Source organism: Salvelinus namaycush, chromosome 15 (genome assembly GCF_016432855.1).
Source record: "Salvelinus namaycush isolate Seneca chromosome 15, SaNama_1.0, whole genome shotgun sequence".
In the NCBI taxonomy this organism is placed as follows: Eukaryota; Metazoa; Chordata; class Actinopteri; order Salmoniformes; family Salmonidae; genus Salvelinus; species Salvelinus namaycush.
In genome coordinates this window covers 23,138,209-23,282,387 of record NC_052321.1, presented here as the reverse complement: position 1 = coordinate 23,282,387, position 144,179 = coordinate 23,138,209, and the positions used below count along the sequence as shown (strand labels likewise).

Sequence of the window (144,179 nt, the reverse complement as noted above, 5' to 3'; positions counted from 1 at the left end):
CAACAACTGTGCCGTGTCACGTGCATCACTGCTCTCATCCAGGGCCAAGGAGAAGTAGGTGAAATCCTTTACCTTGTCTTTCAACTGTTCCATATTCTCTGCGATGTCCTCAACACACTGTGATACTGTTTGTCTTGACAGGGAAACATTTTCAAACAGCTCTTTCTTGTCGGGGCAAAGTATTGCTGCAGAGTCAATTAAACATTCTTAAATGATTTCGCCCTCAGCGAATGGCTTGCTATGTTTAACAATTTTGTGGGACAGTACATAGCTAGCTCTCGATATTCCGTTGATTGCTGAATGCAATTTTGTGAAAAGTCCTTGCTGCGTTTGCAACTGAGAAAGCAACTCTTTTGATACACTTGTCCTCTGCTCAGAAGACATATTCCTATATTTCTCTACATGCTTTGTCTGGAAGTGTCGGGACAAGTTGTTGTCTTTCAAGACAGCGATACTCTCTTTGCACACTAAGCACACAGCTTTCCCTGATACCTCAATAAATAAATATTTTATTGTCCTCTCTTGCTGGAACACCGTACATTCATTTTCTACTTTTCTTTTCTTTGAAATCTTTGAAAAACTAATTTCTAGCTAGCTACTATTTGTAACTGTGACGTGTGTGTCAGCCTGTCAGTCACTGTCTGTCCTCGTGCAGTTGTTTTTTACATGTGCCTTCAAAATAAATGTCCCACAAGAGGTGGGAGTTAAATCATTACACAAAGGTGAGTATTCATTGGGCTTTTAATTTGAATAACAAATAAGTTTTTCAAAACTTTACTACCGCAAATTCTTTATGTGATCTGAGCATGATTCCGTGGGCTGTCTTGAATCAGGTTGCGGGCCACATATGGCCCCCAGGTTGGCCTTTGCCCAGGCCTGGTCTACAAGGATGACCTATGGACCTCTGAGGAGAAACTGGTGATTAATGTAGCTGTAGAGTCAAAGAGCTTCAGGGTAAATGTTCAACTTTACCAAGGCTGGTATTTTGCTCGAAGTGATCCTAGTATAAATCCTCATTAAATGTTCCGTTGTACATGTGCTTACACAAGCGCACATGCCAAGGGAAAGAAAACCAAGTATCCTGTTGGCTGCAACCTGTTCAGAATGAGTCTGACATCATCAGTTAATTTCCGTGTCAATGACCGTGTGTCAGTAAGAATCTGTGCCGACCTCTAGCCATATGCCAAGGGGACCTGTAGTGGTTTTACTACAAGTCAATGTGTCTTACACCATTGTAGTGGCGATAGGTATGAAGGAGTCTATTTCGTAGCTATGTTATCCACGGAGGAGCTAACCTCACGTCAGATATACTCTATAAACACTGAACGAGTCATACGCGGTGTGATCCTGGTTTATGACTTCTAATAACGTTCCTTCTGAATGGAGGGTTCTATTTATTAGTGTGTTAACCATCAGAAGAGTGTTTTGAAGATTCCCTTTGTGTTGCAATCTGAGTAACTACTACCTCCTTTGTCGCTGTTATCAAGGGCAATTCGAATTGTTAGGTCTCTAACCTTCTTACTCACTGTTGATGGACTGACTGTTGCTGGCATTGGTACTGGTTCCCAAGGGGACCAGCTATCCTACCGATTTATTCCGAAATGTTATCCGACCGGAACACATGATTAGAGCATTTTACTCGTTGCATTGTAGTTGAGACTACACATGGCAAGGAATGATTATTGTTACCATTTGTTTTTTGGAGGTGGAAAGTCCACTGGACTTCCTTTACTACCAGTGTGGTACACCTCAGTGATATCTCAGATGCATTCTTAGGTTTTCCCCGTAGGGTGCTTGTCTGTGGGGAAGTTTCTCAATGAAGTTGACAACTTGATTTGTTTCCTGATCGGGAAGCATCGTACGGTGTTGCACGTAGTCTCGACCCCACCCACTGGCCTTGACAAGGCTCGTCATGGGTCTGGGCTAGTATTCCCCCCCTTTGTGTCTCGGCACCAGCGGTTGGTGTTGGGGTCCGAGGCACAAAGGAAAAGGTCGGACCTGTTGTATGAGTTCTCAGCAGCCGCATTGTTAGTAGATTGGCTATAACCTTTCAACCAAATCTCCTGGTGTTTGTTCTACAAAACGCTCAGTGGCTGTCGTGTCCTGCCAGTCACCACAGTGTCCGTGTGTGACAATCGTTCCAGTACAGGCGAACTGAGACGAGGATATCTTTCTGCGATATCGCACAGTTTCACCAGTTGGAATCACAGGGTCAGTGGCGAGACTGATTTGGGCTCGACAATATCGCTTATCTCTCAAACATTGTTCAATGATCTCCAAAGGGCTTTGAACTCAGCTAAACGTTGGTTAAAAACGGAACGATCCGACACTAAACTTTGAGGTTTCACTCAGACTACCTTGCCTACCTTACCTACCTTGCCTCTCACAATGCGACTCATGCTGAAACTACACTTTGCTTGTTCACCCTGTGTATGTACCAGCCTCGAAAATGACCACCTGCTACTCGCAGCAGACTTGATGGATCATTTGATCCCACTGATCGATTGGAAAAACAACCAATTATGGTCACAGGTAACCGTGCTGTCTCCACTGACCACACTGTCTTCTCCTAACGCTGGCTGCAGCACAGTAATCCACAAGGAATATCTGTCGAAAGGACCCCTTGGGAAAAAGACGTTTCGATACCTCCGCTACTTCCGGCGCCGACAGAGATGGCCGCCTCGCTTCGCGTTCCTAGGAAACTATGCAGTATTTTTTTTTTTTTTTTTTTTTTTTTTTTACGTGTTATTTCTTACATTGGTACCCCAGGTAATCTTAGGTTTCATTATTCTTTATCCCTTTACACTTGTGTGTATAAGGTAGTAGTTGTGGAATTGTTAGGTTAGATTACTCGTTGGTTATTACTGCATTGTCGGAACTAGAAGCACAAGCATTTCGCTACACTCGCATTAACATCTGCTAACCATGTGTATGTGACAAATAAAATGTGATTTGATTTGATTTGACTGACGCCGTTAGTTTCATAGAAAGGGGTTTCAATCCCTCTCAAAGTGGAAAATGTCTAATCAGAAGCAGAGTCCACTCTGCACGTTGATGCTTTGTTTCCTGAGACGGCCGCAGTGCTTGCGGAAGTGTCTGAAGGACAAGAGAAGTTAATCTTAGCTACAGTATCGCATGACTCTAAGGAGGAGGGAAGTTGCTCACTCACAGAGACTGCTGGCTTGAAATCATGAAAATAATAGTCAAAACACTCTAAAGTTTCTAAAACTGTTAAAATAATGTCTGTGAGTATAACAGAACTGATTTGGCAGGCGAAACCTCGAGGACAAACCATCCAGGATTTTTTTTTTGAGGTCATAGTATTTCCCAAGGGTTTTCTATGGGAAGCCCTATTTAATAGGAACCTGGTTGCAGTTCCTATGGCTTCCACTAGATGTCAAAAGTCTTTAGATATTGTTTGATGTTTTTCTTTTGAGAAATGAAGAAGTATGGCTGTTCTTTGTAAGTCACTCCAGGTGGACTCTACTGTTTGGTGCGTGTGAACTGGAACGCGCTTCACGTTGTTTTTATCCGGTATTGGAAACAGTTTATCCCGTCTTAAATTTTATCGATTATTTACGTTTTAGGGTACCCGAGGTTGGATTAGAAACGTTGATTGAAATGTTTGGACCAAGTTTACAGGTAACTTATTAGATAGTCATGTTGGGCGAGTTGGAACCGGTGTATTTCCGAATCAAAAGCGCCAAATAAATGGACCTTTTGGGGATATAAAGAAGGAATTTATCGAACAAAACGACCATTCATTGTGTCACTGAGACATTTGAGATTGCAAAAAGAAGAAGATCTTCAAAGGTCAGGCATTTATTATATCGTTATCTCTGACTTTTGTGTCGCCACTGTAAGGGGTACGTAACTGGTGGCAGGGAAGTCAAACGCAGGAGAGCAGAACTTGGTGAATAGCCGGAGCAGTTTAATATATAAAACTAACGGCATATAAACCAACAAACACATGGGTACAAAACCTGTAGCGCACCAGTAACACATAGCACAAGAACTTACAATAAACAATTCCCGAGGAAACAGAGGGAAAATATACAACATGTAATTAGGGAATTGAAACCAGGTGACAAGATAAAACAAATGGAACATGAAAAATGGATCGGCGATGGCTAGAAGACCGGTGACGTCGACCGCCGAACACCGCCCGAACAAGGAGAGGAACCGACTTTGGCAGAAGTCGTGACATCCACCTGCCTGGTTAAAAATAATTTTCATGTGTTTGTATGCGGGGCGCTGTCCTCAGATAATCGCATGCTCGGCTTTCTCCGTAAAGCCTTTTTGAAATCTGACACGGCGGCTGGATTAAGAAGAAGTTAAGCTTTATTTTGATGTATTACACTTATATTTTCGTGAATCTTGAATATTGATATTTCTGTAGTTTGAATTTGGAGCTCTGCAATTTCACTGGATGTTGTCAAATCGATCCCGCTAAAGGGATTGGCGTGCGAAGGGATCACGAACAGATCACTGATCATTTCGAATCCCACCGTACCTTCTCCGCTGTGCAATCTGGTTTCCGAGCTGGTCACGGGTGCACCTCAGCCTCGCTCAAGGTACTAAACGATATCATAACCGCCATCAATAAAAGAAAGTACTGTGCAGCCGTCTTCATCGACCTGGCCAAAGCTTTCGAATCTGTCAATCACCGTATTCTTATCGGCAGACTCAACAGCCTTGGTTTCTCAAATGACTGCCTCGCCTGGTTCACCAACTACTTCTCAGATAGAGTTCAGTGTGTCAAATCGGAGGGCCTGTTGTACGGCCCTCTGGTAGTCTCTATGGGAGTACCACAGGGTTCAATTCTCGGGCCGACCCTTTTCTCTGTATATAACAATGATGTCGCTCTTTTTGCGGGTGATTCCTTGATCCACCTCTACGCAGACGACACCATTCTGTATGCATCTGTCCCTTCTTTGGACGCTGTTAACCACCCTCCAAATGAGCTTCAATGCCATACAACACTCTGCTAGTAAAACTAAATGCATGCTCTTCAACCGATCGCTGCCCGCACCCGCCCGCCCAACTAGCATCACTACTCTGGACGGTTCTGACTTAGAATATGTGGACAACTACAAATACCTAAGTGTCTGGCAAGACTGCAAACTCTCCTACCAGACTCACATTAAGCATCTCCAATCCAAAATTAAATCTAGAATCAGCTTCCTATTTCGCAAAAAAGCCTCCTTCACTCACGCCCTCGTAAAACTGACTATCCTACCGATCCTCGACTTCTGTGATGTCATTTACAATATAGCCTCCAACACTCTACTCAGCAAACTGGATGCAGTCTATCACAGTGCCATCCGTTTTGTCACCAAAGCCCCATATACCACCCATCAATGCAACCTGTATGCCCTCGTCGGCTGGCCCTTGCTACATATTTGTTGCCAGACCCACTGGCTCCAGGTCATCTATAAGTCTTTGCTAGGTCAAGCCCCGCCTTATCTCAACTCACTGGTCACCATAACAACACCCACCCATAGCAAGCGCTCCAGCAGGTATATCTCACTGATCATCCCCAAAGCCAACACTTATTTAGCCACCTTTCCTTCCAGTTCTCTGCTGCCAATGACTGGAACAATTTGCAAAAATCGCTGAAGTTGGAGACTTATATCTCCCTCACTAACTTTAAGCATCAGCTATCTGAGCAGCTCACCAATCGCTGCAGCTGTACACAGTGTCACGCTCGTCGTCCTCCTCGTCTGAGGAGGAGTAGTTAGAAGGATCGGAGGACCAAAATGCAGCGTGGTATGTGTTCATCATGAATTTAATAAACAGAGAACACTGAACAAACTATACAAAACAATAAACGAACAACGAATGTGAAGCTATATAAGAAATGTGCTGACACAAGCAACTAACATAGACAGACAATCACCCACAACGACAAAACAGGCTACCTAAATATGGTTCCCAATCAGAGACAACGACTAACACCTGCCTCTGATTGAGAACCATATCAGGCCAAACACAGAAACAGACAAACTGGACATACAACATAGAATGCCCACTCAGATCACACCCTGACCAAACAAAACATAGAAACATACAAAGCAAACTATGGTCAGGGCGTGACACACAGCCCATCTGTAAATAGCCCATCCAATTACCTACCTCATCCCCATATTGTTTTTATTTACTTTTTTTGCTCTTTTGCACACCAGTATTTCTACTTGCACATCATCATCTGCACATCTATCACTCCAGTGTTAATTTGCTAAATTGTAATTACTTCGCTACTATGGCCTATTTATTGCCTTACCTCCTGACTACATTTGCACACACTGTATATAGATTTTTCTATAGTTATTGACTGTACTTTTGTTTATCACATGTGTAACTCTGTATTGTTGTTTTTTGTCGCACTGCTTTGCTTTATTTTGACCAGGTCGTGGTTGTAAATGAGAACTTGTTCTTAACTGGCCTACCTGGTTAAATAAAGGTGAAATAAAATAAAATAAAAATCGCAGCGCAAACTGTGTTGCTACAGATGCTGGTTCGATACCCTTTTGGTTTCTCTCCCTCTAAAAACAGAAATAAATAATTCAAAATAACAAACTGGCTTTATTTTCAAATGTGTAAGAATGTGTCACCCCATGTTCAAGAATGGCCTTTTTCTCGCTCCCTTTCGGTTATTTGAAAACAAAATAATTTCCAAAATATTGTTATTTTTTAAACAAAGCGATTCTTTTTACTATTATTATAATTATTAATTATTTTAGAATGACATAAAAGCCCCTTAGATATTCTCACTGATCAGATTTGCCCTAACAAAAAATGCCCCTTAGATATTAATTTAGAATCCTCCAATCCTCTAAATGTAATTATTTGCGGAGAGTCATGTATTGAAAAATATATTTGTAGATATACTGTAGGTGACATGAGTCTCACTATTGTTGACTAATGTGCTGTTAAAAGTGGTGTAGATCTTATTTATTTAAAAAGCATATTGGAGTTAGGGTGGAAGGTAGCCTAGTAGTTACAGCGTTGGGCCAGTAACTGAAAGGTTGCTAGATCAAATCCCCGAGCTGACAAGGTAAAAATCTGTTGTTCTGCCCCTGAACAAGGCAGTTAACCCACTGTTCCTTGGCCATCATTGTAAATAATAATTTGTTCTTAACTGACTTGCCTAGTTAAATAAAGCTTAAATAAAAAACAGTTTGAAGCAATAGGCTACCTGCATGTGGTCAACTATTTCAGCACCGTTTTACACTGCTCTGGGACAAGCATTGGGACTGGTCTTGATAAATCAATAAGATTTTTATTTTCACTGTATCTCCGTTTGGGTATTGGTTAGACTACAATTAGGGTGTGTAAATGTTATGCTCTTAGTACTGTAGCCTACTCCCAACCGTCACGTTGTACAGCACCATATTTTCCTAATGGAAACCCTGAGGGTTTCATTTTTAGTTTCTTGGAATCATCATAATATTAATCAAAATTAAGCTAAATTTCTTAAAATCAATCCCATATACTATGTTCTTTAAAAAATATATTTTAAATTTTCTAGTACAGCCAATATTGAAGACTATCAAATGCTTCTCAAATTTGCCTACCATGTGGAAGGAAATTTGCAACACAAACAAACATGGAGGACAGTGAATGTAACACAGAGCATGGAGACAAGGAGCTCGTACCTAAAAGAGGGGCTACTTCGGTCGCATGGACGTGGTTTGGGTATGAAAAGTCTGACACGGACCAGAAAACCGTCCTCTGCAAAATGTGCCGCAGGCTGGTCCCGACAACAGGCTCAAACACCACTAACCTCTTTCATCACCTACGCAAAAATCATGTGAAACAGTACAGACAGACCCAAAAAAGTACAGTCAAGTGGTCAAAACAAACCCCCGACTCAGATGTTGCAAGAGGCTTTGCCTGCGGCACACCATATGGCAAAGAATCACGAAGATGGAAGGAGATAACAGCTGCCATTAACAACTTACATGTGCACAGACATGGCCCCAATTTACGCGGTCGAGAAACGGGGGTTTCGTGAGTTGGTGCTAACACTCGACCCAAGGTACCAAATGCCAAGACGAAAACACTTCAATCAAGTCGAGTTGCCTCGTTTATATCAAGAGTGTCTGGCCAAAGTAGAGGAGGAAATCCACAAGGTATTGTACTACGCTACAACAGCAGATATGTGGATGAGCCGAACGACACAGGCCTATATGAGCCTGACAATACATTTCATCCAAGACTGGACTCTGCAGACGGTGTTTACGGACAGGCTATTTCCCAGATGACCACACGGGAGAAATGATAGCCAGAGGTCTCAGGGAAGCTCTTGAGTTGTGGGGACTGCACAAGGTTCACCTAGTCTGTGTCACCACGGATAACACCACAAACAACATCCTTGCACTTCAGCTGAATAACTGGACACGCGTACAGAGTTTTGGCCACCGTCTTCATCTAGCCATTGGTGAGTGTCTAAAACAATGTCAAAATATATTTCAGTAATAATTAACCTTTATAGTAGGCCACGCCACGCAGTATTTTAATGTCTTGAAGGTGCTATGTTTGTTGTTATGTGATGTGCAAGCATGTTAAAAGTTTGGAGGAATATGGGGGTGTAGTCAAAGTAAAAACCTTTTTAAGTGAATGATAATAATGATAATGAGAACTTTTATTGTCTGTCACAAAGTAACAGAAATTCTAATTTACAAGGCTCAGCAACACAACAATTATGCACATTTAAACACATTTAGAAACCCCCCACCCACACACAATGCGTTACCTGTCCTGTAAAGTGTAATATATAAATGTATATATGTTACATTTATATTCTCCTTTATTTACACAGAGCGAAGTGTGAAACTACCCAAAGTGCAACGAGCAGTTGCCATCTGCAAGAAGTTGGTGAGTGCCTTCTCTAATTCATGGAAGAGAAGACGTGAACTTGTGAAGGCTCAAACTGAACTGGGCTTGCCTGCTCATCAGCTGATAACAGAAAGCCCTACCAGGTGGGGCTCTATGCAACAAACGATTGAAAGGGTCTAAGAGCAGGAGAAAGCTCTCTCACAGGTCCTCCATGCCAACAAGAAAACGTGACATCTGGTTCCAACTTGGTCGGACTTGGAATTTCTGGAGTCCATTAACAAGGCATTGAGTCCTCTTATGGAGTTTACAGATGCCTTGTCTGGGGAGCAGTACACAAGTGTTCCTACTTGAAACCGGTCCTCCGTCTTCAACAACCAGGTACTCAAGCCTCAGGATGACGACACTCCGCTCACCACGACCATCAAAGAGGGTGTCGTGTCTTTGCTATGTCGGATTAAGTGATATGACATGCTATTCTATAAAATAATTTCTCTGTAATTAGTATTACCTGATTAAACTAATCATGTAAATGTAATTAACTAGAGAGTTGAGGCACCACGAAAGAATGTTTATAGAGCTGTTATCTTCCGAATAAACTCTTAAAGACCTGGCAATCTTTTACATCAGTAGCAGTCAATTATTAATCGTCACCTTATTCAGTCTCATCTGAACATCATAGAATTCTTGGTTATCTTCACAAACCCTGGCTAACAAGTTGAATCAACAATACAAAATTTGGTTTAATTATTTATTTACTAAATACCTAAATAATCACACGGATTTACACATACACAGGATGGGTCATACATTGATTACTAATTATGTCATAAACGAAAACGTCACTAGCGGACGGTACAGATATGATGGCTGGTTACACAAAGGGGGTTGGGTTTTGAATGAAAGCGCGGGAAGACTGTGGAACAAAGGAATTTGGGTCTTTATCGGACTGCAATGCAGCTATGCTATCGTAAATACAGAATCTTATACATTCTAAATAACCGCCCATTTGGAAAAGGAAAATGCAAGAAATATTTACTCTGAGCTGTGCTTCAATAGGTTGGTCGTAGATGGAAGGCTGGGCTGGGTTGCCCAACAGAGATCTCCCTTGTCCTTTGAAGAATATGCCTTGTGGTAGAACAGGTGCGTTGTAGTACCGTAGTTGTGTGATAGAACAGATACTTTGTCTGTCCTCTCCTAGCCCACGTTTACAGCTGCTGCTGCTAACTCAACGGCTAGGAGGTATCAATACTTTAGTGAATAAGAGTTCAAAGTTCATGCCAAGTTGCCATACTTTGAGCTCACGCTGCAGTTGGCTTAGTTCTGTAGGTTGATATTAGCCCTTTTAACGTCTGGACTGGAGTCCTCACATCCTCGGAACACGAATGTTACATTTTCATATTGGACTTATGTAGTAGGGGAGAGAAGGGCGTGTTTCATTGTTCACAACCAATGTCTGTTCACTTGGGTGGGGCCACTGAGTGAACAGAGTTTACCTTATGGAAACAATTCTCTCATTTAGAAGCTAAAATTACATTTAATCTTTTCACAAATAGTTTCATATTTACGCATTTCAATTGCACAACAATTCCATGTGAATCTGATAACTAGAATGTGTAGACTTTCCAAGATACAGTTTATGTCATCCTATCATCAGTAATAATGTCTCAGATGACAACTGATCTGATATCATATTCTTTCAGTACCAAAGCATATTTTCAACTGGTTGGATTACCGAAATATGGTTCTGGCCCCCACCCTTTTGATGTTTTCAGACCCTCTATGTTAACAAAGGGCCTTCCAAGAGTCACTCTATAAAGTAGAGAGAGAGGAAAGGGGGAAAGGTATTTATGGGGGTCATAAACCTCACCAACAGTCCAACGTCACGACAAGGGCATTCTAAACTACTTAAATGAGAAGTATAATGACCAGACCACGGATGAACTACTTGACATGGCTTCTCTTGTTGACCCTCAGTTCAAAACCACATACATTAAAAAAGAGAGGGTGGACAACATGAAGGCAAGAGCTACAGCAGAACTGGAGAACCTGGTGGCTGAACAGGCAGCATCAGCAGAGGTAGCCCCCAATCCATCAGCTGCAGCTGCTAGAGATGAGCCAGAACTTTCTTCTAAGAAGCAAAAGAAGAGTTTGAGCAGCTACTTTGAAAAAGCAGCAAAGCAAAGCCAAACGGCCCCTAAGTCAAGCGGAGAATCCATTGAAAAGGAGCTCAACCTCTATCTCCAACTGGAAACTGATCCAGAGACAAACCCACTGGAATGGTACAGTCGTGGCCAAAAGTTTTGAGAATGACACAAATATTAATTTCCACAACGTTTGCTGCTTCAGTGTCTTTAGATATTTTTGTCAGATGTTACTATGGAATACTGAAGTATAATTACAAGCATTTCAAAGGCTTTTATTGACAATTACATGAAGTTGATGCAAAGAGTCAATATTTGCAGTGTTGACCCTTCTTTTTCAAGACCTCTGCAATCCGCCCTGGCATGCTGTCAATTAACTTCTGGGCCACATCCTGACTGATGGCAGCCCATTCTTGCATAATCAATGATTGTAGTTTGTCAGAATGTGGGTTTTTGTTTGTCCACCCGCCTCTTGAGGATTGACCACAAGTTCTCAATGAGATGGGACCCAAAATATTGATGTTTTGTTCCCCGAGCCACTTAGTTATCACTTTTGCCTTATGGCAAGGTGCTCCATCATGCTGGAAAAGGCATTGTTCGTCACCAAAATGTTCCTGGATGGTTGGGAGAAGTTGCTCTCGGAGGATGTGTTGGTACCATTCTTTATTCATGGCTGTGTTCTTAGGCAAAATTGTGAGTGAGCCCACTCCCTTGGCTGAGAAGCAACCCCACACATGAATGGTCTCAGGATGCTTTACTGTTGGCATGACACAGGACTGATGGTAGCGCTCACCTTGTCTTCTCCGGACAAGCTTTTTTCCGGATGCCCCAAACAATCGGAAAGGGGATTCATCCGAGAAAATAACTTTACCCCAGTCCTCAGCAGTCCAATCCCTGTACCTTTTGCTGAATATCAGTGTGTCCCTGATGTTTTTCCTGGAGAGAAGTGGCTTCTTTGCTGCCCCTCTTGACACCAGGCCATCCTCCAAAAGTCTTCATCTCACTGTGCGTGCAGATGCACTCACACCTGCCTGCTGCCATTCCTGAGCAAGCTCTGTACTGGTGGTGCCCCGATCCCGCAGCTGAATCAACTTTAGGAGACGGTCCTGGTGCTTGCTGGACTTTCTTGGGCGCCCTGAAGCCTTCTTCACAACAATTGAACCGCTCTCCTTGAAGTTCTTGATGATCCGATAAATGGTTGATTTAGGTGCAATCTTACTGCCTGTGAAGCCCTTTTTGTGCAAAGCAATGATGACGGCACGTGTTTCCTTGCAGTTAACCATGATTGACAGAGGAAGAACAATGATTCCAAGCACCACCCTCCTTTTGAAGCTTCCAGTCTGTTATTCGAACTCAATCAGCATGACAGAGTGATCTCCAGCCTTGTCCTTGTCAACACACCTGTGTTAACGAGAGAATCACTGACATGATGTCAGCTGGTCCTTTTGTGGCAGGGCTGAAATGCAGTGTAAATGTTTTTTGGGGATTCAGTTAATTTGCATGGCAAAGAGGGACTAAATTGCAATTCATCTGATCACTCTTCATAACATTCTGGAGTATATGCAAATTGGCATCATACAAACTGAGGCAGCAGACTTTGTGAAAATTAATATTTTTGTCATTCTCAAAACTTTTGGCCACGACTGTAGAGGCAGCATGAGGCACATTTCCCACAAGTGGCCAAGCTAGCAAAGAAATACTTGTGCATCCCTGCCACAAGTGCCCCATCAGAGCGGGCGTTCAGTACAGGTGGGAACATTGTGACATGTCAGAGGTCATCACTTAAACCAGAAAGAGTTGACCAGCTTGTATTCCTGGCTCTCAACCTGTAAAACTAACTCCCTGAGACTCTGAAACATAAGGCAAACATTTTGAAGCATTGTTGCCAAATATCTATTTTGTTTGCAGCACTTTGGTTGTTTTCATATAATGCTATAATTCAAACTTGAAGTAGTGTTTTGTTTTCTTGCTTTATTTTATATATTTATTTGTGAGCCTTATGTTGCTGCTATAGTTTAAACTTGAAAGTGCTCCATGTTTACATTTGGTATTTTATATACCAATATTTGTTAGGCCTGTATTAATTTGTTTGCTTAATTTTGTTTGCAAATTCAAATGGTTCTACTATTAAAGAGTATTATATGTTTGGTTTGGATATTTTAGACCATATTCAAATTTTACATCTATTTATTTTATTTGCAACTATAGTTGAAGTGATTTCTATTGACCTTTTTAGATTTTATACATTAATATTTTATATTTTGTTACATGCTTAATTGAAAATTTGCACAAAGGTTCTAAATAAAAGGGGAAATAATCAAAACGTGAGTAAGTACCTTATATTTGTTGAGTATAATTCAAAATGTAATAAGAAATAGGCCTTTACATGTGGTCATTTTATATCAACTATTTATTCATTGAATTTACAGAAAATGTGCTGTATTGTGATATGTACCGTTATCAGGATATGAAATTACCTATATCGGGATTTGAGATTTTGGTCATATTTCCCAGCCCTAGTGTCTCAGTGTTGTTAGGCTTCGCTGGAAAGGGGTCAAAGGTGCGGAAGTTTTTGACGATTTTGTCACGGCGTTCCATACCAAGTGGGCGGAGAGAGGGTTGGCTTCATCCTATGGGGAATTGTGGCCCGAAAGGCCAAGCGATGCCAAGCGTTGGCTTTGTTGGCGAGTATACACCATATTACTCTGTACTGAATGACCAAGAGGAGAAGACTGAGGGACACCTGAGAGAGGCAAAGTCTGAAACCTTCTGTTGTCTTCACTCCTTTGTGTACCGAGACCCGGTTGGGAGCTTGGTTGGGTTGGGTAGTCATGCTGTAGCGCAACTGTTCTGGAATTCTGCCAGATGGTACCAAAGGGTGGTATTCTGCTGCATTGAAGATTCCACTTGGGAGCTTAGAGTACTTATTCCGTTTGCCCTCATACTTATCTGTCATGGTTTGCAGGTAAAGGTCTTGAGTGTGGAGCGAGAGATTCAGTGATGAGATTTCCTCCGCTTGCTTAGAGATCACTTTATCCATCTTCATCTGCAATTTCTGCTGTTTTTTCCGCTAATGGCATAGTTTAGGTTTATATCGCTTCTGAGGTCAGCAGTCAATTTTCTATGGGTGAGGGTTCACTAATTAGCGGGGGAATGGGGACCACCCCCTCTGATAGCTTGCACATTATTATGAAAAAAAATGTATAATGTTTTTGTGTGTTTTTTTGTTTGGGTTTTGAGTCGTTGGAAGCTGCATCAATAAATCATCAATACTGGATCAGTAATGTGGGAGTTGGACGTGAATGAATTTGCAAAAGCAAATTTAATTGATTAAGCAATGTTAATTATTAATCATACCTGTATAGGCTATCTGGGAATTAAACTTTAATTAACCTGAAAGCGTTGCTGTATCTAGGTTTAGTTTGACAAGTTTAAAATTTCTCATTTGTTGGAACAAATTAATTTGGTTCATATCTGAATGATCAACCTGGTAAAAGGTATGTTTGTCAATTTAACTTCCTTGTTAAATCGAATGAGACAATGATATCCATTCAGTTGAGATTGGTTGGATATTATTAATGTGTAACCAGTTGTTACAAATGTGAGAAGACATTGGAATTTTTTTCCCCCAAAGAAATGTACTGCTGATTTTTCACCACAAGGGGTTAATTACCCCTGAAAGCTGAATTCCAGCAGAGGGGATTCCAGCAGAGGCGGGACTTCCGTCGCCCAAGGCGCAGGATTTCGCCCCGAAAGATGAAATTACACGGGATTCTCGCAAAGGCGCGGGATTTCTCTGTGAACAAAATGTCTGCTCTCCCTTTGTTAGCTTAGCATCTAATGCAAAGCTACTGTTCTTGTACATGAATGTTCACTTCCAAGCACAAACAGGGTCCCCTTCCATATGGGATCAGGGGTTTACTAACGACGTCTCACGTTCAACCTAATAGGCGTTTCTTGCTAGCAATGTTACTGGAACACGCGATGACAGAGAAATATTCCCAGTGTATACACAAGCTTCTGAAGCGCGACAGACAGATCGATAATACTTTGCTTCGGCCAAACAAATATATCCTCTCAAATTTCCTTAATTGGCTGGCCCTTATCCTGAGTTCTGTAACATAAGACCCAGATGCAGACAGTTTGAAATGACAAATGTTTATTTACGAAACACGGAGCAGGCAAACGACAGGTCAAGGGCATGCAGAGGTCAGTAATCCAGGGCAGAGTCCGTAAAGTACAGAACGGCAGGCAGGCTCAGGGTTAGGGCAGGCAGGGGTCAGTAATCCAGGGCAGTGTCAAGACGTACAGAACAGCAGGCAGGCTCAGGGTCAGGGCAGGCAGAAACCGTGAGAACTAGAAAACAGGAACGAACAAGAAACAGGAGTAGGGGGAAAACGCTGGTAGGCTTGACGAGATAAGACGAACTCACAACAGACAAAGAGAGAACACAGGTATAAATGCACCAGGAATAATGGGGAAGATGGGCGACACCTGGAGCGGGGTAAAGACAATCACAAAGACAGGTGAAACAGATCAGGGTGTGATAGTATGTCCTAGCTCTAGATATTTTAGAATTCACCTTCTACACTGACCCTTAGTGAGGTATACACACCGGAGGCAAACTTTCTAGTACCTTGGTCAAAAGGAAGCACTTACACTCACTCTCAACGATAATCATGCCTACAGCTCTATTGGTGTATAACATAATTTGCTACACAATTCATATAGACTGAATTAACATTAAGGACTAATTCTGTCTTAGATTCCTCGCACGGGGAAGCCAATATGTTGTGACTTTACTCTCATTAATCTGATGACTGTTATTTATTTAATCCACTAACTATGTTTAATTGTTACCCGATTTAAATTAATCATGTAACAATTAACTCATTTGGATTTGGGGCACCACGAGAGCAGTTGTTTAACCACTTTAGACGTGGGCTGCAACTCCCCTTCCTTCCTGGTCTCATGCTAATTCGTTACCTATCATTTTATACAGTTCATTCAAAAGGGAGGTTCCGTCAGGCTGACATGCTCTCTGACCTCACTCAAGGGCGTGGCTACTTACTATGCACAACTTTTAGGAGATAGATTCTCTTATGGCTCCTAAAATCCCATTCATGTCTTAACAAAAATACTTTCATCATTTTTGCATATCTCATTTACAACATTAAGGATGGAAACTTGACAGATAAAGGGGATATACTTTCCAAGTTGTCATTAAAAAAATTATATCACAAAATAAAAACCAATATGACATTCATTTTTTATAGATCATCTCTGACCATTCCCCAAGTTCTTATGTTAGAAATATTGTTCCAGTATTTGCTTTAGAAACTGTTTTGGTGGGAAGACTTTCTGTTAACAAAGCCAATCCTTTGGTTAATACTGGAGGGGAAAGAGTCCTCTCCTCCTGTAATTTACAACAGGATGTGAACTGTCATCCAACAAGCAGCCCCCCCCCCCCCCCCCCTGTAAATCCAGGTTTGTAGCGTTACTGATCACTTTGTCTATCAACTTACTTATTTATTAGCATTAGCATTTTCAAGGTAGTGTGTATTAGGTTACATTTCATGTTTTGAGTATGTTACAGTTAGTTAGAGTGCACTCACTCACCTTTGCTTTTCTCCTCAGAAGATGACTGGTAAATCCAAATATGATATCAGAGTCCACGAAGAATGTTCCCAGATCTATGAGACTGGGGTTGGGCTTGTCAGCTCCAGAGGAGCCTGAGGAGTTTGGTAAAGCCATGAGGGAAATGTGCGTAATATTCCACACCCCGGGTTATCGAATTGACCTATATTTGTCTATTCATTTCCATTTCAGGAGATATTTTCATAGACCCCAAAACATTGCATGATTTCAATCCAAAAGCTATTCCACACATCCAACAATGACTCAGAGAGCTCATTGAGATCTTTGGTGAACTAAACTTGTGACTTGTCCCTTTTATCTTAGTTGGATCCTCTCATTTTTTTGAATGAAACTATTTTGCAGGGAAAACCCTGAGTTGATCAGTGCAGAGCACAGAGAGTCAGCTCTTGCGTTCAGGTGTGTGTGTGTGTGTAACTTGGGGATATTCATTACGAGGCTAACATATGTAGGCTGTTGGCTTAGCTGCCTTCCAGCTTCTGATCAAATGTTAATATGTAAAAAACTTTGAAAGACAACAATGTCTTATTTTCAAAGCATTATCAAATACAGAGCAGTTTTAACTGGAATTTCAAAGTAGATCATGTATATGTTGTGTGCTTTGAAAGCTGAACAGAGGACATTAGGGCTGTTCTCTTAATAAAACATCTTATCTGAGGTGCACAGAGGACCTCGTATTAGATAAGCAGCCAGTCATCACCGATAATAAACTCATTGGTACCCGATGCCCGTTGAAGATGTCTCTTTAAAGCACATATATGGTTTGCTGGGTGTGAATGTTTTCAATTTATTTGGATTTAAGATTGTATTTCATCATTATTATGCCAGAGAAGAATACAATTCGATACACAATTATGTATGCTCATAGTTGGGTTTTTGCAAATACAAGAATTGGGTTGTCTATATTATTCAACCTTTATCAGGTGTGTCTCAAAGAGATAAAACACTATTTAGAAGCAAGATTAACCTGAGGGATATCAAGGTGGTTTAAATGATGAAGTTGGCTTATTAGGGTTGTGGGGATGCCCATAATGATCTCTATATGTGACGCAGTTATGCACTTCACCACAAACAAACGCTCAACCAAGCACACACTAATACGCACAGACACAACCACAGCTTAGACTTGTTACCTGGAAGGATTCACTGAAGCTTCAGAAGACCGATAATTACTCTCCGTAGTAAAGATGATTTACCATGTCCGACCGCCACCCAGTTCCCCACTGGAGAAGGTTTGCGTCACCCTGGGCTGCTGATGAAATTCCAAGGACCACATCCCATGGGACTACTACCCCTACATCTGCTGCCCTTGAGCATGTAGAGAAATCGCTCTGGCATATCATTAATACTGCTCAATATCTTATCCAACTTTCTAACCTTTGCAGTATGCAGGGCTTCATGAGAACCATTTACCAAATATTGGTCATGTTGTTGGTGCACTGCTGAGAGGAGGAAAGAAGGAAAGAAATCTGCGTATTGGATGCAGAGAATAATCTTTCGATGGTGCTTTAATGAATGATTCATACATCAATACAAAAAAGCAAATGTTATTCCGATATAAACATTGGTATCATTATTCCTAGCGGTGTAAAACTGAATTATTTTTGTCTAGAATGCTTTTTTTTGTTTATTTATCAATAGCCTATTCATTGTACTCTCCTTCTGAAACATCAAAGATGCTGACTGAGGAGGTGAGCAGCATCTTTCACCGGAAAATGTGTCAAACTGTCTGGAATCCAATGAGCCCTTTCCTTCAGCACCTCGGACAGCGACCATACCCAAGGCGCTGTTTGTCTGGACTTCAGAAACAGTTTGACACAACGAGGCTATTGACATTAATAACACAAGGGGGCACACGAGAGAGAGACATTCTGTATTTCCCAATGATCACACAGACCCAGGGGTGCCATATGGGGGAAAAGTTAGGATGATTCTAAGGGCCTGTGACTGACAGGGCCCCTAAACAATTGTTAGAACATGAGGTACATTTTTTTCAATATTAAATTATTAACCTGTCATCATGAATATAATATTTTATTCACAATGTACTAATAAAACTAACGGTTTCTTTTTCTTTTCTTGTTTTTGGAAATATGTAAACATCCAGAGAGCCTCTATACTTCAGTTGGCATAACTGCAGGTACTGCAATGCATTGAGGACAGGAATGTGATTCTCCAATCAGGAAAAATGTCACTTGACACAGAGGCAGCCAATATCAGAGCCTTAAAGGAAGAGATGCAGGCTCTTGGAGATGGATGGGAGTCTCTCCTGTCTGAGGCGACATTGATTGCTACGCAAATGGATGTTGCACCTCAATTTAGCAAGGAACACAGCCGCCAGAGGAAAAGGAAGAGATTCCATGATGAGACCTCTCAAGAGGAGACAGCTCAAGACAGTGCAGCAAAGGTGTTTCGGAACATAGTGTTTTTTTACTGCTATAGACAACATCATAAGTGACTTGGACACTAGGTTCCACACCACTGCAAAAATTGTAGAATCATTTTCTGCTTTTCTAAAAGTTGGACAGATTAGTGAGGATAAAGTCCCTCCTGTGTGCCAACCCCTGATCATGAAGTATTCCAGAGATCTTACACCTGAGTTTCAAAATGAAGTAAGACACCTGAACACTGTATATGCTGCCACTTTCCCCCCTAACTTGTCCCCTCTTGGTCTCCTGAATGCAATTTGTAAGATGCAGCTGCAAAGCATTTTTGGAGAAGTGTGCATTGCTTTACATATATTTTGCACACTGCCTGTGACTGTTGCTGGTGGTGAGAGAGCTTTCAGTAAGCTAAAACTGATTTAAAAAACCATAGCCATAGCCATGCCATTTAACAGTTATCACTGGCCCTTGCTCACCCTTACTCACCAAGAGCCCAGTGTCGAGCCTTCTTGCTAGCAAAGTCACCGATCAAGTCTTTGAGGTCCACTATGTCCCAGGACAGGCTTTGCAGTCTTGCCATGCTGTCCATTGAAAGTCAGTTAGCTAGAAAGCTGGACTTCAAAGACTTGATCGGTGACTTTGCTAGCAAGAAGGCTCGACACTGGGCTCTTGGTGAGTAAGGGTGAGCAAGGGCCAGTGATAACTGTTAAATGGCATGGCTATGGATATTGGATCACTAGACACATGATGCCCACAGGCTGAGAACAAGACTGAGAACAGACTGAGAACAAGATATATCTCAAAGTAATGGCTGGATTGCCATAAAATTTGTTGTGCACAATCAAGACCCCAAGTGGAGAAACCTATTGATTTGGTGACATCTTGACCTTTCCTCTAGTGCCACCATCAGGCCTTTTCATTTCCATTTTGTTTTCCATTTCCACTTTTACAGCTGCTTATTTTCTTGTTGGTATGTATACTTAGTTCAAAAATCTGTTGCTGATTTTATTATTTTGTTTGTTATATCATTCTATAGTTGATAATGTTAATTTATTTTAGTTGAATATTTAAGTTATATTTTAAGGTATTCATTATTGTTTAAAGAATTTTACATTCAAGAATTTTACCATTAAAATTACATTTAAACTGTAAAAGATGGCCTTTAGCACATTTCTAATAGAGGTCATCAAATAGTGAATTCCACTGTATGCAGTGTTGCATGCATGTCTGCACAGTATTATATTTTCCCAGCTCACTGTCAGTTATCGTCATGTAAATATTGGACAACAAGAGAGTTGCAAGCCTGCAAAGGTAGAGTTATTTAAAGCTTTTGTGACAGCCCTGAATTAGTCTGAACCGTCTCAGTGCTTCTCCTTCCAATAGGGCGCTTCCCCTTTAATTCCCAATTAAATAGCCAGCATCAGCTGCGCAAAAGTGGGGTTGTGATAGAGACACGAATGAGGATGTGTTCAACTCTCACACGGAACCCAAACCAGCTGCGTTCGTACGCCATCGTGCATAAATGTATTTTGTCCCCCCACACCAAACGCGATCACGACACGCAGGTTAAAATATCAAAACAAACTCTGAACCAATTACATTAATTTTGGGGACTAATTTCGAAAAGCATTAAACATTTATGGCAATTTAGCTAGCTAGCTTGCACCACAGTTAGCAGTGTGGGTGCAATAATTGAATAATATAGATTTCTACATTTATTTTGCGACGCAAGCGGTGTAGTCAGGGTATCAGTTCCGAAGCGTCTTTACCCTGTTTGTTTTGTTGTATTAAAGTGTGCTTTGTAGCCTAGTCTCAAGTTTAACCAGGATCGGATCCACTCATCGCTTCCTTTAGACTACACATCTTAGTTGTTCTCCGTGGCATTTCTCTGTTGGAAATCTGTTGGCGGATTGGATTGTCTGACTGACCGATTGACTGCAACTATTTTGCATACGGTATTTCATTTGTTTTAGAGTGATGTATACCGTGATGATTTAAGACTTATTGAGATGTGATATTATTTTTGGTTGTGTGGGAAAAGAGTTGATATTTTGATTGTATGATTGAGACTGGGTTTACGCTACACTTTATGAATGGACAAACATTGCGTGACTAAGGTCACTTGAGTTCATTGAACTCATTTACTGGGCTGAACTCTTTTAGGCCCGAAGTACGGGACTTTTCTGGAGGAACCAGAGCTCATTATTTGTTATATTATTACCATGTGTGTGATCATTTATGTTGGTAATACAACCCACGCAAAATAAGTTGTTTTAGTTATTTCCAATGTTTTAAGGATTTATGAAGTCTATGTCCATCCTGACTTTTGCATGAGTCCTTTGTATTGGTGTAGACTTGACGGGACTCATTCCCTCCCAAACCAGAAGGAGAAATCAATATTTTCTCTGGTAGGCACAACCTACCTGGCACCCCTACAAACAAACAAACTCAAGCCAAAACTGTTACACTTCGAATGGGTCGATTGGGTTCTGGAGGTGTGTAGTTACAGCAATTGCGCAGGGTTGGTGTGGCCTGTGGTAGTGGGGCCCAATGTGATATCTTTTAATGGAGCTCAAAATCCCTGGCGGCACCCTTGCACAGACGCACAAAGAATTTGAAAATAAATCCAACATTGATGATAAACTCCCATATCTGTTAGGGGAAATACCACAATGTGCAATCACAGCAAATTTGTGGCCCCTTGTCGTGAGAAAAGGTCAACCAGTGGAGCACAAACAGCATTGTAAATACCACCTATGTTTATCTTCCCCCACTTTTCATACAACTAGTTGCACATTGCTAAAACACTGTACATAGCTGATAATATAATACTTGAAATGTCTAGCTTTTTTAAACCTTTTTTTGAGTGAAATGTTAACTGTTCATTTTCAAATGTTTTTTTGTAATTTGTTAAACTTGCTTTGGCAATGAGAGAGAGAACATTGGTGTACAAATGTAGGCTACAATGTTGTAAAAATAAAACAAGTTTCTCAACTTCTGGCATATTTTATTAAGCTATACTAAAGCCATGGTGTGAAATCAGTCTAATCCACTCTTCTTAATTAATAATCTAATCAGTCTAGGCTATATACTATTTCTCAGGTCGTTGCTGTAAATGAGAATGTGTTCTCAGTCAACTTACCTGGTAAAATAAAAAATGTAAGGATTCATGATACTCAGTGTAGGCTACTCCATCTATTGCCTTGGAAGTATTTGTCCACCAGATCAAGTGGTCCTAAACATTTCACAATTTTGGCGTTGAACTGTTAAGAACCACTCCACCAGAGAGACTAAACTACAAGGAGGCGTCACTTCAGGTGGTCCAAACTGGCATAAAGAGCACTGTCTGCAACAGACAAAGATTTTTGTTCAGTTTACAGCCACCAATGTAGGCCTAAATTACACCACCAGTACTTCAGTAGTTTGAAAATATCTTTCTTACATTTTAGTCAGGGTCCACTTACAAGAGCAATTAGACTTCAGTGCCTTGCCTTGACAGATTAACATAGGCTACTGTAGAAGGCCCTAAGCTAAATAGGCATATTTTTACAAAAGTTATCTTACCGTTAGTGGTTTCATCTGAGCCATCCATGCCTATGCTGTGACTTTAGTGAGCAGCAGCTCTTTATATAGTGTTTTGGGAGTAGGTTCACACAATATTTTCATTCAGCGAGGAATGAAGGCCATGCAGGTCTGACTGGCTGAGCTGGGTTCCACCTGCAACCTGTGTTGTACAACATACAGCCGCCCTGATGACGACGCCAAGTGTAGTCACTCACTCTCTGCACGTTGCTGGAAATGTTCTTAACTTCTGTCACGTTCTGACCATATTTCTTTTGTATTTTCTTTGTTTTAGGGTGGTCAGGGCGTGAGTTGGGTGGGTATTATCTATGTTTTCTGTTTCTATGTGGGGTTTCTCGTTTGGCCTGATATGGTTCTCAATCAGAGGCAGGTGTTAGTCTTTGTCTCTGATTGTGAACCATATTTAGGTAGCCTGTGTTCTATTGTGTTTTTTTGGGGGTGGTTGTTTTCAGTCTTTGTGTGTCTGCACCAGACAGAACTGTTTCGGTTTTCACTTTGTTGTTTTGTAATTTGAAGTGTTCAGTTTTGGATTATTATTAAATAAAATGAACACTAACCACGCTGCGCTTTGGTCCTCACCTTCTTCCACCGACGACAGCCATTACAACTTCTTGCCGCACGGATCCCTTTAGCGGGATCATTTTCGTAAACAACCGCTGAATTGCAGAGCGCCAAATTCTAAAATAATACAAAAAATATTTATAATCATGAAATCACAAGTGAAATATACCAAAACACAGCTTAGCTTGTTGTTAATCCACCTATCGTGTCAGATTTTGAAAATATGCTATACAGCTAAATCAATCTAAGCGTTTGTGAGTTTATCAATCACTAGACAAAACAGTAAGAATATCTAGCCCCAAATTAGCTTGGTCACGAAAGTCAGAAAAGCAATAAAATGAATCGCTTACCTTTTGATAATCTTAGGATGTTTGCACTCAGGAGACTCCCAGTTACACAATAAATGTTCTTTTTGTTCGATAAAGATTAGTTTTATAACCAAAACGCCATTTGGTTTGCTCGTTATGTTCAGAAAACCACAGGCTCGTTCCGGTCCTGAAAGGCAGACGAAAATTCCAAAAAGTATCCGTAATGTTCGTAGAAACATGTCAAACATTTTTTATAATCAATCCTCAGGTTGTTTTTAACATACATAATCGATAATATTTCAACCGGACGGTAACCTATTCAATACTACAGAGAAAGAAAATGTCGAGCTACATCTCTCGCGCACAGGAACTAATCAAAGGACACCTGACACGTTTTGAAAAATGTTGCTCATTTTTCAAAATAAAAGGTTGAAACTATGTTTAAAGCCTGGTCACAGCCTGAGGAAGCCATTGGAAAGGGCATCTGGTTGATACCCCTTTAAATGGAGGAGGGGCAGGCAACGGAACAGGGATTTTTCCAAATAAAAGGCACTTCCGGGTTGGATTTCCTCAGGTTTTCGCCTGCAAAATCAGTTCTGTTATACTCACAGACAATATTTTGACAGTTTTGGAAACTTTAGAGTATTTTCTATCCTAATCTGTCAATTATATGAATATTCTAGCATCTGGACCTGAGAAATAGTCCGTTTACCTTGGGAAGGTTATTTTTCCAAACATAAAAATTCTGCCCACTAGCTGAAAGAAGTTTTAAGTATCAACTCTGTACCAAACAAAGACTGATGGTCCTTGCTAAATATTTATCTGATGGATATAAATGTAGCCTATTATAGTACATAGTCTAATGGACTAATACAGCTAGATTAAATACTACATGGATGGCAACATAATATAGGCAAACACTAGGCAGCATACTTTTGGGTGTCTTGGGTTGCTTAACTTTGAGGCGCAATAGAACAGTAGTCTTGAATTATGATTCTTTATCCATATTCATAGATAATGCAAACATTTTTATCACACACACTACTCCCCTATTCTGTTCCAACAGGGGGAAGGGTCTTATCAGCCTATGGCTATGTGTGTAGTTTACATGAGTGCTGTGCAGCGCCAACCCCTTACTATTCACATTGATCTCCTTGGGAGAATGCAAGGATTTCAGCTAGGCAATGAAAATGACCTCCAATAACACAATACAAATATTCCAATTCATATGAAAAGCATCAGATAGGTAATTATTGAAAGATGTTTGAGACTTCATCTGAGAATGCATTGTGTGAGAGCCTGACGTCACAGTACAGATTTCAATGCTGGCTACAAAAGTATTTTATTGAAGTACAGTACCAGTCAAAAGTTTTGACACGCCTACTCATTCAAGGGTTTTTGTTTATTTTTACTATTTTTGTCACGTTTTGACCTTAGTTTCTTTTGTATGTCTTTGTGTTAGGTTGGTCAGGGCATGAGTTGGGGTGGGCAGTCTATGTTATTTTTTCTATGTTGTTTGTTTTCTATGTGTTTGGCCTGGTGTGGTTCCCAATCAGAGGCAGCTGTTTATCGTTGTCTCTGATTGGGAGCCATATTTAGGTAGCCTGTTTTCCATTGTGTGTTGTGGGTGGTTGTTTCCGTTTCAGTGTTTTCACCATTCACCATTCGGGACTGTTTCGGTTTTCATTTTGATTCTCTTGTTCTTTTTGTATTTTGTATTCATTCTATTTAAAGATATTATGGATACGTACCACGCTGCACATTGGTCCGATATTTCCTACTCCTCCTCAGACGAAGAGGAAGAAAGCCGTTACAATTTTCTACATTGTGAAGACATCAAAACTATGAAATAACACATATAGAATCGTGTAGTAACCACAACAGTGTTTAACAAATCCAAATATATGTTATATTTGAGATTCTTCAAAGTAGCCACCCTTTGCCTTGATGACATCTTTGCACACTCTTGACATTCTCTCAACCAGCTTCATGAGGAATGCTTTTCCAACAGTCTTCAAGGAGTTTCCACATATGCTGAGCACTTGGCTGCTTTTTCCTGTGCAACTCAACCAAAGCCATCTCAATTGGGTTGAGGTCGGGTGATTGTGCAACACTCCATCACTCTCCTTCTTTGTCAAATAGCCCTTTACACAGCCTGGAGGTGTGTTTTTGGTCATTGTTCTGTTGAAAAACAAATGATAGTCCCACTAAGCGCAAACCAGATAGGATGGTGTATCACTGCAGAATGCTGTGGTAGCCATGCTGGTTAAGTGTGCCTTGAATTCTAAATAAATAACAAACACTGGCACCAGCAAAGCACCATCACACCTCCTCCTCCATGCTTCACGGTGGGAACCACATATGCGGAGATCATCTATTGACCTACTCTGCGTCTCATGGCGGTTGGAACCAAAAATCTCAGATTTGGACTCATCAGACCGAACGACAAAATTCCACCAGTCTAATGTCCATTGCTCGTGTTTCTTGGCCCAAGAAAGTCTCTTCTTATTATTGGTGTCCTTTAGTAGTGGTTTCCTTGCAGCAATTTGACCATGAAGGCCTGATTCACGCAGTCTCCTCTGAACAGTTAATGTTGAGATGTGTCTGCTACATGAACTCTGTGAAGCATTTATTTCTGAGGCTGGTAACTCTAATGAACGTATCCTCTGTAGCAGAGGTAACTCTGGGTCTTCCTATCCTGTGGGGGTCCTCATGAGAGCCAGTTTCATCATAGCACTTTATGGTTTTTGCGACTGCACTTGAGGAAACTTTCAAAGTTCTTGACATTTCCCGCATTGACTGACCTTTATGTCTCAAAGTAATCATGGACTGCCTTTGCTATCTTTGCTTGTTTGAGCTGTTCTTAACATAGACTTAGTCTTTTACCAAACAGGACTATCTTCTGTGTACCACCCCTACCTTGTCACAACACAATTGATTGGCTCAAACGCATTAAGAAGGAAAGAATTTCCACAAATGAACTTTTAAGAAGGCACACCTGTTAATTGAAATGCATTCCAGGTGACTACTTCATGAAGCTGGTTGAGAGGATGACAAGAGTGTGAAAAGCTGTCATCAAGGCAAGGGGTGGTTACTTTGAAGAATCTAAAATCTAAAATATATTTCGATTTGTTTAATGCTTTTTTGGTTACTACATGATTCCATATGTGTTATTTCACAGTTTTGATGTCTTTACTGATATTCTACAATGTAGACATCATGGTTACTCCCGCTCCTCCCCTCCGGCGTTTACTAACCACCGGTCCTGGGAACAATCATTGTGCGCACCTGGCATTCATCATTACGCGCATCTGCGCTTCGTCATTAGGCACACTTGGACTCCATTACCTCACTCATTACCTCCCCTTTATCTGGCACTCCCTTAGGTTCTTTCCCCAGACAGTATTGTTTCTGTTGTTCATGTCTAGACGCTACTCCTACATTGTAGCAGTTCTTGTTATATTAAACTTACCACCTGCTTCTCAACTCCCAGCTTCTACGTTACAGAATACTGCCTCACGAAATGGAAGCAGCAGGAAATCAGAAAATCTCCCAGACAGTCGACAAGCAGGGATACCTACTTCGTCAACACCACGACCAGCTGGCACAACTGGGGACGGCTATGGAAAAGGTTCTTTGCAGTGTTCAGCATCTCGAACATACCCAAGAAGCGTTGCATTCAACTAGCGGCAAATTCTCTACCACCAGTCGACCCTGCGAGACAGCACACCAGCCCATTCAGCAACCTGCCCAGGTCAGCAACGCTCGTTTGTCCCTCCCGGATAAATATGACGGCACCCCGTCTAAATGCCGTGGCTTCTTAGTACAGTGCTCCCTCTACTTTTTGCACCAGATGGGAGCTCCTTCCTCCGAGAAGTATTGGTGGCCTACCTTGGCGCAGGACGTTAAACCAACCCCCCCTGGCTCTCGAGGAAACTCTCACTCCGCCTGCCCTGCAAGAAGCTGAGCCCCTGGTTTGTGGGGCCGTTCAAGGTTCTCCGGAGAGTCAATGAGGTGACGTATAGGTTACAGCTTCCCAGTGACTACCGCATCTCACCGTCTTTTCATGTCTCCCTTCTCAGGCCGGTGGTTCCTGGTCCCCTGGCTGATGCTGTCCCCGACAACACCCCTCCACCCCCCCGGATATCGAGGGAGCTCCCACCTATGCCTTCAGATCCCTACTGGACTCCCGACGTTGTGGGGCCGGCTCCGGGACCTGCTGGACTAGGAGGGGTACGGCCCAGAGGTGCGGTGTTGGATTCCGGTGGAGGACATTCTGGATCACAACATCATCCGTGATTTCCATCTTTTCCGACCGACCCGCTCCTCGGGGCCATCCCTCTGGCCAGCGTCGTCCTGTGGCTGGAGCCATACGTCAGGGGGTTATTGTCACGTCTACTCCCGCTCTTGCGGGTTTACTAACCACCGGTCCTGGGAACCATCATTATGCGCACCTGGTATTCATCATTACGCACTTCAACATATGGCACACATGGACTCCATTACCTCGCCTTTATCTGGCACTTCCTTTGGTTCTTTCCCAGGCAGTATTGTTTCTGTTGTTCATGTCTAGACGCTACTCCTACGTTGTAGCGTTTCTTGTTATATTATATTACCACCTGCTTCTCGACTCCCAACATCTATGTTACAGTAGAAAATAGTAAAAATAAAGAAAAACCCTTGAATGAGTAGGTGTGTCCAAACTTTTGACTGGAACTAATATATATATTAGTACCAGTCGCCTACTCATTCAAAAGTTTTTCTTTCTTTTTTTTCTATTTTCTACATTGTAGAATAAAACTATAAAATAACACATATGGAATCATTTAGTAACCAAAAAAAGGTTAAACAAATCAAAGTAATTGAGATTCTTCAAAGTAGCCACCCTTTGCCTTGATGAGACCTTTGCACACTCCTGGCATTCACTCAACCAGCTTCATGAGGTAGTCACCTGGAATGCATTTAAATGATCAGGTGTGCCTTGTTTTAATTTAATTTGTGGAATTTCTTTCCTTCTTAAAGTGTTTGAGCCAATCAGTTGTTGTGACAAGTTAGGGGTGGTATACAGCAGTTAGCCCATTTTGGTAACAGACCAAGTCCATATTCTGTCAACAGCTCAAATAAGCAAAGATAAATGACAGTCCATTACTTTAGGACATGAAGGTCAGTCAATCCGGAAAATTTCAAGAACTTTGAAAGTGCAGTCTCAAAACCCAAAAAGCGTTATGATGAAATGGCTCATGACGACCGCCACAGAGTTACCTCTGCTGCAGAGGAGCAGAACTCTAACCCAGAAGCTTATAAGATATCCCGCTATGACCTCTGAAGAACCATCAAACAGGCAAGCGTCAACACAGGACTAAATCGTACTACACCAGCTCCGACGCTCGTCGGATGTTGCAGGGCTTGCAAACTATTACAGACTACAAAGGGAAGCTGCCCAGTGACAGCTGGGCAGCTGCACAGCCACAAGCTGCCCAGTGACACGAGCCTACCAGACAACCTAAATTAAAACAACAACAAAAATTCTCACCATTATTTAACTAGGCAAGTCAGTTAAGAACAAATTCTTATTTTCAATGACGGCCTAGGAACAGTGGGTTAACTGCCTTGTTCAGGGGCAGAACGACAGATTTTTTTACCTTGTCAGCTTGGGGATTCGATCTTGCGACATTTCAGTTACTAGCCCAAAGCTCTAACCACTAGGCTACCTGCCGCTACTTCCATGCTTGCTTCGAGGCAAGCAACACCGAAGCATGCATAAGAACATCAGCTGTTCCAGACGACTGTGTGATCACGCTCTCCCTAGCCGATGTGAGTAAGACCTTTAAACAGGTCAACATTCACAAGGCCGCAGGGCCAGACGGATTACCAGGACGTGTACTCCGGGCATGCGCTGACCAACTGGCAAATGTCTTCACTGACTTGTTTCAAGCAGACCAGCATAGTCCCTGTGGCCAAGAACACTAAGGTAACCTGCCTAAATGTCTACCGACCCGTAGGACTCCCGTCTGTAGCCATGAAGTGCTTTGAAAGGCTGGTCATTGCTCACATCAACACCATTATCCCAGAAACCCTAGACCCACAACAGATCCACAGATGATGCAATCTCTATTGCACTCCACACTGCCCTTTCTCACCTGGACAAAAGGAACACCTGTGTGAGAATGCTATTCATTGACTACAGCTCAGCATTCAACACCATAATAACCTCAAAGCTCATTACTATGCAAAGGACCCTAGGATTAAACACATCCCTCTGCAAATGGATCCAGAACTTCCTGACAGGCTGCCCCCAGGTGGTAAGGGTAGGTAACAACACATCTGCCACGCTGATCCTCAACATGGAGTCCCCTCAGGGGTGCATGCTCAGTCCCCTCCTGTATTCCCTGTTCACTCATGACTGCATGGCCAGGCACGACTCCAACACCATCATTAAGTTTGCCAACGACACAACAGTAATAGGCCTGATCACCGACAACGATGAGACAGCCTATAGGGAAGAAGTCAGAGACCTGGCCGGGTGGTGCCACAAGAACAACCTCTCCCTCAACGTAATCAAGACAAAGGAGATGGTTGTGGAGTACAGGAAAAGGAGGACTGAGCACACCCCCATTCTCATCGACGGGGCTGTAGTGGAGCAGGTTGAGTGCTTCAAGTTCCTTGGTGTCCACATCACCAACAAACTGTCATGGTCCAAACACACCAAGACAGTCGTGAAGAATGCACGATAAAACCTGTTCCCCCTCAGGAGACTGAAAAGTTTTGGCATGGGTCCTCAGATCCTCAAAAAGTTCTGCAGCTGCACAACCATCGAGAGCATCCTGACTGGTTGCATCCTTGCCTGGAATGGCAACTGCTCGGCCGCCGACTGCAAGGCACTACAGAGGGTAGTGCATACGGCCCAGTACATCACTGGGGCCAAACTTCCTGCCATCCAGGACCTCTATACCAGGCGGTGTCAGAGGAAGGCCCTAAAAATTGTCAAAGACTCCAGACCCCCTAGTCGTCAACTGTTCTTTCTGCTACCGCACGGCAAATGGTACCGGAACACCAAGTCTAGGTCCAAGAGGCTTCTTAACAGCTTCTACCTCCAAGCCATAAGACTCCTGAACAGCTAATCAAATGGCTACCCAGACTATATGCATTGTCTGGATAAACATTTGTCTTGGTAGACATTTGTCTGGATAGCCCCCCCTTATGCTGCTTGTCACTTTAACTCTACCTACATGTACATATTACCTCAATTACCTCGATTAACCTGTGCCGCCGCACATTGACTCTGTACCAGTAACCCGTATATATTTTGGGTGGCAGGTAGCCTAGTGGTTAGAGCATTGGGCCAGTAACCAAAAGGTTGCTGGATTTAATCCCCGTTCTGACAAGGTAAAAATCTCCTCCCCGTTAGGCCGCCGTTGTAAATAAGAATTTGTTCTTCACTGACTTGCCTAGTTAAATAAAGGTAAAATAAAATGTATATATAGCCTTGCTACTGTTATTTTACTGCTGCTCTTGAATTATTTGTTAATTTTTACTTAACACTTTTTTTTCTTAACTGCATTGTTGGTTAAGGGCTTGTAAGTAAGCATTTCACTGTTGTATTTGATTTCATTTTGATAAGTTCATTAGAGTTACCAGACTCAGAAATTGCAGCCCAAATAAATGCTTCAGAGTTCAAGTAACAGACAAATCTCAACATCAACTGTTCAGAGGAGACTGCGTGAATCAGGCCTTCATGGTTGAATTGCTGCAAAGAAACCACTACTAAAGGACACCAATAATAAGAAGAGACTTGCTTGGACTAAGAAACACGAGCAATGGACATTAGACCGGTGGCAATCTATCCTTTGGTTTGATGAATCCAAATTTGAGATTTTTGGTTCCAACCACCATGTCTTTGTGAGACGCAGAGTAGGTCAACAGATGATCTCCGCATGTGTGGTTCCCACCCTGATGCATGGAAGAGGTGTGATGGTGTGGGTGTGCTTTGTTGGTGATACTGTCTGTGATTTATTTAGAATTCAAGGCACACTTGACTAGCATGGCTACCACAGCATAACACCATCCCATCTGGTTTGCGCTTAGTTGGGACTATAATTTGTTTTTCAACAGGACAATGACCCAACACACCTCCAGGCTGTGTAAGGGCTTTTTGTCCAAGAAGGACAGTGATGGAGTGTTGCATCAGATGATCTGGCCTCCACAATCCCCTGACCTCAACCCAATTGAGTTGGTTTGGGATGACTGCAGCCAACAAGTGCTCAGCATATGTGAGAACACCTTCAAGACTGTTGAAAAAGAATTCCAGGTGAAGCTGGTTGAGAGCATGCCAAGAGTGTGCAAAGCTATCATCAGGTGAGGAAGCAGGTAGCCTAGTGGTTAGCGCATTGGGCCAGTAACTGAAAGGTTACCGGATCAAATCCCCAAGCTGACAAGGTAAAAATCTGTTTTCTGCCTCTGAACAAGGCAGTTAACCCACGGTTCCCTGGTAGGCAGTCATTGTATATACAAATTTGTTCTTAACTGACTTGCCTAGTTACTTTGAAGAATCTCAAATATAAAATATATTTTTATTTGTTTAACAATTTTTATGGTTACTACATATGTGTTATTTCATAGTTTAATGTCTTCACTATTATTCTACAATGTAGAAAATAGGAAAGAAAAACCCTTGAATGAGTAGGTGTGTCCAAACTTTTGACTATAGTAAATGGACCAATGCATTTAATTTAACTTGGCAACAGCATGTAGAGTTTCTAATTATTCTCTCTGAATTAGTGAAGGCAGCTGACGATCCTGAGCTGATTAACTTGTGACAGAGGAAACGAACAAGGAACAACATCTTGTTGTCCAAAAACCTGTGTGCTTCAGATGCATTGTGGAGAAATCCTGCACGGAGCCTTCACCGTGCGCTGCCACTTTAAGAGTGCATCGGCAGTCAGGAAGGAGGATATAAAGATAGCTTTTCTGGGTCTCTGGGGAGAGCTCTCGGTTGGCGCGCCAGTTTGATTGTGTGTGCAATGCTGCATAAATATTGTTTATTTTCAGCGTGCGTGGTTTGTAAAGTGTTTCACGCGATCGCCGGTGTTACCGCTCATGGTCGGGGTTGTTATGTTTTGGGACCGCACCGGTTATTGATCACATTAGTAGCAACATTGTTGCGAAGCTTTGACATACAAACCATCAGATGGACAGACAATGCAACTGCAAACCTGAAGTCAACAGCTAAAAAAAAAAAATCTACTCTCTCGCTTCTCTCTATCGTTCCAGTGCTTTACACTGCAGCAGACTCTTCCCCCCCACAATGCGCTTCCATTTGATGTTCAGTGTCGCGGGACTATTATTGCCCTGCCAGACGTATTTGGGTTGACATTTTAGTTAAAGGGAGGTTTCTTGCGAGTTTGTTGTTTTGAACTGTATTGATGTGGTGTGGTACTATTGACATGTGGCTGAGAAGATTTTGGACATTTTAATGCCTTTGTTTTGTCTATGGACACCGCCCCACACACCCATTCATACCCCCTGTACTCCTCCACTGGGAGGTAATACAGGTTGCAAATCCTCTAATGTTGATGACTGGGTTGTTTCTTGTCAATTGTTTCTATAAAGTTGCTCATGTCAATTGTTTTTTTATGAAAGTTGCTGTTAAGTTACACATGTATGACAAAACCATGACATGGATTGACACATACTAATGATAATGTTATTGGCATTTTGATTGAATCAAATAGTTAATTGATCATGAACATAGAGAGTAGAGGAGCATAGCACTGAGTAACAGTTATTGGATAACAGCTGAAGTAATGTCCAGCTATATGACATTGGTCTCTCTGCCCGGGCTGTTAGAGTAAGGAAACAAGTAAGCAGAATAGAGGGATGGATTGTCCTGTTTCTCAAACAGGAAACTGCAGTTATCTGTGCTTTCAGAAGGTGGAAAAAATATGTATTGTTCATGCAGTCTAAGTGAGACTATTTCCGTTTAGAATAAATATCACTCTATACTAAGCATTTCATAAAGCACATCAACAGCATTCTACCCATCAAGTGCCTAGTATAAGGTACAGCATTCTTCCCTGTGCTTCCAATGATCACTGATAATACTCTTAATGCAAACAGAGTGAATTGCTCCACATGCATCATATACTGTGGTACATACAAAGCAAACAGATATAGTGCTGCTTGTTCTAGGCACAGTGCATCCATATTACTTGATATCCAATGTTGTGCTACTAGTGCTTTTACAACTACAGTGAGATTATCGCAAATATATCAATTGTAAATGGTTTGGATGAATCTAAATATAATCTGTTAATCTGCAAACGTGTGTGTAAATGTCCAGCATAAGAGAGTGAAATGGAAAGGGAGAGTGATGGGGATGGATGGAGAGGTAAGAGTTGAGGATCTTGGTCTTCAGGATTCTTTTGGACAGACTGAGAACTCAATGTATTCTCCATTCTGAAACACACAAGGGGAATACGGTTAAGAGGTGAATTTCAAGCAGTGCTGTTCAATACAAAGAGCAGCAGTGATGACATCAAATGAAGGTTTTCTTTGCAATCTCTGCTACTAATCCACATAATTATCTCAGAGTAAACATCTAACCAGGCAGTCATCATACCAGACAACACAGCTTAGAGGCCATCACAGGAACAAATCACAAAAGCCAGGCAGACTACCATACTGCAAAGATTTGTGTCATTGTCTAATCAAAACCAGGCAGCCATTTTTGAAAACCCCTTTTCAAGCCAGGCTACAACGAGTGATGCTTATGTAGGTCATACTCAGATGCAACACATCACCATACAATGAGAGGAGACAAAGGTACGACCACCACGCACAGGAGAATCCATAGAGCTAGCTGTGGCCATTCTAGACTTACCTCAGCATTATCTCATAATCATCATGGGGAAATCACACAACCACAATATTTACATCATCATCTTCATCAAACTGACGCTGGAAATAAGCAAACAAACATGTTATTAGAGCACACGGTGAAGTAGAAACTACGCCCCTATTCTGTAGCTTGGCACACCACTCATTCACAAGCATGGATCGTAGTAAATGTTTTAGTCGTAGTAAATAAACTCAGCAAAAAAAGAAACGTAAACTGCGATTATTTTCAGCAAACTTAACATGTGTAAATATTTAAATGAACATAAGATTCAACAACTGAGACATAAACTGAACAAGTTCCACAAAAAGTAACAGTCAGTATCTGGTGTGGCCACCCATCTCCTCCTCATGGACTGCACCAGATTTGTCAGTTCTTCCTGTGAGATGTTACCCCACTCTTCCACCAAGGCACCTGCAAGTTCCCGGACATTTCTGGGGGGAATGGCCCTAGCCCTCACCCTCCGATCAAACAGGTCCCAGACGTGCTCAATGGGATTGAGATCCGGGCTCTTCGCTGGCCATGGCAGAACACTAACATTCCTGTTTTGCAGGAAATCATGCACAGAACGAGCAGTATGGCTGGTGGCATTGTCATGCTGGAGGGTCATGTCAGGATGAGCCTGCAGGAAGGGTACCACATGAGGGAGGAGGATGTATTCCCTGTAACACACAGCGTTGAGATTGCCTGCAATGACAAGCTCTGTCCGATGATGCTGTGACACACTGCCCCAGACCATGACGGACCCTCCACCTCTAAATCAATCCCGCTCCAGAGTACAGGCCTCGATGTAACGCTCATTCCTTCACGATAAATGTGAATCCGACCATCACCCCTGGTGAGACAACTGCGACGCGTCAGTGAAGAGCACTTTTTGCCAGTCCTGTCTGGTCCAGCGACGGTGGGTTTGTGCCCATAGGCAACGTTGTTATCGGTGATGTCTGGTGAAGACCTGCCTTAAAACAGGCCTACAAGCCTTCAGTTCAGCCTCTCTCAGCCTATTGCGGACAGTCTGAACACTGATGGAGGGATTGTGCGTTCCTGGTGTAACTCGGGCAGTTGTTGCCATCCTGTATCTGTCCCGCAGGTGTGATGTACCGATCCTGTGCAGATGTTGCTACATGTGGTCTGCCACTGCGAAGACGATCAGCTGTCCGTCCTGTCTCCTTGTAGCATTGTCTTAGGCGTCTCACAGTACGGACATTGCAATTTATTGCCCTGGCCACATCTGCAGTCCTCATGCATCCTTGCTGCATGCCTAAGGCATGTTCACGCAGATGAGCAGGGACATCTTTCTTTTGGTGTTTTTCAGAGTCAGTAGAAAGGCCTCTTTAGTGTCCAAAGTTTTCATAACTGTGAGCTTAATTGCCTACCGTCTGTAAGCTGTTAGTGTCTTAACGACCGTTCCATAGGTGCATGTTCATTAATTGTTTATGGTTCATTGAACAAGCATGGGAAACAGTGTTTAAACCCTTTACAATAAAGATCTGTTTAGTTATTTAGATTTTTACGAATTATCTTTGAAAGACAGGGTCCTGAAAAAGGGACGTTTCTTTTTTTTGCTGAGTTTATATTGCTAATCTGATAAACATCTATAAAAACTTGGTCAAATCTATTAATACAGGGATGAGATGAGAGTAAGAGGCCTTGGATGCCATCTCCTTTATGGCATCCAAGGCCTCCACGTCTCCTATCGGCACAAGCGGCACAAGCTAAGGTGGGGGTCAGAGCATCCCGGACGGCTTCTAGTTCCTGGAAACATCAGCAGAAAAACCATCAGCTGTCATGTCAATACAAAGACTGACAATCAGTAGAGAAATGCTTTATGTAATGTGTTGTAAATGACGCCGATATAAATACACTATGAAGTTGGATTTAACACTTTGGAAAAAACTCTACCGCTAGGCATTGCAATTACTTGAGAGATTTTTTAAATATTTATATATTTTTTAAATTGTACAATGGGAGCTCTGTCCTATCCGATAAGCCAGAGCCCGATGAAAACATGTCAGGTGGAAAATAACCCTGCAGAATCAGTGGTGGTGACAGTGTGTGTGATATGGCTGGCTGTGTGGTGGCCTCATCTCACAGCTGATGCTCAGGGACTTAGTCGCTTCATCCAGGTCATCGCCGTCGCTCAGAGTGAGCTTGGCCCCCTGCAGGTCAGCGATCATCTCTCCCCGCAGGTTCTGACTCAGCATCTGGACAGGTACAACAGAGACAACAAATGACAGATAACACACAAACAGTCAACACAGACAAGCATGATCAAGGAATACACCATCATGTCACTATGACCTTTATCCGCATGTGAATCATCTCTGCCATCTATTGCCATTATTTTCTTCTTAAAATAGGACTAACACAGGTGTCAGTCTAAAGTTCAGCCTAATGTTGACATTTGCTTCAAAAGCTTTTCTATACGGGGCCTACAAAGTGTAGTGAGGTAATGAGTGTGTTTTGACTGGGACTCCTACCTTTATTTTGGCCTCTTTGCTGAGGTCCGTCCTGGCCAGCACGTAGGACAGCTTGCACAGGGCAGCCTCAGAAGTCATGTCACAGCCTGCCACCAGTCCTGCGTCACTCAAGGCCTGAGGGGATCAGGAAGACATGTTAACACACATCCATCCACATCATGTGCACTCTCCCACTCCCACTGAACACAGTGTTCTGGGGTACCTTTCCGGTGGCGTACGATGTGGTGACAGAACCCCTCAGACACTGGGTGCAGTTGACCATGATCACGCCCCTCTCTGTGGCATTCCGGAACTCCTCAAGAAGGTCAGCGCGGTTGTCAGGGGCGTTTCCACTACCATACGTCTCCAGGACGATGCCCTCCATGGGCGCCTGCAGGAAGGACTTCACCTGCACACACACACAGCAGCCATCTCAGTCTGGCTTGTGGACAAAGAAGTAGTGTACGGAGCTAGGATCAGGTTTAACAACAGGCCCAGCCCCCCTCCAGACTATCTGGTGATTCACTGGGTCTAGGATCTCTCTTTTAAAACACCAGCTCTGGCATCTGGAGAGGAGATGGCTCAAATGGCCAGGCAGGGGGAACCATTAACTTCAAGGTATTCAGAGACAGCATCATTTCACTTGGCAACGGTCCTTAGACCTAACTTGTGGAGGGAGGGAATCATAGCAAGTTATCTTCCTTTGGATTTCAGATCAAGCGGCTAGCTAGCCAAAAATGTGTGCAACACAGAACCCCAAATAAACTCCATGCTGGCAGAGACCATGGAAGGCAGAGGAGACACTGATACATAATCAAAGAAGCAGATAATAACAAATTTAAAAAAGCATCATGGCCAGTGTCGGCAGAGGGACCAGATTGAGACCGTAAAGCCATCCTCCCCTCAATCTGTAGCGAGGGAGGCGTATCTAAGTGTTTAAGTGTCTGTGCCAAGCCCCTCGTCTTTAGCGGGTAATTGGACATGCCCCATAACCCTGTCTCCTTTTTCACTGGACTAAACGCCGCTGGCAGCCCCAAAGCAGCTCCCGGCTGTATGCAGACCACTTGGAACGCCCACACGATGCTGGCTCGTCAGAAAACACAGTAGGACCTGCATGAGAGGATTCACCACAACAGAGCTACAATGAAGACTTTTAGATAAATATGGCCCCAAATGGCTGTTCTGATTTAGTCTTTCTACAATAGGGTATTACTTTCCCTATTGCCGTATATCAGAAGTAGGAAGACAGTTGTGATTTAATGATGTGGTTGAATAGGCAACAGAATCAGGGCAGAGCCCCTATCCACCCCTTCTCACCCCCACCCTGGGAAGCCTCTTACAGTCACAGCAGTGATGCCTGGGAAGAGTCTCAGCAGACCCACGTTACGGTTCATCTGAGTGCTCACTCTGAACCGCGAGGTTGTGTTTGCTCTCCACACCGTGTCCCAGTTAACTGCAGGGGAGAGGGAAAGAGTTCAGTGAAAACATCAATCCATCGGCCACGTCAAAGATATAAACACATAACAGGACAGACCCAGTATTACACCACTTGATTACTTTTAATATCCACTTCAGCAATGGCCAGAGGAGCCAGGTTAGGAGAATTGAAGGCATTGAAACTCCCAGAATCCACCTTGGTCACACGGTTGCCCCGGTACAGCTTGTTGTGGAAATACAGACAAACCTAGAGACGCAGATGGAGAATGAATGAAACCTCCTAAGACATCATTATTAAGCATATACACTGAACCAAAATATAAAATGCAACATGTAAAGTGTTGGTCCCATGTTTCATGAGCTGAAAGAAAATATCTCAGAAATGTTCCAAATCCACAAAAAGCTTATTTCTCTCAAATTTTGTGCACAAATTTGATTACATCCCTGTTAGTGAGCATTTCTCCTTTGACAACATATTCCATCCACCTTACATGTGGCATATTAAGAAGCTGGTTAAACAGCATGATCATTACACAGGTTCACCTTGTGCTGGGGACACAAGGCCTCTAAAATGTGTAGTTTTGTCATACAATACAATGCCACATATGTCTAAAGTTGAGGGTCTGTGCAATTGGCATGCTGACTGCAGGAATATCCTACACAGCTGTTGCTAGAGAATTGAATGTTCATTTCTCTACCATAAGGCATCTGTCGTTTTCAGAGAATTTGGCAGTATGGCCAACTGGCCTCCAAAACCGTAGACCACGTGTATGGCGTTGTGGGCGAGCGGTTTGCTGATGTCAACGTTGTGAACAGAATGCCCCATGGTGGATGTGGGGTTATGGTATGGGCAGCTATGGACAACGAATACAATAGCATTTTATCAAAGTCAATTTTAACGCAGAGATACCTTGACAAGAGCCTGAGGCCCATTGTTCTGTCAGCCTCTCTCCCCCTCTAACCCTGGTCTGGGAGTGCTGCAGGCACTCCAGGAACAGGGTTGTCTACCCCTGTACTAGTGTTATAGTATATATACTGAGTGTACACAACAAGGTTCCACAGGGATGCTGGCCCATGTTGACTCCAATGCTTCCCACAGTTGTGTCAAGTTGGCTGGATGTCCTTTAGGTGGTGGATCATTCTTGGGAAACTGTTGAGCTTATAAAATTCAGGAGCATTGCAGTTCTTGACACAAACTGTTGTGCCTGGCACCTACTACCATACCTCGTTCAAAGGCACTTAAATATTTTGTCTTGCCCATTCACCCTCAGAATGGCACACATATACAATCTATGTCTCAATTGTCTCAAGGCTTAAAAATACTTCTTTAACCTGTCTCCTCACCTTCATCTACACTGATTGACATCAATAAGGGATCATAGCTTTCACATGGATTCACCTGGTCAGTCTGTCATGGAAAAAGCGTCTTCTTAATGTTTTGTACACTTTGTACACTCCCTTCAACAGTCACAGCCATTTTGTGCTATTAATTTAACAGAGCATATGACAAACCAATTGATAAAACACAATTACAATCACATTTTCCTCATATCTCATTTAAAATGTATCATTCCATCTTTATCAATAGTAGCACATTGTCTAAATACAGCATTATATAAAGGCCCCGGAGAGTGTGTACATTTGTTATTCTGTGACTCTTAAAGATAAACATGCTTTGACAACTCTGAAGTCTCATCTGGCAGTTTCAGGTCCTGTATTGCGACACTCAGCACTTCATGCTTTACTGAACAGTCTTGTTAGACAAGTGGTTTAAGGCTTTTGGTGCCTATTGTCTGCAAACAAAGTTCATCCTCACACCTTTATCAATCAGGGAGGACATAGCCAGTCATATCACCTTATTACCATAGCAGGCTAAAAAGCTAGACACATGTCAACAGCATGGACAATAGTATGAACACACATTCATTTGAGAGAGAAATGTGATATAGTTGTTCTCATCTAAAAATGTGCAACTGGGAATATGGTGATGTTTGGCCAAGATGATTCAACTACATTGCATTCAAAAACAAGTGCAGGTGACATGCAGTCAGGTGTGTGTGAGTGCTGCTCCAAGAGGTGTCCCTCCCTCCTCTACTCACCTCAGGAATGACAAACTGACCAGCGATCAGCAGCGCCCCCAACAGGTTGTCTCTTCCATCGTTCCTCATCTCATAGATCGGCACCTGCAAGAGGTCATAAAACAACATTTCACCCTTCTGTTATCTTAACTAAATGAAGCAGTTTAGCTGTAAGGATGGCAGGTGTACCTGGGAGCCGGTGAGGATGACAGGCTTCCCCAGATGCTCACACATGAAGGACAGAGCAGATGCTGTGTAGGCCATGGTGTCTGTGCCGTGGAGAATGACAAAACCGTCATACTTCTCATAGTGTTTCTGGAACCAAGAGACAAAGAGAACAGGATCAGACTTTAATCAAAGGTTCCAAGGTCAAAATGTGTAGCCTACATCTTGCCACAGGCTACTTGAAATAAGTACTGTATTTAATACAAAAGCTCCAGTACATTACATTTACATAAGGAAAGGGACAACGGATTTTTACTTCAGTGAATGACGTGAAATTGGTGTGTTATTGCATTATAATGCCTCTGCTTATGTAAATGGTAAAAGTCAGGGTTATGGTTAATGTTAGGGTGAAGTGCAAGATAAATAAAATGAGCACACCAAGTACCTCAATGTCCTTCCCAATTGTAGCCCAGTCATCTGTGGTCATATTGCAAGAGTCCAGCAAGGGGCTGTACTCTAAAACAGTGTACACTATCCTCTTATTTTGTTTATACAGCCTGGGAAAAGACAAGTTGAGTCATAATCATCCTATAACAACCAAATCTTCAGAAAACACCCAAAGAAACTCTGTCTACAACAGAGCAGACAGTTTACATTGAGACACATAAACAATCCAGGTTAAGCAAATAAATAAAAAATACTACATTTTTAAAAAAGGTAATCACTTTAGGGGTGTCTTGGTTGTTCTGTTTACTTTACAAACTCATTAAGACATGGAGCCGGTTCTGTTTACATGAGGAAAAGGCTGAAGATAAAGGAAAAGAGTGAAACAAGCCTACTTTATGAAGCGAGACAAAGTCTATTTGGTTGGGCCTTCTGTTTCAGCAGCAGGGTGCCCAAACCAGTTCCTAAGCGCTGGGTGTGAATTACGGACATGATGAGGGAGGGGGCGACTCCCTGGGAAGTCTACGATGCTGTATGAGGAGTTACTAATTTGCGGGCGTTCTGAGGGGTAAGGGGTGCCTTTTGGGAGTATGGAGGGGGGGTTGAAAAGGGGTGTGTTCGAGAGCGAGACCCCATGTTCTAATTAGACGGGGGCAGCTCATCCTGGCCTCCCATGCATATTAATATGTCCTCTAGATGGAGGTAACGTTGGCGTCCCGTATTCTCCTGCTTGAGCTCTATTAAGAGATTATGCCTGGGCTAAGCAGCTGTGCAAAGATTTTCCTCTTAATCTCCCTTTTTAAGACACGGGACAGGACACTGGAGGGCAGGGGGGGGGGGGTGCAAACCATCCCCATGTTAGGTTCAATAGAACAGCAGGGGAAATAGCAAGCCTACCCCTCAGCACCAAAGGCCTAAAGACACCCACCTAATTAGCCCTGGCTCCAGACACGATCCTCAAACATATGTTGTTGATAATATTAAAGTGATTGTGCTGCTGGAAACAATATTCAAATCTGCAATTATTAATTTATCTCCTGGTATAGCCGACGGTGTTGCAGGGAAACGGGTATTAGCATATCAAGGGTTGGGTAGGATGCTGGCCTGTGGCCTGGCCTGCTGATGAGGAACAGAGTGGTGAGAGGGGCAAATGGGAGGTTGGGGTGAAGGCTTTACCCAAAGAATCTCACTGCTGCTTTTCACTCAGCTCTTTAATAAATAAATAGACCAATTTCCTACTCCACACAACGTAACATTTTTTATCAATGTTAGGATATATTGACATTATCTTTGTCAATGTTATTTCAAGTCCACTGCACATGCTCACTGCAAAGCATGATATAAAAAATAAATAACTCAGGCATTAGGGACATTTAATAGCAATGTTTGGTGACAGCTAGTATGTGTTAATCAACATTAACTTGAAGCCACAAAAAGGAACATAATGATGGTAATAATGAAAATTAACCTTAGGTTAATTTTCATTATTATTGACAACATATTCCATCCACCTTACATGTAGCATCATGCTGTGGGTATGTTTTTAATCGACAGGGACTGGGAAACTGGTCAGAATTGAAGTAATGATGGATGGCGCTAAATACAGGGACATTTTTGAGGGAAACCTGTTTCAGTCTTCCAGAGATTTCAGACTGGGACGGAGGTTCACCTTTGTGGTTTAAGGATAATCCTAGTGGCTAGATGTGAGGATGATTGAATCAACTACTGAAATTACACTGAAAACCTAAAGAGACTGATACATTTGTCTGTGGGATGGAATCTGAATCCATACGTCCTATGAATCTCCTGTGAGACTGTTGAAGCGATGAGGAGTAGAAGGCTATGGAGGTGACATGGCAGTCCTCCAAACAAATATTACCATGATCCAAGCAGGCACAGTGCCACCAGCCCCCCTTCGAGGGGCGATAGCCAACACCCCTTGAAGCCAACACCCCTTGAATCCGACCTGCCAGGACCATATTCAGCAGAGGGCCCTCTCGCTGCTCCTGAACACACGCTTTGAGAACCAGACTACAGGAATCAAACACGCTCAACATAGAATAGCCTCGCTCTCTGCCAGCGTGGCACCAGCAACCCCTCGCAGGCCTATTCTCTCTCTCTGGCAGCAGCAACACTCCTGGGGTTGCTACTGTAACATTACAGAAACGTTATGAGAACTTGACTGTTCTGCACTGGTTTTAGCTAGACATGAACCAATGGGAGTAGCTCCCTCCAGTGGGAGCGAGGTGAGGTTTCTGAAGAGGAAATAAGGGTAGAATGTCAGGCAGGAGTGAACACCGTTACTGCAGGTTTGTGCTCCAATGCAGGTTTGTGCTCCAATGATCACTCCCTGACAGGTCCACACAGACAACAGCAGCAAACTGTTCCTGCCAGGCACTGTTTGACACCAGGCGGGACGGATACAGAGGATTCAAACCACACAGCGTAGCGCAGGCACACAGTATGCTACCAGTATTTCAGGACCCTTTTGATAGTTCATCAGCGAGGTGTGTCGGCATCCTGTCAAAACAACAGTTTTAGAGTGAAATGTTCCCAGGCATGCAGGGAATAGAACGTGTGTATGATATCCCCTAACAAGCATTGTATATCCTGTAGGCCTACTGCTATGGAGGCGTCATAGTGAACACATTTTGGGGGAGGAGGTCAACCTTTATCCTGACATGATATGCTGTGCACTAGAATATGTTGCTATTCAAAGAGCCTTTGAAAAAGCCTCGTATGCCTTGTAGGTTGAAAAAGCCATGAAATAAAACCTGTCAATGGTTATAAAACAGGAAGCAGAACTTCAGTCTTGTTTGAATTTGACAGTCAAATTAAGAAGTTATTCTAATCCAGTAAGTGCAATACACACTCATCTCCTGTGTAAAGAAATGGTAAGGGCGTGAAAATGTATGTATCGGTAGAACCGGTAGGTTGAGAGAACCGGTAGGTTGAGGTCCCCTTCACATATTTCTATAAGACCAGTTAAAGACTGACTACTATTACTCTACTCTAATTCTATCATCATCTGTATCAAACTCCAAGCTCTCCATCTGAAGTTTGTCAGTCAAATAGCACAAGGTTGCGTTAGTCTAAATCTATAGTGATGATGTGTTACATGGATAGTAATCTTTTCACAGTTAGAATGATTGTACGAAGACTGTACAATAAAGTAAACCATGTCAACATTTAACTCTAGCCTATATATTAATAACAGCAAAGACAAAGTTAAAACCCCCAGAATAAACAGAAATAGAAGGCTGCAGAGGAGCCCGGGAGAAGTGGGGTGAGGGGGGAGGTGGAGTGTATGGGTGACTTACGGCAGGACAAGGGTGTTCTCCGGTGGGCCACTGGTGCTGTAGTAGTCGTACATACGGGTCTGCAAGGCATACTGCTCATCATGGAGGATGGGAAGCTTTCGCAGGGCCTTCACAAACACATTAGGCCCTGGGGGTGAGAGCACTGTGGATGAGAGAGAGACAGAGAGAGAAGGTGTTGCCATTAGTGTACAGAGCAACATAACTAATCAGAGTTCAGGAAGGGTGAGCCCAATAATAGCCTACATAGATCTGAGTGTGGTGTTACTTTTGAAAGAGGGTAGCAGTACGCAACATTTTGGAGCGTTCAGATAGGAATATGCTATGTAGAACACATGCTCTTTCTGACATGTAGAATAAGGTTTCACGTCAGCTCTATTCGTGGCATTTCTATCTGCAAAATACAATAACGTTTGGCTATGAAGGCGTTTGGCTACCGAATGTAGCCCAGGTTTACTATTCCCAGTAAATCATGTACATGTTTTGTATTGTACTCAACGCTAGTGGCAAATGTGAGAATCACATCAATATGAAAAGTAGGCTGTTGTTTGGAATATAGTTCAAATCATTCATGTATTGGGAAATGTCTTACAGTTCAAGTGGGAAGTTTACATACACCTTAGCCAAATACATTTAAACTCAGTTTTTCATCATTCCTGACATTTAATCCTAGTAAAAATTCCCTGTCTTAGGTCAGTTAGATCACCACTTTATTTTAAGAATGTGAAATGTCAGAATAATAGTAGAGAAAATTATTTATTTCAGCTTTTATTTCTTTCATCACATTCCCAGTGGGTCAGAAGTTTACATACACTCAAGTAGTATTGGTAGCATTGCCTTTAAATTGTTTAACTTGGGTCAAACGTTTCGAGTAGCCTTCCACAAGCTTCCCACAATAAGTTGGGTGAATTTTGGCCCATTCCTCCTGACAGAGCTGGTGTAACTGAGTTTGTAGGCCTCCTTGCTCGCACACGCTTTTTCAGATCTGCCCACACATTTTCTACGGGATTGAGGTCAGGGCTTTGTGATGAAAACTCCAATACCTTGACTTTGCTGTCCTTAAGCCATTTTGCCACAACTTTGGAAGTATGCTTGGGGTCATTGTCCAGTTGGAAGACCAATTTGCAAGCAAGCTTAACTTCCTGACTGACTGATGTCTTGAGATGTTGCTTCAATATATCCACATAATTTTCCATGCTCATGATGCCATCTATTTTGTGAAGTGCACCACTCCCTCCTGCAGCAAAGCACCCCCACAACATGATGCTGCAACCCCTGTGCCTCACGGTTGGGATGGTGTTCTTCGGCTTGCAAGCATCCCCCTTTTTCCTCCAAACATAACGATGGTCATTATGGCCAAACAGTTCTATTTTTGTTTCATCAGACCAGAGGACATTTCTCCAAAAAGTATGATCTTTGTCCCCATGTGCAGTTGCAAACCAGAGTCTGGCTTTTTTATGGCTGTTTTTGAGCAGTGGCTTCTTCCTTGCTGAGCGGCCTTTCAGGTCATGTCGATATAGGACTCGTTTTACTGTGGATATGGATTATTTTGTCCCTGTTTCCTCCAGCATCTTCACAAGGTCCTTTGCTGTTGTTCTGGGATATATTTGCACTTTTCGCACCAAAGTACGTTCCTCTCTAGGAGACAGAACACATCTCCTTCCTGAGCGGTTTGATGCTGTGTGGTCCCATGGTGTTTATTGTTTGTACATATGAACGTGGTTTGGAAATTAGGCGTTTGGAAATTGCTCCCAAGGATGAACCAGACTTGGCCGATTTCTTTTGATTTTCCCATGATGTCAAGGTAGGCCTTGAAATACATCCACAGGTACACCTCCAATGGACTCAAATGAGGTCAATTAGCCTATCAGAAGCTTCTAAAGCCATTTTGTATTTGACCTTTATTTAACTAGGCAAGTCAGTTAAGAAAAAATTCTTATTTTCAATGACGGCCTTGGAACAGTGGGTTAACTGCCTTGTTCAGTGGCAGAACGACAGATTTCTACCTTGCCAGCTCGGGGATTCGAACTTGCAATCTTTCGGTTACTAGTCCTACGCTCAATCCACTAGGCTACCTGCTGCCCCATGAAATCATTTTCTGGAATTTTCCAAGCTGTTTAAAGGCACAGTCAACTTAGTGAATGAACACTTCTGACCCACTGGAATTGTGATACAGTGAAATAATCTGTCTGTAAACAATTGTTGGAAAAATGACTTGTCATGCACAAAGTAGATGTAATAACCGACTTGCCAAAACTATAGTTTGTTAACAAGAAATGTGTGGAGTGGTTGAAAAACGAGTTTTAATGACTCCAACCTAAGTGTATGTAAACCTCCGACTTCAACTGTATATAACTCATCATAGGTGAATAGCCCACCAGAATATGCTAATCTAATAGGGTGATTCTCACGAAATCTTGGTAGCAAAGATTTCAAACATGATATCTTTAAAAAGACTTGCATCAACAAATTTCCTTTTTAGGCATTAATAACAGGGTCTGAAGTGTTTGTGAGCATTAATTAAAAAATATTTACTGACAATTTAACACCTTTTTGAACATATTTTCCAAAACAAGTCCTTAAAAATCTCATTACCGCAACGGTCTGAAAACGTCAAGACCATTAGGAAAGCTGATACATTAACAGTCATGCACAGTTACTTGAAACTCTGAAATAATATATATTTTTTAATTACATTTTTATTTGATTTTGACTGATTTCTCTCATTACCGCAACACCTTCCGCAATCTACAACCAAATATTTTTTATATTTAATTGAAACCTGACATATTTTCAAAATGATGTGGCAAGCCTGAAAGAACATACCCTATAGATTCTGCACATGCATTTAAAAGCAAACTACTATTTTTCCATTCAATAAATTAACATTAAATGAACACCTGTTTCGGTAATGATACATACAGACTAAAATGTAGCTTTTTGGCCATCAAGGAAAACGCTATGTCTCGTGCAAACCCAACACTTCTCATCACCCCGAGAACACCATCATGATGGTGGCAGCATCATGCTGTGGGTATGTTTTTCATCGACAGGGACTGGGAAATTGGTCAGAATTGAAGGAATGATGGATGGCGCTAAATACAGGGAAATTCTTGAGGGAAACCTGTTTCAGTCTTCCAGAGATTTGAGACTGGGACGGAGGTTCACCTTCTAGCAGGACAATGACCCTAAGCATACTGCTAAAGCAACACTCGAGTGGTTTAAGGGGAATGATTCAAATGTCTTGGAATGGCGTATTCAAAGCCCAGACCTCAATCCAATTGAGAAATTGTGACTTAAAGATTGCTGTACACCAGCAGAACCCATCCATCTTGAAGGAGCTGGAGCAGTTTTGCCTTGAAGAATGGGCAAAAATCCTAGTGTCTAGATGTGCCAAGCTTATAGAGACATACCCCAAGAGACTTGCAGCTGTAATTGCTGCAAAAGGTGGCTCTACAAAGTATTGACTTTTGGGGGTGAATAGTTATGCATGCTTAAGTTCTGTTTTTTTGTCTTATTTCTTGTCTTTCACAAGAAAAAATATTTTGCATCTTCAAAGTGGTAGGCATGTTGTGTAAATCAAATGATACAAACCCCACAAAAATATGTTTTAATTCCAGGTTGTAAGGCAACAAAATAGGAAAAATGCCAAGGGGGGTGAATACTTTCGCAAGCCACGGTATGCTAAAAACAGAGAACACATAAAAACAACACATACAAAAACATTAGAACAGCACGTCATCATCACTACACACACTGGCCTGTACAGTGTCTCTTGGGGATGATGTTTCTATGACCCCCAAGCTGGTGCATCTTCTTTATCTTCAATCCAACGTTTTTATGCGTTTTGCAAGCACATGTTTCTCTGTCTGTGACTCTCTGGTGGCCAGTCCAAAATGACTTAAGTTTAAACAATTGAGGCTTGGAAAGGTTGGCCTTATCAGACAGAAATCTTCTATGAAGATAGTGAACGTTAAGGCTCTTACGGAATATCTGGCCCTTTTTCCGAATTTCTCCAGATTTCCCATTTATCACAGTGGAGACTTCATCTTGATGAAGGAAGCCGCTAACAAGTTTGTGCATTAGTCTTCTCTGGCTGTTATTGGGTAATGTTCTCTGATGACCTCTCTTTGTAGTTTTCTTCTGGACCTCTCTGCCTTCCATGTTGACAATTACTGTCACGACTTCCACCGAAGGTGGCTCCTCTCCCTGTTCGGGCGGCGCTCGGCGCTCGGCGGTCGTTGGCCTACTAGCTGCAACCGATCCCTTTTCTTTTTCGTTTGGTTTTGTCTGTCTTGTGTTCAACTCTGTCTAGTTTAGGCTAATCAGTGGGGTATTTAATCTCGCCCTACCCGCTAGGTTTTGTGCGGGATTGTTTGTGTTACTGTTGTTGGCTTGGGTTGCGTTTTTCCCTGTTAAAGCAGGTTTATTTCACGGGACTGTTTTTCCCGCTCGTTAGTTTAGTCAGAGGAGTGTGTTCCTCCGTTATCGACTAGACTGCGTTCCTGTTTTCTAGTGGCTGCTTTTGTGGTCCTGTATTTGTTTTGTTGGTGGACCAGTAAATAAAGCACCCTTCTTGAAATTCTTGCTCTCCTGCGCCTGACTCCACACCCACCTCTCCTAGGGAGATATTGTTAATTACCTGCTTCCTCTTGGCCATCATCTTAGTTTTTTTAATTTCACCTTTATTTAACCAGGTAAGCTAGTTGAGAACAAGTTCTCATTTACAACTGCGACCTGGCCAAGATAAAGCAAAGCAGTGTGACACAGACAACAACACAGAGTTACACATGGAGTAAACAATAAACAAGCCAATAACACAGTATTTGTGTTACTGTATATTGACTTTCTTTTTTTCTACTGTGTGTGCAAAAGGCATGAGGAGGTAGGCAATAAATAGGCCATAGGAGCGAATAATTACAATTTAGCAGATTAACACTGGAGTGATAAATGAGCATATGATGATGTGCAAGTAGAGATACTGTTGTGCAAAAGAGCAGAAAAGTAAATAAAATACAAACAGTATGGGGATGAGGTAGGTAGATTGGATGGGCAATTTACAGATGGACTATGTACAGCTGCAGGGATCGGTTAGCTGCTCAGATAGCTGATGTTTAAAGTTGGTGAGGGAAATAAGTCTCCAACTTCAGCGATTTTTGCAATTCGTTCCAGTCACTGGCAGCAGAGAACTGGAAGGAAAGGCGGCCAAATGAGGTGTTGGCTTTGGGGATGATCAGTGAGATATACCTGCTGGAACGTGTGCTACGGGTGGGTGTTGTTATCGTGACCAGGGAACTGAGATAAGGCAGAGCTTTACCTAGCATAGACTTATAGATAAGCTAGAGCCAGTGGGTCTGGCGACGAATATGTAGCGAGGGCCAGCCGACTAGAGCATACAGGTCGCAGTGGTGGGTGGTATAAGGTGATTTGGTAACAAAACGGATGGCACTGTGATAGACTGCATCCAGTTTGCTGAGTAGAGTATTGTAAGCTATTTTGTAGATGACATCGCCGAAGTCGAGGATCGGTAGGATAGTCAGTTTTACTAGGGTAAGTTTGGCGGCGTGAGTGAAGGAGGCTTTGTTGCAAAATAGAAAGCCGATTCTAGATTTGATTTTGGATTGGAGATGTTTAATATGAGTCTGGAAGGAGAGTTTACAGTCTAACCAGACACCTAGGTATTTATAGTTGTCCACATATTCTAGGTCGGAACCGTCCAGGGTGGTGATGCTAGTCGGTCGGGCAGGTGTGGGCAGCGAACGGTTGAAAAGCATGCATTTGGAGGCATTGAAGCTCGTTTGGAGGTTAGTTAGCACAGTGTCCAAGGAAGGGCCAGAAGTATACAGAATGGTGTCGTCTGCGTAGAGGTGGATCAGGGAATCGCCCGCAGCAAGAGCGACATCATTGATATATACAGAGAAAAGAGTCGGCCTGAGAATTGAACCCTGTGGCACCCCCATAGAGACTGCCAGAGGTCCGGACAACATGCCCTCTGATTTGACACACTGAACTCTGTCTGCAAAGTAGTTGGTGAACCAGGCGAGGCAGTCATTAGAAAAACCAAGGCTATTGAGTCTGCAGATAAGAATACGGTGATTGACAGAGTCGAAAGCCTTGGCCAGGTCGATGAAGACGGCTGCACAGTACTGTCTTTTATCGATGGCAGTTATGATCTCGTTTAGTACCTTGAGCGAGGCTGAGGTGCACCCGTGACCAGCTCGGAAACCAGATTGCACAGCGGAGAAGGTACGGTGGGATTCGAAATGGTCAGTGATCTGTTTATTAACTAGGCTTTCGAAGACTTTAGATAGACCTATTTCCATCCTGCCCTGCCTAACAGTTTGGGTCTAGGGTGTCACCCCCTTTGAAGAGGGGGATGACCGCGGCAGCTTTCCAATCTTTAGGGATCTCGGACGATATGAAAGAGAGGTTGAACAGGCTGGTAATAGGGGTTGCAACAATGGCGGCGGATAGTTTTAGAAAGAGAGGGTCCAGATTGTCTAGCCCAGCTGATTTGTACGGGTCCAGGTTTTGCAGCTCTTTCAGAACATCTGCTATCTGGATTTGGGTGAAGGAGAATTTGGGGAGGCTTGGGCGAGTAGTTGCGGGGGGGGCGCTGGCTACTCCAACGCCGGGGTTGGAGTAGCCAGGAGGAAGGCATGGCCAGCCGTTGAGAAATGCTTATTGAAATTTTCGATTATCATGGATTTATCGGTGGTAACCGTGTTACCTAGCCTCAGTGCAGTGGGCAGCTGGGAGGAGGTGCTCTTGTTCTCCATGGACTTTACAGTGTCCCAAAACTTTTTGGAGTTAGAGCTACAGGATGCAAATTTCTGCTTGAAAAAGCTAGCCTTTGCTTTCCTGACTGACTGCGTGTATTGGTTCCTGACTTCCCTTAACAGTTGCATATCGCGGGGACTATTCGATGCTATTACAGTCCGCCACAGGATGTTTTTGTGCTGGTCAAGGGCAGTCAGGTCTGGAGTGAACCAAGGGCTATATCTGTTCTTAGTTCTGTATTTTTTGAACGGGGCATGCTTATCTAAGATGGTGAGGAAATTACTTTTAAAGAATGACCAGGCATCCTCGATTGACGGGACGAGGTCAATATCCTTCCAGGATACCCGGGCCAGGTCGATTAGAAAAGCCTGCTCGCAGAAGTGTTTTAGGGAGCGTTTGACAGTGATGAGGGGTGGTCGTTTGACCGCGGACCCATAGCGAATACAGGCAATGAGGCAGTGATTGCTGACATCCTGATTGAAAACAGCGGGGGTGTATTTGGAGGGCAAGTTGGTCAGGATAATGTCTATGAGGGTGCCCATGTTTACGGATTTAGGGTTGTACCTGGTGGGTTCCTTGATGATTTGTGTGAGATTGAGGGCATCTAGCTTAGATTGTAGGACTGCGGGGTGTTAAGCATATCCCAGTTTAGATCACCTAACAGAACGAACTCTGAGGCTAGATGGGGGGCGATCAATTCACAAATGGTGTCCAGGGCACAGCTGGGAGCGGAGGGAGGTCGATAGCAGGCGGCAACAGTGAGAGACTTATTTCTGGAGAGATTAATTTTTATGATTAGAAGTTCGAACTGTTTGGGTATAGACCTGGAAAATATGACAGAACTTTGCAGGCTATCTCTGCAGTAGATTGCAACTCCTCCCCCTTTGGCAGTTCTATCTTGACAGAAAATGTTGTAGTTGGGTATAGAAATCTCAGAATTTTTGGTGGCCTTCCTAAGCCAGGATTCAGACATGGCAAGGACATCAGGGTTGGCGGAGTGTGCTAAAGCAGTGAGTAAAACAAACTTAGGGAGGAGGCTTCTGATGTTGACATGCATGAAACCAAGGCTTTTTCGATCACAGAAGTCAACAAATGAGGGTGCCTGGGGACGTGCAGGGCCTGGGTTTACCTCCACATCACCTGAGAAACCGAGGAGGAGTAGGATGAGGGTACGGCTAAAGGCTATCAAAACTGGTCGCCTAGAGCGTTGGGGACAAAGAATAAAAGGAGCAGATTTCTGGGCGTGGTAGAATAGATTCAGGGCATAATGTGCAGACAGGGGTATGGTGGGGTGCGGGTACAGCGGAGGTAAGCCCAGGCACTGAGTGATGATAAGAGAAGTTGTATCTCTGGACATGCTGGATATAATGGGTGAGGTCACCGCATGTGTGGGAGGTGGGACAAAGGAGGTATCAGAGGTATGATGAGTGGAACTAAGGGCTCCATTGTAAACTAAAACAATGATAACTAACCTAAACAACCAAATACAAGGCATATTGACATTTGAGAGAGACATACAGCGAGGCATAAAGTAATCAAGTCTTTTCAGTCTTTTCTTGAGTTTGACCATCTCTTTGGTCCTCTCCAAAAGCTTCTCTTCTGTGTAATGTAACTTTGACCTACATTTTTGCAGTGTTTTCTTTCTTCTGTTCCTCTTTTTGGGTGATTCCTTTGGGGTGGATGTCTTCATTGGTCCTGGTGTCTGTAGAGATGTCTCTCTTCTTTTATGAGTTGAGATGATGGCAGGGGCATTTACCTGCTGAGGTGAGAATGGCTGTTCTCTTGAGGAGGCTGTGTCTTCTTGAAGATTTTGAATAACTTCTTCATTTGCTTCTTGTTGAAGTGTATCATCTTCCTCGCTTGATGGTGTTATGTCCAATACAGATTTTAGCTGTTTCTTTCTTCTGTAATACCTTTTCGAGTTTTTCCACCACCGTTTTGTCTTCTTTTCATGTTGCTTCTTTGTCAGATCTTGAGTTTTCTTTATTTTACCATTTTGATTTCGTTTTTGATATCTGGAACTGGAAAGGAAGCATGACATGAAATGAGCATGTCTCAGAACATTGGAAAAATCTTACTGTTATGGACACGTCATCCTATAGTATAGACTGAATGGCTTACAGACTGTGTGTGTGCGCGTGTGCATCCTACAGTAGGGACTGAATGGCTTACAGACTGTGTGTGGACATCCTATAGTACAAACTAAATGGCTTACTGATTGTGTGTGTGTGTGTGTGTGGTGGACGTGTGACATCCTATAGACACTGTATGAGGGCATAGGCTTTCTAAAGACTATATATGCTAATTACTCTTGCTGTAACCTCTCCAACCCCTAACCTCTCTCTCTCCTTCCTTCTGTACTCTTCCAGCAGTTCTGGGTTGGTGTGAACTTTTTCTCTGAATTTTGCCAGCCTAGCCTTTGCTAAAGCTTTCTTTTTGTCCCTTGCTGACTGTTTGCAATTAACGTCTTTGGGAATGGGGGGCAGTATTGAGTAGCTTGGATGAATAAGGTGCCCAGAGTAAACTGCTTGTTACCCAGGCCCAGAAGCTATGATATGCATAGAAAACACTCTAAAGTTTCCAAAACTGTTAAAATAATGTCTGTGAGTATAACAGAACCCATATGGCATGCGAAAACCTGAGACAAATCCAACCAGGAAGTGGAAAATCTGAGGTTTGTAGTTTCATTTAAGTGATTGCCTATATGCTGTGTCTATGGGGCCAGATTGCACTTCCCAAGGCTTCCAGCAGATGCCAACAGTCTTTAGAAAGTTGTTTGAGGCTTCTATTGTGGAAGGGGGTCGAATAAGAGCTGTTTCAACAAGTGGACTAGGCTGAGGCCAATGAGTTGTTCCTTCTTTTTCCTCTGTAATGAATACGCTATTGTCCGGTTGGAATGTTATTGAAGATTTATTATAAAAAGACCCTAAGGATTGATTGTAAACATCGTTTGACATGCTTCCACAAACTGTAATGGAACTCTTTTGACTTTGTCTGGATTTTGCGCTCGCGCATTGTGCCTTTGGAATAGTGAACTAAACGTGCGAACAAAACGGAGGTATTTGGACATAAATATGGACGTAATCGAACAAAACAAACATTTCTTGTGGAAGTCCTGGGAGTGCATTCCGACGAAGATCAGCAAAGGTAAGTGAAGATTTATAATGCTATTTCTGACTTTTGTTGACTCCACAATTTGGCGGGTAACTGTATGGCCTGCTTTTGTGGCTGAATGCTGTGCCCAGATTATTGAATATTGTGCTTTTGCCTTGAAGCTTTTTTGAAATCTGACACAGCGGTTGCATTAAGAACAAGTTTATCTTTAATTCTATGTAAAACATGTATCTTTCATCAAAGTTTATGATGAGTATTTCTGTTATTTGATGTGGCTCTCTGCCATTTCTCCGGATGTTTTGGAGGCATTTCTGAACATGGCGCCAATGTAAACTGAGGTTTTTGGATATAAATATGAACTTTACCGAACAAAACATACATGTATTGTGTAACAAGAAGTCCTATGAGTATCATCTGATGAAGATCATCAAAGGTTAGTGATTCATTTTATCTATATTTCTACTTTTTGTGATTCCACTCTTTGGCTGGAAAAATGGCTGTGTTTTTCTGTGATTTTGCGGTGACCTAACATAATCGTTTGTGGTGCTTTCGCTGTAAAGCCTTTTTGAAATCGGACACTTTGGTGGGATTAACAACAAGATTACCTTTAAAATGGTATAAGATACTTGTATGTTTGAGGAATTCTAATTATGAGATTTCTGTTGTTTTGAATTTGGCGCCCTGCAATTTCAATGGCTGTTGGCGAGGTGGGACGCTAGCGTCCCGAATGATCCCAGAGAGGTTATTAAACAGGACATAAAGAAAAATATCAACAGTTAGTAAATAATATTTCAATTAATAGTTAATTATATATATTTAAAAATATAGTCTGTGATTCATTTCTCATTAACGAAACAGAAGTTCTCTACCGCTACTGGCCTTAAATTGCAGCGGTAAGTGAGAATGGTGTTGCTGAGGTTGAGGAACCTTAGCATGTTTTGCTAACAATAGAGAAGACATGATGACTGAGCAAATGTTTGCTTAAAACTTCTTGTCAATATGGGGGCGCTATTTTCAATGCTGATGTCCTTCCCGCGCCTTGGTAGACAAAGGAAATAGTGGTCACGTCATTCCAAGAGCTCTTGTTCGACCTCAGATCAAGCTAGACACCCCATTCCACCTCCCACTGCCTGTTGACATCTAGTGGAAGGCGTATGAAGTGCATGTATATCCATAGATTTCAAGCAATTGAATAGGAAGGCCCTGGAACAGAGCCTCGATTTCAGATTTTTCACTTCCTGACAGGAAGTTTGCTGCAAAATGAGTTCTGTTTTACTCACAGATATAATTCAAACGGTTTTAGAAACTAGAGAGTGTTTTCTATCCAATAGTAATAATAATATGCATATTGTACGAGCAAGAATTGAGTACGAGGCAGTTTAATTTGGGAACGATTTTTTACAAAGTGAAAATAGCGCCCCCCTATTGAGAAAAGGTTAATCTTTCATTGCTACCCATCCCGGATCCGGGAGCATCCTCATCAAAAAAGCTGACTAGCATAGCCTAGCCTAACGCGACAGGGATATCATATAATATAATTTTCATGAAATCACAAGTCCAATACAGCAAATGAAAGATAAACATCTTGTGAATCCAGCCATCATTTCCGATTTTTTAAATGTTTTACAGCGAAAACACAATATGTATTTCTATTAGCTAACCACAATAGCAAAAGACTCAACCGCATATTTTCCCCAAAAAATTACCGCATAGGTAGCTATCACAAAACCGACCAAATAGAGATATAATTAGTCACTAACCAAGAAACAACTTCATCAGATGACAGTCTTATAACATGTTATACAATAAATCTATGTTTTGTTCGAAAATGTGCATATTTGAGGTATAAATCATAGTTTTACATTGCAGCTACCATCAAAAATATCACCAAAGCAGCCAGCCAATAATTACAGAGAGCAACGTGAAATACCTAAATACTCATCATAAAACATTTATGAAAAATACATGGTGTACAGCAAATGAAAGATAAACATCATTGAGAATCCAGCCAATATTTCAGATTCTTTAAGTGTTTTACAGCGAAAACACAATATAGCATTATATTAGCTTACCACAATAGCCAAACACACAACCGCATTCATTCACCGCAAAGGTAGCGATCGCAAAAAACCAGCAAAAGATATCAAATTAATCACTAACCTTGACCAACTTCATCAGATGACAGTCCTATAACATCAGGTTATACAATACACTTATGTTTTGTTCGAAAATGTGCATATTTTGAGCTGCAAACCGTGGTTATACATTGTGAATATGTAGCATCGATTCACCAGAATCTCCGGAGATATTTTGGACAGTCACCTAATCTAATCAAAGAACTCATCATAAACTTTACTAAAAAATACATGTTGGACAGCAAATGAAAGATACACTAGTTCTTAATGTACATAATTACACATTAATGAAGTATATTTTCATAGAAAATGTTAAATCTAACATTTTTCTAAATGTGGAAACCTACCTGTATCGGTAATGATAATTAATACTGTCGTGTACGCAGTCTGACAAGAGAATGTTTAACTTTTAACTGGAGAAATATAAAGAGATCTACTCACCTGGTAGCCATCTTGAAGGTACTAGCAGATGTGTTGCTTCTTTCAAAATCAAACTTTGTTTAAAATTCTCTGTGTGTGTAAACAGTCCTTCAAAAATGTTGCGGAGGGTGAGAACATCAGGCATGGACACTTCGTTTTTCCACAATTGTTTTCATTATTATTATACAAGAATATTCAGTTCATATTTTTTCTGTCATTTGAATACATCTAGTAGAACATCCATAAATTTTTTTCAGAATATTTTCATTTTACTCTGTTTAAATTACAACATAACATACATTCAGACAGAGCTGGACGCATTGTGGTAATGAGAATTTACAACAAAAAATAAAATACAACAAAAAATAATTTCTATGTTGAAATTACTCTTTGTGCAAGGTAGAGAACACTTATCTTTATTATGATATTTTGTTATATTACTAAATTACATGTTTTATATTTAAAATCATTACTGCCATGGTATTTTAATGGTTTCATGAGAATGACCCAATAAAGCAACAACAGAGCCTGGGTCTTCAATGGTGAAATCAGTTACCACTGAGTGCCTATTTCCAGAAATTAGTCCCCAAGTAGCCTGAGTGGGAGAAGGCTGCAGGCTAAGTGATACACTGGCACATGACTGCTAATGCGTTTCAATGGGAGAGATGAGGCAGGGAAGCTGAGAGGAGTGAAACCTGAGTGCAAGCCACTGGAACGAACTGGCTGACTAAAATTATGACCTGTGAAGATGGAAAGATTGCATATAGACAAATATTGGGACTTCCAAACAGAACCTTTGGAATGGTGTGAAAACGGTAGACCTAGAAACTATGGCCATGTTATTTATGGTCTAGTGTTTACTCCAAGTACCATCCACAGTAGTGGATGCTGAATGAAATGAGAAGGGCTGGTTAGCCTAGAGATATTAATCAGCAGACATTTGATCCAAAATGCTTGACAGTTAACATTTCCTTGGCCCACGAAGGAATTTTCATTCTTTCCCCATTTCCCTTTCCAGGAAAAGAATTATACAGGAAACAGTAGCCTTCGGTGTTCTTCAAGGTTCTGTTTCAGGATCTCTCACCCCTGGTAAACTGCGACTGTAGCTAGAAAGTTTCCTCCATCAATGTGCTGCATCAACATGCGTTACACAACATCATTCAGATAATCAAATAAATGTACTTTGTTTGGGCAACAACAAAAACATTCTAAAAGTCCTGGTCAAAAACTCTTTACCGTCATTATGGTACACCATCCCAATAGTTCCTCCGGTATGGATGACCAAGAGCCGCGTTTTAGGGTGTGAAGCTGGAGACAGAGATGACTTTTTACATTCGGCCATGATGACTAGACATCTGATGGCAGGGGAAGAATGCATATCAAACAAAGGGATGTTCTTAAAGTGACAGACCGCTACCAATGACAGGTTGTTGTGAAGTGCCAAAACGCAATTTACAGAGAAACCTAGCTATATCAAAACTGTAATGTTACTAATCTGATTGATTTTTATTATAAACCTAAGCAAATAATGATTCACAATGATAATATTGCCCAAAATGTTTTTCCAAGTTAAAACAATGCACATGCAATGCAATGATGACAGTGAGACTGAGACTCACCAGAAGCTAGAAATTGCTATAGTGTAGGGATACGTGTAGAGGATGTACGTAAACGGCTATTCGTCAATAGCCTCCAAGGATAATTTCAAAGGAGTGCCGTTTTCAACCAATAAAACAAATGGTAGGCCTATTCTTGTTGGCAAAAACACGTGATCACTTAGGGAGTAATTAAAGGCTCTAATTTTATCATTTGTCATTTTGCTTTTTATTAGTTTCCGTGGTTCTCATCTGTAATCCTGACAGTGGAGACATAAGTCTGGCACAAAAATCCAGGTCTCTGGCTACATCAGATACATTAGAAACCAGAATGGTTGACATTTCATTTTGTATGCAGTTCACAGATAGCCACTTCTGCCTCCCAATTGTGTCATTCTGCCTTGCCCAAAACCTTCTTTTTAACTTCTTATTTATATTTCTGCAGTATATTTTTCCTCCTACCACAGCATGTATTGATATTTTCAATGCTATCATAATGTTTGGTGTTTTTACTACTACAGTCGTTTCTAAACTTTCTGTTTCTATTTCATTCTTCCCGCTACTTGAACGTCATCGTCCTTGGAATGGACATTCCGTTATTTGCCAGTAGATTGTGCACAATTACACAATGCAATTAAACAGGACATTACAGTTTTTTACAAACGGTCACACACAGTGAAACCATTAACTCATGTACCTCATCTTCAGACCAAGTCTGCAAAACCGCAATCACATGATCTGCTTTACACTCAGTTTGCAAATGTAAAACACACTTATTGCAAACCAATAAACAGAGTCTCTACATTAGACACATCATTCAAAACTAACAGGTCTTGTGTTTTCGTTTGGAAAACACTGCCATTCCAAATGCCACACTCATTTACCGATTACCTACACCCAGTGCTGACGTGTGAAAACACTTCTTCACTTAGAAATCAGAGCTTGAGCATCATAAATAGGCTTCAGGTTGGCTTTCTTGGTTTGGACAACAATGGAGGCCAATTTTGGAGAGAGAGTTGGTGGAAGAGGAGTGGGAATAAGATGAGGACGAGGACAAGGAGCAGGACAAGGACAAGCCTATTTGTTTATCTTCTACTGTATTTGTTTTGTCACTGTTCATCCCAAAATCTGGATGAAAATACAATGTTTTGAGAAAGAAATACATTTCATTTTCCCCCTTGCATTTCTGTTTACAGTGTAAATATATGCTGAATATGCACACATACTGTATATATTTGTGCACATACATGTACAGTTGAAGTCGGAAGTTTACATACACCTTAGCCAACTACATTTAAACTACATTTTTCACAATTCCTGACATTTAATCCTAGTAAAAAGTCCATGTTTTAGGTCAGTTAGGATCACCAGCTTATTTTAAGAATGTGAAATGTCAGAAATATTTTATTTTATTTTATTTATTTAACCAGGAAGGGCTCATTGAGATTTAAAATCTCTTTTTCAAGAGCTTCCAGGCCAAGATAGGCAGCGCCAAGTCATTACAAAAATTACAGACAAGTCATTACAAAAATTACAGACAAACATGAAAAACTACATGTAATCTAGTAAAAACCATAAAATTCACAAGAGTATAACAAAAATCAAAAACAGCAAATTAAAAACATTGACAGGTCAGGGAATCAGTCTCAAGATCATTCATCAGTGATTTAAAAATACCAAATCGGGACAAGTTCTTCCAGTTTAAAAGTATTTTGTAAGGCGTTCCAAGACGATGGCGCAGAATACATAAAAGCCCTTTTACCAAATTCAGTTCGAACATTTGGAACAGTTAGCAGGATAAAGTCCAGCGAACGAAGAGAGTACCCACCACATTTCTGAACAATAAAAATGCCCAAATAAAAAGGTAGTAAACCCAAAATGGCTTTATAAATAAAAGTATACCAGTGACTAGAGAAGGCCAGCCAACCCTGGTATACAAAGTGCAGTGGTGCGTAAGGGTTTTGCAGTTTAAAATAAATCTCAAAGTGCCATGGTAAAGGGTGTCAATTGATCTCAAACACCGAGCAGAAGCATTCATATATAAAATATCCCCATAGTCTAGTAAAGGCATAAATGTAGCTGATACTAGCCTCCTTCTGGCTTCAAAAGAAAAACAGGCCTTATTCCTAAAATAAAATCCCAATTTCAGCTTCAAATTTGTAAAATTCCAAGATATTTATATGAGGTTACAACCTCAATCTCCTTGCCCTGACAGGTAGTAATAGGTGAAAGGTTCAGAGGTCTATTTCTTGCTTTAGAAAACACCATTAGTTTAGTCAGTATTGAGGATAAGTTTCAATTGACACAAGGTATGTTGAACAGTATAAAAAGCAGTTTGCAAGTTCTGGAAAGCTTTTGTAAGAGACGAGGCACAACAGTAAATAACAGTATCATCAGCATAAAAATGAAGTTGCGCATTTTGGACATTTTTGTCTAAATCATTTATATAAATAGTGAATAAGAGAGGACCAAGTACAGAGCCTTGGCGCACACCATTAAAGACAGACAATTTAACAGACATAAGCCCATCAAATTGAGTGCACTGAGTTCTATCAGACAGATAGTTAACAAACCATGCAACTGCATGCTCCGAAAGACCTACACTCAACAATCTCTGCCTTAGTATAGCATGATCAACTGTATCAAAAGCCTTAGAGAGATCAATAAAAAGTGATACACAGTGCTGTTTTTTGTCAAGGGCTTCAGTGATATCATTTAAAACCTTTGTGGCTGCTGTAATTGTGCTATGCTTCTTCCTGAAGCCCGATTGGTACATTGATAAAATAGAGTTAGTAAATAAAAACTCTTTTAGCTGTTCACTCACAAGGGTTTCAAGTATTTTCACCAGGGGTTGACAGCTTTGAGATTGGCCTATAATTATTTAAAAGAGTTGGATCTCCCCCTTTTAAAAGTGGTAGGACAAATGCTGATTTCCAGATATTCTGAATTTCATTACATTACAGGGTTAGATTGAACAGATATGTAAGTGAGCTATGAAATCAACTGCCAGATTTAAAAATACAGGGATCCAAAAGATCAGGACCTGCAGGCTTTCTCTGATCTAAGGATTTCAGGGCTTTATGTACCACCTGCACTGAGAATGGCAAAAAGCTAAAAGTTTGACCAGCTCTCACTGGTTCATCCACACAGGGTTGTACAGAGACAGAGGACACTGGTTCATCCACACAGGGTTGTACAGAGACAGAGGACACTGAATCAAACAGCCTACCAGATGATACAAAGTGCTCATTGAAACAATTCAGCATTTCAATTTTGTCATATATAGCAACAGAGTCCTTCAAAACACATGACGGTAATTCATTAACATTACTGTTACCAGACATAGACTTAATAGCCTTCCAAAACTTTCTAGGGTCATTCAGGTTATCAGTGGTAACAGACATAAAATATTCAGACTTGGCCTTCCTGAGAAGAAAAGAACACTTGTTTCGGAAATGCCTAAAAATAAGCCAATCAGCATCAGAACATGATTTCCTTGCTTTAGCCCAGACTAGATTACGGTCGTGAATAATACAAGACAGCTCAGAAGAAAACCATGGATTATCCTGCCCTTTAACCCTGAACCTGCGGAATGGGGCATGTTCGTTTACTATTTGGAAAAAACCATCATGAAATAATATAATATAATAATATCCAGGCAGTTTCCACAATCTGCTCCAGTCAAAATAAAACAAATCATGAAAGAAAGCCTGCTCATTAAAGCACTTCAAATTTCTCTTACGAATAAAACGTGGGTTTGTCTTAGGAACCTTAGTATTTCTAACAGCAACAACAGCACAATGGTCACTTAAATCATTACAAAAAACACCAACCGCAGAATATTTATGTGGAACATGTGTTAATATCAAATCAATCAGGGTAGAGTTATCTGGGCATTTCACATTTGGGCGAGTGGTTGAGTTAATCAACTGGGTAAGATTCATAGAATTACAAAACATTTTTAAATCATCAGACACCGGCTTTAACCAACACCAGTTGAGATCACCAATCGAGATCATTTCACTGTAAAGAAGTTTAGACATAAGGTGCGTCAAAGAAGAAAATGCATCACCGAGAGCAGAGGGGGGTCTATAACAGCCACTCACAGTTATAGAGAGACCCTTTGAAACCTCAATATTCAAAGCAAGAAATTCCAACTGTTTTACAAATAGTTTCAGACTTTGCCACACTTACAGGGAATTTAGTTTTTACATATATAGCCACACCCCCACCTTTCTTAACTCGATCAGTGCGATACACATTGTAACCACTTATACAAATATCCTTATCAAAAACAGACTTGCTGAGCCAGGTTTCAGAAAACACAATTACATCAGCATCAGTTGATTTAGCCCAAATCCTAACCCCATCAATTTTTGACAACAGGCTGCGTACATTTAAATGAAAAATACCAAAACCAGATCTTGATTTAAAATCAGAGGGGGTTTGGAGACATTGCATATCAGGGCCAGGGTTAGGTTGCACGTTACCTGATATCAACAAAAGAAGAATAACTACGCACCACTGTTGAGGGAGACCCGTGATCTTTACACCAGCAAAAACAAAGTAGTTTGCACTACACAACAAGGAAGTTACTCAACCATAAATAAATAGGTTATTAGTAGGTTAAAATGTACAAGTCACAGACAAACGACTTGACATGCTGCCATCTTGGATTCTGCCTCTAATAGTAGAGAAAATTATTTATTTCAGCTATTATTTATTTAATCACTTTCCCAGTGGGTCAGAAGTTTACATACACTCAATTAGTATTTTGTACCATTGTCTTTAAATTGTTTAACTTGGGTCAAACATTTCAGGTAGCCTTCCACAAGCTTCCCACAATAAGTTGGGTGAATTTTGGCCCATTCCTCCTGACAGAGCTGGTGTAACTGAGTCAGGTTTGTAGGCCTCCTTGCTCGCACACGCTTTTTCAGTTCTGCCCACAAATTTTCTATGGGATTGAGGTCAGGGCTTTGTGATGGCCACTCCAATACCTTGACTTTGTTGTCCTTAAGCTATTTTGCCACAACTTTGGAAGTATGCTTGGGGTCATTGTCCAGTTGGAAGACCCATTTGCGACCAAGCTTTAACTTCCTGACTGATGTCTTGAGCTGTTGCTTCAATATATCCACATCATTTTGTGGCGGAGATCTTTGTGGGCTATACTCGGCCTTGTCTCAGGACGGTAAGTTGGTGGTTGAAGATATCCCTCTAGTGGTGTGGAGGCTGTGCTTTGGCAAAGTGGGTGGGGTTATATCCTGCCCGTTTGGCCCTGTCTGGGGGTATAGTCGTACGGGGCCACAGTGTCTCTCGACCCCTCCTGTCTCAGCCTCCAATATTTATGCTGCAGTAGTTTATGTGTCGGGGGGCTAAGGTCAGTCTGTTATATCTGGAGTATTTCTCCTGTCTTATCCGGTGTCCTGTGTGAATTTAAGTATGCTTTCTCTAATTCTCTCTCTCTGTCGTTCTCTCTCTTTCCTTTCTTTCTCTCTCTCTCGGAGGACCTAAGCCCTAGGACCATGCCTCAGAACTACCTGGCCTGATGACTCCTTGCTGTCCCCAATCCACCTGGCCGTGCTGCTGCTCCAGTTTCAACTGTTCTGCCTGCGACTATGGAACCCTGACCTGTTCACCGGACGTGCTACCTGTCCCAGACCTGCCGTCTCAACTCTCTAGAGACAGCAGGAGCGGTAGAGATACTCTGAATGATCGGCTATGAAAAGCCAACTGACATTTACTCCTGAGGTGCTGACCTGTTGCACCCTCGACAACCACTGTGATTACTATTATTTGACCCTGCTGGTCATCTATGAACATCTTGGCCATGTTATGTTATAATCTGAATTATAAGTGAAATAATCTGTCTGTAAACAATTGTTGGAAAAATTACTTGTGTCATTCACAAAGTAGATGTCCTAACCGACTTGCCAAAACTATAGTTTGTTGACAAGAAATTTGTGGAGTGGTTGAAAAACGAGTTTTAATGACTCGAAAATGTATGTAAACTTCCGATTTCAACTATGTGGGGGTGTAGGCTATGGTGCTTGTTTGACTGACCTGTACCCTTGTTGCAGTCATAACACAATACCTACTTATCTCTTCCAGCCATCAGAACAATCCTGCATAAACTGACTGTCCCTGGCTGTACGAATAACAGACATACAGTACACACACATAGACCCACACACAAACAAAGACACATTTCTAAACATTCACAACGGAAGTGACTGGAATCGAAAACATTTCAACCAATGAATATATTTGTTAACTTACAATTCTCTTACATTGAACACAGAATACAAACAAAGTAGAAGGAAAACATGAAGGAACGTTTCTAAAGGACATTCTTTGTACAGTGTGTTTCATCAACTATAAACTTTGATTCACAAGGAGCTTCAGGGATGCATGCTTTGAAAGCAGGGTGTCGATACACCAGCTTGTATACCTAACAAACAATGGTTTTCCTTCCCTGAGCCCTTTTTTCTCTTTCAAGGTTTGGGTGATAGAGATAGGGAGGGAGGATACTCATTTCAACCACCATATCAAGTAACTGTCAGCATGTCTAGACCAGGGGTTTCAGATGCTTCTGCCTGGCCATGGCTGAGGAGTTAAAGCCCTTGTGGGTAACAATACCGCTGGGCTTTAGGGCCTATAGAAACCCAATGGCCCATTGTTGTCACTGACAATTTTACTTTTCATGAGATGGCTGATAGTGCAGACAAAATAAACCTTCCTCTTCCCAATCCATCACACGGCACTGACAAAATATTGAATGTTGACAGATCCTCTGATTACAGGAGAGGGGAAATTAGTGCTTTGAACCTGAGGTTAGCCTTTAAGTGATCATCTTTCCACCTGTTATACCTTACCTTGCCTTTGTCCAGCCACATGGAATATATTGTGTAATGTCTGCTGTAGTCATCCAGACTGTCTGCCATTTGCGACTCAATTCAGGAAACTAGACGTATGTCGCAAGTCACGACTTCACAGGAGAGCCGTTTGAACGTAAAAATATGTTTATCAAATAGCGTTTTTTTGGCATTAATGCCTTCTCAAACATGTGAACTTTCATTAACAACAACCATGTATGCCATCATTTCAAATTTTGCTACATAAGACAAGTCACATTTACCATTTGAAGTTGCTTGTTAGTTTTTAATGATATTAACCAGGTGAATGCCTTTGATTGGGGGTGAGAATCAATTCTGCAGAACCTCAGTGTCTCCACTAATGCTGCCTCTTAAGCAACGCCCATTCTTCTTTAATGCTCTTTTGTCTAACAATGTATAGTTAATGTGTCCAAGTCACTGTATTTTACTTTAGAGCAGGGTCTTACCTCAAGGACAAAACTCCATCATGACAGAGTTAACCTCTCTTGGGTACGTGAGACGTTAGCGTCCCACCTCTTCAACAGCCAGTGAAACTGCTGGGCGCCAAATTCAAAGACAGAAATACTCATTATAAAAATTCAGAAAACAAAACATATTTTACATAGGTTTAAAGATTAACTTCTTGTGAATCCAACCACGGTGTCAGATTTAAAAAATGCTTTACGGCGAAAGCATACCTTACGATTATTTGAGAACATAGCCCACTAGACAAATCATTACAAACAGTAACCAGCCAAGTAGAACAGTTACACAAGTCAGAAATAGAGATAAAATAGGGCCTCCCGGGTGGCGCAGTGGTCTAGGGCACTGCATCGCAGCGCTAGCTGTGCCACCAGAGTCTCTGGGTTCGCGCCCAGGCTCTGTCGCAGCCGGCCGCGACCGGGAGGTCCGTGGGGCGACGCACAATTGGCCTAGCGTCGTCCGGGTTAGGGAGGGTTTGGCCGGTAGGGATATCCTTGTCTCATCGGGCTCCAGCGACTCTTGTGGCGGGCCGGGCGCAGTGCGCGCTAACCGAGGGGGCCAGGTGCACGGTGTTTCCTCCGACACATTGGTGCGGCTGGCTTCCGGGTTGGAGGCGCGCTGTGTTAAGAAGCAGTGCGGCTTGGTTGGGTTGTGCTTCGGAGGACGCATGGAGTTGTAGCGATGAGACAAGATAGTAATTACTAGCGATTGGATACCACGAAAATTGGGGAGAAAAGGGGGTACATTTTAATTTAAAAAATAAAAAATAGAGACAAAATTAATCCCTTACCTTTGATGATCTTCATATGGTTGCACTCAGCAGACATTAATTTACTCAAATGTTCCTTTTGTTCGATAAAGTCTCTTTATATCCAAAAACCTCAGTTTTGTTCGCATTTTCTTCAGTAATCCACAGGCTCAAACACAGTCAAAACAGGAAGACAAAAAAATCAAAATTGTATCCGTAAAGTTCATAGAAACATGTCAAACGATGTTTATATTCAATCATCAGGTTGTTTTTAGCCTAAATAATCGATAATATTTCAACCGGACAATAACGTCGTCAATTTAAAAGGTAAACAAGAAAGGCACTCTCTCGGTCTCGCGCATGAAAAAGCTCTGACACACTTTAGGGTCCACTCATTCAGACTGCTCTTACTTCCTCATTTTTCAGAATACAAGCCTGAAACAAATTCTAAAGACTGTTGACATCTAGTGGAAGGCATAGAAACTGCAATTTGAGTCCTAAGTCAATGGATACTGTAATGGCATTGAAAACTAAAAAATAAATAATAATAACTACTTCCTGAATGGATTTTTCTCAGGTTAACGCCAGCCAAATCAGTTCTGTTATACTCACAGACACTATTTTAACAGTTTTGGAAACTTCAGAGTGGTTTCTATCCAAATCTACCAGTTATATGCATATCATATCTTCTGGGCCCGAGAAGCAGGCAGTTTAATTTGGGCATGCATTTCATCCAAAATTCCGAATGCTGCCCCCTACCCTAGAGAAGTTAAGCTTTAGTATTACTCTAAATTGAGACTTGACATATTGTATTAAGATTAGTAGGTATTATGTGATTGTCTGCATTAAGTGAAGTGGAATGGGTGATGTCAGACAAAGCACATGCCAACTATAAATATTAAACAAAAGACATTGGGAACTGCTCCTCTGAAAATGAGACAGGTACTTCAAGTCGGCGAGAGTGAAAAAACACGAATTGCCATCACTGGATGTGCAAGCTGGAGGATAGGGCAAGGAGGGGGGTGTCGTGACTTTACTTTCATTAATCTGATGACTTATTCATTTAATCAACTATTTAATTGTTACCCGACTTAAATTAATCATGTAACAATTAACTCACTAGGATTTGTGGCACCACGAGAGTGGTTGTTTAAAGAATTACCATCTCCCAAATTAAATTCTAAAAGGTCTTTACCTATCACAGCCATAAAACAGTCAACGTATTAATTGTCACGACTCTCTCTCCCTGGTGAGGATCAAAGGTGCCAGATCAGCTTGGCATTTGCTGGCAGATAGCCAGACACCCCCCCCCCCTCTCCCGCCTGGACTCTCTCGGCTGTTGGGGTGGTTTTATAACTTAACAGCCGGTCATAAATAGGTTTGCAGAAACTCTCCCTCTGGCTCTCTAGTATGGGAAGACTGAAATCTCTTTGTTACAGAGAGACTTTTGCCACCAAATCCTTTTTCTCCAAAAAATGTGACATTATTTCTGACATCCAAATGTTTGGAATGGTTGGTGGGGATCTAAAGAATAATCATGTCATATCGTTTATTATTTTGTGATGTCATTAAGGATGGTATAACAAAGTAACTAACTCTGAAAGAGTATGCATTCTATGTATCAAGATTACCTTTAAATGTTGTATAAAATATATGATTAAATATGAGAATACTTTTGTGAAGATAGCAATGTGATTTTAGCCTTCTATATGAGAATTGTTTTTCATAACTTGTGCCCAGTCAGTAACCACGCCCTAGTGAGAACAGACATTGTGTCGGCGTGATGGAACGCCCCTTTTACCGGAGTATAAAAGCCTTGCTCACGAAATGTACATATACCGGACGTCACGAATGGTTAAAACTACAATACCAGACAGTGTGGAGCGGTGGCTACAGGGCTGAAAATAGTGAGACCCGGACATTGCCGGGTTACTACTGGCGTGTAAAGTGGTCAGGAGCTGAACCCTGAGTAATCAACCATAGATACCAAAAGAGGTGAGACGTTAGTCTACACGTTAAAATGGTGAGAAACTCTGAAGCTCTCAACCTCAACACTAGAAGAGAATATAACCTCACCAAGGAGACCAGAAACATTCAGTCTACAGCTGTGCATGTAAAAGCTGTCCTAGAACTTTGACTAAAGACACAAGCTGGGAAGAAGAATCCCCACAGACAACCGTTGGTGCAGCTGAAGGATTTGTTCTAACAAATGCTTCACTACCAGAGAAGCTCTATTGTGACCTCTGGTGGACAACCAGAGTCTTACATCGAGCCACTCCCCATAGACGGATTGATTGGTTTCAGAGACGACAGAGAAAGACATCTACGCATAAATATATATATTGCATTTATTATCCAAATGAGCGGTGGTTCATATGCAAAGTATTACTATTCTTTTGAGCGTAGGTTCCAAATGTAACAATGATAAGTTGAATGTCTTTCCCTCTTTCTATTGACCCCTCCCTCTCCATATGTGTAACACGCCGTCATATCTTGTCAGTCCACTACGGACTTTTATCTCATGTAATTGTGTATTCTGTGTTGTTATTTAGCTAGTAAATAAGTAATTAAGCCAATTTGTGTATTGCTGATTCATCAATAAGGTTAGGGTTCATGCAGATATCAAGGATGATGTGACTTTCAGAATGAGACTTATGAGGTAATGATTTAATAAGTGACAGTTATTGATGTAAGAGATATCTTTAGAGTCGGGAGATAGTAACTCGTTAACTTCAAACGATTATGTTAGGTCACCACAAAACAACAATAATCACAGCCATTTTTCCCACTCATGACACTCATAGGACTTCATGTTACACAAGACATGCATGTTTTGTTTGATTAAATTCATATTTATATCAAAAAATCTGAGTGTACATTGAGGCTACAAGATTCACTAAATGCAAAAACATCAATTGACTTTGCATAGCCCATCGTTTCAACAGAAATACTCATCATAAATATAGATGATAATACAAGTTATACACATTGAATTATAGATATACCTCTCCTTAATGCAACCGCTATGTCAGATTTCAAAAAAACTTTACGGAAAAAGAATTGCACGCTATAATCTGAGACGGCGCTCAAAAACAGCATACCACAGCTGCAAAGATGGCGTCACTATAAACAATAAAATACATGATAAATATTCCATTACCTTTGATGATCTACATCAGAAAGCACACCAGGAATCCCAGGTCCACAATAAATGTTTGTTTTGTTCGAAAAAATCTGTTATTTATGTCCAAATACCTTCTTTTGTTAGCGCGTCTGGTTTACATATCCAAACGCTAATTCTGGTCAGCGTTATATCGGACAAAAACTTCAAAATGTGATATTACCGGTCGAAGAAACATTTCAAACTAAGTACACAATCAATCATTAGGATGTTTTTAACATATAGCTTAAATAAAGTTCCAACTGGAGTATTCGTTCTTGTCTGCGTGAGCAATGGAACGTCAGTGTCTTGCATGAAGAAAAGGCATGATCAGGAAATGGCAGCTTGATGGACACCTGACTGATTCTGCCACAACATCATAGAAGTCTCATTGGAATTTCTATTGATTGCTGACATCTAGTGGAACCCCTAGGCAGTGCAACATCATTCATAACTCAATTGGACTTCTTAAGGGACTCTGGTGAATACAGACAAGCTCAGATTTCTGACTTCCTGTTTTGATTTCAACTCAGGATTTTGCCTGCCAATATGAGTTCTGTTAATCTCACATACATAATTCAAACAGCTTTAGAAACTTTAGAGTGTTTTCTATCCAATACTAATAATAATATGCAAATATTAGCAACTATGACTGAGGAGCAGGCCGTTTGATATGGGCACCTTTCATCCAAGCTACTCAATACTGCCCCTTCAGCCATAAGAAGTTAAACAACTTTTCCCGTGGTGCCCCAAATTCCCAAGTGATGATTCATTTAAATCGAGTAACAATTAAACATTGTTGATAAAATAAATAAAACTGTCATCAGATTAATAAGTCACATCATGACAATCATTACCTCTTATATCATTCTGAATATTCATAACCTTCTTGGATCTGCAAAACCCCAGCCTTACTCATGATTCAGTAGTACACAAATTGGTTAAATTATTTATTTACTAGCTAACTAAATGATAAAACAGGATAACATACACTTTAAACATGAGAAAAAGGTCCCTAGCAGACTGACAACATATGGTGGCTTGTTACACAGAAAATTAAGAGGGGGAGAGAGACTTATTGTTGATACATTTCTTTAAACTATTCTCACAGTAATCATATACTTTGCATACGAACCGCCGCCCGTTTGAAGTAAGAAATCATTTATGGATTTACGTTTGAATGCCTTCGTTCGCCGTTTATCTCTGTCGGAACCAGCCCTCCTTAGGAAGGTTGTTGGCCTTTCAGCAACACGCTTGTATGGCTCTGATTGTACGAAAGGGGTCTCACATTTCCCATCTTCTACTGTTGTTTACTCTGGAAGATGCTCCCCGGTAGTGGTTAGCTAGCAGTGTCGACGGTTCCCATTGGTGATGAGAGTAGCGTACTACGGTGATTTGAGAAGAGTAGTTCAGTAGGATGATCCCACTTAGATTTGTTTTTCTAGATATTTTACTCGACAGCTAATCAGCTGTACCAGTGATTGTCCGAGAGGGGAGTTTTCTCCTCTCGCCACCTCGTGTTGATAGAGTTTGAACCACTTTACTCGCACAGCTGCAGTCTGGTGATGTTCTGGTCTGAGAGGTGAGTTTATTTCCTTCCCCTCGTGTTGAGGTTCAAAGTTCCAACCATTTCCAATGTGTAGAGACCGCACCAAGCTTCACTGGTCTTTGAGATTCAGAGTTTAAACCACTTTAGATGTGGGCTGCAACTCCCCGTCTTTCCTGGTCTCATGTTAATTCGTTACCCATCATTTTTTACAGTTAATTCAAAGGGCGGTTCCATCATGCTGACAAGCTCTCTGACCTCACACAAGGGCGTAGCTACATACTATGCACAGCTCATAAGCGATAGATTCTCTTATGGCTTCTAAAATCACATTCCTATCAACAAAAATACTTTCATTTTTCATATCCCATATACAATGTTAAGGATGGAAACTTGACAGATAAAAGGGATATACTTTCCAAGTTACAGTATTTCCTTTATAATCTTTTTAATGACATCACAAAATAAAAAACAATATGACATACATTTTCTATAGATCATCTCTGACCATTCCCCACGTTCTTATGTTAGAAAAATTGTTCCAGTATTCGCTTTAGAAACTGTTAGAGTTTCGGCGAGAAGACTGTCTGTTAACAAAGTCATTCCTTCAGTTAATACTGGTTGGGAAAAGGGAGTCCTCTTCTCCTGTAATTTACAACAGGTTGTGAACTGTCATCCACCCAGCAGACCCCCCCCCCCCCTGTGGGTGAGAGAGGGCCTGGCTACTGTCATCCACCACCAACCTGATCTGACCCATTCTGATCCTTACAGGACAGTCATGACAGGGGAAACCCCTCAGATAAACAACCTCTACTCTCGCATAACAAGTACAGCAAAACTCTGTAGCTCTGATGCCAGGAGCACCAACAACCCAGTACAGCAATCTTTCCACCACACATCACCTGGCCCTCTTCCACCAAAGGAAATCTGTGAAAGCCATCCATCCACGACCACATCCAGTCCAGAGCCTCCAGGTGGGCAGCACAGGCCCAACAGGACAATGGAGCCCTTTCTCCTGCAGCTGGAGAAATTGATTCCATGAGGCAAGGACAATAAGAGCTCTTTACCATCTTAGAATTAGGGCCCAATTTAGCAATCAACATGTGCATAATGGGAGAAGGAAGGGGCAGCACTCATCCCAACCCCTCTACACCTGGAGAAGACCACACAGGTAACAGAGGGGAGAACTCAGTTCCCATTGAGGACTGGCAGGTGGGATATTGTGTCTGTTGGGGGAGGGGGGACTTACCTGATACTTAAATATATACAGTAGAGATCTGATATGAGTTAGGCCACCCCACACAGAGACTAGACCACACATACAGAAGAACAGAAGTTAAATTCCTCGTCCCGTATCTCCCTGTTCCCATAAGAAATGAGGTGTTGAGGGAATTCAGAGGAGGCTGGATGGTTTGTAATCGAAGCTAAGCATGAGACCATCCCTCCAACACAACAACAAAGGAGAAGAAACCCTGGGGCAAACTCACGCAGAAGCAACAACAACAAAATGTCTGAGGGCCTATATTTAACAGTGATGGGAATTGTGGGGCGAGCCATACAGGAACACTTTCAATGCATGGCGAAGGTCAATTGGGACTTAACTACGCCACTCTCTTATTTTCTCCCCTCCACCCCTCTCTCCTCGAAAATAAAGAGATGAGGATTGTTTAGCAAAACAATGAGCCACTTCCAAAGACCGGCCTTTTAGTCTCAGAGGCTGAGTTCACACATCCATGAACAGCGTGTGGCTGTGAGTAGAGAAATAAAAGACTTCACATGAAGTGGGAACTGGGACGTTATAATCGGAGTCATTACCCCACAGCCTCTCATGACTCCAGTATCTACAGAGGAGAGGGACTTTATGTATTACCTCTACAACCAACCAGAGGACAAATGCAGCTCTATAAGGTGTGTTGGTATGGGGAGTTATAGCCACAGCTAGGGCTGTTACGGTGACAGTATTACCGCCACACCAGCGGTCACGAGTCATGAAGGCAGTCAAATTCAACATTACTGTTGTCATGGAATATTCTAATCAAGTGAGAGAGAGAGAGTCATTTCTTCAAAACAATCATCTTTATTTAATATTGATTAATTATTGCAATGACGAAGCTGTCGACCCCACACTCGAGTGTTGGACCGATAGTCTTTACGATAATGAAAAAACAGAGGTCTTATATAGTAGGCCTAAAAATACTTAGTCATGGCTGATTCCACCTCTCCCATGCAGATCGGGGCATCATAAGCTACCTTGGGTTCATCTTGTTTTACCCCCAACCCGGCTTAGTTTCCCAGATGCAAGGACGATTAGAAACAATGTCTATGGAATGCAGGCTGTAGGTTATCACCAAGTCATAAATAAATTGTCAGTTCAAGCCCCAGAGACCCAACTTAGTCCCACAGACACAGATGAGAGGGTACTCAAAACTATTTGATGCATTAACAATATTGTAATTTTTCAACCATACCATTTAATCATGGTAATTAGGCTTCTCCAAGCTCTGAAGCTGCTGCTGGTCATTAGTAGCCTACCAAACTTGCTAGCTCCCTGGTACTCAGGACTTTGTCCCTCTAATCACTCTGACATCAATCCAAATGTATTTGAAAATCGAATCAAACACTTCATGAGAGCCCATGAGCTCATGTTGCGCAACATTTCTATAGGCTATGCAATTGCTATGCAATTGCGAAAACAGAGTGATAGCTGCTAAATAAAAAGACGAGGATCCCATCAGCTTTATATAGGCTAGGCCTACTATATTTTTCTCAAGTTTACTAATATTAAGCACATTGCTTATATTTACAACAAGAGTATAGCCTACCTGGCTGGCAAGTATGTAAAGACGACGTATTTTTTCAACTGCCCGTTTCGATACAAGTGCATGATAATGGTCTATTCTAAATCAAAACAAATGTCACATATATATTATTTAGTAAATGTAAAGACAAGATTAAATCAAGAATAGTCTGATGGGTGACAATATTAGCCTATCACTTGTAGGGCTGGGCGATATGACGATATACACTGCTCAAAAAAATAAAGGGAACACTAAAATAACACATCCTAGATCTGAATGAATGAAATATTCTTATTAAATACCTTTTTCTTTACATAGTTGAATGTGCTGACAACAAAATCACACAAAAATTATCAATGGAAATCAAATTTATCAACCCATGGAGGTCTGGATTTGGAGTCACACTCAAAATTAAAGTGGAAAACCACACTACAGGCTGATCCAACTTTGATGTAATGTCCTTAAAACAAGTCAAAATGAGGCTCAGTAGTGTGTGTGGCCTCCACGTGCCTGTATGACCTCCCTACAACGCCTGGGCATGCTCCTGATGAGGTGGCGGATGGTCTCCTGAGGGATCTCCTCCCAGACCTGGACTAAAGCATCCGCCAACTCCTGGACAGTCTGTGGTGCAACGTGGCGTTGGTGGATGGAGCGAGACATGATGTCCCAGTTATGCTCAATTGGATTCAGGTCTGGGGAACGGGCGGGCCAGTCCATAGCATCAATGCCTTCCTCTTGCAGGAACTGCTGACACACTCCAGCCACATGAGGTCTAGCATTGTCTTGCATTAGGAGGAACCCAGGGCCAACCGCACCAGCATATGGTCTCACAAGGGGTCTGAGCATCTCATCTCGGTACCTAATGGCAGTCAGGCTACCTCTGGCGAGCACATGGAGGGCTTTGCGGCCCCCCAAAGAAATGCCACCCCACACCATGACTGACCCACCGCCAAACCGGTCATGCTGGAGGATGTTGCAGGCAGCAGAACGTTCTCCACGGCGTCTCCAGACTCCGTCACGTCTGTCACATGTGCTCAGTGTGAACCTGCTTTCATCTGTGAAGAGCACAGGGCGCCAGTGGCGAATTTGCCAATCTTGGTGTTCTCTGGCAAATGCCAAACGTCCTGCACGGTGTTGGGCTGTAAGCACAACCCCCACCTGTGGACGTCGGGCCCTCATACCACCCTCATGGAGTGTTTCTGACCGTTTGAGCAGACATGCACATTTGTGGCCTGCTGGAGGTCATTTTGCAGGGTTCTGGCAGTGCGCCTCCTTGCACAAAGGCGGAGGTAGCGGTCCTGCTGCTGGGTTGTTGCCCTCCTACGGCCTCCTCCACGTCTCCTGATGTACTGGCCTGTCTCCTGGTAGCGCCTCCATGCTCTGGACACTACGCTGACAGACACAGCAAACCTTCTTGCCACAGCTCGCATTGATGTGCCATCCTGGATGAGCTGCACTACCTGAGCCACTTGTGTGGGTTGTAGACTCCGTCTCATGCTACCACTAGAGTGAAAGCACCGCCAGCATTTAAAAGTGACCAAAACATCAGCCAGGAAGCTGAGAAGTGGTCTGTGGTCACCACCTGCAGAACCACTCCTTTATTGGGGGTGTCTTGCTAATTGCCTATAATTTCCACCTTTTGTCTGTTCCATTTGCACAACAGCATGTGAAATTTATTGTCAATCAGTGTTGCTTCCTAAGTGGACAGTTTGATTTCACAGAAGTGTGATTGACTTGGAGTTACATTGTGTTGTTTAAGTGTTCCCTTTATTTTTTTGAGCAGTGTATATCATGTTTCATTATGCTCTATCATTTATTTCGTTGTGTCACAAATCACACTCTCGATGGCAATATTTTTCGTCAATTGGACGACGCTTTGCATTCGTGTAGAAGAAAATTTGAAACACAAACAAACATGGAGTGAACGTGACACAGAGCACGGAGACACAGAGCTCGTACCTAAAAGAGGGGCTACTTTGGTCGCATGGACGTGGTTTGGGTATGAAAAGTCTGACACGGGCCAGAAAACCATCCTCTGCTAAATATGCAGCAGGCCGGTCCCGCCAACAGGCTCAAACACCACTAACCTCTTTTACCACCTACGCAAGAATCATGTGAAACAGTACGGAGAGTCTACAGATGAGACCCAAAAAAGTACAGTCAAGTGCTCAAAACAAACCCTCGAGGCTTTTTCCCACGGCACACCATATGGCAAAGAATCACGAAGATGGAAGGAGATAACAGCTGCCATGACAACTTACATCTGCAAAGACATGGCCCCAAATTACACGGTCGAGAAACGGGGGTTTCGTGTGTTGGTGCTAACACTCGACCCAAGGTACCAAATGCAAATTGATATGTGACACATTAATCCCAAAATAACACGTAAAACAGGCAAGCCCCCACCCTAAAAAAGAAAAAAATTATATATATATATATACAGTTGAAGTTGGAAGTTTACATACACCTTAGCCAAATACATTTAAACTCAGTTTTTCACAATTCCTGACATTTAATCCTAGTAAAAATTCCCGGTTTTAGGTCAGTTTAAGATTGCCACTCCAATACCTTGACTTTGTTGTCCTTAAGCCATTTTGCCACAACTTTGGAAGTATGCTTGGGGTCATTGTCCATTTGGAAGACCCATTTGCAACCAAGCTTTAACTTCCTGACTGAAGTCTTGAGATGTTGCTTCAATATATCCACATCATTTTCCATCCTCATGATGCCATCTATTTTGTGAAGTGCACCAGTCCCTCCTGCAGCAAAGCACCTCCACAACATGATGCTGCCACCCGCGTGCTTCACGGTTGGGATGGTGTTCTTCGGCTTGCAAGCATCCCTCTTTTTCCTCCAAACATAACGATGGTTATTATGGCCAAACGGTTCTATTTTTGTGTCATCAGACCATGATTTCAGTTTAGAAGGATTTCACAAGGATTTCAGTTTAGAATAAATTGCACCCTATACTAAGCATTTCATAAAGTACATCTAAAGGCACAGCATTCTACCCATCAAGTGCCTAGTATAAGGTACAGCATTCTACCCTGTGCTTCCAATGATCACTGATAATACTCTTAATGCAAACAGAGTGAATTGCTCCAGATGCATCATATACTGTGGACATACAAAACAAACAGATATAGTGCTGCCCGTTCTTGGCACAGTGCATCCATATTACTTGATATCCAATGTTGTGCTACTAGTGCTTTTACAACTACAGTTAAGCAACAGTACATGAGATTATCGCAAATATATCAATTGTAAAATGGTTTGAATGAATCAAAATAAAATCTGCAAGCTTGTGCAAATGTCCAGTGTAAGAGAGTGAAATGGAGAGGGAGAGTGATGGATGGAGAGGTAAAAGAGTTGAGGATCTTGGTCTTCAGGATTCTTTTGGACAGGCTGAGAACTCAATGTATTCTTCATTCTGAAACACACAAGGGGAATATGGTTAAGAGGTACATTTCAAGCAGTGCTGTTAAATACAAAGAGCAGCAGTGATAACATCAAATGAAGGTTTTCTTTGCAATCTCAGCTACTAATCCACATAATTATCTCAGAGTAAACATCTCACCAGGCGGTCATCATACCAGACAACACAGCTTAGAGGCCATCACAGGAACAAAGCACAAAAGCCAGACAGACTACCACACTGCAAAGGTTTGTGTCACTGTCTAATCGAACTGAACCAGGCAGCCATTTTGAAAACACCTGTTCAAGCCAGGCTACAACGAGTGATACTCATGTAGGTCATACTCAGATGCAACACATCACCATACGATGAGAGGAGACACAGGTACGACCACCACGCACAGGAGAATCCATAGAGCTAGCTGTGGCCATTCTAGACTTACCTCAGCATCATCTTTAAACAGAGGCTGGAAGTAAGGAAAAAAACATGTTATTGGACCACATGGCAAAGTTGAAACTACGTCCCTATTCTGTAGCCTACATGGTTTTACAAACCTATATGTCAAATCTAATTTATAGGCTACCTCTTGGAAGCTTCATGCCACACCATTCATTCACAATCATGGATCGTAATAATGTTTTAGTTGTAGTAAATATATTGCTAAACTTTGTCAAATCTGTTAATACAGGGATGAGATGAGACTCATTCTCATGTTGAAAAGTAAAATGACCGAAGATGGATTACCTCATTACTTTCATCTGACTGATGAGGAAAAACAGTGGTGACTAGGAGGTTTTTAATAAATAGGAAATTGTAACAAGTTGAAGATAGAAAGAAAGCGGATAATACAGTGTGCTGAACTGGTTTAGGTTCGTCAGACAATATAAACAGACAAATTCACTTCGTTTGATTTCAGTGAGCTCAAGTCGGGGCGCTAAGCTCTCTTAATTGAGGCAGAGATGAACGCTGTTGGAGGAGCACAGAGGAGAACCGTAAAGCTAGATCATAGTCCATCTCTTACCTGGGCGTGGTACTGGCTGACCTGGTGTAAGAAGTCAATCACAACTTCATTCCCCACAGCCTTAGCCTAAGAGAGAAAACCTAATGATCCATCTTACATAACTAGTCTGGGTTACCTTCATCAAATCACATTTTATTGGTCACATACACATGTTTAGCAGTTGTAGTGAAATGCTTGTGTTTTTAGCTCCAACAGCGCAGTAATATCTAACCATTCACAACAATACACACATCTAAAAGTAAAAGAATGGAATGTCAGAGTGGCAGACTAAAATACCGTCGAATAGAATACAGTATATACATATGAGATGATTAAAGCAAAAATATGTAAACATCATTAGTGACTAGTGTTTCATTATTAAAGTGGCCAGTGATTTCAAGTCTATGTATATAGGGCAGCAGCCTCTAAGGTGCAGGGTTACGTAACCGGGTGGAAGCCGCCTTGTGATGGCTATTTAACAGTCTGATGGCCTTGAGATTGAAGCTGTTTTTCAGTCTCACGGGCCCAGCTTTGATGCACCTGTACTGACCTCAACTTCTGGATGAACAGACACTGGCTCGGGTGGTTGTTGTCCTTGATGATCTGTTTGGCCTTCCTGTGATATCGGGTGCAGTAGGTGTCCTGGAGGTCAGGTAGTTAACGGTAATGCGTTGGGCAGACCGCACCACCCTCTGGAGAGCCCTGCGGTTGCGGGCAGTGCAGTTGCCGTACCAGGTGGTGATACAGTCCAACAGGATGCTCTCAATTGTGCATCTGTAAAAGGTTGTGAGGGTTTTAGGTGCCAAGCCAAATTTCTTTAGCCTCCTGAGGTTGAAGAGGCGCTGTTGCGCCTTCTTCACCACACTGCCTGTGGGTGGACCATTTCAGATCGTCAGTGATGTGTACGCCAAGGAATTTGAAGCTTTCCACCTGCTCCACTCTGATGTTTCCTGAAGTCCATGATCAGCTCCTTTGTTTTGTCAACATTGTGGGAGAAGTTATTTTCCTGGGACCACATTACCAGGGCACTCAACTCCTCCCTCTAGGCTGTCTCGTCATTGTTAGTAGTCAGGCCTACTACTGTTGTGTCGTCTGCAAACTTGATGATTGAGTTGGAGGCGTGCGTGGCCACCCAGTCGTGGGTAAACAGGGAGTACAGGCGGGGGCTGAGCAAGCACGCTTGTGGGGCCCCTGTGTTGTGGATCAGCGAAATGTTGGTGTTGTTTCCTACCTTCACCACCTGGATGCTGCCCGTCAGGAAGTCCAGGATCCAGTTGCACAGGGCGGGGTTCAGACCCAGGGCCCCGAGCTTAATGATGAGCTTGGAGGGTACTATGGTGTTGAATGCTGAGCTATAGTCAATGAACAGCATTCTTACATAGGTATTCCTCTTGTCAGATGGGACAGGGCAGGGTGCAGGGTAATGGTGATTGCATCGTCTGTGGATCTATTGGGGCGGTAAGCAAATTGAAGTGGGTCTATGGTGTCAGGTAAGGTAGAGGTGATATGATCCTTAACTAACCTCTCAAAGCACTTCATGATGACAAAAGTGAGTACTGTGGGGCGATAGTCAGTTAGTATACAATCCTTTACTTTTCATGTTACATAACTAGTCTGTGTTATCTATACTATCCATGTTACATAACTAGTCTGTGTTGCCTTTACAATCCATGTTTGTAAGTTGGAGAGAGGCTCCCAGTCCCAAACACTCACCACCTCCATCGGCGTCTGCCCGTCGTAGCCTGGCGTGTCCAGGTCTCCCCCGGCCAGGTGCCACATCTCCAGGCCCTCAATGTCAGCACTGGCTGCTAGACTGCAACACAGTACCAGATAATTCATTGGGAGGGTTGATATTCAAGATGTTTCATGATAAAGGGACTAAACAAGCAATCAGATATCTACAGTAATAACATCAGGTTTTATAGCATAATCTTAGAATAAACACACTATTTGATTCTGAATAGGACTGTGTGTGCTTGTTTGCTTCCAGAGAAAGGCCTTGCTCCAGTAACAGACAAAATATTCACTTTTTAAAAAGAGATATCAGTTAAACGGAGCAATTCAGGGTTCTGTGGTGGTGGTGATGTTTGGATGCTGCAGAGGTCTGAAGCTATGTGGTCAGGGAGCATTCCGAGTGTTTATGGCAAGACAACTAGGACAACTGGTCGTACCTGCACAAACTATGCAGGATCAGTCTTGGGCAATACATGTGAGAGAAAGCGCTGTGTGTTTCTCACCTGCACAGCTCTGAGCCGGCATCCTCCAACTCATCCCTGGAGAAATGAGCTCCAGTCTTTCTCAGCAGCTTCACCACCTCTTTGTGTCTGGATGGACAGACAGATGGACAGACACACACGCATAGATATGACCGACCATTTTCAAATACAGATGCTATACACAGTGTACTAGAATCAAGAAAAAGATGAAAGGTAGAAAGAAAATCAACATCACACAGTGTGAGTCAGAGTCAACTGAATCCATAAGGTGGAACAGTACTGATCCATTGTTTGAGGTCTGATTTATTAGGACTGCAACGTGCATTAGTCATATTTCTAGTTTTCAAACATCTGCTGACAGTGACCGGTTATGGCACTGTGACTGGGTGCTAAACGAGTAGGGACAAGTTCCAGTTAACCATGGAGTCTTAACAGAACATCTTATTTTTTTTAAATAATTTTGTGGGTGGGGGATTGCCTGTTTTGCATGTTATTTTGGCATTATGTGTGTCACATACATTTGCAAACAATGTAAAAAAATATATATATAATATATACACTGCTCAAAAAAATAAAGGGAACACTTAAACACAATGTAACTCCAAGTCAATCACACTTCTGTGAAATCAAACTGTCCACTTAGGAAGCAACACTGATTGACAATAAATTTCACATGCTGTTGTGCAAATGGAATAGACAACAGGTGGAAATTATAGGCAATTAGCAAGACACCCCCAATAAAGGAGTGGTTCTGCAGGTGGTGACCACAGACCACTTCTCAGTTCCTATGCTTCCTGGCTGATGTTTTGGTCACTTTTGAATGCTGGCGGTGCTTTAACTCTAGTGGTAGCATGAGACGGAGTCTACAACCCACACAAGTGGCTCAGGTAGTGCAGCTCATCCAGGATGGCACATCAATGCGAGCTGTGGCAAGAAGGTTTGCTGTGTCTGTCAGCGTAGTGTCCAGAGCATGGAGGCGCTACCAGGAGACAGGCCAGTACATCAGGAGACGTGGAGGAGGCCGTAGGAGGGCAACAACCCAGCAGCAGGACCGCTACCTCCGCCTTTGTGCAAGGAGGAGCAGGAGGAGCACTGCCAGAGCCCTGCAAAATGACCTCCAGCAGGCCACAAATGTGCATGTGTCTGCTCAAACGGTCAGAAACTCCATGAGGGTGGTATGAGGGCCCGACGTCCACAGGTGGGGGTTGTGCTTACAGCCCAACACCGTGCAGGACGTTTGGCATTTGCCAGAGAACACCAAGATTGGCAAATTCGCCACTGGCGCCCTGTGCTCTTCACAGATGAAAGCAGGTTCACACTGAGCACATGTGACAGACGTGACAGTCTGGAGACGCCGTGGAGAACGTTCTGCTGCCTGCAACATCCTCCAGCATGACCGGTTTGGCGGTGGGTCAGTCATGGTGTGGGGTGGCATTTCTTTGGGGGGCCGCACAGCCCTCCATGTGCTCGCCAGAGGTAGCCTGACTGCCATTAGGTACCGAGATGAGATCCTCAGACCCCTTGTGAGACCATATGCTGGTGCGGTTGGCCCTGGGTTCCTCCTAATGCAAGACAATGCTAGACCTCATGTGGCTGGAGTGTGTCAGCAGTTCCTGCAAGAGGAAGGCCTTGATGCTAGGACTGGCCCGCCCGTTCCCCAGACCTGAATCCAATTGAGCACATCTGGGACATCATGTCTCGCTCCATCCACCAACGCCACGTTGCACCACAGACTGTCCAGGAGTTGGCGGATGCTTTAGTCCAGGTCTGGGAGGAGATACCTCAGGAGACCATCCGCCACCTCATCAGGAGCATGCCCAGGCGTTGTAGGGAGGTCATACAGGCACGTGGAGGCCACACACACTACTGAGCCTCATTTTGACTTGTTCTAAGGACATTACATCAAAGTTGGATCAGCCTGTAGTGTGGTTTTCCACTTTAATTTTGAGTGTGACTCCAAATCCAGACCTCCATGGGTTGATAAATTTGATTTCCATTGATAATTTTTGTGTGATTTTGTTGTCAGCACATTCAACTATGTAAAGAAAAAAGTATTTAATAAGAATATTTCATTCATTCAGATCTAGGATGTGTTATTTTAGTGTTCCCTTTATTTTTTTGAGCAGTGTATATTAGAGGTGTCGACCGATTATGATTTTTCAACGCCGATACTGATTATTGGAGGACCAAAAAAAGCAGATACTGATTAAATCGGCCAATTTTTATATATATAAATTTGTAATAATGACAATTACAACAATACCGAATGAACACTTATTTTAACTTAATATAATACATCAATAAAATCAATTTAGTCTCAAATAAATAATGAAACATGTTCAATTTGGTTTAAATAATGCAAAAACATAGTGTTGGAGAAGAAAGTAAAAGTGCAATATGTGCCATGTAAAAAAAGCTAACGTTTAAGTTCCTTGCTCAGAACATATGAAAGCTGGTGGTTCCTTTTAACATGGTTCTTCAATATTCCCAGTTAAGAAGTTTTAGGTTGTAGCTATTATAGGACTATTTCTCTCTATACCATTTGTATTTCATATACCTTTGACTATTGGATGTTCTAATAGGTACTTTAGTATTGCCAGCCTAATCTCGGGAGTTGATAGGCTTTAAGTCATAAACAGCGCAATGCTTGAAGCACAGTGAAGAGCTGCTGGCAAATGCAGGAAAGTGCTGTTTGAATGAATGCTTACGAGCCTGCTGCTGCCTAGCACCGCTCAGTCAGAATGCTCTATCAAATCATAGACTTAATTATAATAACAAACAGAAATACGAGCCTTAGGTCATTAATATGGTCAAATCTGGAAACTATCATTTCGAAAACAAAACGTTTATTCTTTCAGTGAAATACGGAACCGTTCTGTATTTTATCTAACGGGTGGCATCCCTAAGTCTAAATATTACTGTTACATTGCACAACCAATGTCATAATTATGTACAATTCTGGCAAATTAATTACGGTCTTTGTTAGGAAGAAATGGTCTTCACACAGTTCAAAACGAGCAAGGCGTCCCAAACTGCTGCATATACCCTGACTCTGCTTGCACAGAACGAAAGAGAAGTGACAATTTCCCTAGTGAAAAGAAATTCATGTTAGCAGGCAACATTAACTAAATATGCAGGTTTAAAAATATATACTTGTGTATTGATTTTAAGAAAGGCGTTGATGTTTATGGTTAGGTACACATTGGTGCAACGACAGTGCTTTTTTCGCGAATGCGCTTGTTAAATCACCCGTTTGGCGAAGTAGGCTGTGATTCAATGATAAATTAACAGGCACCAAATCGATTATACGCAACGCAGGACAAACTAGTGTCGTGTCTTTACTATCATTAAATTGAAGACTTAGTTTTTATCAAAGATTCTCTGTAATTAGTATTACGCGATTAAACTGATTAATCATGTAACTGTAATTAACTAGGAAGTCGGGGCACCAAGGAAAATATTCAGATTACAAAGTTATAATTTCCTAATATAACCTTTCAGATATTTTATATCTGATCAATTAGTCTTTGAATTACTGAATTATTTACTTTACCTCACGTTAGTCTCATTCCAAACGTCGTAAATTGTTGGTTATCTGCACGAACCCAGTCTTCACTATGAGTCATCCATATACATCAACTGTCTTAAATAATTTATTTATTACTAACTAAGTAATTCACAGAAATGCATAAAACAAACAAACAAAGTAAATATGGTTACAAGAAATGATAGGAGAATGTGCCCTAGTGGGCTAAACCGGCATGGCGGCTTGGTGGACAAAAGGGGGAGTCAGCTGAGAAGTCACTACAGAGTGATAATTATAACAATTGAAATGCTAATCCTTTGCACATGAACGCTCACTCATTCGGGAACAATTGCAATCAATATATATATTTACGCTCAGTGTGTCGTCTTGATCGCTGTTGAAAAGTTAGTTTCTGTTGGAGAGTTTCCGTCCTCTCTCTCGCCCTCTCTCTCTCTCTCTGTCTGTCGTGGTTAGAGGGGATAGTTCAGAGTGACATTCATGTTGTTGTAGAATGGATGTTTCGGCGGTTGTCGTTCTTCGAGTTCAATGATACCGAATTCCTAGCTGCAGACTAGTAATTAATATCAAAGACTTGTTCTTATTCTGTCGGTATCGATAGTCTAAGAGTTTAACCACGTGGTATGGTTAAAAGATTCAGCAATGGTCTGCAACCTTTGTCCACTTGTAATAGAGAAAAACATGGTCTATAATAGAAAACCCGAGTGGGGATTTTATTCGGAAGGGCAGAAAAGGGCCTGTCCCAGGATGCCCGACCATAACTGTGCTCATGGGCGGTCCTCTGATTTAGTTAAACACAAAAGGGAATTGGAGATTCCTTCATTTAAAAAGTCCAAAATCACATTACACAATTTTACAAACAGTATCATCCTCACTCATTCATCTTATACAACAATTAGATGTAAACCTCATATCTGAGGCTATTATATAAACAGCGTTATGGTAATGTGGCCGCACCATCTCCCATGAGCCTCACCAAAATGTAACAAACGGACCAGTTCGTAGCTGGATTCTTCACCGATCTTTTATACCTTCTCTGGAACATAAATGTTGTTCGGACCTCAAGTTCTGTGAGGTGGAAGAAATTCCTTTGTTCTCTATGAAACTTCACTCTGTCTCTATACTGTGGCCATGAGGAGATAATCTCTTCGAGGAATTTACGACCTCTCTGACCACAGCAGCCTAGTTATAGAAGACAGGGAGAGGGGGATGGTGTTCGCCGCACCCAAAGAGGGCAACGTCATGACACTAGATAAACTAGTAATATCTTCAACCATGTGTAGTTAACTAGTGATTATGTTAAGATTGATTGTTTTTTATAAGATAAGTTTAATGCTAGCTAGCACCTTACCTTGGCTCCTTGCTGCACTCGCATAACAGGTAGTCAACCTGCCACGATGTCTCCTCGTGGAGTGCAATGTAATCGGCCATAATCGGTGTCCAAAAATGCCGATTACCGATTGTGATGAACACTTGAAATCGGCCAAAATTAATCGGTCGAGCTCATATATATATATATATATATATATATATAACATTTTGTTAATTAAGCCGCATACAAACATAGTCACTTTTGTTTTCTTGAGTAAAGCCGCTCCAAAATGCTGGCGTTTCAGCCTAGCTCAGTGCTTTCTGTGGTGGTGGGGAAAGCCCTTAGAAAATATGGAGAGTTGCGCCATGATTGGCTCAGTATTCTGTCATTCATGGGGACACTGTGTCACTACCAAGTCTAAGGGTAGACCTAGAAAATTATAGCCCCTTGGGTGCTACCATAGAGTTACATTAGAAGTGCCCATCCAAGAAGGCTCAAGGTCATTGGCCACAGATAAAATGACATCAAATCACATTAAATGTACAGTAGCTTTGATTGGACTGATCATGTCAACATCCTACTTTCAAAATCTTAGCTAGCAGTCATCATTATTAATCAAGTCGACAATCTACTGGCAAATCCTTATGAATAGAAATAATAGATAAAGCTCATCGGCCACTGGACATACATTACACAAGTTGGAAATCGCAAATTCAACAATGAGCGGTTTGGAAAGAATCAGTGACAGAGGCTAATGGCAAGCATTGCAAAGCAATCACTAGCCTGCTATTCAGTGGAGTGGCTGTGCTGTTCCAAATCTGGGATTAAGAGGCTCTTTTCCAAGTTTAAAATTATGAACATTCAACATTGGCCATGCTGTCAATGAAGCATAATTTGTGCCGCGCTCAAAACAACTTAAGTCGGAACTGCGAAAACTTTACTTCAGTGAGTTCAAGACAACTGGGAAGTCGGGAATAAACAATCTTCGTAGCCCATGTCCTACTAACATGGTCTATTTTCACCTCATTTTGTCTACTGTTCTGACTTGGTGGTGCACATGTAGCCTATAACCTGTTTGAGAAATGTAATCATTGAATATTGTAAGAGCTTTCATTGTCTGCTTACATGCCCCATTTATTTATCCTACGGTTCTGACTTGGTGTACAGGGAGAACACTGTAAGAACAGCTCATGTTCTGAATTCTGTCGCTGTACATTTCAAAAGTGCTGAAAAAATAGTTATTGACCTTGTCCGTCCTAACTCGCTCATTAATGTCTTAATCGAAATTACGGATTGCCTCTTATCCTCGTCGTCCCCTTATGCCATAGTTTGTACATCTCAATTGTCAGCAGAAATCACATTTGTTTAAGCAAGTCGCCCTATCAGCAATGTTTTTTTTAAAGGCAGTAAATTAGGCTGAATGAACTGTTTGGCTGCCAGACAAGGCTCCACTGATAGCCAGGTGTAGTAGTGGTAAGGTGTTGGGACTGCTGTTGAGACTCTGCTGTTGGGATAGCTTTATGTAGGCCCTAACAGTTTGCGGGCACCGGTTGTCACCATTATAGTGCAGTTAATATAATGTTGAATGTTGTGTAGTGGCATTGCTGGCATTAATCCTCCTGTTGTTGTTTTTTGCCCCACCAAGATTTACATGCTAAAATCGCCACTGGCTCTCACACACACACACCTGTACAAGTGTACACACTTGTGTATTTCTCCTTGAGGCACCCACAGCATGATATTTAAGACTGCAGCCTTGAATGTCTTACAGTCCCCAAGCGATGAGCACACGGCAATGTCAATGAATGATAATAAATACATGAAAATAACAACTTTGGGTGAAAATAAATACTGGCGCTATTTGCAGATTACAACTAGCAGCTAATTATTGTGGTGGCCTCAACTCCATCAGAACACCTCTAGTTTCAACCCCCACCTGAAAGACCCAGTAGCAGTCCCCCCTCCTGGACATGATAGTAATTTAGCAGGCCCAGACACCGTAATGAGCTGCAGTCTAACAGCCTACTGTTTGTACACTATTCCCTCTAAAGACTGCCATGGAAATATAAGGAGGTTGTTAATGGCCAAAGGGGGATTTCAAATGCCCCACTTAATTCTGTGTGAATGATATTGTAAGGGTCTTAATACAGTTGTATTCCAGCCACTAGGGGGTACTCTGGTGAAGCCCATGGGAAATAAACTATATTTCTTTAAGTGAATTGGGGAGAGGAAGATGAAGAAACCCTCGACAACTACTGTGATAATTATTATTTGACCATCCTGGTCATTTATGAACATTTGAACATCTTGGCCATGTTCTGTTATAATCTCCACCCGGCACTGCCAGAAGAGGACTGGCCACCCCTCATAGCCTGATTCCTCTCTAGGTTTCTTCCTAGGTTTTGTTCTTTCTAGGGAGTTTGTCCTAGCCACCGTGCTTCTACACCTGCATTGCTTGCTGTTTGGAGTTTTAGGCTGGGTTTCTGTACAGCACTTTGATATATCAGCTGATGTAAGAAGGGCTATATAAATAAAGTTGAAACAAAAAAAGGGATGTAAACTGCTGTTACATGTGCTGACATGATTAAAAGTGAAGTAAACTGTACCTTTCGCATTGTAGTTTATATTATAAGCTCACAGAAAGGGTAACAAATTTGGAGGTACTGCTGAGATTTATTTTCATGTGAGCACCGGCCCATATTCCTGGAACGGACAACGAGTGAGAGACATTGGGAGAGTAGCTAGCTAGCTAACGTAAGCGGGCTAACCACCGAACGGGTTGTAGCTATCTTGCCATTGCCTGCATTGTCATTGTTGCCACATGAGTAGGACAATGAGTCGAGAGAGGGAAACGTTGTTGGATGAAATTGAACAGAGTTTATGGACTTTAACTGAGGACAATTTACGGCATCTGTGTTTACGTTGTTGAATAGGAGGTGTAGCTGACTCTGAAGTAAAAGGAAAGAGCCATCACGCATTGCGGCGCAAACTGATAGAACATTACTGTGATAAGGAGGATTTAATGGAATCAGAGGATGAGGGAATGTCTTAGCTGCTTCAACTGAAAGACGAAATCAAAGGACTATCGGACTCTGAGGATACTGTGAAAAGTCTGCCAGCCAGTCGGTGCCAACGATACAAGTGGAATAGCGAATCCAGCGGAGAGACGGGAGCTGCGGCAGAACGAAAAGAAGAGGGAGGGGCTCCTCAGCCCAGCAGAGAAGTGTTCTCAGCTCCAGAAAGGCACCCGCCACAGAGAGAGAATGGAGTGAGTGTGTCCAGTTATGAAGACTTTAAAATCCATGGACAGATGGGAGATCAGAATCAGAAAGATAAGCTCAGCTTCAGCAGCCTAGAACATCAGATTGAAAATGGACTGAGAAAAGGATACAGTGAATTAGAAATCATAGAAGCAGTAATTAGAGCTGTGAGCACAGGGCTTAAGATGACGAATTATCTGGAGGAAAAAACAAACATGACACTCTACACACTAAGGCGAATCTTGAGGACACATTATGCAGAGAAGGACGCCACCGAACTGTATCACAAGTTGACTAAGGCAACACAAGAGCCGGAAGAATCTGCCTTGGACTCCCTAGTCCGAGTCTTCGACCTGAGACAGAAAGTGATATCAGCCTCACTTCGTGCCTAATCAGGACTGAAATATGGCACAGAGTTAGTCAAGAGCCAATGCCTGCAGGCCATTGTTACTGTATTAACAAATGATAATCTCAGGGCAGAGATGAGTGCATCTCCAGAATATTAACACCAGTGATGAACTGTTGCTTGAGAAAATGCTAATTGCCCAGGGCAATGAAAGTGAACGCTTGCAAAAGGCCAGGATTTCACGTAAGTTCACACCCACACGAGTGAACGCAGTACAGAGTGAAAATAACGGGGATAGCGGAGAGGAATGTGCACAGGCAGAGCCCTCACAGACCACAGCCCAAAAACAAAAGAAATACAATCCTTTCCTGAGTAAAATTGATGAGAGCAATGAAGCATTCAAAGAAGTGACCTGTCAGATAGCCTCATTAGTACAGTCAGTGCAGGGCCAGGGTGACAGTTCAGTTAGGAGTCGCTCCAACACAAAACAAAGTCCAACCAACAGGGAGAAAAGAAAATGCTAAAGTTGTTATGAGACTGGTCAACAGACTTGCCATCATTGCTACAAATGTGGCAGTGATAGCCATTGGCCAGTAGGATCAGGGACAACGCACATCCATCGGGAAACGCCTGGGGGTCACAACCATGGAACGGGGAGTGACCCCCGATACATCTAGTTCCATCCAGTGTTGCAGTGCAAAGGTAGCGAGAACCTCAGAGTTTAAGTTGTGTTCATTGTGTCATAAAGCTGCCTATTGTTCCAAAGTGTACCAACAGGATCATTGGAAACAGCACCAACCTACATGTAAGACTGACATCTCATGATGAAGTGGGCACGGATTCATTGGGGTCACCCATGACCTTTCCCCGCCGTTCAGCCCGGCAGAGGAGGCCCAGAGACATTAACCTATAACACTTTAGGGCTGCCAAGCTCTTATCAGGATACCAACTAGAGATACTCTGGTGAAGCCCATGGGAAATAAAGAAATATAGTTTAAGTGAATTGGGGAGAGGAAGAAAAATAAACAAAAAAAGTGCTGTAAACTGCTGTTACATGTGCTGACATGATTAAAAGTGAAATAAACTGTACCTTTCGCATTGTAGTTTATAATATAAGCTCATAGAAAGGGTAACAATATCATTACTGTGTGATGCACACCCCCCTCCCTGGGCAGATAGAAACCATCAGTTAGAATGGGCTACTGGGGGCTTGAATCATAAGGGATGGGTGAACATCAACTGTAGAGGCAAAGCTTTTAAGTACATATCATACTCCATTTCCCCAACACCCATCACTCTATTCCTCAATGCACCTCAGCCACCCCCCCAAAATGTAAAGCTCTCGTCTTGGCCCACATGTTAGCTCAAACCTACCTGAAGCGCACAGCATTGCGCAGGGGTGTGTCCCCATAGCGATCTTTGGCGTAGACAGTGGCGCCCTGGCTCAGTAGATATTGCACCACTTTGAGGTGGCCCTCACAGGAAGCGATGTGCAGAGGGGTACGTCCATCATAATCCCCCAGACTTAGATTACTGCCCTGATGACAAGAAACACATCTCATACTGTATAGTTAAATAAAGGTTAAATAATAAATACATTTTTACTGCTCTAATTAAGTTGGTAACCAGTTTATAATAGCAATAAGGCACCTCGGTTGGTTTGTGATATATTGCCAATATACTACGGCTAAGGGCTGTGTCCAAGCACTCCACGTTGAGTTGCGCTTAAGAACAGCCCTTAGCCGTGGTATATTGGCAATATACCACACTCCCTCATGCCTTATTGCTTAAATATATCACCTATAAAATAGGTTCAACCAACTGTAGCGTGGGACTGAGGGAGTAATACAAGCACACACATTTCTCTTTCACCCTGTTCACTGATGATGTTCTGGGTCAATTTGACCCAATACACTACATACAGTAAGTACATAAATACATGATTTTAACCTCCAAACATGAATTTTCAGTAGTTGAGGATGTCCTCTTTAATATGCTGTATTTGCTATGTTTATATACCAAACTATTCAAAATGTATAGCCAAATGTTTGATACTTATACCAAAGTCATAAATCAAATGAAATTTTAAGCTCATTTTTAGCCAAACTTCAGATCACTATCCTACAAGTAAATGAACCCTACCTAGAGGACTAGATAAGAGATCATTGTGAAAAAATTAAGTTAAATAGTATTTCAGTGTTGTTAAACTCCCTACTGGGTAAATTGACCTTCAACATAAGGGGTCTCGTAAAAGAAAATCAAATGTGCTGTATTCTTTTCACCAAGCAGGCTAGGTGAACACAGTCTCCAGAGTGGAACAGGAATAGATAGAACTGGTATTTAACATTGGATTTTGAGAGTCATTTGGGCTACTAGGCATCTATCTGCATTCTGCATTGAGCCAGTGAATGTAGCAGAACCAGTCAGGTCATCATAACATATGTGACGTTCATGGTACAGTGCAAAGTCTGTGGTATCAGTATGGAAACGTGTCTTAGAACACACAAACATATGGTTTGAACTCTGTCCTACAGTCCTGTAATCATGTCGTTAGAACAGGTGTTTTCTTCTCCCCCTCCTGATAGTATGTGAGGTCAGTTGTTGCAGTCATTCTTTTTACTAACAGACATGTTGTATTTACGTAAATGTTCCTCACCATCTCCTTTATGGCATCCAAGGCCTCCAAGTCTCCTATCTTAGAAGCGGCACAAGCTAAGGTGGGGGTCAGAGCATCCCGGACAGCTTCTAGCTCCTGGAAACGTCAGCAGAAAAACCATCAGCTGTCATGCCAATACAAAGACTGACAATCAGTAGAGAAATGCTTTATGTAACGTGTTGTAAGTGACGCCGATAAAAATACACTATCAAGTTGAATTTAACACATTGGAATGCCCAGGGATAGTTTTTTCTCTCCAAAAAAACGTATCTGTCCTATCAGATAAGCCAGAGCCCAATGAAAACATGTTAGGTGGAAAGTAACCCAGCAGACTCAATGGTGGTGACAGTGTGTGTGATGTGGCTGGCTGTGCGGTGGCCTCACCTCCTTACAGCTGATGCTCAGGGACTTGGCGATGACCTGGATGAAGCGACTGTCGCTCAGAGTGAGCTTGGCCCCCTGCAGGTCAGCGATCATCTCTCCCCGCAGGTTCTGACTCAGCATCTGGACAGGTACAACAGAGACAACAAAGGACAGATAACACACAAACAGTCAACACAGACAAGCATGATCAAGGAATATACCATCATGTCACTGACCTTTATCCGCATGTGAATCATCTCTGCCATCTATTGCCATTATTTTCTTCTTAAAATAGGACTAACACAGATGTCACTCTAAAGTTCAGGCTAATGTTGACATAGAAAAGCTTTTGAAGCGAATAAGGGGCCTACAAAGTGTAGTGAGGTAATGAGTGTGTTTTGACTGGTACTCCTACCTTTATTTTGGCCTCTTTGCTGAGGTCCGTCCTGGCCAGCACGTAGGACAGCTTGCACAGGGCAGCCTCAGGAGTCATGTCACAGCCTGCCACCAGTCCTGCGTCACTCAAGGCCTGAGGGGATCAGGAAGACATGTTAACACACATCCATCCACATCATGTGCACTCTCCCACTCCCACTGGACACTGTTCTGGGGTACCTTTCCGGTGGCGTACGATGTGGTGACAGAACCCCTCAGACACTGGGTGCAGTTGACCATGATCACGCCCCTCTCTGTGGCATTCCGGAACTCCTCAAGCAGGTCAGCACGGTTGTCAGGGGCGTTTCCACTACCATACGTCTCCAGGACAATGCCCTCCATGGGCGCCTGCAGGAAGGACTTCACCTGCGCGCACACACACACACACAGAGAGATACAGCCAGCAAGATGAGCGGCCATCTCAGTCTGGCTTGTGGACAAAGGAGTGTACGGAGCTAGGATCGGGTATAACAACCTGCCCAGACCTACCCCCCTCCCCCCTCCTCCAGACCATTATATCTGGTGATTCACTGGCTCTAGGAGATCTCTTCAAAATACCAGCTCTGGCATCTGGAGAGGAGATGGCTCAAATGGCCAGGCAGGGGGAACCATTAACTTCAAGGTTAATGGTTGACAGCGTCATTTCACTTGGCAGCGGACCTTAGACCTAACTTGTGGAGGGAATCATAGCAAGTTATCTTCCATTGGATTTTGGATCAAGCGCCTAGCTTGCCAGAAATGTGAACAGAATCCCAAATAAACCCCATGCTGGCAGAGACCATGGAAGGCAGAGGAGACACTGATGCATAATCAAAGAAGCAGATAAAAACATATAAATAAATAAAACAATGAGACAGTAAACATTGAGACAGTAAAACCATCCTCCCCTCAATCTGTAGCGAGGAAGGCGTATCTAAGTGTTTAAGTGTCTGTGCCAAGCCCCTCGTCTTTAGCGGGTAATTGGACATGCCCCATAACCCGGTCTCCTTTTTCATTGGACTAAATGCCGCTGGCAGCCCCAAAGCAGCTCCCGGCTATATGCAGACCACTTGGAACGCCCACACGATGCTGGCTCGTCAGAAAACACAGTAGGACCTGCATGAGAGGATTCACCACAACAGAGCTACAATGAAGACTTTTAGATAAATATGGCCCCAAATGGCTGTTCTGATTTAGTCTTTCTACAATAGGGTATTACTTTCACTATTACTGTATATCAGAAGTAGGAAGACTGTTGTGATTTAATGATGTGGTTGAATAGGCAACAGAATCAGGGCAGAGCCACTATCCACCCCTTCTCACCCCCACCCTGGGAAGCCTCTTACAGTCACAGCAGTGATGCCTGGGAAGAGTCTCAGCAGACCCACGTTACGGTTCATCAGAGTGCTCACTCTGAACTGCGCGGTTGTGTTCGCTCGCCACACCGTGTCCCAGTTAACTGCAGGGGATATGGAAAAAGTTTAGTGAAAAGATCCATCCTAGGCCATGTCAAAGATTTGACTTGATATACACTACCGTTCAAAAGTTTGGGGTCACTTAAAAATGTCCTTGTTTTTGAAAGAAAAGCATATTTTTTGTCCATTACAATAACATCCGATTGATTCGAAATATAGTGTAGACATTGTTAATGATTTTTAGAAGGCCAGCATCCCGGAGTCGCCTCTTCACAGTTGACATTGAGACTGATGTTTTGCGGGTACTAATTAATGAAGCTGCCAGTTGAGGACTTGTGAGGCGTCTGTTTCTCGAACTAGACACTCCAATGTACTTGTGCTCTTGGTCAGTTGTGCACCAGGGCCTCCCACTCCTATTTCTATTTTGGATAGATCCAGTTTCTGCTGCTCTGTGAAGGGAGTAGTACACAGCGTTGTACGAGATCTTCAGTTTCTTGGTAATTTCTCGCATGGAATAGCCTTCATTTCTCAGAACAAGAATAGACTGTCGAGGGGGCCTCCCGGGTGGCGCAGTGATTCTGGGTTTGAGTCCAGGCTCTGTTGCAGCCGGCCGCGACCGGGAGGCCCATGGAGCGGCGCACAATTGGCCCAGCGTCGTCTGGGTTTAGGGAGGGTTTGGCCGGCAGGGATATCCTTGTCTCATCGCGCACTAGCGACTCCTGTGGCGGTGACCAGGTCGCCAGGTGTACGGTGTTTCCTCCGACACATTGGTGCGGCTGGCTTCCGGGTTGGATGTGCATTGTGTCAAGAAGCAGTGCGGCTTGGTTGGGTTGTGTTTCGGAGGACGCATGGCTCTCGACCTTCGCCTCTCCCGAGTCTGTACGGGAGTTGCAGCGATGAGACAAGACTATAACTACTACCAATTGGATACCACGAAATTGGGGAGAATTATAATAATACATTTTAAAAAAGAATAGACTGACGAGTTTCAGAAGAAAGGTCATTGTATATGGCCAATTTTGCCTGTAATCGAACCCCAAAAAAACTGATGCTCAAGATACTCAACTAGTCTAAAGAAGGCCAGTTTTATTGCTTCTTTAATCAAGACAACAGTTTTCAGCTGTGCTAATGTAACAGTGTAGCTTCTGTCCCTCTCCTCGCCCATACCTGGGCTCGAACACAGGAGTGATGGTTGCTGATAATGGGCCTCTGTACTCCTATGTAGATATTCCATTTTTTTAAAATCAGCCATTTCCAGCTACAATAGTCATTTACAACATTAACAATGTCTACACTGCATTTCTGATCAATTTGATGTTATTTTAAACACAAAAATGTGCTTTTCTTTCAAAAACAAGGACATTTTTAAGTGACCCCAAACTTTTGAACGGTAGTATAGATATAAACACATAACAGGACAGAACAAATATTACACCACTTGATTACTTTTAATATCCACTTCAGCATTGGCCAGAGGAGCCAGGTTAGGAGAATTGAAGGCATTGAAACTCCCAGAATCCACCTTGGTTACACGGTTCCCCCGGTACAGCTTGTGGTGGAAATACAAACAAACCTAGAGACGCAGATGGAGAATGAATGAAACCTACTAAGACATCATTAAGCATATACACTGAACCAAAATATAAAATGCAACATATAAAGTGTTGGTCCAATGTTTCATGAGCTGAAAGAAAATACATTCTACATATGCACAAAGCTTATTTCTCTCAAATTTTGGGCACAAATTTGTTTATATCCCTGTTAGTGAGCATTTCTCCTTTTACAACATATTCCATCCCCTTGACATGTGGCATATCAAGAAGCTGATTAAACAGCATGATCATTACACAGGTGCACCTTGTGCTGGGGACACAAGGCCATTAAAATGTGCGGTTTTGTTACAACACAATGCCACAGATGTCTCAAGTTGAGGGAGTGTGCAATTGGCACGCTGACTGCAGGAATGTCCTACACAGCTGTGGTCAGATAATTGAATGTTCATTTCTGTACCATAAGGCAGAAATGTCATTTTAGAAAATTTGGCAGTATGTCCAACTGGCCTCCGAAAACCGCAGACCACGTGTATGGCGTTGTGTGGGCGAGCAGTTTGCTGATGTCAACGTTGTGAACAGAGTGCCCCATTGTAGAGTGCCCCATTATGGTATGGGCAGCTACGGACAACAGATACAATAGCATTTTATCAAAGTCAATTTTAACGCAGAGATACCTTGACAAGAACCTGAGGACCATTGTCCTGCCATTCAGCTTCTCTTCCCCTCTAACCCTGGTCTGGGAATGCCGCAGGCACTTCATGTTTTTGATTTGACCTGCGGCACTCCAGGAACAGGGTTGTCTACCCCTGTACTACTGTTATAGTTTATACACTGAGTGTACACAACAAGGTTCCACAGGGATGCTGGCCCATGTTGACGCCAATACTTCCGACAGTTATGTCATGTTGGCTGGATGTCCTTTAGGTGGTGGACCATTCTTGATACACATGGGAAACTGTTGAGCTTGAAAAATACATCAGCGTAGCAGTTCTTCACACAAACTGGTGCGGCTGGCACCTACTACCATACCTCGTTCAAAGGTACTTAAATATTTTGTCCTGCCCATTCACCCTCAATGGCACACATACATAATCCATGTCTCAAGGCTTAAAAATCATTCTTTAACCTGCGTCATTACGTGACTTACATTAATGTGATGACTGTTATTTATCGAATCAACTAACTATGTTTAATTGTTACATGATTAAATATGTAACAATTAACTCATTAGGAATTTGGGGCACCACGGAAGAAGTTGTTTAACGAGTTACCATCTCCCGAATTAAACTCCAAAGAAATATAAATATAGGTTTTATCGATAACAGTCACTTACTAATCATTACCTCATATCAGTCTCATTCGGAATGTCGCAGACCTCTTGAATCCGCAAAAACACCAGCCTTTTCTTATTATTCAGTCGTACACAACCAATTTTAATTATTTACTTACTAACAACACAGAATACACTCTTACATGAGACAAAAGTCACTAGTGGACTAACAAGATATGACAGCTTGTTACACATGAGGGAGGGGTAGATAAGAGTCAAACTTATTGTACATTTGGAAACTACCCTCAAAAGTAATATTAATTCTTTGCTCACAAACCACCGCTTGTTTGGGTAAGGAATGCAATGTCTTTACGTGTAGATGTCTCTGTCCTTCGTCTCTCTGAAACCAATCAATCCTTCTATGGGAAGTGGCTCGATGGCTCTGGTTGTCCTCCAGTGGTCACAATGTCCTTAGTTGTTCTGGCATGGAGTGGATGTGTCATCAGATGCACCAATGATTGTCGAGATGGGATCTTCTCCTTCCTTTCTCGGTAGATAGTCAAATTCTAGATCCCTTTACATGAACAGCTGCAGACTGTCAAATGTTCTGGTCCAGTCCATCTTCTTCACCTCATGTTGAGGGTTTCTAAGAATTTCAACATATGGCCACTGCTTCACGTCTGCTGGTCTGGTAGTTGAGGTTATCTTCTCACCTTGTCGAGTCTTAGAGTTTCAACCATTCAGCTCACGCTGTCCGTCTGGCATGTTAATTCTTAGCGAGTCCTTTTAAGCACTCTGGTCGGAAAGGCAGTTCCATCACACTGACACTCTTCTGACCTCATTAGGGGCGTGGCTTAGTTAATGTGCCAGGGACATGAAAAACCATTACCTCATTAGGAAACCAAAATCACATTGCTATCTTAACATAGTTTCCTCATTCTTCATATTGTATTAGCATCATATTGGATGGAAACTTTACAGCTAGAATGCGTTTCCTTCCTAAGTTACAGTATTTTCATTATACAGTTTTTAATGACATCAAAATGAAAAGCAATATGACAGGATTATTCTTTAGATCCCCACGGATCATTCATAACATTCCTATCTTATAAATATTGTTCCCTTATTCACTTTTTGAACAAAACGTTTTTGGGCGGCAAAATGTCTCTAACAAAGACATCCCAATCTTTGTTACAGGAACACAGCTGGCTGCATATACGTCATCAGATACTGGATATACAGATACATCAGAGCGCACAACAGAACATTATACTGTCTACACTCGGTTTGTTGTTTATATTAAAATTGTTTCATTAAAATCGACTCCACAACGTGGTTAGCCTTTATGGCTGGGACTGCAAGTTTGTGTTTCATTTTTTTGTGTGGATTCCACGAGTGCTAGCTGGCTGTACTACAGACACCTGTCGTCGTCGTGGGAAAGACTCGTTATCTTTTCGTAAAACAACTGGTTGCAGCTAAGGAGATCCTGAGGGAAATCAAAGAGAACCAACAGCTTTACGCTATGGAGGAACAACATACTCCATCATGGAAAGATCCGACTACCCCACAAAATAACTTTAACCTGAAAAAAAAAGAAACTGATTAAGACACGGACGATTTACTTACCGTTGAAGTAGAGGCTAGTTCTCTGGCTGAAATCCATGCAACACTGGAAAAGTTGAGGTGGTAACAGGGTTGGGGGAGTTTGAAATTCTCATGCTCCAAGGAGAAAACAAGGCACTCACAGCCAAGGTAAAAATCCACGATTCCAACATGGATTGTCTACTCAGGGAAAACAGGGTGATGAAGGAGTCGCTACTAGACATACAAAGTCGTAGCATGCGGGAAAATCTATTTTTTTCTGGGATTCCTGAGGACGCATCCAATAATCCAGAGGGCGCGATCAGATAATTCATGCAATCCGCCTTGAAACTTCCTATAGACTGTAAACAAGGTGGCTTTCCAACGAGTGCACAGACTTGGAGCGACAAGACCTTCGGTCCCGACCGATCATAGCAAAATTTATCACTACCAACAAAAGGAGCTGATCAACAGTAGAGGAAGGGAGCTCAAATTCTGTCTCAATGACCAATTTCCAAGGGAGATATACAAACATCGTAAGAGACTGAATCCGGTACAAAGGGAGAAGGGTAAGCGTGCCTTTCTCATTGTGGTCAAACTCTTTATAGATGGACAGCTATTCCGAGACAGCTCCATAACACCACGGCTGTACTACATTCTACAGGGACTTCAGATTACGAAAAAAATAAAAGTATGGGAACTTTAAAAATATCTGAACATTATGAAGTGGATTTGAACACACACGTACTCAATTACATGCTCGCTTACACCTGATCTTGTGTTTATTGTTTGTCTATCTTTTTATGTATTTGTCTACAAGTTTATATATGTTTACAACAAGCAAGGGGAATATATCAGAATAGGGGCATAATAACATATTGTATGGAATACATTTGTACTGTAGTGAAGCCGTCTCTAGAATAATGCAAGGTCTCTTTCATGATCATGTGAAACGTAATTGCTATGGAAATGCTGGAATGTGTTTTTCAATGATGTTAAAGTTAATTATGATGCAACTATGACGGTGATACGATATGGACTACAATTATCATCATGAATATTAACCTCTTGGCGCACGGATCCCTTTATCAACAACCGCTGAATTGCAGAGCCCCAAATTCAAAAAGAATTACTAAAAATATTTAGTCATGAAGTCACAAGTGCAATATACCAAAACACAGCTTGTTAATCCACCTGTCGTGTCAGATTTTGAAAATTTGCTTTACAGCGAAAGCATTCCAAGCGTTTGTGTGAGTTTAATCGATCACTAGACAAAACATTAAACACCTAGCCGCAATGTAGATTGGTCACGAAAAGCAATAAAATTAATCGCTTACCTTTGATAATCTTCGGATGTTTGCACTCACGAGACTCCCAGTTACACAATAAATGTTCCTTTTGTTCGATAAAGATGATTTTTATATCCAAAAACCTCCATTTGGTTTGCGCGTTATGTTCAGTAATCCACAGGCTCCAGTGGTCATGAATGGCAGACGAAGATTCCAAATAGTATCCGTAAGGTTCGTAGAAACATGTCAAACGTTTTTTATAATCAATCCTCAGGTTGTTTTTAACAAATAATCGATAACATTTCAACCGGACGGTAAACTATTCAATAAAAGAGAAAGAAAATGTAGAGCTATAACTTTCGCGCGCATGAACTAATCGAAGGACATCTGGCTATCCACTGACGCGTTTTGATAAATCTCACTCATTTTTCAGAATAAAAGCTTGAAACTATGTCTAAAGACTGTTCACACCCTGTGGAATCTGGTTGATATCCCTTTAAATGGAAGGCAGGCAGGCAATGGAACAGGGATTTTTCAAAATAAGAGGCACTTCCGGGTTGGATTTCCTCAGGTTTTCGCCTGCAAAATCAGTTCTGCTATACTCAGACAATATTTTGACAGTTTTGGAAACTTTAGAGTATTTTCTATCCTAATCTGTCAATCATATGCATATTCTAGCATGTGGGCCTGAGAAATAGGCCGTTTACATTGGGAAAAATAACATTCCCAAACATAAAAATTCTGCCTCCTAGCGTCAAGAAGTTAATGCTATATGCACTACATGTTACACACAGACACTCAACCATGCAAATTGGTGGAGTTATTTTTTTATTCGGACATCAGTCTTACACAGACATTGATATAGTGAGTGTGTACACATCCAATATCATACACATCAACCTACTCAGATTTACTACACACATAATATCTTCTCTAAATGTTCTAACATCTGTGGCATTGGCTCACAGGCAAGGGAATAAAACAAAAATTGCTAGAACCTACTTCTTAAATATCAGACATTTGAAAGCTCTAGTTGACTGTCATAATACCTCTGATGGCAGTAACTTTACAATAACTAATTATGGTCAATTTAGACTGAGAATAGTATAGCCAGTTATAATTGTAATGGTTTAGCAGATTTTAAAAAAAGATCAGTCTTTACATGGCTAAAAGAAAAGGAATATAACATACTGTTTACAGGAAACTCACTCTACATCCTTAGATGAAGTTGTGTGTAAAAAGGAAAGGGGTGGTGAAATAATTTTCTGTCATGGACAAAGGAACTCAAAAGGTGTGATGACATTAATTAACAAAAATTTAGATCTGAATGTGCAAATAATCAGGAATGATTCGCAAGGAAGGTGGATCCTTTTGAATATGAAAGTGGACGAAAAAGAGATTTGGCTCATTCATCTCTATGGTCCAAATCAAGATGATCCATACTTCTTCAAAAACATTTATACCAATTTATTGAACTTACAGGCAACAAATGATCAACTCATTATGGTACAGTAGGAGACTATTACACACTGTTAAGTACCTCAATGGACCGTAAAGGTAATCACTCCACAAATTATCATCACCGTGCCCTAAAGGATATCACCAATATTATGAACAGATTAGAAATAGTGGATATTTGGAGACTAAAAAACCCCGACCTAGTGAGATATACATGGAGACTTAATCAAGCTAAGTCATCTTGACTACTTTGTCTCTTTCATCAAAGGTTAAAAAGTTTCAATAGGGGACAGAATGTGATCGGATCGGATCTATTTTGGCATTCACATATAGTGGGGAGAACAAGTATTTGATAACCCGCAAAATCGGCAGTGTTTCCTACTTACAAAGCATGTAGAGGTCTGTAATTTTTTATCATAGGTACACTTCAACTGTGAGAGACGGAATCTAAAACAAAAATCCAGAAAATCACATTGTATGATTTTTAAGTAATTAATTTGCATTTTATTGCATGACATAAGTATTTGATCACCTACCAACCAGTAAGAATTCCGGCTCTCACAGAACTGTTAGTTTTTCTTTAAGAAGCCCTCCTGTTCTCCACTCATTACCTGTATTAACTGCACCTGTTTGAACTCGTTACCTGTATAAAAGACACCTGTCCACACACTCAATCAAACAGACTCCAACCTCTCCACAATGGCCAAGACCAGAGAGCTGTGTAAGGCCATCAGGGATAAAATTGTAGACCTGCACAAGGTTGGGATGGGCTACAGGACAATAGGCAAGCAGCTTGGTGAGAAGGCAACAACTGTTGGGGCAATTATTAGAAAATGGAAGAAGTTCAAGATGACGGTCAATCACCCTCGGTCTGGGGCTCCATGCAAGATCTCAACTCGTGAGGCATCAATGATCATGTGAAAGGTGAGGGATCAGCCCAGAACTACACGGCAGGACCTGGTCAATGACCTGAAGAGAGCTGGGACCACAGTCTCAAAGAAAAGCATTAGTAACACACTACGCCGCCATGGATTAAAATCCTGCAGCGCACGCAAGGTCCCCCTGCTCAAGCCAGCGCATGTCCAGGCCCGTCTGAAGTTTGCCAATGACCATCTGGATGATCCAGAGGAGGAATGGGAGAAGGTCATGTGGTCTGATGAGACAAAAATAGAGCTTTTTGGTCAAAACTCCACTCGCCGTGTTTGGAGGAAGAAGAAGGATGAGTACAACCCCAAGAACACCATCCCAACCGTGAAGCATGGAGGTGGAAACATCATTCTTTAGGGATGCTTTCCTGCAAAGGGGACAGGACGACTGCACCGTATTGAGGGGAGGATGGATGGGGCCATGTATCGCGAGATCTTGGCCAACAACCTCCTTCCCTCAGTAAGAGCATTGAAGATGGGTCGTGGCTGGGTCTTCCAGCATGACAACGACCCGAAACACACAGCCAGGGCAACTAAGGAGTGGCTCCGTAAGAAGCATCTCAAGGTCCTGGAGTGGCCTAGCCAGTCTCCAGACATGAACCCAATAGAAAATCTCTGGAGGGAGCTGAAAGCCCGTATTGCCCAGCGACAGCCCCGAAACCTGAAGGATCTGGAGAAGGTCTGCATGGAGGAGTGGGCCAAAATCCCTGCTGTAGTGTGTGCAAACCTGGTCAAGAACTACAGTAAACGTATGATCTCTGTAATTGCAAACAAAGGTTTCTGTACCAAATATTAAGTTCTGCTTTTCTGATGTATCAAATACTTATGTCATGCAATAAAATGCAAATTAATTACTTAAAAATCATACAATGTGATTTTCTGGATTTTTGTTTTAGATTCCGTCTCTCACAGTTGAAGTGTACCTATGATAAAAATACAGACCTCTACATGCTTTGTAAGTAGGAAAACCTGCAAAATCGGCAGTGTATCAAATACTTGTTCTCCCCACTGTAACTCTTAAAGATTTCACGAGGACGGTGCTATTGGAAATTTAAACAAAGTTTACTGGAGGACAACCTATTTTGAACAAAATAATTTATAACTGAATTTTTCAAGTACAATATAGGTTCAGCAAATCCCCTTATTGTTTGAGATACCTTTAAAATGTACCTTCAAAGGTCATTCAATTCAATATTCATCAATAAAAAAAAGCACTTTCTGCCAAAAGAGACAAGACTAACAAGGGAAATCCATGAACTAACAGTACAGGTAGATAGCAATAAAAACGATACTACAGAGATACAGAACAAAAATAACTTATTCAAGTACGATCTAGTGTAATCTATTACAAAAATAATGCAAACTGTATGGAATTTGGAGAAAAATGCACAAAATTCACGCTGAATTTCCAATACGGGAACGCTAACAAAAATTATTTGCAGAAACTCGTTACTGAAGACAGAGTCATCTATGATTCTCCGAACTATATTTTAAAAGAGGAAGCTAATTTTTTTAGGCAGATGTTCTCTTTTCCGTCTCATCCTCTACCACTGAATGAAGATTACGGTAAGGAATTCTTTCCAAATAATATAAAAAAAAATGGGAAATTAACAGAAAGATCAGTGCGAAGGCCAAATTACAGAGGAAGAACTTTGAGGCTATTAAATCCTTTCAGTCTGGAAAAAACCCAGGGCTTGATGGCATACTGGAAAAGGTATATCAAGCCTTTTTGATATACTAAAATCTCCATTGTTAGATTGTTTTTACTCCTCCTATAGGAATGGTAGTCTGTCAGGTACTCAGGAGGTAGGTCTGATTTCTCTATTATTAAAACAAGACCCAGATGGCAAATATAAAGACCCAGTCTAAAAAACTCGAGGACCCTTACACTTCAATGTTGTGATGCAAAAATACTAGCAAAATGCATAGCACTCAGATATTGCACCAGGTATTGTTCATCCTGATCAGACAGCCACACGGTCCCGTGTGGCTCAGTTGGTAGAGCATGGCGCTTGCAACGCCAGGGTTGTGGGTTCATTCCCCACGGGGGGACCAGGATGAATATGTATGAACTTTCCAATTTGTAAGTCGCTCTGGATAAGAGCGTCTGCTAAATGACTTAAATGTAAATGTAAATGTTTACATGGACGATACATTGGAGATAATATACGACAACGACTAGAAATAATAGAACATCATGAAAAATCTAAGAAGCCAGGCCTGGTATTTATAGCGGATTTGAAAAGGTATTTGATAAAGTAAGACTGGATTTTATTTATAAATGCCTGGATTTTTTCAATTTTGGTAATTCTCTTATAAAATGGGTCAAAATAATGTATAGCAAATCCTAGGTGTAAAATAGTACATAATGGCTATTTCTCAGAGAGTTTTGAATTGTCAAGAGGAGTTAAACAAGGGTGTCCGCTGTCATCATATATATTCGTTATGGCCATAAAAATGCTAGCTATTAAAATCAGATCCAATAACAGAGGATTAGAAATCCAAGGCTTAAAAAACAAAGGTGTCCATGTATGCCGATGACTCAAGTTTTATATTAAGTCCGCAAGATAGATCCCTGCAATGTCTCATTGAAGATCTAGGTAACTTTTCTGTACTCTCTGGACTAAAACCTAATTATGATAAGTGTACAATATTACGTATTGGATCTTTAAATTCAACTTTTACATGACCCTTCAGTTTACCTATAAAATGGGCTGATGGTGAAGTAGACATACTTGGTATTCATATCACAAAATATATAAATAAGCTCTCAATGAATTTCAATAGAAAACGACCTGTCTATTTACGGAAAAATGTACCTGATTAACTCCTTAGTCATATCTCAGTTTACTCAATTACTTATGGCATTGTCTACTCCTGATGATTTCTTTTTTCAAATCATATGAGCAAAAAATATTTCGCTTTATCTGGGAAGCTAAACCAGACAAAATAAAACGTGCCTATCTATATAATGAATAGGATGGGTTGATTAAATAGAAAAGCACTAAACCTCTCTAAAAGCTTCACTTATTCAAAAGTTTTACTTCAACCCTAAATGGTTCTCAAGTAGATTACTAAGAAAAGCTCATCCATTGATTAAAAATTGCGATTAATTGAAAATGATACTTTTTTTCCAAAGTCTCTTTTTCAAACAAGCATTGCAGAGCTGGCTACAATTTCAATTTCATCCCCTGAAAAGATAGAACAAATATTACAAAAAAAATTATGGCTGAACTCAAATTTGCTAGTTGATAAGATACCTGTATTTATGGGAAAGATGTTTGAAAATGGTATTTTGTTCTTAAATTATATTGTAAATTGGAATGGTAGAGTTATGTCATTCATGGAGTTATCAGAATTGTACGGGAAGGTCTGCTCAATCCAAGAGTATAACCAATTGATTACAGCATTACCCCAAAAATAGAGGAGGCAGGTTGCAGCGGGAGGAGGCAGGGAACTGGTCTGTCTGCCCAATATAAAAGGATCAAAGCGGAGGAATAAAAATAGCAAACAGGAAAGTATACCAGCTTCATTTGAGTACCAGGATGTTGACAACTGTGCCATACAGATTGCAAAACAGTTAGGAAGAGATTTTTGATGTACCGATTCCATGGTACAGGGTGTACGAGTTGATATATAAAACAACGCAAGATTCAAGACTTCATGCTTTTCAGCTAAAATGATTATATAGAACTCTTGCCACCAACAAAATGTTGAATATTTGGGGCATAAAATCATCGAAGCTCTGCAGATTTTGTTGTGAGGATACAGAATCAATAGACCATTTATTTTGGTATTGCCCTCAGGTAGCCTGTTTCTGGTCTCAGGTTCAGGAATAGCTGAAAATGCATAGCATTGATCGAAAATTGACCCTAGAAGAAATAGTACTGTTAGGAGCTCTGGAAAGATCGGATCAGTCAATTACTAATACCCTTAGTAAAACTATTTATCTTACAACACGCAATCTTTGGATTCTATTCGATTAGATAGATTGAAATTGTACGTTAAACATCACAGCATAGTTGAAAGATATGTGTTGCGTAAAAACCCAGTGTGTGGCCAGCAGAGATAGATGGGATGGGCTGAGGGAAGGGATGTGGAATTGGAGACAAGTAGGAGTGGAGTTGCTGTGTGGGAGATTGACCATCATTCTAAGATAAGTTTTAAATTAAATATAATAAAAAGAATGTTTGAATGACAGTAAGGGGCAGTGTTTTTACAACTAATGCCGGTTTGCCTGAGGCTGATGCCATGCAGGTGTTTCTACACATGCATATACACTCTCATTCAAATAAACGCATACAAGAGCACACACATGCATGTAATAGTGCCAGACATGCACACAAACATATACAGTTGACATTGCTGTTGTGATTTAAGTTGTACTTGGTTTAAAATGTGTTTTTTAATTATTTTTTTGCATTGTTGTTTGCTGTCTTTTTCTTTTTTCTCTTTAGTTCATTCTCTTGGTTGTTGGTGCAATGGGGGGGTTCTTCAGGGTGGGGAATGGAATTAATTGTATTTCTTTCCTTTTTTCTTGGGAGGGGTCTCAAATGGTTGAGGGACAGCTATTGGGGGACTGTGGGGTCTTGGAGGGTTCAGGTTCACGCTTTTTTGCCTGATGGGAGATGTGTCAACGTGACCTTGAGCAGGGCATTGACCCTGGATGCTTCTGTGTGTCGCTCTGAATGGGAGTCTGTTGGATGACTGGTATGATGTACAGTTGAAGTCGGATGTTTACATACAGTTAGGTTGGAGTCATTAAAACCTGTTTTTCAACCACTCCACAAATTTCTGTGTTTTTTGGCATGTCGGTTAGGACATCTACTTTGTGCATGACAAGTCATTTTTCCAACAATTGTTTAGACAGATTATTTCACTGTATCGCAATTCCAGTGGGTCAGAAGTTTACATACACTAAGTTGACTGTGCCTTTAAACAGCTTGGAAAATTATGTCATGGCTTTAGAAGCTTCTGATAGGCTAATTGACATCATTTGAGTCAATTGGATGTGTACCTGTGGATGTATTTCAAGGCCTACCTTCAAACTCAGTGCCTCTTTGCTTCACATCATGGGAAAATCAAAATAAATCAGCCAAGAACTCAGAAAAAAAAATTGTAGACCTCCACAAGTCTGGTTCATCCTTGGGAGCAATTTCCAAACGCCTGAAGGTACCACGTTCATCTGTACAAAAAATAGTACACAAGTATAAACACAATGGTACCACGCAGCCGTCATACCGCTCAGGAAGGATACGCGTTCTGTCTCCTAGAGATTAACGTACTTGGTGCGAAAAGTGAAAATCAATCCCAGAACAACAGCAAAGGAACTTGTGAAGATGCTGGAGGAAACAGGTACAAAAGTATCTATATCCACAGTAAAACGAGTCCTATATCGACATGACCTGAAAGGCCGCAAGGAAGAAGCCACTGCTCAAAAACCGCCATAAAAAAGCCAGACTACGGTTTGCAACTGCACATGGGGACAAAGATCATACTTTTTAGAGTAATGTCCTCTGGTCTGATGAAACAAAAATAGAACTGTTTGGCCATAATGAACATTTTGTTTGGAGGAAAAAGGGGGATGCTTGCAAGCTGAAGAACACCATCCAACCATGAACCACGGGTGTGGCAGCATCATGTTGTGGGGGGTGCTTTGCTGTATGAGGGACTGGTGCACTTCACAAAATAGATGGCTTCATTAGGAAAGAAAATCATATGGCTATATTGAAGCAACATCTCAAGACATCAGTCAGGAAGTTAAAGCATGGTCGCAAATGGGTCTTCCAAATGGACAATGACCCCAAGCATACTTCCAAAGTTGTGGCAAAATGGCTTAAGGACAGCAAAGTCAAGGTATTGGAGTGGCCATCACAAAGCCCTGACCTCAATCCTATAGAACATTTGTGGGCAGAACTGAAAAAGCGTGTGCGAGCAAGGAGGCCTACAAACCTGACTCAGTTACACCAGCTCTGACAGGAGGAATGGGCCAAAATTCACCCAACTTATTGTGGGAATCTTGTGGAAGGCTACCCAAAACATTTGACCCAAGTTAAACAATTTAAAGGCAATGCTACCAATTACTAATTGAGTGTATGTAAACTTCTGACCCACTGGGAAAGTGCTGAAAGAAATAAAAAATTCTCTACTATTATTCTGACATTTCACATTCTTAAAATATATTGGTGATCCTAACTGACCTAAGACAGGGAATTTTTATTCTGATTAAATGTCAGGATTTGTGAAAAACAGAGTTTAAATGTATTTGGCTAAGCTGTATGTAAACTTCTGACTTCAACTGTAGTTGTTGAGCAGCTTCACTGCAAGTAAGTTGTATGTTTCAGATATTCAATAAAAAAAACATTCCAATCTTGCTACTAGAGAGCCAGTGGGAGAGTTCTCTCCCTCTTAATTTACAACAGGGTGTGAAGGTGTGGTTAATTATCTGCCAACAAAGTTCATCCTCACACCTTCATCAATCAGGGAGGACATAGCCAGTCATATCACCTTATTACCATAGCAGGCTAAAAAGCTAGACACATGTCAACAGCATGGACAATAGTATGAACACACATTCAATTGAGAGAAATGTGATATAGCTGTTCATCTAAAAATGTGCAACTGGGAATATGGTGATGTTTGGCCAAGATGATTCAACTACATTGCATTCAAAAACAAGTGCAGGTGACATGCAGTCAGGTGTGCGTGAGTGCTCCTCCAAGAGGTGTCCCTCCCTCCTCTACTCACCTCAGGAATGACAAACTGACCAGCGATCAGCAGAGCCCCCAACAGGTTGTCTCTTCCATCGTTCCTCATCTCATAGATCGGCACCTGCAAGAGGTCATACATACATCAACATTTCACCCTTCTGTTATCTTAACTATATGAAGCAGTTTAGCTGTAAGGATGGCAGGTGTACCTGGGAGCCGGTGAGGATGACAGGCTTCCCCAGATGCTCACACATGAAGGACAGAGCAGATGCTGTGTAGGCCATGGTGTCCGTGCCGTGGAGAATGACAAAACCGTCATACTTCTCATAGTGTTTCTGGAACCAAGAGACAAAGAGAACAGGATCAGACTTTAATCAAAGGTTCCAAGGTCAAAATGTGTAGCCTACATCTTGCCACAGGCTACTTGAAATAAGTACTGTATTTAATACAAAAGCTCCAGTACATTACATTTACATAAGGAAAGGGACAACGGATTTTTACTTCAGTGAATGACGTGAAATTGGTGTGTTATTGCATTATAATGCCTCTGCTTATGTAAATGGTAAAAGTCAGGGTTATGGTTAATGTTAGGGTGAAGTGCAAGATAAATAAAATGAGCACACCAAGTACCTCAATGTCCATCCCAATTGTAGCCCAGTCATCTGTGGTCATATTGCAAGAGTCCAGCAAGGGGCTGTACTCTAAAACAGTGTACACTATCCTCTTATTTTGTTTACACAGCCTGGGAAAAGACAAGTTGAGTCATAATCATCCTATAACAACCAAATCTTCAGAAAACACCCAAAGAAACTCTGTCTACAACAGAGCAGACAGTTTACATTGAGACACATAAACAATAAAGGTTAAATAAATGTGGCTATTACATAAAAAAAGGAAATCCCTTTAGGGGTGTAGAGACACCTCTCTTTTTTTGTCTTGGTTGTTCTGTTTACTTTACAAACTCATTAAGACATGGAGCCGGTTCTGTTTACATGAGGAAAAGGCTGAAGATAAAGGAAAAGAGTGAAACAAGCCTAGCCTACTTTATGAAGCGAGACAAAGTCTATTTGGTTGGGCCTTCTGTTTCAGCAGCAGGGTGCCCAAACCAGTTCCTAAGCGCTGGGTGTGAATTACGGACATGATGAGGGAGGGGGCGACTCCGTGGGAAGTCTATGATGCTGTATGAGGAGTTACTAATTTGCGGGCGTTCTGAGGGGTAAGGGGTGCCTTTTGGGAGTATGGAGGGGGGGTTGAAAAGGGGTGTGTTCGAGAGCGAGACCCCATGTTCTAATTAGACGGGGGCAGCTCATCCTGGCCTCCCATGCATATTAAAATGTCCTCTAGATGGAGGTAACGTTGGCGTCCCGTATTCTCCTGCTTGCGCTCTATTAAGAGATTGTGCCTGGGCTAAGCAGCTGTGCAAAGATTTTCCCCCTAATCTCCATTTTTAAGACATGGGACAGGACACTGGAGGGCAGGGGGGTGCAAACCATCCTCTTGGTACGTTCAATAGAACAGCAGGGCAACTACCAAGCTTAGCACCTCAACTACCCTCAGCACCTAACCAAAGACCTAAAGATACCAAAATTAACCCTTGTTCAAGACACAATCCTCAAACATATGTTGTTGATAATATTAAAGTGATAGTGCCGCTGGAAACAATATTCAAATCACCAATTATTAACTTATCTCCTGGTATAGCCGACGGTGTGGCAGGGAAACGGGTATTAGCATATCGAGGGTTGGGTAGGATGCTGCCCTGTGGCCTGGCCTGCTGATGAGGAACAGAGTGGTGAGGGGCAAATGGGAGGTTGGGGTGAAGGCTTCCCACAGGTAATCTCACTACTGCTTTTCACTCAGCTGTTAAACAAATCAACTTCCTACTCCAACACAATGTAAAAAATTGAATCAATGTTAGGATATATTGACATTAGCTTTGTCAATGTTATTTCAAGTCCACTGCACATGCTCACTGCAAAGCATAATATAAAAAATAAATAACTCTAATAAGCATTAGGGACAATTAATAGCAATGTTTGGTGACAGCTAGTACGTGTTAATCAACATTAACTTGAAGCCACAAAAAGGAACATAATGATGGTAATAATGAAAAGTAACCTTACAGAAGCAAGGAGGAAAGAGGATGATTGAATCAACTACTGAAATTACACTGAAAACCTAAAGAGACTGATACATTTGTCTGTGGGACGGAATCTGAATCCATACGTCCTATGAATCTCCTGTGAGACTGTTGAAGCGATGAGGAGTAGAAGGCTATGGAGGCGACATGGCAGTCCTCCAAACAAATATTACCATGATCCAAGCAGGCACAGTGCCACCATCCCCCCTTCACACAAACAGCTTTAAAATAGCACGCTTGTGTAGTTCTCTTATCTGTCCCCTATAACCCAGCCCCACCCTGCCCCCTCCAGTCTCTATATCTGTGGGTCTGAACTGCTCTGAGTGTGTTTGAGGTGGAGGGACTGAGCCCTGTGCTGGTTCTCTGTGTAGAGATTAGCGTGCAGAGGCGCCCCCACTGCCACCGGCATCACAGGCCCAGAGGGGAGGTTGCTGGGAGGGATTTGACCCAGGGTGCCTTGGACTGGGCCCAGGGGCGATAGCCGGCACCCCTTGGATCCGACCTGCCAGGACCATATTCAGCAGAGGGCCCTCTCGCTGCTCCTGAACACACGCTTTGAGAACCAGACTACAGGAATCAAACACGCTCAACACAGATTAGCCTCGCTCTCTGCCAGCGTGGCACCAGCAACCCCTCGCAGGCCTATTCTCTCTCTCTGGCAGCAGCAACACTCCTGGGGTTGCTACTGTAACATTACAGAAACGTTATGAGAACTTGACTGTTCTGCACTGGTTTTAGCTAGACATGAACCAATGGGAGTAGCTCCCTCCAGTGGGAGCGAGGTGAGGTATCTGAAGAGAGGGAATAAGGGTAGAATGTCAGGCAGGCGTGAACACCATTACTGAAATGCTGCAGCACAACTCCCTGCAGGTTTGTGCTCCAATGATCACTCCCTGACAGGTTCACACAGACAACAGCAGCAAACTGTTCCTGCCAGGCACTGTTTGACACCAGGCGGGACGGATACAGAGGATTCAAACCACACAGCGTAGCGCAGGCACACAGTATGCTACCAGTATTTCAGGACCCTTTTGATAGTTCATCAGCGAGGTGTGTCGGCATCCTGTCAAAACAACAGTTTTAGAGTGAAATGTTCCCAGGCATGCAGGGAATAGAACGTGTGTATGATATCCCCTAGCAAGCATTGTATATCCTGTAGGCCTACTGCTATGGAGGCGTCATAGTGAACAGATTTTGGGGGAGGAGGTCAACCTTTATCCTGACATGATATGCTGTGCACTAGAATATGTTGCTATTCAAAGAGCCTTTGAAAAAGCCTCGTATGCCTTGTAGGTTGAAAAAGCCATGAAATAAAACCTGTCAATGGTTATAAAACAGGAAGCAGAACTTCAGTCTTGTTTGAATTTGACAGTCAAATTAAGAAGTTATTCTAATCCAGTAAGTGCAATACACACTCATCTCCTGTGTAAAGAAATGGTAAGGGCGTGAAAATGTATGTATCGGTAGAACCGGTAGGTTGAGAGAACCGGTAGGTTGAGGTCCCCTTCGCATATTTCTATAAGACCAGTTAAAGACTAACTACTATCATCATAAGTCTTAAATCAACAGAAATAGAAGGCTGCAGAGGAGCCCAGGAGAGGTGGGGTGAGGGGTGAGGGGGGAGGTGGAGTGTATGGGTGACTTACGGCAGGACAAGGGTGTTCTCCTGTGGGCCACTCGTGCTGTCGTGGTAAGACATACAGGTCTGCAGGGCATACTGCTCATCATGGAGGTCGGGAAGCTTTCGCAGAGCCTTCACAAACACATTAGGCCCTGGGGGTGAGAGCACTGTGGATGAGAGAGAGACAGAATGTGTTGCCATTAGTGTACAGAGCAACATAACTAATCAGAATTCAGGAAGGGTGAGCCCAATAATAGCCTACATAGATCTGAGTGTGGTGTCACTTTTGAAAAGAGGGTAGCAGTAGGCAACATTGGAGCATTCAGATAGGAATATGCTATGTAAAACACACTCTCTGACATGTAGAATAAGGTTTCACGTCAGCTCTATTTGTGGCATTTCTATCTGCAAAATACAATAACGTTTGGCTACGAATGAGTTTGGCTATCGAATGTAGCCCAGGTTTACAATTCCCAGTAAATCAAGCCTTGTATTATACTCAACCCTAGTGGCAAATGTGAGAATCACATCAATATGAAAAGTAGGATGTTTGGAATATAGTTCTAATCATTCATGTATTGTGAAATGTATTGTATAAATCATCATAGTCCAAGCCACTGGAATAAACTGCTGACTAAAATTAGGACCTGTGAAAAGTGGACCACCAGCCACTGGTTACAGTAGATGGAAAGATTGCATAAAGACAATTCTTGGGACCTCCAAACAGAACCTTTGGAATGGTGTGAAAACGGTAGACCTAGAAACTATGGCCATGTTATTTATGGTCTAGTGTTTACTCCAAGTACCATCCACAGTAGTGGATGCTGAATGAAATGAGAAGGGCTGGTTAGCCTAGAGATCTCATTCAGAAGACATTTGATCCAAAATGCTTAACAGTTAACGTTTCCTTGGCCCACGAAGGAATCTTCATTCTTTCTCCATTTCCCTTTCCAGGAAATGAATTATACAGGAAACAGTAGCCTTCGGTGTTCCTCAAGGTTCCGTTTCAGGATCTCACTCTCCTTTTACTGCTTTGCGAACGACACACATCTGTACATTTCAATAAAACATGGTGAAACCCCAAGATTGCATATCCTGGAAGCCTGTGTTTCAGACATAAGGAAGAGGATGGCGGCAAATGTTCTACTTTTAAACTCGGACAAAACAGAGATGCTATTTCTAGGTCCCAAGAAACAAAGATCTGCTGTTAAATCTTGATGGTTATACAGTCGTCTCAAATAAAATTGAAGGACCTCAGCGTTACTCTGGACCTTGATCTCTCTTTTGACGAACAGAGCAATAATATTTCAAGGTCAGCTTCCCCCCCCCCCATCTTCATAACATTGCAAAAAATCTGAAACCTTTTATCCAAAAATGATGCAGAAAAAAGAATCCATGCTTGTCACTTCTAATTTAGACTACTGCAATGCTCTACTCTCCGGCAAAAGCACTACATAAACTTCGGTTAGTGCTAAACACGGCTGTTAGAATCCTGACTAGAACCAAAAAATGTATCATTAATCCAGTGCTAGCCTCTCTACACTGGCTTCCTGTTAAGTCTAGGGCTGATTTCAAGATTTTACTGCTACAATACATGGACGTTCTCCTACCCATCTCTCTGATTTGGCCTTGCCGTACATACCTACACATACGGTACAATCACATCTACATACCTGCACATCTACCACTTGTGTTTAATTGCTAAATTGAAATTTCGCCACTATGGCTTATTTATTGCCTTACCTCCCTAATCTTACTTCATTTGCAAACACTGTATATAGATTTTTCTAGTGTGTTATTGACTGTACGTTTGTTTATCCCATGTGTAACTGTGTTGTTTTTGTCACACTGCTTTGCTTTATCTTGGCCAGGTCGCGGTTGTAAATGAGAACTTGTTCTCAACTGGCCTACCTGGTTAAATAAAGGTGAAAAAAATAAATAAAGTCAAATTAAAAAACAAGACGCAGTCCTCCTTATTGTCCCTAGACTTTCTAAGCAAACAGCTGGAGGCAGGGGTTTCACTTATAAAGCTACATTTTAATGGAATGGTCTGCCTCTCCATGTGAGACGCAGACTTGGTCTCAAACTTAAGTCTTTACTGAAGACTCATCTCTTCAGAAGGTCCTATGATTGAGTGTAGTCTGGCCCAGGGGTGCAAAGGTGAACGGCAAGGCACTGGAGTGATGAACCGCCCTTGCAGTCTCTGTCTGGCCGGTTCCCCTCTCTCCACTGGAATTCTCTGCCTCAAACCCAATTACAGGGGCTGAGTTACTGGCTTACTGGTGCTCTTCCATGCCGTCCCTAGGAGGGGTGCGTCACTTGAGTGGGTTGAGTCACTGACGTGGTCTTCCTGTCTGGGTTGGTGCCCACCCTTGGGTTGTGCCGTGGCGGAGATCTTTGTGGGCTTTACCCGGCCTTGTCTCAGGATGGTAAGTTGGTGGTTGAAGATATCCCTCTAGTGGTGTGGAGGCTGTGCTTTGGCAAAGTGGGTGGGGTTATATCCTGCCTGTTTGGCCCTGTCCGGGGGTATCATCGGATGGGGCCACAGTGTCTCCTGACCCCTCCCGTCTCAGCCTCCAGTATTTAATGTGTCGGGGGGCTAGGGTCAGTCTGTTATATCTGGAGTATTTCTCCTGTCTTTTCCATTGTCCTGTGTGAATTTAAGTATGCTCTCTCTTTCTCAGAGGACCTGAGCCCTAGGACCATGCCTCAGGACTACCTGTCATGATGACTCCTTGCTGTCCCCAGTCCACCTGGCCGTGCTGCTGCTCCAGTTTCAACTGTTCTGCCTGCGGCTATGGAACCCTGACTTATTCACCGGACGTGCTACCTGTCCCAGACCTGCTGTTTTCAACTCTCTAGAGACAGCAGGAGCGGTAGAGATACTCTGAATGATCGGCTATGAAAAGCCAACTGATATTTATTCCTGAGGTGCTGACTTGTTGCACCCTCGACAACCACTGTGATTATTATTTGACCATGCTGGTCATTTATGAACATTTGAACATCTTGGCCATGTTCTGTTATAATCTCCACCCGGCACAGCCAGAAGAGGAATGGCCACCCCTCATAGCCTGGTTCCTCTCTAGGTATCTTCCTAGATTTTGTCCTTTCTCAGGAGTTTTTCCTAGCCACCGTGCTTCTACACCTGCATTGCTTGCTGTTTGGGGTTTTAGGCTGGGTTTCTGTCCAGCACTTTGATATATCAGCTGATGTAAGAAGGGCTATATAAATACATTTGATTTGATTTAGACTGCTGCGCCACTCAGGAGCAAATTATTTGTAATTATGTTCCGCCATCCGAGGCTGAAACTAGTTGATGATCCCTGATCTACAGGTAGATAATTACACCTAAGTGTTTGCTTGTTACAATTTACAAAGCAAAACAAATGTAGCAGTGACAAGACCCCTGCGTGCCAGGAGTGTATTCATTACGCCTTGCAACCGAAACAGTTTACCGTTTAAGAACCAAATGGAGCGAAATGGAGAGGGACCTACCTGAATTTGACCAATAGAAACTCGTTTCCGTTGCAAAAGTTCTGTTTGGAGTAAACTGTTTCTGTTGTAACAGACGAAACGTTTTGCAACAAAATCGGTGTAATGAATACACCCCAGGTCAACTGCGACTGTGTTGCATCAACATGCGTCACACTACATCATTCAAATCAAAGTACTTTGTTTGGGCAACAACAAATACATTGTTAAAGCCCCGGTCAAAAAGGCTTTACCGTTATTATGGTACATCATCCCGATAGTTCCTCCGGTGTTGATGACCAAGACTCGCGCTTCAGCACAGAGGCTCACATCCAGAGACTCAACACTGTTGCTGCTCGACAACCTCCGTCGGCCTGGCTGTGCAACATTGCTCTGGTGAACAGAAGTCTGCGATTTGAACACATCAGACTGATCAGGTTGACTCAACCTTGAATGGGACAAAACTCTAGCTAGAAAGGTCATTACTGAAGCTGGAGACGGACATGATGTAGGCTTTTTACATTCCGCCATAATGACTGGACAACTGATGGCGGGGGAAGAGTGCATGTTGAACCAAAGGGATGTTCTTAAAGTGACAGACCGCTACCAATGACAGGTTGTTGTGAAGTGCCAAAACGCAATTTACAGAGAAACCTAGCTATATCAAAACTGTAATGTTACTAATCTGATTGATTTTTATTATAAACCTAAGCAAATATAATGATTCACAATGATAATATTGCCCAAAATGTTTTTCCAAGTTAAAACAATGCACATGCAATGCAATTATAAGAGTGAGACTCACCAGAAGGAAGAAGTCCATAATGTAGTGTAGAGAACGTACGTTAATGGCTATTGAGTTTTTCGTCAATAGCCTTCAAGGATAATTTCAAAAGAGTAGCGTCTTTAACCAATAGGAAAAAATGGTAGACCAATCCTTGAAGTTGTTGGCAAAACACCATGATCACGTGGGAGTAATTAACCCTTGTATGGTGTTAACGTTTTTGTTACTCACCCAATGTTCGCCGGTCTGATGGACCCACAACATTATTGGGTTTTTAAAACAATACAGCCATAACAATTTACGTAAAAATATTTCAAACTTAATACTTAAATGTTGACTTATTTGGGGCGGCAGGTAGCCTAGGGGCCAGTAACCGAAAGGTTGCTGGATCGAATCCCCGAGCTGACATGATACAAATCTGTCGTTCTGCCCCTGAACAAGGCAGTTAACCCACTGTTCGCTGGAAGGCCGTCATTGTTAATAAGAATTTGTTCTTAACTGACATACCTAGTTAAATAAAGGTTAAATATGTTTTTTTTTTAAATCAATTACAAGCAGTATACATGGTTAATATTTGCCATTTACCTCTGCTAGATCACATTTACATGGTTAATATTTGCCATTTACCTCTGCTAGATCACATTTATCAATAAAAGCGCTATTTGTTTGGATAAAATGTGATTTTTGTGAAAATGAATAAATTATATTCAAGACATGGGTGGAATAAATCATGTTTATCTTGAACAAATATAAATTAAACAAGGTTTCCATCACTATTGATGTTTATTGCTTTGAATTGAATAAATTGGATGCCAAATTTTGCATACAGTATTTTATGGAAATGATAAATGAGCCCCATTTAACACAAATGAAGGCCAGTCTACACACCACATGAGGGACAGTTTTACTGTGTGCGTGTTGCAAATGTATTTCTTGCAGTTGATGCATGTGTACTGTGTCTTCCTGTCCTTCTTGGGTCCACACACATCTCAGCGCTTCTTGTTGCTACTGGCTGCAATCTAGAATGATGAAAACACTTAGTTCAGGAATTTTACTAACATCTCACTCACTCACATATATAGTTACAGCAGGCCAAGGTAGGAGAGTCAGACACACACACATGCAACAATATTCCTCACACTTACTTCCGGGAATTGGAGTTGTTGGTTCTGTGGGTCGGGCGGATGGGGCACCAGCATCCTCCTCCTGAATCCTCCTCATGATGGCTGCAGAAGCTGGGGTAATTGGAATTCAGTCTTCAGCGAGATTGCTGTTAGCCTGGTTGCCATCTCTGTTCAGCTATTACTTGCCACTCCTGTCATTGAATGCCACTCCTGTCATTTGCCAATGGATATGCAGGATAGGAACACTCCATTCCAGCTAAACAATGGACATATAGCAATAAGCAAAAATACACATTTTCATACACGTCTAAAATCTATGAATAAAAAATGTGAGAACAGTAATATTTTACACACACATGAACATACCCATAAGCAATGATTTCTGATTTTAAAAAACACAAATGTCAAAAACGTGTGGATGTGGCCTTTCAGAATTAAACTCTTCAAATATACAGTGGATATACAATTGATATACACTGAGTGTACAAAACATTAGGAACACCTGCTCTTTTCATGACATAGACTGCCCAGGTGAATCGAAGTGAAAGCTATGGTCCATTATTGATGTCACTTGTTAAATCCACTTCAATCAGTGTAGATGAAGGGGAGGAGACAGGTAAATAAGGATTTTTTTATGTATTAAGTACCAAAATAAAGTATAAATCATTTAAAATTCCTTATATCTTGTTTTTTTAATTTACAGATAGCCAGGGTAACACTCCAACACTCAGACATAATTTACAAACGAAGCATGTGTGTTTAGTGAGTCCTCCAGATCAAAGGCAGTGGGGATGACCATGGATGTTCTCTTGATAAGTATGTGTGTCACGTTCTGACCTTAGTTCCTTTGTTATGTCTTTATTTTAGTTTGGTCAGGGCGTGAGTTGGGGTGGGCATTCTATGTTGTTTTTTCTATGTTTTGTTCTATTGTCCTTTTCTATGTGTTTGGCCTAGTATGGTTCTCAATCAGAGGCAGGTGTCAGTCGTTGTCTCTGATTGGGAGCCATATTTAGGTAGCCTGTTTTTCATTGTGTTTTGTGGGTGATTATTTTCTGTGTAGTGGATGTCACCTTACAGAACTGTTTCGTTCTCCTTTGTTATTTTGTTTAGGGTTCTATGTTTAATAAATATAATGATGAACACTTACCACGCTGCGCTTTGGTCCTCACCTCATTCCAACGACGAGCGTTACAATGTGAATTTGATCATTTTCCTGTCCTTCTAAGCATTCAAAATGTCACTTTTGGGTGACAGGGAAAATGTATGGAGTAAAAAGTACATCATTTTCTTTAGGAATGTAGTGAAGTAAAAGTAAAAGTTGTTAAAAAATAAAGTACAGATACCCCCAAAAAACGAATTAAGTAGTACTTTAAAGTACTTTACACCACTGAACATGGGCCGGCATCACTGTGGAACGCTTTCAACATCTTGCAGAGTCCATGAATAGACTTATCTCTTCAGTAAGTCCTATGAGTGTAGTCTGGCCCAGGGGTGCAAAGGTGAACAGCAAGGCACTGGAGTGATGAACCGCCCTTGCCGTCTCCCCACTGGGACTCTCTGCCACTATTACGGGGGCTGAGAGTTTCTCTCTCCAAAGACTGGAGTTGAAAAGATGGGCAGATAAAAGTTCCACTGTTGTATTGGAAATGTAATTATCTTTCTAAGGGTGTGTGGATGAAAGCTCCTGATTCAGCTGATCTTTTCCTCAAATTCATATTCTAAACTGGCAAAGGTTTGTGGTGAACACAATCATTTAGGTCAACTGTGACTGATTGGACAGTTAACCAGTACTAAAACAAACAATACTTTTGGTTGTCTTGTACACTTAACAAACATAATATTATTAAGTTGAGTCCTGCTGTTGCCTAATTTTGTACGTCATAGCTATTTATTCATTAGTTGACCGTTAGGTCAGTACACATCCATCCACATAGTGAGTGTGTGTTCTCAAATCCATCTTACAATGGGAGGAAGGAAGTGAGTTGAAAATGTAATCTTCACTAACCATGCATGGACAAACATGATCATGATTTTCAAGGTGCAACCAATATATGTTGCAAGAAGTTCACATGACCTTCTGCAGCAGGGTTCCCCGACTGGTAGTCCTCATTTGGCCTGTGCTTGGTTTTATTCCCCACTTTTTGAGCTAAATTAATATGTGTTTTATGTTTTATTTTTATTGTTGGATATCAACTGTAAAAACACCAGAAAATCAGCTCAAGTGACTTAAATTTTGGAACTCTGTGTCACGCCCTGGCCTTAGTATTCTTTGTTTTCTTAATTATTTTAGTTAGGTCAGGGTGTGACATGGGGAATGTATGTGTTTTTTGTAGTGTCTAGGGTGGTTGTAAGGTTTAGGGGGTTTATTAGAGTAGTTGGGTTTATGTTTAGTATAGAAGTCTAGCTGTGTCTATGGTTGAGTGTAGGTATCTAGGAAAGTCTATGGTTGCCTGAATTGGGTCTCAATTAAAGACAGCTGGTTACTGTTGTCTCTGATTGGGAGCCATATTTAAGGCAACCATAGGCTTTAGCTGTTTGTGGGGAATTGTCTATGTCAGTGTGTAATGGTCAGTGTCAGCACCATTTTGTATTTATAGCTTCACGGTCGTCTGTTTGTTGTTTTGTTTTGTTTTGTCCTTCTTTAAATAAAAAAGATGTACTTTCCACGCGCTGCGCCTTGGTCCTCTCTCAGTCCCTTTGACGATCGTGACAGAATTCCCCACCAACGCGGGATCAAGCAGCGTGAAAAGCGGCAACAGGAGCAGCGCAAGGAGGAATGGAAATGGGAGCGTAATATGGACTACACTACGTGGGAGGAGATCGACAGGTGGGCGATCGACCCAGGGCGAGTGCCGGAGCCAGCCTGGGATTCTCTGGCGCAGTGTGAGGAGGGATACCGGCGAATGGAGGCAGCACGACGACGCGGTAGGAAGCCTGTGAGTCAGCCCAAAAAAATTCTTGGGGGGGGGCTTAGAGGTAGTGGGCCGAGGGCAGGTAGGAGACCTGCGCCCACTTCACAGGCTAACCGTGGAGAGCGGGAGTACGGGCGAACACCGTGTTACGCAGTAGAGCGCACGGTGTCTCCTGTACGTGTTCATAGCCCGGTGCGGGTTATTCCACCTCCCCGCACTGGTAGGGCTAGATTGGGCATTGAGCCAGGTGCCATGATGCCGGCTCAACGCGTCTGGTCTCCAGTGCGTCTCCTCGGGCCGGCATACATGGCACCAGCCTTACGCATGGTGTCCCCGGTTCGCCTACATAGCCCGGTGCGGGTTATTCCACCTCCCCGCACTGGTCGGGCGACGGGGAGCATTCAACCAGGTAAGGTTGGGCAGGCTCGGTGTTCAAGGGAACCAGTACGCCTGCACGGTCCGGTATTTCCGGCACCACCTCCCCGCCCCAGTCCAGTTCCACCAGTGCCTACACCACGTAACAGGCTTCCAGTGTGTCTCCAGAGCCCTGTTCCTCCTCCACGCACTCGTCCTATGGTGCGTGTCTCCAGCCCGGTACCACCAATTCCGGCACCACGCACTAAGCCTCCTGTGCGTCTCCAGAGTCCTGTGCATCCTGTTGCTGCTCCCCGCACTAGCCCTGAGATGCGTGTCCCCAGCCCGGTACCACCAGTTCCGGCACCACGCACTAGGCCTAATGTGCGTCCCCAGGGTCCAGTATGCCCTGTTCCTTCTCCCCGCACTAGCCTGAAGGTGCGTGTCCTTAGCCCGGTGCCTCCAGTTCCGGCACCACGCACCAGGCCTACAGTGCGCCTCATCCGGCCAGAGCCATCCGTCTGCCCAGTGCCATCTGAGCCATCCGTCTCCCCAGCGCCATCTGAGCCATCCGTCTCCCCAGCGCCATCTGAGCCATCCGTCTCCCCAGCGCCATCTGAGCCATCCGTCTCCCCAGCGCCGTCTGAGCCATCCGTCTGCCCCGAGCCGTCAGAGCCGTTAGTCAGTCAGGAGCCGCTAGAGCCATGCGTCAGTCAGGATCTGCCAGAGCCGCCAACCAGACAGGATCTGCCAGAGTCGCCAACCAGACAGGATCTGCCAGAGTCGCCAACCAGACAGGATCTGCCAGAGTCGCCAACCAGACAGGATCTGCCAGAGTCGCCAACCAGACAGGATCTGCCAGAGTCGCCAACCAGACAGGATCTGCCAGAGTCGCCAACCAGACAGGATCTGCCAGAGTCGCCAACCAGACAGGATCTGCCAGAGTCGCCAACCAGCCAGGATCTGCCAGAGCCGCCAACCAGCCAGGATCTGCCAGAGCCGCCAGCCAGCCATGAGCAGCCAGGTCCGTCAGCCAGCCATGAGCAGCCAGGTCCGTCAGCCAGCCATGAGCAGCCAGGTCCGTCAGCCAGCCATGAGCAGCCAGATCCGTCAGCCAGCCATGAGCAGCCAGATCCGTCAGCCAGCCATGAGCCGTCCAGCCAGGATCCGCCAGAGCCGTCCAGCCAAGATCCGCCAGAGCAGTCATCCAGCCAGGATCCGTCCCTCAGTCCGGAGCTGCCGTCCCTCAGTCCGGAGCTGCCCCTTATCCTGGTGCTGCCCCTTATCCTGGTGCTGCCCCTTATCCTGGTGCTGCCCCTTATCCTGGTGCTGCCCCTTATCCTGGTGCTGCCCCTTATCCTGGTGCTGCCCCTTATCCTGGTGCTGCCCCTTATCCTGGTGCTGCCCCTTAGTCCGGTGCTGCCCCTTAATCCAGTGGGGTTAATGTGGAGGGTGGCCATTTGGAGGAGGCTACGTAAGCGGGTAGTGACTATGGTGGGGTGGGGACCACGACCAGTGCCGGAGCCGCCGCCGTGGACGGACGCCCACCCAGACCCTCCCCTAGACTATGTGCTGGTGCGCCCTGAGTTCGCACCTTAAGGGGGGGGTTATGTCACGCCCTGGCCTTAGTATTCTTTGTTTTCTTAATTATTTTAGTTAGGTCAGGGTGTGACATGGGGAATGTATGTGTTTTTTGTAGTGTCTAGGGTGGTTGTAAGGTTTAGGGGGTTTATTAGAGTAGTTGGGTTTATGTTTAGTATAGAAGTCTAGCTGTGTCTATGGTTGAGTGTAGGTATCTAGGAAAGTCTATGGTTGCCTGAATTGGGTCTCAATTAGAGACAGCTGGTTACTGTTGTCTCTGATTGGGAGCCATATTTAAGGCAACCATAGGCTTTAGCTGTTTGTGGGGAATTGTCTATGTCAGTGTGTAATGGTCAGTGTCAGCACCATTTTGTATTTATAGCTTCACGGTCGTCTGTTTGTTGTTTTGTTTTGTTTTTTCCTTCTTTAAATAAAAAAGATGTACTTTCCACGCGCTGCGCCTTGGTCCTCTCTCAGTCCCTTTGACGATCGTGACACTCTGATCAAGTATTCCCACGCGTAATAGAGCCACTTGATCATACACAAAAGTAATCCATGTTAGAAATGATTGTTTGTCAAACATTATATCTGTTTGGGCTTCTTGTTATCAATTTGCAGTCTGCAAATTTGTAATTATGTTTTCCCGCTCTCCGACCATCCGCGGCTGAATCTAGCTGATGATCCTTGTTCAACAGGTAGATAATGACGTCTAAGTGTTTGCTTGTTACAATTTACAAAGCAAGTGTAGCAGCAGTAACATTTGACAACTCACGAGACGCGACCCCCTGCATGCCATTCATAATTGAAGGCTCTTCTTTTGTTATCATTTGGCTTTTTATTAGTTTGCATGGTTCTCATCTACAGTCCTGCCAGTGGAGATATAAGTCTGGTACAAAAGTAAAGGTCTACATCAGATATATTAGAAACCAGAATGGTTGACATTTAATTTTTTTAGCAGGTCACAGATTGCCTTTTCTGCCTCCCAATTGTGTCATTCTGCTTTGCCCAAAAGCCCAAACTTGCCCAAAACCTGTTCTTTTTAACTCCTTATTTATCTTTCTGCAGTATTTTTGTCCTATCAATGCATGTATTGATATTTTCTTCCAGCTACTAAAACGTCATCGTCATTGATTGGATGTTCCGTTATTTGCCAGCAGATGGCGCATAATTACACATAATGTAAATACAAAGGACAATAACATTATGACACAATAAAGCAGGAAGCATTATTGACTCACTCAAAATGGAAGGGGTCAGATGATGCGGATGCTACGCTACAGCACTGTTTTGCTAGCACAGACTGGAATATGTTCCGGGATTCATCCAATGGCAATGAGGAGTATACCACCTCAGTCATCAGCTTCATCAATAAGTGCATCGATGACGTCATCCCCACAGTGACCGTACGTACATATCCCAACCAGAAGCCATGGATTACAGGCGACATCCACATCGAGCTAAAGGCTAGAGCTGCCGTTTTCAAGGAGCAGGACACTAATCCGGGCGCTTATAAGAAATCCCGCTATGCTCTCAGACGAACCATCAAACCGAAAAAGCGTCAATACAGAATTAAGATTGAGTCATATTACACCGGCTCTGACGCTCGTCAGATGTGGCAGGGCTTGAAGACTATTACGGACTACAAAGGGAAAGCCAGTCGCGAGCGGCCCAGTGACGCGAACCTACCAGACGAGCTAAATGCCTTTTATGCTCGCTTCGAGGCAAGCAACACTGAAGCATGCATGAGAGCACCAGCTGTTCCGGACGACTGTGTGATAACGTTCTCGGTAGCCAATGTGAGCAAGACCTTTAAACAGGTCAACATTCACAAAGGCCGCAGGGCCAGACGGATTACCAGGACATGTATTCAAAGCATGCGTGGACCAACTGGCAAGTGTCTTCACTGACATTTTCAACCTCTCCCTGACTGAGTCTGTAATACCTACATGTTTCAAGCAAACCACCATAGTCCCTGTGCACAAGGAAGCGAAGGTAACCTGCCTAAATGATTACCGCCCCGTACCGTAGCACTCACGTCGGTAGCAATGACGTTCTTTGAAAGGCTGGTCAAGGCTCACATCAACAGCTTCATCCCGGATACCCTAGACCCACTCCAATTCGCATACCGCCACAACAGATCCACAGATGACGCAATTTCAATCACACTTCACACTGCCCTTTCCCACCTGGACAAAAGGAACACCTATTTGAGAATGCTGTTCATTGACTACAGCTCAGCGTTCAACACCATAGTGCCCACAAAGCTCACCACTAAGCTAAGGACCCTGGGACTAAACACCTCCCTCTGCAACTGGATCCTGGACTTCCTGATGGGCCGCTCCCAGGTGGTAAGAGTAGGCAACAACACGTCTGCCACGCTGATCCTCAACACTGGGGCCCCTCAGGGGTGCATGCTTAGTCCCCTCCTGTACTCCCTGTTCACCCATGACTGCATAGCCAAACACGACTCCAACACCATCATAAAGTGTGCTGACGACACAACAGTGGTAGGCCTGATTACCGACAACGATGTGAGATGGTCAAAGACCTAGCAGTGTGGTGCCAAGACAACAACCTCTCCCTCAATGTGAGCAAGACAAAGGAGCTGATTGTGGACTACAGGAAAAGACGTGCCGAACAGGCCCCCATTAACATTGACAGGGCTGTAGTGGAGCGGGTCGGGCGTTTCAAGTTCCTTGGTGTCCACATCACCAACGAACGATCATGGTGCAAACACACCAAAACAGTTGTGAAGAGGGCACAACAACACCTTTTGCCCTTTCAGGAGACTGAAAAGATTTGGCATGGGTCCCCAGATCCTCAAAGTTCTACAGCTGCACCATCGAGAGCATCCTGACCGGTTGCATCACCGCCTGGTATGGCAACTGCTCGGCATCTGACCGTAAGGTGCTACAGAGGGTAGTGCGTACGGCCCTGTACATCACTGAGGCCAAGCATCCTCCATCCAGGACCTATATACTAGGCGGTTTCAGAGGAAAGCCCCAAAAATTGTCAAAAACTCCAGTCACCCAAGTCATAGACTGTTCTCTCTGCTACCGCATGGCAGCTTCTACCCCCAAGCCATAAGCCCCCTCCCCCCATTTGTTTTTACACTACTGCAACTCGCTGTTTATTATCTATTCATAGTCACTTTACCCCTACCAACATATAAATTACCTCGACTAACCTGTATCCCCGCACAATGACTCGGTACCAGTACCCCCTGTATATAGCCTCGTTATTGTTATTTTATTGTGTTACTTTTTATAATTTTTTACTTTAGTTTATTTGGTAAATATTTTCTTAACTCTTTCTTGAACTGCATTGTTGGTTAAGGGCTTGTAAGTAAGCATTTCACGGTAAGGTCTACCTACACCTGTTTTGTTCAGCACATGTGACAAATTAAGTTTGATTTGATTTTAAATCTATGAATAGAAATGTGAGAACAGTAATATTTTACACACACATGAATGTACCCATAAGCAATCATTTCTGATGAAAAGAACACAAATGTAAAAAATGTGTGGATGTAGTGTTTTGGAATTAAACTCTTCAAATATACAGTGGATATACAATTGATATACAATGAGTGTACAAAACATTAGGAACACCTGCTCTTTCCAAGACAGACTGACCAGGTGAATTGAGGTGAAAGCTATGATGTCACTTGTTAAATGCACTTCAATCAGTGTAGATGAAGGGGAGGAGACAGGTAAAGAAGGATTTTTAAGCCTTGAGACAATTGAAACATGGATCGTGTATGTGTGCCATTAAGACGGTGAGTGGGCAAGACAAAAGATTTAAGTGCCTTTGAACGGGGTATGGTAGTAGGTGCCATGCGCACCAATTTGAGTGTGTCAAGAACTGCAGCTCTGCTGGGTTTTTCACACTCAAGAGTTTCCCATGTGTATCAAGAATGGTCTACTACCTAAACGACATCCAGCCAACTTGACACAACTGTGGTAAACATTGGAGTCAACATGGGCAGTGGTGAAAGAAGTACCCAATTGTCATACTTGAGTAAAAGTAAGGATATCTCAATAGAAAATGACTCAAGTAAAAGTGAGTCACCCAAAAAAAACTACTTGAGTAAAAGTCATTAAAGTATTTGGTTTTAAATATACTTAAGTATCAAAAGTACATGTAATTGCTAAAATATACTTAAGTATCAAAATAAATTATAAATCATTTCAAATTCCTTATATTACTCAAGCCAGACGTCACCATTTTCTTGTTTTTTGTAATTTACAGATAGCCAGGGGCACTCTCCAACATTCAGACATAATTTACAAACGAAGCATGTGTGTTTAGTGAGTCCTCCAGATCAAAGGCAGTAGGGGTGACCAGGGATGTTCTCTTGATAAGTGCGTGAATTTGATAATTTTCCTGTCCCGCTAAGCATTCAAAATGACACTTTTTGGTGACAGGGAAAATGTATGGAGTAAAAAGTACATGTAATGTAGTGAAGTAAAAGTAAACATTTTCACAAATATAAATAGTTACGTAAAGTAATTATCCCAAAAAATGACTAGTACTTTTAAAGTATTTTACTTAAGGTCTTTACACCACTGAACATGGGCCGGCATTCCTGTGGAACGCTTTCAACAACTTGCAGAGTTCATGCCGTGATAAATTGATTCTGTTCTGAGAGCAAAAGGGGTGCAAATCAATATTAGGAAGGTGTTCCTAATGGTTTGTAGACTCAGTGTACATGTACACATGTACAGTATCAGTATAAATATATCTAAATGCAGAGAGATGAATGGTGCAAATGCAGTATAGTGCAGTTATTTTGTGTACATGCATTACATATTTGGAGTCATGTATTGCATTTATGGTTTTAGATATCCTACTGTTTCACGTCATTGCTGTTTATTTAGCCTCTCAGATAGTGATCTTAGTGATCCACACCCATCAGGTTCATGTACCTAATGTATACATTCACTGGTCATGAGATTGATCCATGGAATTTAAAGTGATTCCACTACGATTAAGGGCCTCCGCTATTATTCCACAATTACTAGTATGTTCTGAGTTTGCAACACAAGCGTTGGAAAATGAAATGAAAATCCTCTGAAATGTGTGTCTTGTGCAGTTCAAGCTGGCAGTTTTATATAATTAAAGGACAGTGAATGAAATCCAGTTTGTGAAACTTTAATGATGAGCTACTCACACGGTCTTCTACACAGGCGCTTTAGTCATCTGAACTCTGCTGTAAATATTTCATAGCCACAAGTCTGTCATAGTCTCTTTCTTACACCACAACAATAACATAACTCACATGTATAGTCCCCTGCAATGTCCTGAGAGCTGGACATACCAACTCTCAATATTGGGGTTTACATGCTCTTTTAAATACAATTGGGTGTGGGTTAAGCCTCATCTGTCACCTGTCAATTAGCAGGGATTAAATTGTTCTACTTTGTGCAAAGTGAATGAAATCCAGAGGGCTGTAAATAAAGCTTATCAAGAGATCACATGATTACCAACATCTACATGGGCCAGGGGTTCAGATTACATAATGAGAGAGAGAGAGAGAGAGAGAGAGAGAGAGAGACTCCCTACAAAGTAGAGAAGACACAACCAACTTTCCTCTTGAGATTCCCTGTGAGATTTGGTGAAATGACACAGTAACAGATATATGTATCATCAAATTCATCAAAGGGATACTGATTTTATTCTCAGGTTAGTGCCATTTATTTGACTTACTCTGAAACAACCTTTGATGGGTAAAATGAATAAGTTAGTTTGAACAAGGATATTTGTATGAGGTATCTATCCATAGTATGATTTTACATTCCTTTAAAATGAGAAAGATTTATTGATGAAGACCTTTGTTATTACACAAGAGTAAGGGCCATTCCTTTTTACATTGTTGTAATAATATAAATAACAAAATGCTCAACTCCATTACGAAGCAATTATCACATGTTAATACAATGGTGATACCACAGGAAATACATAGTTAATTCACTGGTATAGTTAATTATTGAACTTCTATTGTTTTGCAATCCTTTCCTCCACAAGGTGATACCACAGAAGCCACTGACAACTAAATCAAATCAAATTTTATTGGCCACATACACATGGTTAGCAGATGTTATTGCGAGTGTATCGAAATGCTTATGCTTCAAGATCCGACAGTGCAGCAGTATCTAACAGGTAATATCTAACAATTCCACCACAAAATGTTATATCTAATAAATTCCACAACAAAATCTAATACACACAATCAAGTAAAGGAATGGGATGAGAATATATAAGTATAAAATATATGGATGAGCAGTGACAGATCGGCTAAGATGCAATAGATAGTAAAGAATAGATAGTGAAGGATACAGTATACAGTTTATACATACAGTTGAAGTCGCAAGTTTACATACACTTAGGTTGGAGTCATTAAAACTCATTTTTCAACCACTCCACAAATTTCTTGTTAAAACCTCTTGGCAATAGGGGGTGCTATTTGCACTATGTAATAATTTCGTTCCCAAATTAAACTGCCTCGTACTCAATTCTTGCTCGTACAATATGCATATTATTATTACTATTGGATAGAAAACACTCTCTAGTTTCTAAAACCGTTTGAATTATTTCTCTGAGTGAAACAGAACTCATTCTGCAGCACATTTCCTGTCAGGGAGTGAGATTTCAGAAATCGAGGTCCCTGTTCTGAGGCCAGTTTATAAGTCCCCATGTAAGCCATCGGGCTACATGCACTGCATACGTCTTCCTCTAGATGTCAGTAAGCGGGGAGAATTTGAATGGAGTGGATTGCGCAATCTGGGGCCCTATATAAGACCGTGGAACGGAAGTACCGTCCTTTTCAACGGTGCGCCTGGCGCAAGAAGACATCACAATGGCGTCCTGCAAACGCTTTCGTTTTAGTAGTTCTATATCTCCGGTCATGTTTTTATTCGTTATAGGTGTTAAAGACATCATAAGGTAGTTAATTTAAACCGACTTATAGCAGTTTATAGCAGTTTATTGCGATCTTCCTGGATTTCTTTGTGATGCGCTTTCACAAGTTGGACACCTCTCCAGTGAGTGGCTAACGTTAGCGGCTATTTCGACAGGACAAGAGGACATCTTTCAACCCAAAGACGATTGTTCTGGAGAAAGGACACCTTGCCCAAGATTCTGATGGAAGCTCAGCTAATAGTAAGCAGTCTTTATGCTGTTAATTCGTACTTATGTTGACAAATGTCAAATAATAATTCCGCCATGAATTATGGTGCGGTCTCGCTTTAGCGCACGCTGTATTGCGCAGTAACGGTAATTTTAAAAATCTAACACAGCGATTGCATTAAGAACTAATTTATCTTTCATTTGCTGTCCAACTTGTATTTTTTAGTCAAGTTTATGAATAGTTTTCGATTAGAATAGGTGCCTCTCCAAGATGGCGCCGGACAGATTGCTTGAAGTTTTGGCCACTAATCACATTGTATAACCACGATTTGTGCCGCTAAATATGCACATTTTGGGTGAGTGCTATGGTCCTATGGTTTCTCTCGACTCACCCGGCTCCAGGATAGATTTTGACTCTTCAAACATACCAAAGTCGCTATATGCGATCCCTGACTCTGCTTCTGGTACGCAAGCTGTTTTAATTAGTTCCCCGCATCCAGTGCAGGCGGGAGGGATTGTTAATTGCGCTACCGAACTGCCCCTAATCAAAACGAAACAAAACGGCCTAAACCCAGCCGTCAGAAAACACAGAAAATTTAACTTTTTTCAATGTGTCAATCACTCTCGAGTCATCTGGGACCCACGAGCTAAGCCCAAGGGACTACTAGGGGGGCACTTGAACATTCGTAGTGTCATTCCAAAAAGTGATCAAATTCAACATCTACTCACAGACTCCAACCTTGACTTTCTCTGCCTCTCAGAGACATGGCTCCATAAAAACTCTCCATCTGCTGCTTTGATTGTGCCTGGCTACAATGTTTTCAGGAGAGACAGGACTGAAGGAAGAGGAGGGGGTGTGATGATTTACATTAAAGAACATATCCGATGTAAACAAATTGAGTGGTCATGTGATAATGAACTAGAATGTATTGGCCTGAACATTACACTGTCTCCCCAAATGTCTTTTACCCTCATTGGAATGTATAGGCCACCTTCCACCAAAAGTGTGTTTTTTGATCAGTTTAATAACATGCTTAGGGAATGTGATTTTGGGAAAGAGGTCATCTTAATGGGAGATTTTAACATTAATTATGAAGACAAGTGTTGTAGGAAAACCCTCAAACGGATCACTAATACCTTTGACCTTACACAGCTAGTTAAAGGGCCAACCAGGGTGACTTGTTGCTCTAAAACACAGATTGATTTGGTGTTCAGTAATAAACCAGAGAGAGTGACTAAATCATTCAATATGGTTACTGGGCTATCTGATCATAATCTGACACTTATAGCCAGAAAGCTGTCTAAGAGCAGGTTTAACCTCTCTACTGTTAGAAAGCCTGATCAACTAAGAATACCTAAGAGTGAATTAAGCTATTTTGAAAACGCAATTAAGGGAATTAACTGGAATGATCTCTTGTCCTATGCAGACGTGGAAGCTGATAGTCAAGTTTTTCTATCCACAATCCAGACTACATTAAATGGTTTCCTAAAGAAAATCAAATCCAAACCTGGCCAAAAGAGCACTCTTCCTTGGCTAAATGGAGAAATCTGGAAATTGATGAAAGAACGAGATTATTATCTAAAAATAGCCCTAAGATCCAAATTAGAGCATGACAGACGTAGGTTTACCATGTTGAGAAATAAGGTGATGAAAGAAATCAGACAGGCCAAGGCAAACTTTTTTATTAACATAATTGGTGAAGCAAAGGGAAATTCTAAACTGATCTGGGAGAATCTAAAAAAGTTAACAGGGAAAGACCATAGTAACACTGCAAAAAGACTAGAAATCATGGTGAATAACAATCTAACACAGGATGCAGTCGAAATAGCAATAGCCTTCAATTCCTACTTTATTGACTCTGTCAGGGTACTGACACAGAACCCCTCCACTGCTTTCTTGGGCTCAGTGCTAGTAAATGATGCTCAACCTGTCTTCATCATAAGGGAGGTTTCTGAGTCAAAGGTGGACAAGGTGATTAGCTCACTAAAGAACTCTAAAGCCAAAGATGTGTTTGGGATGGACTCTACCTTTCTTAAAAACTACAAAGAGTCACTCATTGGCCCCATTACTAAGGTCACCAACACATCTATTGGTCTCGGGGTGTTTCCAAGGGTATGGAAGTCGGCCATAATAACGGCCATCTTTAAATCAGGCGACCCTGCTGACGTGAGTAACTACAGGCCCATTAGTATACTACCTGTGGTGTCAAAGGTTGTTGAAAAGTGTGTAGCAGAACAACTGATTGCCCACCTCAACAACAGCCCCTTCACATTACATTCCATGCAGTTTGGCTTCAGAGCGAAACACTCCACAGAAACGGCCAACTGCTTTCTTCTGGAAAATGTGAAGTCCAAGATGGACAAAGGGGGCGTTGTTGGGGCTGTGTTTCTGGACCTAAGGAAGGCTTTTGATACTGTTAACCATGAGATTCTCATCACAAAATTGTCCAAGTTCAACTTTTCCCCCGATGCCTTGAGATGGATGAAATCATACCTTGAAGGCAGAACTCAGTGTGTCAGAGTGAGCAATGAGCTGTCGCCCACTCTTAGCTATGATGTGGGTGTGCCCCAAGGGTCAATACTGGGGCCCCTCCTGTTCAGCCTGTACATTAATGATCTGCCTTCTGTCTGTACTGGGTCTGAAGTTCAAATGTATGCAGATGATACAGTGATATATGTGCATGCAAAGAGCAAACAACAAGCTGCACAAGAACTCACTACTGTAATGGTCCAGGTTACAAAGTGGCTCAGTGACTCGTGTTTGCATCTCAATGTGAAAAAAACTGTTTGCATGTTCTTCACAAAGAGGGCAACAGATGCTACTGAGCCAGATGTCTATGTGTCAGGGGAGAAGCTCCAGGTGGTATCTGATTTTAAGTACCTTGGCATCATACTTGATTCCAACCTCTCTTTTAAAAAGCATGTGAAAAAGGTAATTCAAATAACCAAATTCAACCTAGCTAATTTCCGATTTATACGAAATTGTTTGACTACAGAGGTAGCAAAACTGTACTTCAAATCTATGATACTCCCTCACTTAACATACTGCTTGACTAGTTGGGCCCAAGCTTGCTGTACAACAGTAAGACCTATTCAGTCTGTCTACAAACAGGCTCTCAAAGTGCTTGATAGGAAGCCCAATAGCCATCATCACTGTCACATCCTCAGAAAGCATGAGCTCCTGAGTTGGGAAAATCTTGTGCAATACACCGACGCATGTCTTGTATTCAAGATCCTAAATGGCTTGGCTCCCCCTCCACTCAGTATTTTTGTTAAACAGAAAACCCAAACATATGGCAGCAGATCTACAAGGTCTGCCATGAGAGGTGACTGTATAGTTCCCCTAAGGAAAAGCACCTTTAGTAAATCCGCTTTCTCTGTGAGAGCTTCCCATGTCTGGAATACACTGCCATCAGACACACATAACTGCACCACATATCACACTTTCACAAAATGCTTGAAGACATGGCTAAAGGTCAATCAGATTTGTGAACATGGTCCCTAGCTGTGTGTTGCCGCTTTCCATGTCTGTTGTCTGTAACTTGTGAGGTGTGGAAACACTTTGTTGCTTTTATGAATTTTGTCTTGCTGCTTTTTGTTCTATGTTGCTCTGTCTGTATGCTACGTCTTGTTCCATGCTGCTATTGTCTATATTGTAATTGTTTTTAATAACCTGCCCAGGGACTGCGGTTGAAAATTAGCCGGCTGGCTAAAACCGGCACTTTTACTGAAACGTTGATTAATGTGCACTGTCCCTGTAAAAATAAAATAAACTCAACTCAACTAAACTCAACATTTTCGAACAAACTCTATATGCATTGTGTAATATGATGTTATAGGACTGTCATCTGAAGAATTCTGAGAAGGTTAGTGAAAAAATTAATATATTTTGCTGGTTTATACATTATCGCTATGTTTGGCTTGAATCAATGCTGTTGTGATGTTTGCTATTGTGGTAAGCTAATATAACGCTGTATTGTGTTTTCGCTGTAAAACACTTAGAAAATCTGAAATATTGTCTGGATTCACAAGATCTGTGTCTTTCAATTGCTGTACGCTGTGTATTTTTAAGAAATGTTTTATGATGAGTAATTAGGTAATACACGTTGCTCTCTGTAGTTATTCTAGTCGCTTTGGTGAGAGTTGTGATGGTGGCTGCAATGGTAAACTATGATTTATACCTGAAATATGCACATTTTTCTAACAAAACATATGCTATACAATAAATATGTTATCAGACTGTCATCTGATGAAGTTGTTTCTTGGTTAGTGGCTATTTATATCTTTATTTGGTTGAATTTGTGATAGCTACTGATGGAGTAAAAAACTGGTGGAGTAAAAAAAGTGGTGTCTTTTGCTAACGTGGTTAGCTAATAGATTTACATATTGTGTCTTCCCTGTAAAACATTTTAAAAATCAGAAATGATGGCTGGATTCACAAGATGTGTATCTTTCATCTGGTGTCTTGGACTTGTGATTTAATGATATTTAGATGCTAGTATTTACTTGTGACGCTATGCTAGGCTATGCTAGTCAGCTTTTTTACTGATGGGGGTGCTCCCGGATCCGGGTTTGGGAGGAATTAGAGGTTAACAAACTATAGTTTTTGCAAGTCGGTTAGGACATCTACTTTGTGCATGACACAAGTCATTTTTCCAACAATTGTTTACAGACAGATTATTTCACTTATAATTCACTGTATCACAATTCCAGTGGGTCAGAAGTTTACATACACTAAGTTGACTGTGCCATTAAACAGCTTGGATGATTCCAGAAAATGATGTCATGGCTTTAGAAGCTTCTGATAGGCTAATTGACATCATTTGAGTCAATTGGAGGTGTACCTGTGGATGTATTTCAAGGCCGACCTTCAAATTCAGTGCCTCTTTGCTTGACATCATGGAAAATCAAAAGAAATCAGCCAAGCCCTCAACTGCACATGGGGACAAAAATTGCACTTTTTGGAGAAATGTCCTCTGGTCTGATGAAACAAAAATGGAACTGTTTGGCCATAATGACCATCGTTATGTTTGGAGGAAAAAGGAGGATGTTTGCAAGCCGAAGAACACCATCCCAACTGTGACGCAAGGGGGTGGCAGCATCATGTTATGGGGGTGCTTTGCTGCAGGAGGGACTGGTGCACTTCACAAAATAGATGGCATCATGAGGCAGGAAAATTATGTGGATATATTGAAGCAACATCTCAAAGCCCTGACCTCAATCCTATAGAAAATTTGTAGGCAGAACTGAAAAAGCGTGTGCAAGCAAGGAGGCCTACAAACCTGACTCAGTTACACCAGCTCTGACAGGAGGAATGGGCCAAAATTCACCCAACTTATTGTGGGAAGCTTGTGGAAGGCTTCCAGAAACGTTTTACCTAAGTTAAACAATTTATAGGCAGTGCTACCAAATACTAATTGAGTGTATGTAAACTTCAGACCCACTGGGATTGTGATGAAAGAAATAAAAACTGAAATAAATCATTCTCTACTATTATTCTGACATTTCACATTCTTAAAATAAAGTGGTGATCTTAACTGACCTAAGACAAGGAATTTTTACTCTGAATAAATGTCAGGAATTGTGAAAAACGGAGTTTAAATGTATTTGGCTAAGGTGTATGTAAACTTCCGACTTCAACCGTGTGAGATGAGTAATGTGAGATACGTAAACATTCTTAAAGTGGCATTATTAAAGTGACTAGTGTTCCATTTATTAAAGTGGCCAATGATATCAAGTCTGTAGGTTGGCAGCCGCCTCTCTGCGCTAATGGTGGCTGTTAAATAATCTGATGGCCTTGAGATAGAAGCTGTTTTTCAATCTCTCTGTCCCAGCTTTGATGCACCTGTACTGACCTCGCCTTTTGGATGGAAGCGGGGTGAACAGGTAGTGGCTCGGGTGGTTATTGTCCTTGATTATCTTTTTTGCCTTCCTTGACATCAGGTGTTGTAGGTGTCCTGGAAGGCAGGTAGTTTTCCCCCGGTAATGCATTGTGCAGACCGCACTACCCTCTGGAGAGCCCTGTGGTTGTGGGCGGTGCAGTTGCCGTACCAGGCGGTGATACAGCCCGACAGGATGCTCTCAATTGTGCACCTGTAAAAGTTAGTGAGGGTTTTCGGTGACAAGCCACATTTTTTCAACCTCTTGAGGTTGAAGAGGCAATGTTATGCCTTCTTCACCACACTCTCTGTGTGCGTGGACCATTTCAGTTTGTCGGTGATATGTACACCGAGGAACTTAAAACTTTCCACCTTCTCCACTGCTTTCCCATCGTAGGGGGGTGCTCCATTTGCTGTTTCCTGAAGTCCACAATCATCTCTTTTGTTTTGCTGACATTGAGTGAGAGGTTATTTTCCTGACACCACACTCCAAGGGCGCTCACCTCCTCCCTGTAGGCTGTCTCGTCTTTGTTGGTAATCAAGCCTACCACTGTAGTGTTGTCTGCAAACTTGATGATAGAGTTGGAGGCGTGCATGGCCACGCAGTCGTGGGTGAACAAGGAGTACAGGAGAGGGCTGAGAACGCACCCTTGTGGGACCCCAGTGTGAGGATCAGCGGAGTGGAGATGTTGTTTCCTACCTTCACCACCTGGGAGCGGCCCGTCAGGAAGTCCAGGACCCAGTTGAACAGGGCGGGGTCGAGACCCAGGGTCTCAAGCTTAATGATGAGTTTGGAGGGTACTATGGTGTTGAATGCTGAGCTGTAGTCAATGAACAGCATTCTTACATAGGTATTCCTCTTGTCCAGATGGGATAGGGCAGTGTGATGGCGATTGCATCGTCTGTGGACCTATTGGGGCGGTAAGCAAATTGGAGTCGGTCTAGGGTAGCAGGTAGGGAGGAGGTGATATGATCCTTGACTAGTCTCTCAAAGCACTTCATGATGACAGAAGTGAGAGCTACGAAGCGACAGTCATTTAGTTCAGTTACCTTAGGTTTCTTGGGAACAGGAACAATATTGAAGCATGTGGGGACAGCAGACTGGGATTGGGATTGATTGAATATGTCCGTAAACACACCAGCCTGCTGGTCTGCGCATGCTCTGAGGACGCGGCTAGGGATGCCGTCTGGGACGGCAGCCTTGAGAGGGTTAACACGTTTAAATGTTTTACTCACGTCCGACATGTAAATGCAGAAGCCGCTCACTGCCACAAAGCATGAACTACACAGGTACCAAGTCCAACAACATAAGGGCCTGCTCCATAGCCTGGATTTGGAGCATATATACTGTATGGGGGGATCGAAAAGCAGCAGACACTGTACTACAGAGCACTGGGGAGACTGGGGCCTGGCTGCTGTCCCTCATCCCAGAGGTCTAGTGCAAAGATTCCCTGCAGCTCCACTCTTCCTGCCCTCCACAGTGCACAGACAGGGAGCTGGAGAATGGGGTCTACCAGGGCCCAGATGGCCACATCTGTGGATGGGAGGAGTGACACTGAGGAACCACAACCCGACCCGAGATTGTCCTTGGACCATTCTGCCGGTGTTGAGACTAACATGATTTGGACTAGGGCTGTTGTCAGACAGCCTACTTGGGCAACCTTGACGTTTGCAGATATAAGACACAGACACATGGCCATGATCCAAACGATGGAACCATTCAGGAAATGGAAACACATGATTTTGTCATCTACATGTCAGCCAGATACCAACCAAGAGCCTAGCTGGAACCAGCAAGATCCAAACAGCCCACGAGGTCAGCCAGCATCAGAACACAGAGAGTAGTTAGTCACATGCATCCACACAGAGATTTAAACAGTTTAACAAAACTGACAGATAATAGACAACCTACCCACCACTATTGGTGCTCCAAGAGATAGACTAGGACTTGTAAACTGAGTGACAGACTTGTGGCTATGCGTACCTGCATATATATTTGGTCAATAACTTAAGTAAAATGAGAAGCAGTGCCAATGCATGCCACAAGGTGGTGTTATTACACTTTGTATCGAGGACGTAGACCAAGCCTACATACCATTTTTGTGCAGTCTATGCTTCACACAGTAACCTAGCCTGCATGCATTTTTTCATTTAAGGCTAGAAAGTAACCTATATTTTAAAATATATGTTTATTAAGCATGCCAAATGCACTACTTTCATTTAAAAATGCATATTAATGCTGTTGCAATTTCATTTTTCATGTTGTAACCATGGGCCTACGTGTTTTATGTGCTGTAAAATTGATACGAATGAATTGGTCTTCCATCATGTAATTAAATACATTTACCCAATACATTTAGACTAGCTAATAGTTTGTTAGATATTCTTTAGCACCATGCACGGGCACCAAATAGAGGCATCCACTTCCTTGTATGGTGCCGATGGGTTTATATACATCATTGTATGGTGCGTTACATTTTCCTGCTCTTTACAACATTTGCACCTGAACCAGTACTGGTTAAATTCGCGCAATGCATTTACTTTATACGAATCAATGGACCGCATTTCGGACAATGCACGCAATGTCAGAGTAATCCGTGGAGCCGAAATGGCGTTCAAGCTGTGAAAGCTCTTGCGCAAGCCAACTAACTACTGAACGATCCAGAGGAAGTGACTGGTGATGTAGTCCACACCTTTCCGGTAGATCAGAGTAGCATTGCAACTCGGCTGAAAAGGAGAGATAGACGAAAGCGGTTTGGAAATTACTAATAGAGGGGGGAAACAGAATATAATATATATATTTTGGGGAGATTTGTGTAAAAGATACACGGAACGTAAGTTACCGACTAACGTCTGCATTTTTCAATTTTGTTGAGCTATCCACAATGCAGCATGTAGGTAGCTAAGTTAGCAAGCTAGTGTTAGCAAGCTAGCTAGCTGTTAACTTGCTAAGTTGAGCTTTCTGACACTCCTCATTATCCTCTTCTGTTTCAGGGGGACAAGAAGGGATTTTTAAAAATTGAATCAATGACCTTAGTCGCCGGGACTTTAGGAGAACGGGCTCCTACGAACGAGTGTGTAGCCCAGCGTGACGTTTGATGGAATAGCTGCAGAACATTGCCTTTCTCCTCCGGTGGTGTTGATCGGAACAAGGACGAGGAGGGGGACCTCGAGACACATTCACCAAGAGGAAGTAAGAAGTACCGCAGGTTTTTTGGAGGGCCTATTCGACTTCCTTGCTCTATCAACAGATTCACTACCCCGCCCCCCTCCCGACCCTGAAAAGAATAGAAATCAATAGTATGAACATTTTGTGACAGCTACAATTAAGAAGTAACAATATACTTAGACGGCTTGTCATACAATTTACTTATCTCACCTTTGGGTACACATTTGAACTCTGATGTCTCAAACTCTGAGAAATATGTTATGAACAGCAATACTACAAGTTAGCTAATGATTTGCCACCAGGAATATTATTGTTGCCGGTTTGAGACTCCTTTCTTTGGCCGACACATTGTGAAGCATTGATAGACCCGCACATGGCTCAGTTTGAGCTTCATATTTCACACCATGTCCATTTGTAATTAGTTGCCTAGTTACGCCCGGTTAAGCAAATAGTTAGCCTGCATGGTTTTGACATTAAGGAAGTATAAAGGGAAATATTGAAGAATCCAACCATTTTTTTCATTTGGAACGGAATATTTATGCACTGTTTACATGATGGGGAAAATGCTATCGAAAATCTTTGGCAACAAGGAGATGAGAATATTGATGCTTGGACTTGATGCTGCTGGAAAGACCACCATCCTTTACAAACTGAAACTTGGACAGTCAGTCACCACAATTCCCACAGTTGGTTTCAACGTTGAGACTGTGACTTACAAAAACGTAAAATTCAATGTATGGGACGTTGGAGGCCAAGATAAGATCCGTCCCCTGTGGCGACACTACTACACGGGCACACAAGGGTTAATCTTTGTTGTGGATTGCGCAGACAGAGATCGCATTGATGAGGCCAGGCAGGAACTCCATCGCATCATTAATGACCGTGAGATGAGGGACGCCATCATCTTGATTTTTGCCAATAAGCAAGACCTGCCCGATGCCATGAAACCACACGAAATCCAAGAGAAACTAGGATTGACCCGCATTAGAGATAGGAATTGGTATGTTCAGCCCTCCTGTGCGACCACGGGAGACGGACTATATGAGGGGTTGACATGGCTAACATCAAATTACAAATCCTAATGATTGAGTGATTACTGTTTTAGATTAAACTACAAAAAAGTCAAATTGAGGCAAGTAACATAACTTTACTTCTCAAATAAATATATAATAAAGAGAAGTTTGATCTCCATTTATTTTGATTACTATGATGACCCTATAACTAATTTATCTTCATAAACTTGGTTTTCTGGCTTATAGTTTGCTTCTACTTAGCTCTTGAGAACCCAAGGTGTCTTACAGCCGGTCCCGGTGTTGGGTTCTTAGCTGATGGTATGGAGGACAGCTGGCTCCATGTGAACTACAATCCAGACGCTCTGTTTTAACGTTTAGAAACTTTAATAATCCTTGCTTGCGATACGGTTTTGGAAACCTTTAGTTGCAAACTTTCCCATCAGGGTGAAATAATCATTCAAATACAAATGATGCAGTTTAGCAAAGTTGCACCTGGCATTATTATTTTTTAAACGGCCCTCTGCCGAGGTATGAAACTTCCTCCCCGGTTAAGGTAAATTCACACTGCGGAAGCCATGTAGCGCAGTGTTGCAATGTCGTTTTTCGTCACAAAAGGGGCAGCTCCTTGTAATATGCTCCGGCATTCAACGTACTTTTGTACTATCTGAACATTTTGGAGAGCTGTACCATTCCTTCCGCAACATGGGGGCAGTGTTGCTGTATGGTTCCTTGATCTGATCAATGCTATATGCTGGGCTCTCCAACCCTGTTCCCGGAGAGCTACCCTCCTGTACGTTTTCACATGGAGATGTGAGAAGCTAAAAAGGCTAGCTATGTTTTAAGTTCGGCTAACGCCAGCTAGCCAGGCTCCCAACTAGCTACTACTAGCAAGGGAAGGCGACTCTTCCTTGATTTCACAAAATTAAATGACAAAATAAAAAATAAATGCTGTCGCCCCCTTGTGAATTAGAGTGGGACCGGTGAAGATATCATTTTACCAACGGGTCCGCTGCTCCAAAATTCGCACGCACGTAGATCAACGGAGTGAAGCTTGTAGTAACCTTTACGCGCCATTGGAGACGTTTGGAGGGGAGGAAGTGTAGCCTGTTGGAGGCGGTGTTCTTGAAAATACAGCCGGGTGCAACTTTCCTAAACTGCTTAGAGTAGTGTATATTTTGTATTTGGGGGGGGGGGATTGCTTATATGTAAGTTAAGTTCCAAATGTTTCCAACTGCAAGGCGTATTTGAGTTTAGGCAAAGCATTTGTGCAGTGTTGGCATTGAGCCAAGTCCATTGGCTCAATGTAATGCAGTGGAATTGGAGTCATGAATAAGGGTTCGCTTCTACTCTGTAGCAAGCCTAAGTGATATTATGTGGCTTGATGAATATCAATTAAATGTGTTCATAATTCAAAGCTACAGAGAGGACCAACTTTGCCTATTCTTTATCACATTTTTATATATTTTCTAATGGAGCTGGATTTGTATCTTTTCATTAGGGCTCAGGCTTGGTTCATGTATGCTTTTAAAGATACTGTTGGATTGTGAGTAACATAAGGGTCTGATTCATAGTTTTTCCTTTCAGAACTAAAGTCTGATGTTTAGTCTAGCTTGTTTGGGACAACTACAACACCTTATATTACACATGTTTTTAATACAGAAAACATTTAGCAAATGTAGGTATTTGTTTTAGATTTGTATTGACGAAAACACTGCAAGATGTGATTTAAAATTTTCACCATTGCATACATTTAATTGTCAACATTCTGGACATTGTTGTGACAAAATTATGTCAGGAAAGACATTGACTGTCCGAATAGCCATACTTGCATTCAAAATAGTAGGTATTTTGGGGGATGCAAAAATATGGTTCATAGTATGTGCAATGTCAAAAATTGCGTATGCTTTAAATGCCAGGATGTCATACTCATTTCGGCACTTCATCTAGTAAAATTCACTGCACACTATTAAGGAAGAGAATAGTTTTTCGAGACCCACGTGTGTTTGATAACAGCTGATAATCAGATATGGTGATGTGCTTTACCAAAATAAACAAATGGCAGGAATCAATGCAATTTGAGCATTAGATTATGCATTCTCAGTATGGATGAGCCTAGTATGTTATTTGTTGCTAACTGTATTCGATTTTACTAAACAGTATGTTCTAAATAGTATTTAGTACGATTAGTACACAGTATGCAGTTTTAGTAAGTAAAAAACAAGACAGATTTGGGACACAGCCAGAGTGTAGTGCTTAGACTCGTGCAACTGGGTTCCAGATGGCAAGTGATTCCCTATAGTGGGCTATATTGTGAATTAATTGGCCTTTTTGTGTACTCATATTTTGATCCCAGATTGTGCTCAAGCAAACTGAAACAGGTCTCTGTTAACTCAAACATGCTTTTCAGAATGCAGCTTTTGTTCATAGGGTAACATTGATGGTTATGAAGCCAATGGACTCAATATTTCCAAAGGAATGTCATTCAGCTCTGAGCTTTCAACCTACTACTGTTCATATGTCTCAGGATGCGAGACCTTTTACTAGCCTGTATCTGCAGCATGAGTACAGAAGTATAGTAACCCTTCAGCAGAGTGGGCCTGTCATGCAATGGGAGAGAGCAGCTCCCTGGTGAAATTATGATGTTTTGGTTCAGCTCATTGTAATGTCTAATTAAAAAAGTAATTTTAAATGTCTCATTTTCTTATTTTGATCATAACTTGACCAAAAGTGATTTAATTGAATAAACTGCCTTAATTTTGCTGGACTCTGCTTTGGCAGCAGCTAATGGGGATCCATAATAAATACAAAGGAACACAGTTATCATAATACACAGCTTCCCTAGGACTCAAAATCCATTATAAGAAAGTATGTACAGAATGCTAGCGATAGGATTGTGATTGTTCTTTGCTTATAGTTTACCACCCTTGCATTGGGGAAATTCTTATCTGCTTTATGTGAGCGTTTACCCCCTTGAGGAATGATTTATAACAGAACTTGTTCTCAACTGGCCTACCTGGTGAAATGAAATTTGAGCAGAGCTTGCACTTTTGATGTGCTACAGACTGCCAGGTGTTAAAATATCCAACACATAACACCTTCAGGGCTTCAATACTCTGCTTAAAGATGTTCTTTTTACGTAGGCTAATTGCCAGTATATGTTGACCTATTTTAACTGCATAACTAAAAGCTGTGGTTTAAGGTGTGGCAAGCTTAACCTTTACCAAGAATGTAATTTCCCTCCCAGATGAATGGACTACTCTTTGATGTGAATTGGTCAACAACAACAAAATAACGTAATGTAACCTTCCAGTGTTTTTCAGCATTCCATTCACATTAGGTAATGACTCATTCTGTTATCTTTTATGTGAAGAACACAATGTCTTGTTGGTGTGTTGCATTGAGACTTTTCAGGCAGTTTATATAGCTGTCCACCCTCAAAGCCTTTTGTCACTCTGTTCGCCACCATTGAATTGGGAAATATGTTTTTCCTTTTACCCCATGTACAAAACAGGAAGTCCAAATGGTCTCAGTGGAATAACTACAGAGCCACATTGCTAGCCCGCATTGGGGGTTGGTTGACTGACAGGCTGCATAAATGTTGGAGCAATACAGCAGTTTCTGAATTCTGTCAGCTGTGGTTCAAAACAGGCTGTAAATTCATAGTTTTTGCCCCCCCCCCCAGTATTTGTTTAGAAGGAACATACTGTGATTGCATGTCGAGTGCAAAACAAAGATTAAAAAAACATTTAAAAAAAACAATACATATATATCGTTTCTTGGGATACTGTACAACATTGTTTAAAAAAACATAATGGTTTTTGGACTGTTTTGTGAAAGGTTTTGGGCTGAGCCTTGATTTACTAACAGACCAACATCTGCTACCAAGTTGTAGAATTTGATTTGATTTGGATGATTTGATTTGTTCTCTCCAGTAAGCAATCCAGCTGCATGCTGGTTTGTATATTGTCTGGGGTCCTGTGAATATTGTAAACTGTTCACCAGATTGGTTAAACTCAGAAAAACATGTTTTTGTTTGTAGAAATAAAAAATAATAGTAGAAATAGCCCTGCTAAATGTGCTTTCTTTTTCTCGAATTGGGTTTTTATCTTTGCCTAGAGGTAAATGTAGATTAAGGAATCAAATTAAAGGTCACAATGGGACAGTGCCTTGTCTTTCTGGGTCTAGGCCATTTCCTAATTGTATCACCTCAAGGTGTTTTCCAAGTCTTGACTTAATGAATCTTATTGAGTAGTCCTCATTACAAGAGTAAAAATAATAGGGCCAGAGACTGTAGCCTTTATACTCTGACACACTGACTCGATCAGCTGAAGAACCAGCATGAACTTATCTGGTTGGCA

At 42.1% G+C, this 144,179-nt stretch overlaps 2 protein-coding genes and 1 pseudogene across 2 annotated transcripts; 1 reads left to right on the top strand and 2 right to left on the bottom strand.

Annotated features, from left to right (window-relative positions):
- Positions 1-33,882: 33,882 nt before the first annotated feature.
- On the bottom strand, positions 33,883-44,560 carry LOC120059998 (annotated as a pseudogene).
- Positions 44,561-76,729: 32,169 nt separating this feature from the next.
- Positions 76,730-116,395, bottom strand: LOC120060321 (60 kDa lysophospholipase-like). The gene is made up of 17 exons (XM_039009528.1): positions 116,132-116,395; positions 112,429-112,570; positions 109,273-109,384; positions 108,852-108,977; positions 108,680-108,763; positions 95,302-95,428; positions 93,787-93,899; positions 92,642-92,827; positions 92,442-92,555; positions 92,048-92,167; positions 91,664-91,759; positions 90,382-90,545; positions 80,567-80,653; positions 80,043-80,142; positions 78,351-78,416; positions 77,772-77,795; positions 76,730-77,344 (listed from the first exon to the last, which is right to left on the bottom strand). The coding sequence occupies exons 1-17, from the start codon at positions 116,358-116,360 to the stop codon at positions 77,300-77,302; spliced, it is 1,935 nt and encodes a 644-aa protein (XP_038865456.1). The 5' UTR covers positions 116,361-116,395; the 3' UTR covers positions 76,730-77,299.
- A 21,949-nt stretch (positions 116,396-138,344) lies between these two features.
- LOC120060320 (ADP-ribosylation factor 6-like) lies at positions 138,345-143,884 on the top strand. Its single transcript, XM_039009527.1, has 2 exons — positions 138,345-138,473; positions 138,634-143,884. Exon 2 carries the CDS (start codon positions 139,360-139,362, stop codon positions 139,888-139,890), a length of 531 nt encoding a protein of 176 aa, XP_038865455.1. The 5' UTR covers positions 138,345-138,473; positions 138,634-139,359; the 3' UTR covers positions 139,891-143,884.
- The last annotated feature ends 295 nt before the right edge of the window (positions 143,885-144,179 follow it).

What these genes read in the sequence shown, in the direction of transcription:
- LOC120060321 (XM_039009528.1), bottom strand. Translation starts at nt 116,360, where the DNA reads ATGACCTTTCTAGCTAGAGTTTTGTCCCATTCAAGGTTGAGTCAACCT. An exon ending in GTCAGTTTGTCATTCCTGAG is followed by an intron (nt 95,429 to 108,679) that starts GTGAGTAGAGGA and finishes CTGCGTCTCTAG; the next exon opens with GTTTGTTTGTATTTCCACCA. An exon ending in TGCTGAAGTGGATATTAAAA is followed by an intron (nt 93,900 to 95,301) that starts GTAATCAAGTGG and finishes TATCCCCTGCAG; the next exon opens with TTAACTGGGACACGGTGTGG.
- LOC120060320 (XM_039009527.1), top strand. Translation starts at nt 139,360, where the DNA reads ATGATGGGGAAAATGCTATCGAAAATCTTTGGCAACAAGGAGATGAGA.